Genomic DNA, 120,007 nt, shown 5'->3' on the forward strand with positions numbered 1-120,007 from the left:
CAGAAGATTAGCCTACATAAGTCTAAATCTCAGGATGTCATTAGTGCCCTTCAGCTACAAGTGTTAGATGCAGAGCAAGTGTTTATATGTACTCTCCTACTAATCAGGAAATTAATTGGAAAGAGGCACAGTCTCAACTTGCGAATCATCTGAGAAGTGTTGCAAAAAATAAGCATCTTTCATGAAGCAGAAGATCTTTGAGGAAGGGCCCCTGTCCACGGGCGATGCAAAGTCCCACGACAGATCTCCGCCGCGGGAGCCGTCCGCCCGGGAGCAGGAGCCGCCGCCGATTCTCCACCGGTCAGCGAATTGCCCGCCGCGAGCGGAGAATCACAATGATTCTCTGCCGGCGAAATCCGGTATACCGCCAGCAAAATCACGCCCGTGGACAGGCACCCGAAGGGAAAGCAGGGGGTCACTTTTTGGCTTCTATATCAAGGCACAGGAATCGTCATCTTATGTGGCAGCATTGAGAAGGCCTGATAAAAAAAGAGGATGAAACTTTGGAAACATTTTTCTCTATTTTAAAAATGTATATGCTTCCAAGTTAAGTGTCGATTGTGAAGATCTTCATGAATACTTGGCTCGGGTGCAATTGCCAACTTTGATAACAAGAGAGCAATATTAGAGGCTCCTTTGACACTGAATGAGTTAAGGGATGCAGTTGCAGCACTTTCTAATGATAAATCGCTTGGGTTGGATGGTCTTCCAAATGAATTTAAGCAATTTAAGATATGTTCTACTACATTTATTGGCGGTGTTTAGTGAATCATTGCATGAAGGCATACTTCCACCATCAATGAGATGTTTTAATTCCTTAGCCGGGAAAGGATTTGTCTCTCCCTCATTCATATTATCCGATATCTCTGTTGACCACTGATGTTAAATATTTGGGAAGGTACTTATGAATAGATTGCTTTCAGTGATGACTCATTTAATACACGAGGATCAGTCCATCTTCATGACAAAACAAATCAACTGCTATTAATTTAAGGAGGTTATACCTGAATCTTCAGAAGAGTCATTGAGGGCTCATTCACATGAGGAAATTTGTGCAGCTTACTTACATGCATAAAAGAAGTGGAACTATTAGAACCAGTGGTATTCTTTAGAAACAGTCCTGACCTATCTTTGGTGTGCAAAGCGTAGAAGCCTCCATAGTCTCCTATGGGAGTCTATGAGAGGCGGCCGGCAAAGGGAGATAAAGGGATTCCCCAGAAGTATAGCTGGAGGGGTTCCTCTGCAGGGGAGCCCCTTCAGCTGCACTGCTGGGGAATCCCTCCATCTCCCCTGCAGGGGAACCCCTCTTGCTGTGTTGCTTAGGAATCTCTCCACCTCCCCTGCAGGGGAACCTCTCCAGCCATGCTGCTAGGAAATCCATCTATCTCCCCTGCAGGGGAACCCCTCCAGTTGTGCTGCTGGGGAATCCCTCAATCTCCCCTGCAGGGAAACCCCTTCAGCTGTGCTGCTGGGGAATCCCTTCACCTCTCCTGCAGGTGAACCCCTCCAGCCACGCTGAGATAAAGGGGAGCCCCCGGGAGTCCTCCCATTTGTCTCTCCAGCAGCATATATTTTCAGTCTCTCCCATTTGGCATGAAAAAATTGTGACTGAAGCTCACGACTGAAGTGCGGAAACAATGTCCATTCAGATGATTTTTCCGCAGCTACAGTTGTGATTTTCTTTCTGTGCAGCTAATAGCTGTGTGAATTCCAAGCCCATGTGAATAAGCCATGAATTTGTGGTAACAGGACAGTTCTTTTCACTAGACACTGCCAAAGCTTTTGAGAGTGTCGAATGGAACTATTTGTGAGCTGTTCTTCATAGGATAGGTTTTGGTGAGAAATTTGTGGCAAGGGTTAAACTTCTCTATTCAATGCCAGGAACAAGAGTGAGGGTAAATAGTAGTTCCCTCTTCTCTATGCTTTGGCAATCGAAGCCCTGGCTGGTTTGATAAGGCAATCACCCGATATAGCTGAATTGCATTATGGAGAAATTAAGAAACGTATCTCACTATATGCAGATGATCTGCTGTATATGTGGGATTTGAGTAGATCAACGAGTCTTATTATGCCCATTTCTGATATATTTGTTAACATGTTGGGTCTCACTATTAACTGGGTGAAATCTGTAATTCTTCCTTTAGGTCCCTTGTGGGAGGTCTATTCATTAGAACATACACAACTACAGATAGTGATGGAATTCAAAGCCTCAAGACTATATTCCTGCCAATTTGCTTCCATTGGTATGAAAGTTTGAGGATAAGGCTGCATTCAGACAACCGTATATCGGCTCGGTTTTCACGCCGAGCCAATATACGTTGTCCTCGTGTGCAGGGGGGGGGGGGAGGATGGAAGAGCCAGGAGCAGGAAGTGAACTCCCGCCCCCTCTCTGCCTCCTCTCCGCCCCTCTGCACTATTTGCAATGGGGAGAGGCAGGCCGGGGGCGGGGCTAAGTTCCGCAAATTAGCGCCGCCCCCGCCCTGCCTCTCCCCATTGCAAATAGTGCAGAGGGGCGGAGAGGAGGCAGAGAGGGGGCAGGAGCTCAGAGCACTGCTCCTGGTTCTTCCATCCTCCCCCACCTGCACACGAGGACAACGTATATCGGCTCGGCGTGAAAATCGAGCTGATATACGTTAGTCTGAATGCAGCCTAAGGCCAAGGTCTGGAATCGTCTGCTATTGTCAATAATTGGCAGGGGAAATTCTCTTCTGTGGATTCCATTTAGACTCCATACAATATTTAAGAGTTTATTATAGAATAGGAAATCGGCAAGAATGAAATTGGAAACCCTTCAAAGGAATAAACGGTCTGGAGGATTGTCAACTCCAAATGCTTGGATGTACTTTCTGGTGTCTCAAATGTACCAGTTAAAGGGGTGATGAGAAAGAAATGGGGTTGAATGGCAGACTGGTTTCTAAAATGACAGGTTGTAGCCCTGCTATAACAGTATGTGAGAGAGGGATGAAAGGAGGGGAAAAGGGACTAGATCCAATTATTACATTAATAATTACATTATGGAATACATTTTAGCAGATTTTGCAACTAGATAGATTTATTATATACACCCTCCCCCCCTTCCAGGAGGAACCCTAAATTGCCAGAGGTTTTTTTTTTACGTTGGAAGGCTTTTGACCGTGGGAGAAGAGAAGGGGAAATCATTTTGAAATATGTAGATACATTCTGGGGGTCTTTTTTTTATAGTTTTGAACAATTTAGAGAGATTTAGGATTTCCTCGTAGTTATTTTTTCCAGTTACTTTAGTTACGACATGCGTTTGCTGCTCAGGCTCGGTCAGCATCTGTGCTTACGGTTCAATACCCTTTGGAGAATTTTATTGGGTGTTCTGGAACCGTGAAAGGTGTAATATCCTATTTATATAGACAGATGCTTTTTTTATCCCCTTCCTCACAGCCTGTGCAATTTATGAGACACGGGACAAATAAATAAATTGGGTCATACATTGCTCTTACAAATACTGCCATGCCATGACCTCATCCAATATCCCAATAGTCTTTTGAACTACCTTCTTAGATGCATGGGCTAAATGCCTCTTCTGGCACTGTACCGCTGCAGACCCGTGCCATTGCATTATCTTTCGGACCTGCAGTTTTTCTGCTTTCTAATGATATAGTTCTTTTATAGACCATTAGTATTGAGGGGTAATTAAGGGTTTAAAGAGATGACGGTGATTGCCTAACGTTTTGGGGGCGTGAAAAATCACGCTCGCAAAATGTGATGAAATGAGGCCATTGATTTCAATGGATTCGTTTTCACTTGTGCGATGATTGCACGATATTACTAAGCATGAGAATAAACAGGCCTTGCCTTATCTTTGTCGCATTTAGTTTTTTATGCAGGTGAGAAAAGATAGGGCGGGACCTGTCATATTGCATTTTCTTTTTTGTACGCATGCAATAGTGCGAGGTTTGCATGGTAAAAAATAAAAAGACTTTGGACTTCTTCATTCAAAATACGCTTCGTAGCGGCACATATGTCCATCTGAAGAGACCCTAAGAGCGATTTAGAGCTACTAGCAAGGCTGCTCCAGGAAATTTTGCACAGTATGATTTGCAGCAGACCATTTGGCTGCTAAGGGGCCAGAGAGGTTGGGCAGCCCAGGGTTGAATGGTCCTGCCGCACCATGGCTCCACTTGTCAGGCCCTCGCTCCCACATCCTAGCTGGCTGTAGAACGATAATCACTTACTGCTGTTTGCTATCGTGGCACTGGGTAGGAGCCACGGATGTAGTAGCCATGCAAGTCTGGAGAGGTAATCAGGGATGAGCCAAGAGTCAGCAATGGGTTGTCTTGATATGCAGTACAGAAGGATGAGCTGGGTGCGTAGTCAGATGGGAAGACAGAAGTCGGTAACTGGTGGTCTCGGTATGCAATACAGAAGGGAGGTTCAAGGCCAGGTTTCTATTGTGTCCCTAATTAGAGCAGGGGGGAGCCAGTGCTGGAACTAGGTGCTAGGAGTCAGATCCAGGATCACGGATAGTTTCAGGAGAGGAACTGTCCAGATGCAGGACAGCTCAATAGGAAGGTCTACCGCTAGGATTACAGGAGGTCGTGGGTTCGAACACTGACATGTGCTTACACTGTGTGCAAGCTTACTTCTTTCCTTGACTCCAGCAGCACTGTACTCTGGGAGACAAGAGTCAGCTTGTACACAGAGTGCAGTGTAAAAGCACAGCATTAGACAATAGCAGTGAGTGACTGTTCTTCTACAGTTGATCAGGAAGCAGGGGCTACAAGCCATACTATTTCTGAATAGGGCCACATAATAAGACTAGGGCACAGAAAGTCCTCTATTATCAATTGGGGCCACCAAGGGTGCACTATTACCAATTAGGACCACCGATGACTATAATGTCACCTGTCCTCACTTAAGGCAACTGCACTGTAATTACTATGACTGTATAGAGCTGGTATCTATTATTTGGATTATACATTATTTAGAGGTATACTAAAGCTGAGTCACTGCATCTAAGCTAGCTGTGTTATAAAGGTTGTTATATGCACTTTTCTGTGAGGTTTATTATGGGCCCCATGAGTTCTTTGTACGCCCTTGCTCAGTGCTGTTATTTTGAGGATAAAAATATTTGTTTAAGGGCTCTTTCATACGAGCATAGGCGATTTTCAGTCAGCCGTGTCACGGCCACAACACGACCGGAAACCACATGAACAAGAGGCAGCCGTGACCAAGTCACAGTTGCACCTCCCATTTGTGCGCCTGTTCAGACGTCCAAGTGCAGCATTTATACGCCGCACCCAGAATACCGTTGGGTGGGGGGAGACAGTTTAGCTCCGCTAAACTGCCTCCCCCTTTCCACCCTATTACCTAAGAGGAGGGGCAGAATGGGGCAGGAGCTAGTGTGCTATGCTCCCGCCCCCTCTCCACCCCTTGTTAGCTGCCAGCAATGGGAGGAGGTGAAGAGGAGGAGGGAAGGGGGTGGGAGTTTAGCAGACACGCTGCAAAACTCCCTCCCACCTCCCCTCTCCGACAGCTCCCATAGGCTCCCATAGGAGCATATTTCATAGGCTCTCTATAGAGCATGAGAAAACACATGTTAAAAATACGTAGACAATAAAAATATCACTACATAAAAAACACTTATAAAAAATAACTGCAGCAGTTTAACCCATGATGCTCCATGATGTCCAGTTTGGAGTTTGTATGTAGGGGGATCAGGAGCTGATACTGCTCTATACAATGCAGGTGTCAGCTGACACCTGCACACAACAGCTGGGATCAGCACTCCCACTGATTGTGGCTGTTAACGCTTTAAGTGCCGCCAGCAATTCTGATAGCAGCATTTAAATGCCCTCATCTGAATTCGGGAGTCCCAAACAGGCTCCTTGTGATGAGATCCAGGAGTGCCGTTTGGTTGCCATGGCAGCTGGAAGCCTTCTGAAAGCCCCTAGGGCAGGCATTGTAGATTGCCTATCAAGCCATGCCTGTAGTGTGGCTTGGTAGATTGCTAGTCAGATCGCATGTTGATTTAATACTATGGTATTACATCATACTGCATGAGCAATCAAACCAATGCAAGTTTATGCAAAAAATGCAAAAATCAGTTTAAAAAGCTTTAATAATTTTTTTTTTTTTAAAGTAAAAAAAAAATTGCCATATTTATAATTAAAAAGTCTAAAAGAAAAACATATTTAGTCTCGCTGCTGTTACCATGCAGCGGTTACTCATCCTGCCAGGGCGGCGTTGTGCGAGGTCCCGCGGTCAGGGGGCGTTCCCCCGGCTTGTTGTCCAGTTGCCGGGGGCACGGGTGCCTGCCCAGCGTGGTGCTGGGGGCGTGTGGTGCCGTGCGTGCGCGTGCACCAGTGAGTGCAGCTGCCGTGCATGAGCTCCCTTTCATTATGATCTGCTGGGAATGGGCTGTCTCCCTCTCTCCGCCCCTGGGGAGAGGCTTTTGTTTAAAGGTCTGGCAGTGACTTGCAGTCACTGCCAGTTATTGGTTTCCATCAGTGTGTTAGCTAGTCTACCTCTATCAGCTTGTCTATTGTTGCTACCATCTGCCAGGTTTTTCCATCTGCCTCGGTTCTGATTAGTTTGTTCGTGTTGGTTGCTTTTCATCTGCCTTTTCTGTCAGTATTCTACCCTTCCATCAGGTACGCCAGCGTCCCTTCTCGGTCCCTAGTGAGAGTAGGGACCGCCACCCAGTTGCCCACCTGGGGTTAGCCAGGAGTGGAGGCAAGCAGGCAGGGACAGGGGTTGTGGGTGAGATCCAGGCCAACCCGGACTGGCGTATCAAGGGTAGTATACTGTAACAGCTGCATCCATAGCAGTCTGATCCATCAAAGTAATGCATTATTTACCCTGCATGGTGCACCTCAACGTCAGAATTGCACGATTTCGGTCATCCCGTCTCCAAACAAAAATGTAATAAAAAGCGATCAAGTCATACGTACCAACAGAAACTGCAGGACGTCGCACAAAAGATAAGCCCTCACACAACTATGTCAGCAGAAAAAGTAAAAAACTATGGCTGTCAGAAGATGGCGGCAGGAATGTTTTTTTCCATTTCACTCCACTTAGGATCTTTTAAAGATTTTTCAGTACATTAAATTGTACATTATATAGTACCATTGAAAAATACAACTTTTTCCGTAAAAAAGCTCTGACAGTTATGATTTTATAATTTTTTTTTAAAGTTGGGAGGAAAAACTGAAAATGGGAAAAAAGGGTCTTTGCTTGGGTAAAAAAAGCCAAAAAATGTATGTACAAGGAAGCCTAATAGGTCTTTCTGGTTTCCCTTTTTCAATGCAAGAATATCAAATTCTGGGCACCAAAAAGCTCTGGAAGCCTGATTGGGCATTCCTGATATCACTGTGACCATAGCCTTATGTTGTTGTGATAGAAGAAGTAACCCTCAGTATAAACCTCAGTATATAATATGTTGTATTCTTTACAGTGGGTTACTCGTTTGGCTGGGATTGTTCCCCGTGTAGCACTGAAGCTTCTGTGCATGCTATATAATATTAATAAAGAGAGCTGTCAAGAAGAGTACACATGACATCTTCCAGGCACTGATTTGGCGTCACATGGCTTTGTTCAAGTGTAGATTTCAGTGCTGTCAACATTGCTTATTCCTGTGTCCCTTTGCACTAAGGCAATTAGTGACAGTTCTGAGGAATTCATATTGAGGTTCTGAATCTAGTCACAACAGAATGGAATAATTTCTCTTTACCCCGTGGGATTTTTTTTCCCTTCATTAGAGATTTTATAGATCTCCGGTGATTGGCTTAGAAGCTCCAGTTTGACTGGGTAGTAACAAAAAAAGCACCATTCATAACACTTCCATTTGTTTCCTCCTCGAACCTATTTAAAGGATGAAAAGGATGATCAGCATATATGATGTTTGTGGGGCTGATCAAATGTAATATAGCTTTGAAGACGTAGAACAAGGGGATAGATGTGAGTCCAAAGCATAATAATAGCCGGGATGGACTGGAAGCAACAAAGGAACGAGAGGTTTATTATGAGGACAGAAGACAAGGAGAGGATTGTCCAGAGGACGGTGAAAAATGATTCTGGACTTGATGATGAGGTTGGGTTGATAACGGTTAACTGCTGAGAACAAAAGGGCTGCAGAGAAAACTGTGGATGAATTCCCCCCTGTATAGACACAAAAGGATGTTACCCGTACTCCTATACAAGGTGATCTGTATTGGCAACAGTCACTGTGTATAAGCGGTCACATTGTAGGTCACCATTAACTACCAGATGCCTGTTGTTAGCAGTGGTACAGGCGAGTTTAGAGGATTCTTTGAGTCATTTTTTTGCACATTGCAGAATATTTCAGTGAGTAAATCAGTGATTCCCGGAAAAATGGTTATAGTGCTGCAGGGGAACCCCTGAAATATGTGTATGTACCCCTAAATATGTGTATGACTGCCCTATGAAGCTTTGAAGAAACCAGTAAAGTATTGTATCACTTTTATCCAGTGCTAATTAGATGTATTTACTGCTTGACGGCTCATTCACATGAGGGAATTTGCGCAGCTAACTTACACGCACAAACAAAATGCGACTATTAGAAGCAATGGTTTCCTATGGGAATGTTCAGACGCAGGAATTTTTAGGTGCGCCAAAAAAAATTGCACCTAAATAGATAGGACATCAGCGACTGAAATTCAGCATTTGATATTCCCTGCTGTGTAAGAATAAAGGTCTTGACTAGAGATGAGCGAGCGTACTCGGATAAGCACTACTCGCTCGAGTAATTGGCTTTATCCGAGTATCGCTGTACTCGGGGCTAAAGATTCGGGTGCCGGCACGGAGCGGGGAGCTGCAGGGGAGAGCGGGGAGGAACGGAGGTAAGATCTTTCTCTCCTTCTCTCCCGTCCGCTCTCCCCTGCTCCCCGCTGCGACTCACCTGTCAGCCGCAGCGGCACCCGAATCTTTAGCCCCGAGCACAGCGATACTCGGATAAAGCCAATTACTCGAGCGAGTAGTGCTTATCCGAGTACGCTCGCTCATCTCTAGTCTTGACCTATCTTTGGTGCGCAAAATGCAAAGGTGTCCATAGACTCCTGGGAAAAAAAGGGAGGGTGAGCGAGTTCTGCCGCGCTGCTAAACCCAGAAGCACTGTGTCCCCGCGGGGATGAAGGAAAGCTCAGAGACGAGAGAGAGAGATCGCGGCAGCAGACCCGAAATCCCCCAAAACAGCACGTTTTCACTTTTTAAATGTCCAGCTGTAAGTTCCTGTTAGTCCCTTGCAGGGATGAAGGGAACCCCTACTAGAGACTCCCTTCATCCCTACCAGAGACTCCCTTCATCCCTACCAGGGCTTCCCTTCATCTCCCCGGGAGTTCTCTTCACGCAGGATGAGAGGCCTCCGGAGACTTCCCTTCATCACAGAGATGAGGGGACTCCCTGGGGAGATGAAGGGAACCCCCGAGAGTCCCCTCATCCCCGCGATGAAAGGAACCGTCAGGGAAAAAAAGGGAAGCCCTGGAAGGGATGAAGGGAGTCTCCAGTATGGGTTCCCTTCATCACTGCCGGGAACTCCTTTCATCCCCGTAGGGGACTAGCAGAAACTTACAGCAGGATATTTAAAAAGTGAAAACTTGCTTTTTTCGAGGAACTTCGGGTCTGCTGCCGTGATTTCTCTCTCTTATCCCCGATCTCCGGAGCAGCAGCACATCTTTTCTGGTGCTCATCAGCGTTGTTTCAATGCGGATACAGTTCAGGACTTCAGTGCAGAAAAATCGTCCATTCACACGTTTTTGCGCGGCTATCTTCTGCGCAGTTTTGTCGCCCGTGTGAATGAGCCCTAAGGCTGGATTCACAAGGACGCATTTGCGCAGGGTATTACACACATAACATTTGTAATACGTAGTTAATAGCACCCATTGTTTTCATTGGGTTTGCTCACGAAAAAAAACATGCAGCATGTTCTGTTTTCGTGCGTATTGCAGGGCAGCTGGGACCTAATGTGCCCTCATCTCAGAGAGGGCAGTCTCCTGCAGCAGTGAGAAGAACTCAAGAGCTATGAATGTGGCAGGTGTCAAAGCTTTTTTGTCCTTCCTGCCACACCCACACAGGTGTTCTCTCTCATCCTTTTAGCAAAATAACTGCTTTTGGAGCCCTCTGCTGGTCATTCTGTTAACTGCACAGTGTGCAATGTAATTGCGTATGTACTACGCTCTGAACACACCCATAGAAAAAAAAATAGGGCTGTATGTCCGTAATACGCAGTAAGGACGGATTCATGCGAACGTACTTGCGGATGCATTTCTGCACGTGAAAAAGTATAATGCAACCAAGCGATGCCTTCGATTTGAATAGATTATTTCAGACGAATTTATTTTTCCAGAGCAAAATCTTTGTCCGTGTTACGCAGAAATTTGCAATAGACTTGTATGGCAGCTGAAAAAACGGAGGGGGGGGGGGGAAAGGAAGACAGCTGGTCCTAATTAGGCATTTCATTGCCATTCTAATCCGCAGGAAGGGTGTTACACGCAAGCGTGTAAATGAGGGCTTATTCACATGTCCGTATATTGGATGGGTTTTCACACCCAGGCGATATATGATATCCCTTTCTGCAGGAGGAGGAGGCGAGGCGGGCCAGACCGGGAGCAGTGCAGTGAGCTCCTGCCCCTCGCCACTATTTGCAATGGGAGGGGGCGGAACTTAGCTCCGCCCCTGTCCCTCCCATTGCAAACAGTGGCAAGGGGCAGAGAGGGGGCAGGAGCTCAGTGCACTGCTCCCGGCCTGGCCCGCCTCGCCTCCTCCTCCTGCAGAAAGGGATATCGCCTAGGCTGGAAAACCCAGCAGGTATACGGACGTGTGAATAAGCCCTAGGGGGGATGGAACAATATCTCTGCAGCACCATCTATTAGGAGGCAGCATTCCTGCAAGTCAATGCTAGGCTCTTTATACAAGCCTTGTTACAATGACTGGGAACTGAGAGCTAAGCCAGAATCCATACACAGACAGCTGTTTCAGGGGGTTTGGTCCTCCCTAGTATGCAGTAGGTTTCTGGCTTGGCTAGCGAGAGGCTTGGGGTGGGGGTCAGGAACACTATCTTTTCTCCTCAGGGAGAGCACTTAGAAGGTGAGTGAGGAGACTTATAAGGCCATTCATGCTCCTCTGGTTAATATGCAAATAAAGGAGATAGAACAATACCTCTGCAGCGCCACCTATTAGAAGGCAGCATTCCTGCAAGTCAATGTTAGGGTGCATTCACACTTGTGATGGCGATATCACTGCATTTTTTTGGAACAGCTGCCTGTTTACTGTGAATGGAGGGGGCGGGCAGGATCGATCTCCGGCCCACTCTACCTCCATTTATTAGTGATGATCACAGGAACGATTATCGCGGGGACGGCCGGTCGGACATCCGTATCAGTCGTCCTGTGCAGGAGGACCCTTAGCAGGTGCTTTTAGTCTTGTGCGCTAGTCTGTGTATGGGCGCTTTGAAACGGACGATTATCGTTCAAAAAAATCAAGAAATTGAATGATAATTGTTCAGTATAACCGCGAGCCAACGACTGAACGGCGAGCGAGAATCCAGCGCTGCTCATTGGGCGTTCAGTTTCTGCAGGACTAAAATAATCGTTGACTCGTTCCGTTTAATCAGCGCTCGGTCAGTGTTTCAGGGCGGCTTCCCACCGACATATTTGCACGCCCATAACGCAGAGAACAGGGCCCATTCATTTTAATGGGTTCATTCTGACCCGCGTTTTTGCGTGAGCGGAAAAAATTTCAGCATGCTCTATTTTAGTGTGCATTTGCGCAGCAGAGGCCCATAGGAGTCTTTGGGGAAGGGGTTCGCAAAAGTCTATGAGGGGGGTACACAAAAGTCTATAGGAGGGTGCGCAAATACTACCTGATACTACCTGATACCCACGTAATTACACATTACGCTGCGCAATTTCACAGCAAAAAGAACACATCTGGAACTAATTAGACTATATGGCCTTTTAAGTGCGGTTTCTCGCGGCCAATATATGCAACTATGCACACCGCTACAGAGCGTAGTTCGCATGAACGAGGTTTTTTCCTTCCATAGCGCAGGAGTTTGAGCGAAACAGCAGGAAGATCGGTGCTGCGCCAACTTTCCCGCGTTAAAACTAGGGCAAGTCCTATCTTTTCCCGGCCGTAGTATTCACGCCCGAGGAGAGAGCTCGTGAAAACAGAACCATTGAAATGAATGGTTTTGTTTCGTCCCGTTATGATTATCACGGCCGCATAGCGGGACTAAAAGACGCCCGTGTGATTAGGCCCTGAATCACGGGAGGGTCACGTGCCCAGATGAAATGTCCTTGACAGCACAAAAAAATACAGTAAAAAGCTCTATATCGTGCCCAAAACGTGACGTTCATGGCATAAATACATTGCGCTAACACGTGCGTTTTAACGCCTATGTCCGCCTTCACCTAGGGAGCGTGAACACTGAACGAGAAGCGGACGCTTCTCTCCGTGAACGGGTCAACAATGAATCTGCCGGTGTAAACGGACTGCATGAGCGCGGACGAGCTGGCGGGACGAGCGGGAATTGTGCAATGTAAGGCGTCACACAGGCGTCGTTTTTACGCATGAATAGGCGTGTGAAAAATACCATGAACGGGCGACTTCCAGCTGTCAAGTCTAAGGGAAATTGCCGTTCACACGATCGGGAGCTGCGTGGTATTCAGCGTCCATGGGAGTCTACGGAAACTGCCACGAATCGCGCACCAACAATAGGCCAGGCTCCATCACTTCACGCACCTTAGATGCGGCCATTGTAGCCACGCATCTCCTTTGTAAGGTGCGAGCTTTTGGCACATCCTTCATCTTAACGTTCCTATAGGAGACCATACTGGTTCTAATAGACACGTTTTTTTGACGCGCCCATTCTTCGTGAAAACCACGCCCGTGTGAAAGAGCCCTAAGGGCGGTTTCAGACGAACGTGATCTTCTCCCCTTATGTGGCGGTGATGATCACGGCCGCTCCACGGGCCAAAACCAAACCAAACTCCTGATATATGGTTTCGCTTTCACTATGGGGATTCTCGTTGTTAATTGTATGGGCGAGAAAAAAATGGGATCCGCCCTATACTAACTATGTGTGGGAAAGATAATGCAGGGCCGAGTCCTAACACCCCGCTGGGGCAAAAAGGAACGCGTTCAGGTTCAGCCACGCTCCGTACCGGCGAGCATAACTGCGTCTGACACCGCCCTTAGCGTAGCTTATGTCCCACACAGGGCCCATCTGTGAGGTAAAACATGGCTGCTTTTACCTCAGAGCTGCCCCCCCCCCCCTCCCCCCTGGGTCTATTGAAGGGGAAGGTCTCTGTCAGCAGTTATATGTGGTGTTTTATGTCTCTAGCTCCACCATTTTATAAAGTCTCAGTTTGTGTGTGACTTTGTACATGTCCAGGCCGTGTGAGGGAGGAAACACGGCGGCTGGCAGGGAGGGAGCGAGAGGCATGAATGAGACAACATGGAGAGTGTGAAGGAGACACAGAGGAGAGCGCGCGCTGTAAACACGGAAAGGTGAAGGCGCGAAAACGAGGCGGCGCCTGCGGTGGGCGGAGCCGGCGATGACAGGAGGGAGGAGCCACCGAGGAGCAGCGGCGGTGTGAGCGGACACATTCTCCCCCGTGCACCTCGTAGTACACCTCGGGCTGCAGTGGGCGTGCCGCCGCCATGTCCACCACCTTCCTGTCACACTGGGCTGCCGGAAAGTTTACTTGTCCGCCCCGGCGTCCTGTATGTGTGGCGTGAGTGCGGCCGGAGTGACGGGCACCATGAAGCGGGGCTGCTCCCGTCCGGCCAGGTAACCCAGGAGGACCGCCGGGACTAGCATGTAGCGGAGACTTGTGGAGCGCCGCACTCTGTCCGCTACCCTCAGACTCTTCTAGCTCTCTACACGGTGCAGGCGAGCTGACCCGGCCGGGGCTGTGCTGGCGATGGGCGGAAGGCAGAGCAGCAGCCCGGCCTCGGACGGTCGGACACGGGCGTACTCAGGTTCGGACATCCCTTCCAGCACGGGCCGGGGGCCGGTGAGGGGCCCGGCAGGGGTGGCGGCGTCCTCGGCTTCCCCCCTGTCTAGGTACCCGTACATGCACGGAGGGCACTCGGCGGCGGCGGCCGGCAGTGGAGCCGGGAGCTCGGAGCACACGCCGCCCACTCTGGGCTCTCGGAGCCGATCGGTAGGAGGGATTCGTAGCCAGGCCCCGCTCGGTCAGGCCGGGCTGAGTATACCGGGAGCAGCGAGGGACTCCGGCAGCAGCACACCCGAGGAGGGCAGCAGAGAGCGGGCGCCCGGGGGAGGCTCCAGGCTGCTGATCGGGTCGCTGCCTGCTCACCTCTCCCCGCACCTCTTTGGAGGTAAGTAGTGACATCACGTGCGGGCTATGACGACATGTTGGTCTGTTTCAGGCTACTTTCACACCTGCTTAGTTCTGGGTTTCCGTCTCTCTGTGCCATTTTTGGAGTAAAGGGGAATCCCCAGCCGAATGGGTCCGCCATGACAGAACCGAACAGCGCTGAACGCCTTGTCTGGTATTCTGTGCCAGATCTGCCATGGAACGTCCACCCAAACTGATATACAATGGGGGAAGAAAAAAACAAACTGACCCCCCCCCCCACCACCACCATAAATTAAATTTCAAAAAAATGGGCAAGACTTACTTTCTGTTTACGGCTCAGTCGCATATCTGGCTGAAAATACGGGTGCTACATACATCACTGCTTTTGCTGCCCAAAAGCTGGGCGGAAAGTGGCAGACTCCATTAGTCGGTTCTTTTTCTTCCAGGGATAGAACCATTTGGCTGCGGGGATTCCCCTTTCCTGTTTCCTGAAAGGGATCCCCAACGAAGATATGAAACCACTCCTATTTTTCCAGTGTTTACAAACATTACCCCATATGCCAACTTCAGCTGCTTCCTGGGTACATCTGTACCCCCATGTATAGCAGTTGCAAGGGCAGTAATTATACACAACTTGTCGCCCACTTTACAATGGGGCCTGACTGGGATTATAAAGTATATCTGCCGTATAATCTCCACCAGCCCACATACAGTACTGCCCCCCCCCCCCCATATAGTGGAAGAATAGCGGTGCGCCATACAAGTTGCACCAAGTTTTGCTTTACTTGGTCACACCCCTCGTTACCCATTAGATGATTCTGCAGTATTTTTTCGTTGTGCATTCCTCTGTTGTTCCTCCTAGAAATGTATCCATCAATTGAAGACTGGATGTTGCCACAATGGTTGTGAAAAGTGATGTTTTAGTCCCCATTTACACTGACAGATGATCGCTCAAACCACAGTTTGAGTGACAGTTTTGAGCGCTCATCTTTGCATAGTCTATAGTTGCTAACTAGCTACTAAAGAGCTATGCAGGTGGAGCAGGACACTGCCGCTATCGCTCGGCGAATAATACAGCTGTTTTGCATAAGCAAACAGCTGCATTGTTCTCTGTGCTTGTAGCTCGCGTCCAGCTGTGAACTACCAGCGGGACATGAGCTGAAAGAATCTTATCAGTGCTGCCGACTGTGCACGAAAACTGCACGATGTCCGTGCATTTAGACGCAACGGTTATCTCTCAAAAGACGGCTTTGAGCGAGAATCATTGTCCAAAAGGGCCTTAAGTGACCCTCCACACAAACATCCCCTCATCAGTGATGGTATCAGACTGTTGTGGCATACTCTACCGACAAGGAAAAAATGTCATAGTGAGTTGTCAATTAGGCCTGCTTACACGGGGACTTCTGTAGCTCTGACTTTTTTTAAAGGGGTTGTCTGCTCTCCCTTCCACTGATAACCTTTTTTTTGGATAAGTCATCAGTAGTTGAAGGGCGTGGGCTCCACTTGCAACCGCCGTGTATCAGCTGATCGTTCGGCTAGCTGTCATCAGCGGACAGTTGAGTGCGAGCTGCGGTGGCTTCTTCCCATTGAAATTAATGGGAGAGCTCTGCTCTTCCTTCCTAAATCTCTCCTGGTCGGCACGGCCCATCCAGTCCTGCCCAGCAGACACGCTGGAAGTGAAGTAGCACAGCTTTCCCATTGACAATCAGCTGATGGATGGGGGTCCTGACCGTTGGTCCTGCATGCTTCAACTAATTGAACAGCAGTGGCAGTGCTGGAGGCAGGGGGCTTCCCTGGATATGGGGAGTCCTGGGGCAATCGCCAGGTTGCCTTCCCCCTAACCCCACCTGAATCGCTCCCCACAATTGGATGTAGTGGTTTCCATGGTTCAGTGTGTGACCAGCAGGACTCGTTCCCCTTCATATACAATGTATCTTTCTGTGGAGCTTGCTGCATTAGATTGAAGGAGTTTGCCGTGAGATCAATAAGATTACATTAGGATGGAACTGTTGCTATTTCGCTCTTGTATCTATTCGGGATGACACCACCAACAGGTATCTCCAGGGATCCTCCCGGGTTGTTGCAGACAGTCTGTAGCATAAGCTGTATTAAGGCTCACAATACCCTGCAGCCTGTCTGAAAGAAATGAGCCGACACTAAGTGGCTTACCACCCCCAGTAAACAAGGCCCGGCTCCTTCCTTTCCCGTTACCTAATTGATGATCTTGTTGATCTAAATGTTCTAAATTCATCTTCTGTGTTTGAGACCGTTCGGTGGGTGGCAAAGTGTACTGCTAGGGCACACTCATCCGAGCGTATAGTACCGCATATCACCTGATGCCAATCCCACATGCACTATGAATCGTGCCTCTCAAATGGTGCGAAATGCACACACAAAAAGATCACAGGATGCACTATCTGGGCACGTACAAGGACGCATGCGAACGGGCAGGTCGGCCCTGGCAGCAGTGGCATCCGCGCGTACCTGCTTTCTTCTTCTCTTCTCTGTAATGCGGATGGTCCGCGTGTCTCGCTGTTGGACATGCGCAGTATGGATTTGTTATATTTTTAACTCCTGCTCTTCCCGCTTCATCGCCTAGTGATGGCGTGGAATACGCAGCCTTTCCGCAATGTCAATTGGCGAGGGGCCGAGGATCGGATGGCCTCCATGGACTTTAATGAAAGCCGTGCGCGTGGAAACCGCAATTGGTTTTTGCTCGTGTGCATGAAGAATCACTTTCCCGTAGCGTGCTATGGGTGAACCACAGGTGGACGCCCGCTCTGGATTCCACAATGCAAATCCGCCTGTGTGCAGACACCCTTAGGCGTGTATACGTGCCACGATAGTGTATGGGGATTGTGGGCATGTCACTACGTACCTACTGCCTGCTCCCACGTGGGAGATATGCTGCAAGAACGCTTGTGTAAGAGAGCCCCAAGGCATCGAACTGATGATCCAGTTTAAAGTTTTTCCTGGCTATCTATTCCTAAAGTAGTTTTATGCAAAGCATGAAATGAGGAAATGGTCATATTTTTAACCCTTTAACTACCAGCTTTTTTCCAGTTCCTTTCTTTTTCTTCTTCTTCTGACAACATAGCCGTATTGAAGCCTTATTTTCCATTGACACGGTTTTGGTTTTCTCTGGTACCATATAATGGAACTTATTCATTGTGCAGTAAAAGTTGTTTGTTCTATAGGTCTGAACAAATAATATCCTGTTTATAGACATGTTTGTTTTACTGCTTTTAAAAATAAACTATTTAACACCCCCTGCACACGGGCAGAAATTCCGCGGCGGGACTTCTCGCAGAATTTCCGCCTGCGTAGGATTGCATTACAAAATGTAATCCTATGCACACAGCCGCGATTTGTCAGCATGAAAACACACGCGGAAAACAATGCGCGGCATGTTCTACTAATGTGCGGGCCTCGCTGGGCGGCAGCCGGAACATCAGAGCTTCAGAGATGCCGGAGCGGGTGAGCCGCAGGTCTAGGCAGGGGCACGGGTCCGCATCCCGCTGCGAGAATACTCGCAGTGGGATCTGACCCGGCCGTCTGCAGGCGGCCTTAGAGATGACAAACCATTCAGAGCCTTGTAAATGGTTTCTTTTTTCGTTGATGGAGCTGTGTGAGGGCTCGGTTTTTGTGGGGTGAGCGGCAGTTTTTAGTACTACCAATTTCGGGTACATATGACTTCTTGGTCACTTCTATTAAAATCAAAAACGCAATTCTGCCATTGGGAGTGTATTCACCATGTGAGATAAATGTGCTAGTTGGATATTTCGGGCTTATTCTGACGGGGCATTATCTATATTTTCTTAGTTTGTTTCTTTTTTTTTATGAGAAAAGAAGAGGGGTTGAATTTTTTTTTTAAAATATTTTTTCATTTCACTTTTTCACTTGAATTTACAATCATCTGATAACTTCTGCAATACTTCATCATTGCAGTATACTGTATTTTTGATCACGCACTCCTTTAGCGCTCCTGCTCCTTCAGCTCTTGATGGTCCCAGACTATCTTTGTTTCATTTACTGGAGTAGTGATATGTACCCATGTGACGGCTGCAGCCAATCACTGGTTTTGACTCTTGGCCACTGTATGTGCTAGACTGACCACTAAGGCTTCTTATTGGCTACAGAGGGTCACATGCTATCACTTCAGTAAAGTAAACATCGGCAAAGACCCCCTGAGCTCTGGCGTTGGAGTGACACGCCATTTAACAAGTGAGGGGGGGTGTTATCTCCTCGTTCTGCTGCTTAGATACTTTTTGCAGTTAATTTAATTTCCCAATTTCTTGGAAAACCGCTTTAAGAAATTGATGGACTTCAAACTTTAACTTCAACCTTTCAAAACCCTTTTAGGCCAGGTTCCCACAGGATGGAAATTCTGCGAAATGTCCACAGCGGGACCACAGGGATATTCCACAAGATTTCTGCATTGAAAAGGCAGCTTCGAAACCCAAATTGCGCGAGTTTGCTACAGCTTATCTGCCAGTATTCCGTTGTGGAAATCTCAAATCCTAGAGCGGAGAGCCCTCAGCGGAAACAGTGATGCCCCTTCCACTGATCGCCTACAAGTAGAACCTTCTGTGGCCATTGTATAATAGGAAGAGTGGTGGTCCGTAGACTCGCTGTATCAGATCCTACGAGCTTCACCGACTCAAAGCTGAGGGGAATCCTTTCCAGTGTTTCTCGCCATTGCCCATCTTCCAATGGACCAAGGTTTTGTCTGAGTTTCATGGTCAAGTACCTTTTGGGTGTAAAAGCAAAAACAGTCAAAGTCTTGATCGAAGATCCTTCTGCTTCTCCCACTATCATGGGAAAAATCAATAGCAATTGATTTCCGCTCATGTGTAGGAAAAGACCTGCGGTATTTGCTGCGGATTCGCAGTGCAGACCACGGATTCCGTAGCTATTCCGTAGATAGTACATGCCGATGGTCAGCACGCAGCAAGTACATAGTGGCGCTGCATTCTTGTTGCGCACGTGCCTCCTGCCAGTAGCACGCAGCGAATAACGTCCGTCTGAGCCTGGTAAGGGTGTCTTTGCTCATGGCGGATGGGCCAGGTGACAGACCCTCCTGTCGTTTGCAGTGCATGTGTCTGATATTCTTGACGTCATACATTTGAACACCCCTGTATTGTGTTGTGTTATTACAAAAGTACTTGGATATTTTTTTTCAAACACTTTTTTTTTTTCCCCTTGATCGTTAGAGATTTTATAATTCTAATTAACGACATCACTACTGTAAATGAAAGGTGGCGTCACCTCAGTAATGGGTTTAGTCTGCGTTCAGGAAGCCATTTGCGAGAAACTCTGGTGCTGTGACCGCCTGTCAGCGCGCCGTCCTACACGTAGACCCCGCAGATCGCATGCGCTGTTCTCATCTGTAAGAACGGACATGGCTTCGCCGGAGGTCTGCGTGGGGGGGAAAAAGTGTGTCAAGAGCCGAATTGCCTGTAATTCGCCCGTCCCGAATAAACGGCTGTCTGCACGGGTCCTTAGTAGCTTTTATGACTCGGTTATAAAACCTCTGACGCTCTAGAACAGTTTTGTGCAAAGGTCGTGTTAGCGTCGGTATATTTGGGTGTGTTAGGACTCATACGGGCGTATAGGAGCTGCATAATACACAGTACACACAGCAAACATGCATGTAACATGTATTTGCTGCGTTTGTTAAATCCCTATGGCCTGTATTGCGTGCCAAAATAGGACATGCTGTGCTGCTGCCTTTTTTTTTTTTTTTTTTTAAATAACAGAGGTGTGAGCGGCCCAAAAGAAATAAATGGGCTTTAAGCGCTGCATATTACGTGCGTGTAATTGTAATTCGTAGCCCCCATGTCACAGGACTCATATCAAAATACTGACACCTTTGAGTGACTAGCATGCCCCGCCCCTGTTCACATGATGGTGATGTCATCACAGGTCCTGCATCCTTGTGCAGATTACGGGCAGACTACAACCCTAGCTGGACAGCTGCCGTGTGCGTGCATGACCTATGATGTCATAGTTATGTGATCAGGGGTGGAGCATGTAACTCCCTGAATGGGGATGGAAGACCTTTGATGACGTCACAATCATGTGATCAGGGGCAGAGCATGATGGTGATATCATCACAGATCCTGCTGTGCTGCTTCTGATCCCTGTTGTAGGGGATGAACAATGTATGTAGCAGAGCTGTGTGTGTGTGACGTGCATGTAGCAGAGCTGTGTGGTGCATTGCGCCACCAGAAACACTAGTACTATATAACTTCCTAATAATTACTAGTAGTTGTGATATTCCATAGTAACATTGTCTTTATTCAGCCTAACATCCTATGTCCATCTAGTTCAGCCTGTTTCCACCCTCTAGTTGATCCAGAGAAAAGCAAAAACTGGTTTATTTTTCAGTCCCTTTCCTTTCTGGCTCTTCATGTATTCTCCATCTAGCATGCAGCGTCTGTTGGTCGTCTTTGTAGACTTCAGTCAGGCTGGTTTCCTTCATCTTGCAGGCTTGTTCCCGGCTCACAGACTGCTCTGTGATTCCGCGCCCCTCGGTCATCCGTGTTACATCCATTGTGATGGCCCTATGGAATCAACACATCATTGTCAGGAAAAGCCATTTGGAAAGACCCGTTCATGCAACTGTTCTTTCTAGATAAATTCTTCTTGGCTATTAAGCCTCCACATTACGGCCATCGGGGAACAGAAGACGGCTGGCAGGAAGTGATAACTCTGGAAGGGCAGATCCTATGTGCGGGGCTTCTGCCCTACATGGTTTATTACTATCACACTTGGGCCGGGCTCGCACGAGCGTATTTGCATTGGGTAATACTGTGCAACGTACACGCGCATGATACGCAATAAATACTGTCTGTGAAAGTACATTCATCTCACTCGCGTATATTTATTGCATATGCTGCAAAAAAACCCAGCATGTTCAATTTTTTTTTCCCCGTTTTACATGCATTAGGGCCTTATTGTTTTCAGGGCATACGCCATTACAATACGTCTGTGCAGTTTTTTTTTTAATGCATGTTGCTAAGAGACATGAGAAGGAAATTTAAAGAAAAAGAAGCCAGTGCAGGACAGCGCACGTAAAATGCGCTGGGCCTATGCGAGCAAAAACGTGACAATACGCAGTTCCTTACACCTGTCAATTTTTTTCTAGCTCAGCGTATTACCATCCGGTCGTATGAGCCCGGCCTAAGGGTGGTTTTGCCCTTGGACTGGGAATTGCGCTTTTCTGTTCCATTTGGGAAGTAGGAAAGGGGAATCCCCGCGGCCGAATGGCTCCTTCTCTGTACAGAACTGATTGCCTATAATGGTGTCCACCAAACTGCCCCGGTATCTGCAGCCAAATCGGCGACGGAACCTCCGGACGTTCCAATGCAGAAGTGAAACCACCCTTAGTTGGAGGCTCATATGTTATCACTAGTATGTGATATATTCCGATAACCTTGGGTGCTTTCCTTATGTTCTAGTTGTAGTCATTGCTTGGGTGTCATTAAATGCCCACCCAGCTTACAGGACAGGCTGCCTGATGTGCCACTGGTTATACTTGCTATCCTCCCCCTCCCCCACGTTCCTTGGGCCGGGGGAGCATGCTTCACACCCTTACAGCCCATGCTTGACACTTCAGCGGTGATCTTGGGCTTTATGCAGCTGTTCGGCTGTCAGACCTGTTCAGCCTCCGGATGCAGTTCTTGCGCCGATGTCATTTCCGGAAGCGGTTTGGGTAGTGACAATTGCATCGGATGGGATGGACCTCTTTTCTGTCCTACGTGCTTCAGCCCTCGGTGGTTTCCTGTTTGTACGCTTCTGCTTTGTGCTAGACTTCTCCCCTTCACAGTGATGGCACTTCCATCTACAATAGCAAGCTGCCTTGTTACTTTGTTGCAAAACCACATCTGTTTGACCTACATTGCTGCCGCTTTATGTTGCGGTTTACAGGTGCTCCAAGTTTGTTCATCTCGTTTCACTTGTGGAAGCCATGCTGTCTAAAACGACCAGTACATTGCAAAACCATGCTATAAAATGCGTTGGGCATTGGTACGTGGCAAGAAGACTGCGCCATTGCACACGTGAGAGCCCCTATAAGCTCCATTTGTCCGACAGCTGATTCAGGGGACTGTTAGGCTCGTGTCACATGGGTCTGTTTGCACACATAATGGAGCATAAAAATGTACGCGGAAAATCGATCCCCTGACTTCAGTGGGCTCATTAACAAGGTCGTATTTTGTGTGTATGATTGCATTGCGCAAAAGAAAAGCAGCCCGCTCTATTTTCTATGCACTTGTGCAGGAAAACACACTTTGAACTCATTAAACTGACTGTTTCTATGGCTGAGAGCATCCGGGGGGGGGGGGGGTTTTGCATGCCCGAAATGTACAGTAAAAAAAAAACCGCTGTTGCACTCGTAAATACGCCATGCCCAATTGGGCATAAAGGCAGTAAAAAAAGCATGCGTGTGACGTGGGCCTAAGCCTTAAGTTCTTTCCAGATTGCCAACAATCGGCCTGTTGCAATGACCACCGACTTGGGAAAGCATGTTGATCAGTGATTGTTCAGGCAACATATCTGCAGTAATGGGGCTGCTTATGGGGGTCCCAGACAGCAGACCCCAGCTGATCAACTATTGCTAATCTATCGCAAGGCTGGATTCAGTCCTGGAAAGTCCCTAATAGAATAAAGAGCCAATTACCCTACAGAATTCCCTAACCAACTCTTCAGCAATCCCACAGTGTTGTAGTTGTCCCTATGTTCTATTGCGTGTTCCTGTATTCTTCTCTGTGGCTATACAGTACTGGTCCATAGAGCCTCTGTATGTTTCTGTACACGAAGACAAGTACTAATGTCGTATATTGAGCATTATAAGGCCGCCTTTGATCTACGTTTCAATACTTTACATCATATCAGCTAGCGGGGTGCAAATTCACTCTCATCTGGTCATTCTGAAGCCAAGTTTCTTCAACTTTTTGTGCTGGCGAGGCACTTTTTAAGTGGCAGATGCTGCTGAGCCACACTAGATAATAAAGGGGGAAGTCTGTTAAAGATATCAGTGTTGATGGCCAGTGATGTGGTTTGGGCCTTTGTTCCAAATTTTCACTAATGCTAGGGTATCTCTGGTGCCTGTAGGACTCCATGATATGTTGAGCTGTCAAACGCAGTAGCAGTACTAAGGCCTTACATCCACGGGCAAAATTGAATTGTGGTCGATGTGCAGTTCAACATGCCCATAGACAATGATCGGGCATCTGCAGGTAATTAAATACCCGCGGATGTCATTTTTCTCAGCGTGCGGAAAAAAAATGCATCATGATCCATTTTCAGTGGTTTTTCGCATGGACGGCTTCCATTGAAGTGAATGGAAGCCATCTGATGTGCGGCGCACCTGCAGCTGAGGTTCTGGACATGCCACGGATGTGTGGAAAAACAGTAAATAAAACAAAATGCACTGCGCGACACGCTGGAAAAGATCCAGCCGGGACTGAGAACAACCACAACGCATCTGGACAGATGAGAAAATGGGCATGGGTGGGATCCGCTGCAGGATTCTGCACTTGGAATCAGTGCGTGCCCGTGGACATGAGGCCTAAAAGCCAAGCAACTGTGTGAAGAGGAGATGCTCAATGTCTGATCGACTCCTGTTTAGGTCTCATGCCCACCGGCGGGTCGGATTTAGCACCAGAATCCAACCTTGCCCACAGCCGAGGACCGTGCGTACCTGTCCGCGTCATCATTTTCCTTTACAGCGGGAGCGTTGGCCGGCGCACATGTGCAGTAGAGTTTTCAAATTCCCGCTTTCCTGTGGAATCCGTGGGTCGTCCGCAATGCCGTGCCGCAGATCGGCCAGTTTCCATTGACTTAAATGGAAGACATTCGTGCGGGAACGGCACTGAAATGGAGCTTGCTGCGATTTTGATTTACGCATCCAAAAATCCGTAAATGAAATCCACATGCTTTAATTCAGCTGCGGACGCCCCCGTGTTTCCCGATGGCCAGCTTTAACTGCAGATCACTATTCACATCCGTCTGCGGACATTGGGCCTGACTGTGAATGGAGGTGGCTGACGAAATGATCTCTGGGCGCTCTGACACCATTTATGGAACGGCCATCCCTCCTGTGTAAAGCACAGTGATAGTTGGGCGGTAGCCCGTGGGACAGCTGCCGGGCGGGCGGCGCTCTGTACACCCCACAGCCACCCGTGTAAAGTTACCTTAACTTGCATTTCCTTCTTTGCAAATTAACAGCTGGTTAAAATGTAATGGGAGCCTTATCACACCGCAGGATTACTGCCCTTGTCCTTTAGACCAACTGACAACTCTTGGAGTCCAGACTAACAGCTGTGTCCTCAAGTCTAGGGGGAGTTCGCCTGGAAGAGGACTTTGAGCTTTGCCTCCTCTCAGCAAATCTTTGCATGTCAAGGTTAACCCCTTCTGTGGATGTACCACTTTAAGTAGCCAGTATAAGAGAAACTGCAGATAACTCTGGAAGATATGAAGAGGTGGTTACAAAGTATACAATATCAATAGATTTAGCTGATAATTTGTCAGCTTTCTTTAGAGAAAAATAAAACAAATTCCAGCATCGCTGATGGTGTTCCTTCTTTTCTAGGAGGCCCATTTAGACTCGACGATTATCACTCAAGTCACTCAAGACATCTTTTGAGCGATAATCGTTGTTTGCATTTGTATGGCAAGATGATCGCTAAAAATTCGCTCAAACGGCAGTATGAGTGACAGTTTTGAGCATTCACATTGCATAAGTGTGTAAATGAAGGCGCACGCTGTATGCAGAAGACAAGGGGACCGCTATCTTCTGCATACAGCTGTTGTCTTCTCGGAGCGCTTGTCTTCTCGGTATACAGCTGGAGCGCTGTCTTCTGCATACTCCGGCTGTGTTCTCGGGGGAATCAGCTGGTACCCAGCTGAGCGCTCCGAGCGGGGTATGCGGAAGACAACTGGGGCCGCTTGCCTTCTGTATACAGTTGTTTTCTTTTCAGAGCGCTCAGCTGGTATACAGCTGAGCGCTCAGAGCAGGGAATGCAAAACACAGCTGGAGCGCTGTCTTCTGTATAATCCTGCTGTGTTTACAGCAGGATACAGTTGAGCGCTTCGAGCGGGGTATACAGAAGACAGCTGGACTGCTGTCTTCTTCGTACTCCTGCTGTGTTCACGGAGTGCACAGCTGGTATACAGCTGAGTGCTCTGAGTGAGGTATGCAGAACACAGCTGGAGCGCTGTTTTCTTCATACTCCAGATGTGTTTTCCGAGCGGGATACCAGCTGAAACAATAGTATCATCAGTATCCCACTGAGAACACAGCATGGCACTGATGAGGCTCATTGTTCTCTTTCAGCTTGCTGAAAGACAACGATGAACGACTCGTTAACGAAAACTGCACGATGTCCACGCAGTTGGACCCAACGATTCTCGCTCAAAAGACTGTTTTGTGGGCGCACTCATTACTCTTTACAGTTACATGTATTGCCTGTAGTGGGCGCACTCATTACTCTTTACAGTTACATGTATTGCCTGTAGTGGGCGCACTCATTACTCTTACATTTACATGTATTGCCTGTAGTGGGCGCACTCATTACTCTTTACAGTTACATGTATTGCCTGTAGTGGGCGCACTCATTACTCTTAGTTACATGTATTGCCTGTAGTGGGCGCACTCATTACTCTTTACAGTTACATGTATTGCCTGTAGTGGGCGCACTCATTACTCTTTACAGTTACATGTATTGCCTGTAGTGGGCGCACTCATTACTCTTACATTTACATGTATTGCCTGTAGTGGGCGCACTCATTACTCTTTACAGTTACATGTATTGCCTGTAGTGGGCGCACTCATTACTCTTTACAGTTACATGTATTGCCTGTAGTGGGCGCACTCATTACTCTTAGTTACATGTATTGCCTGTAGTGGGCGCACTCATTACTCTTTACAGTTACATGTATTGCCTGTAGTGGGCGCACTCATTACTCTTTACAGTTACATGTATTGCCTGTAGTGGGCGCACTCATTACTCTTACAGTTACATGTATTGCCTGTAGTGGGCGCACTCATTACTCTTTACAGTTACATGCATTGCCTGTAGTGGGCGCACTCATTACTCTTTACAGTTACATGTATTGCCTGTAGTGGGCGCACTCATTACTCTTTACAGTTACATGTATTGCCTGTAGTGGGCGCACTCATTACTCTTTACAGTTACATGTATTGCCTGTAGTGGGCGCACTCATTACTCTTTACAGTTACATGCCGCATTTATCTTGCATTCTCCATTAGTTCAGACTGCTGCGAGTCATAATTGAACTGCCAGTCTGTTGCTTTACTATAGTGCTTCTGGAACTGGGAGGCGCCCCCTAATTGTTGGTGGGGCGCAGCTCAGGAGAGGATCATGAGCCTCTAGCTTCAGCAATCTCTGGCTTGGCAATATAATGGAGTACTTTTGCACCAAGAAATACCGTGCAATATACATTTTCTTTTTTACACCATGAGACCCTCCAGAGACCATGGGCCTGCACAGTGATGATGTTGGCACATGTAGCTCTGATGTGACGGTGTTATCCTTAGACTGTTATGTAATGGCGGCCGTGTAGCAGGCCAGCCGTCTTGTTGGAGCGCTCCTTGCAGTGTGGTCTGCCTGGGATTCTGATAGCTGTAATCCGTGACTAAGTAAATAATCCTGCCTACTACTCAAACAATGTTACAATTAGTTTATTAAGGCGGCAGGACTTTATTTTGAGGTTGTGACTGTGTGCTTGTCTGCTGGATAAACTGGTATTTCCATTTTATCTCCTTTTTTCAAATATTTTCCTTTGACTCTCCCATATATGTGCATATAGCATGCAACTTCATGTTTACACGCTGGCCTCTCCGTTCAGAAAGAGAGATGGGATGCGGTGAGAAGCGTGGCGGTGTGCAGTGCAAGAGGATCCTTGTGGCAAAAAGTCACTATATTTAGACCAGTTCCTGTTTCTATTTATAGATCGATGGCATCCACGGTCCCTCGTGCAAGAACTTTGGGTCCGTGTGGACCGCAGTTTGTCATCACTGCAGCTCTATGAAGAAAGGACTTGTCTGGCTTTCTTTATCACCATTAGGGTGCCTTCACACTTGCGATAAAATCGCGCTATGCCAGAGTGAGTAAAAACGCAGCTCCAAACACAATATCAATAAATTTTTTTTTAAATTTTTTTTTAATGGTTTCATTCCCATTTGCTACGTTTTCACTCGTGATGTGGAGTGGAAAAAAAAATCTCAGCGTTCCCTATCTTTCTGCTCTTTTGCTTTTTTTTTATCTCCCATGTTTCCCTTTGAGGCCTCCTTTTATTGCATCGCAAAGCACAAACTTGTGATTTTAATTTTTTTATTTTTTTACATTTTTTTTATATTTTTCTTCCCACAGTGCGTTTTTCACATTAGAAACTCCTATTGTCTATTGCGAGGAAAAAACTATTGAGAAAATCACAAGTGGTAATGATGTTTTTGCAAGAAAAAGCATCGCTGATGCTCAGACATCTCATGAGCAAAATTGTGATTATTTTTTTTTTTGGCCGTGATCGGCAATATTGCGATCGCCAGTGCAAAGGAGCTCTTAGGAAGGAGGCGGAGCCTCGTACCAAACACTCGTGTGAGCCCGGCCTTACAGAGACTATTTAGTATACCATCTTGGGCTGGTGGAGGTGATCCGAAACAAAACCAATTCTGGAGATATTTTGGACGTTCACCTATGAGACATCTATGGCACATCCTGCAGATATAGTATAATCTGAGTTGAGAATACGTCTTAAGGCCTCGGTCAGACGAGCGTTTTTTTTTGTTGTTTTTTTTGTGCACATAAAAGGCGCCTTTCATATCTGCTAAAATTGTGTGACTGGGCAATTGTCTTTCATGCGCAGAAGACCTGAGCTTCATATGCATAAAGTTTGTCCATTCACTGGAGCAACTGCTCCAGGAGGAGAGCGTGAAGAAGCCCCGCAGGGCTTCGGGATTTCCCCATTGCAGGGAGGGAGGGTGGAGCTATGGGGGAATTCCACATAGCAGGGAGAGACTGAGTTAATGGGTTAATCCCCCATTGCCCCGCTCTTTCTCCCTGCTATGAGGATCCCCAAGGGATATCCCCATAGTGCAGAGAGAGGGTGGGGCTGTATGGATTCTCACAGATTCCCCATAGCAAACCATAGAGAGGGTGGGGTTATGGGTGTATCCCTTTATCTCCACCCCTCCTCCCACACTCTTGGATTGGAAAGGGTTAAAAGGTGCTGCCCAGAAGCACATTTAAAATGTCTTGTTGTAAATTCCTGCTAGTCCCTGCGGGGATTAGCAGAACCCTCAAGGAGTCTCCTCATCCCCGCGGGGACTAACAGTAGTTTACAGCGGGACAATTAAAATGTGCTCCTGGACAGCAGGTTTTAAATGCCCTGCTGACTCCTGCTCCGATAGGAGTCAATGGAAACTCCTGCGCAGCGCACCAAAGATAGGTCAGGTCCTATCTTTGCTAGGTGTGCACCGTTTTGCGCTACTACATTCTCTCATGTGGGCGCTTCGATAGGAACCCATTGGTTCTTTTAGAAGCGCTCTTTTTGTGCACCCCAAAACAACGCTCGTCTGACCGAGCCCTGAAGGTTTCGCTGTTTAGAAGTGATTTCAGATATATAATTCTGTTGAGTTTTTCCCTTTATAATCATTCCAAGTGCAGACGTCTCCTAGGCCTTCATCAGCCTTCAGAGAGATCCCAGCTGGCGGTTTGTTTTGAGAGCCAAATGTGGGTTTTAATTGTTTTGCCAGTACAGAACTCAGATGAATATCTGCTACCAGAACCTTTCTTTAATAGATTTCCTATAGTGTATATAGTGCTTCATAATTGTACATTAGCATTGCATACAGAGTATAGTCAGAAGAATTAGGGACTTTCAGCAGGACGAGATTCTAGAATTCCTGTTACAATTGATCTGACAGATTAGATGTTTGCAGTTCTGTAATCTCCCATTAAAGGTGTTTTCTCGCTTACCACTCTGCCCTTTCACTGGTCCAGCGCTGCCTGATCACTGCCAGTTTTTATTGACGGATGGTAATGTGTTTGTATACACGGGACTGTTCCCCCAATCACTGACTTGAGTGGTCTTGAGCCATATACCACTCAGATCAGTGTTATTCTGTATACACACATGACCACTACAGCCTGTGTCAGTGTTGCAACCAAATAAACAAGGACGAGCAGTGAAGATGAAAGTAGTGTTGCTTGAGTATGAGGACAGAGCCGCAAGAGTTTAAAAAAAATCTGCTACCCTTCCCCAATTTTACTAATACTTGGAACACGCCATTAAGGATAGAAAGGCTATTTAGGCTACTTTCATATTAATACAAAGTGCTAAGGAAAAAGTTAGATGGGCCTGACCGCCTTTTTCAAGTGATACAATATTGTATGTTATAATCCCTGATTACTTCAGAAGGGTCGGTGATCTGGGGGTTATTCCAACTGCCAGATTAGAGTTAGGAAGGAATTCCCCCCCCTAAATGGGGAAAATTGGCTTCTACCTCATTGGGTCTTTTTCCTGCCTTCCTCTGGATCAACATTGGGGATAATGGGCTGAATTGGATGGACATGTGTCTTTTTTTTTTTCAGCCTTACATACTATGTTACTAAAATTGAAAAACCTATATTTGGTTGTGTAATCATGCACATATATAACAGAACCGCCTTGAGATCATGCCGGTCCTTTCCAGAGGCTTCAACACTTGTGTAAAATATTTTCTGTACTTGAAGCCAGGATTATTCCCCGCTGCAGACAAGTCAGGGCCGCGGCGTCCGTAAGACGAACTTCTGACTGCTTCATTTTTAAACCCGCTGACTCCAGCTTCTTTATAAAGATCTTGTGTATAATCATTAGTAACTTACTGTAGTAAAATGAGAACACCCGGTGTAAGGTAATTTTTTATTATAAGTGTGTTTTTTTTTGTTTTTTTTTTCATTTTGAAGCTTGTACAACACTACCAACTGCACCCAAAAGGTTTCTGATTCTGCATCCCCGAGGCAAGGGGTGAGCCTAAACAGTGTGTATAATTAGGCCTCCTTTTCTGTCCTTTTCATTGTTTACAATGCTTTAAAGATTGCAATTTTTAAAAGTTGGTCCTTTTTATAAACTGTTTTATGCTGTTTTTGATGGGATATATATATAATTTTTATTTTTTGTTTTAAAGCGAATGTTTTTCCCAACATTTTTAAAGCTCTACAGGAAATCCTAAGGGAGAAATGCAGGAAAACAGCACTATACCCAGAGTATTTTACCATAGATTAGAAAGGCTAACCTCTGAGTCTCCAAAAAATGGGGACTAAGCCATAATTGCATTGATTAAATGTGCTATAATGTGTTTTGTGTGTATATGTATGTAATGTAAAAAAAAAATATATATATATATAATTTTGAACTTTTTTTTTTTTTTTTTTTTTTTTTTTTTGGCGTAATTCACACATGATTTTTATTTTTGGATGCCAATTAGTTTTTTTTGTTTTTTTTTCCCTGAAGCTAGAAGTGGATCCAAAACGAAAAACATTTTTTAAAGCCAGATGAGTTCTGATTGTTTGGGAAAGGGGGGGGGGGAGCACTGTGCCAAGCATTGGAAAAATACAACTATGTAATACTTACGTGACCAATCATGTTTTCTTTCTTGATCACTGGAGAGACCACTGCTAAATCTGCTCATAACCCGCGTCCTGAATCCAGATTCCTTTAAAGCAGACCTGTCATGTCCCTACAGCACCATACATTAAGTTATAGTGCGCTTGGGGCATGTGTCAGGAAGTTGGGTACTTCTTATACTCGCTCGATGCAGAAGTGTTCACCCCCCCCTCCCCCTCTGAAGTCAGTGCGCAGCACAAAACTGACTTTTTCCGGAGTCTCCCATAGACTTGTATAGGAGAACGCGCGCGAGACTCTGAAATTGAAGAGAGGCACAGAAGTTTGACTCTTCAGAGGGGGACAATGCTGGATCGTGGGAGCGGGCGAGTATAAAGTACAGCCCCCAACTCCCTGATACGTCCTCTAACAGCACTAGAACTTCGTTTATGTTGCTGTGGGGACCTGACGGGTTCCCTTTAAATTTCATGTGCAACTTTTTCTTGTCTTTTTCAGTTATGAGGCGAAGCAGCACTTTCACTTCTTTTTATGTAGTCCCTTGTGGTTTTACCAGAAAACCGTACAAAAGGTGTTTCCTGCACAAATGTCTCTGCCCACTAACTTTAAAACAAGGAGACCACTAATGTTTTGAAGAATTGTTTGCGTATGTATCTTAAGATGAGGGACCCTGGTGCCTTTTTGGTTGTGTGCCCGTACATTTACGACCTCCGTGTTCCGCTTTGGTTATAAAGTGCAGCACGGCTGCAAGACCTGAGGGTGCAGGACACTTATTGTAACAGGCTCGCAGTTTTCAGAGACCAAGCGTTGCCCCAGAGCCGGAGCTTGTAGCAGCCTGCCAATGATACAGCAAGCACACAGAATTATTTGCCACAGAGTACACATAATGAGTTTGGTTTCCTTCAAAACCTGCTTTTCCTTAACTGCATTGCGTGAAGACCTTGTGATGCATCCATTTGTGCAGACAACAAAAGGTCCTGGGTAGAGATGAGCGAGTATACTCACTAAAGGCAATTGAGCGAGCATTGCCTTTAGCGAGTATCTCCCCGCTCAAGACTGCAGGTTCGGGTGCTGGCGCGGGGGAGCGGTGAGTAGCGGCTGTCAGCAGGAGGGAGCGGGGGGGGGGGGGGGGGAGAGAGGGAGAGAGAGATCTCCCCTCCGTTCCGCCCCGCTCTACCCTGCAGCTCCGTGCCCGCTGCCGGCACCCGAACCTGCAGTCTCGAGCGGGGAGATACTCGCTAAAGGCAATGCTCGCTCGAGCAATTGCCTTTAGCGAGTATACTCGCTCATCTATAGTCCTGGGCAATGACGTAGGAAAAGCAGAGGTTGAAAAACCAAAAATATGTACTGCGCTTGTCTCGCCGTGTGGCTCATCCGCAGTACAGATGAAGAAATGCCAAAGCAGGCACGGGCGGACACCACTACTGCCAGGACCAGATTTCGCAGCTACGAGAGACAAAAATCATACTTGTAAATGCACCCATTGAAGATGATGAGAAGCTATACCTTACCTCAACTATAGGTTACATTACCAAAAAGGAGTAGATCTGTACAATGTACTTACTAGCTCTGCAGATGTACTCTTCAAAAACTTAATGAATTAGTTGAGAAACCCTATAAAGGCAACACATTGAAGAAGCCGCATGCTGGGAAAATGTTCAAAGGGCACATGAGTTTGCATGCAATGTATGAAACCATAGCCCGCCTCTTATGTAGGCGACACATTTCATATAAAAAGATGCATATCTAACTCTGAACAGATGAAGTAACTCTATTTAGCGGGAAGTAGCGCCACAATGTCACTCCTCTAAGCATCTGTCTTGTCATCGGCTTTAAGCCCGCGCCTGTGTGCGGCTGTCATCGTGTGTTTAGCCAGACAGCGATGCTGAGGAAAATCCTTTATCTGTCATGCTAATCCGATTGCTCAAATAACTGAGTCTGAGGAATAGTTCAGTCCTATGTCACATCCCGGCCCGCTTCTGGAGAAAGGAAAGCTGTCTGTCCTCTGACTATTGTCCCTGCTGGAAAGTGTAGAGCTAGAAACTTGTGATTACAGAGCTCCTCGCCTACTTCGGCCCCTAGTAACTACGTGATTACAGTTTGTTTTCTGGATTCACGTGGTTCAGACTTTGCACTTGATATTCTTGATTAACAGGTTAAAAACCAACCCTACCGGTGTGGGCAGTCTGTCATCTGCATGTCGGTGCATTGTACAGGGTAAATGTCTTGGAAGTCATAAACTCCTACAGTGTGGTTCTGCAATGGTTCCCGCTTCCTCAACTACAGAGGTCATTGTATGATCTTTTATACCTCGAACAGCGCAGAATGAAACGTTGTATAGAAATATTTTGCAGAGTTCAAAACAATGCTAATTAAATAAAGCTGATGTTCTCATTGGGAATATTAATGTGTAGTTATAGTTAGACAGAAGATTATGCAATATTAAAGGGGTTGTCCCGCGGCAGCAAGTGGGTCTATACACTTCTGTATGGCCATATTAATGCACTTTGTAATGTACATCGTGCATTAATTATGAGCCATACAGAAGTTATTCACTTACCTGTTCCGTTGCTAGCGTCCCCGTCTCCATGGTGCCGTCTAATTTCAGCGTCTAATCGCCCGATTAGACGCGCTTGCGCAGTCCGGTCTTCTCCCTTCCGAATGGGGCCGCTCGTGCCGGAGAGCTGCTCCTTGTAGCTCCGCCCCGTCACGTGTGCCGATTCCAGCCAATCAGGAGGCTGGAATTGGCAATGGAGCGGACAGAGCCCACGGTGCATCATGGGAGAAGATCCGCGGTGCATCGTGGGTGAAGATCCCGGCGGCCATCTTACTAAGGTAAGTAAGAAGTCGCGGGGATTCGGGTAAGTACTGGACGTTTCTTTTTTTTTTTTTTACCCCTGCATCGGGTTTGTCTCGCGCCGAACTATTGGAAAAAAAAAAACCCATTTCGGCGCGGGACAACCCCTTTAAGTGTAGACCTGTTGGGAAGGTACTTTTAATGGGATTTATGGATCCATTTGGTAGGACAAGCACTGACCCTGCTATCTAGTTATCAATGAGCAGAACTGATTTCTCGGCATAGTAAAAATGTCAAGTATTATCCCTTTTAGACACAACGATCGTTCATAAAAAGCCTTTAAAGAGGCAAAAATGACCGATAAACGCGAGTCAATGACTAACGGGAATAGTTTGCTGTTCAGTCATTCATTTTACCCACCCATTGATATATTGACCAATCTATTCGTTTTATGCAGTCTTAAAGCCATTGTCGGCTCGTTCACTTAGCGTTCGGTTTAAACAGTCGTTCTCAGTCACTTATACAGCGAATTTGAAAGGCCGAACGATTCTCGGTTAAATGAGCCAACGATGTATCTGCCTGTCTAAACGGGCCGCATGAGAGCCAACGAGTTAGGCCACCTGCACACTAGCGATCTACATTGCGGAATCTGCGGTTGGCGTCCACACCGTGGATCTGCAGCAATTGCCATTCATAGCATGCTAGGGGAAATTGATTCTTGCTGCACACTCGCGGGAACCAATTACGGTGGGAGGGAAGAATGCAGAATGCTCTATTTTCGTGCGGTGTTCGCATGAAAAATTTCCATTGAAGTCGATGGAAGCCATGCGACCCGTGGCCTGTCTGCAACTGACATTGTGGACAGATTGCGGATTCTGCATCATCGCCTAGCAATGACACGGGAAAGAAATATATATATTTTTTAAATCTGTACTGTGCATGTCTGACAGCGGCTTGCCGCAGCTATGTGCAGTACAGCAAAAAGAAGACAGGTATGTGCGAAAGGCGGATGCTTCAGGGTCGGATTCCGCTGCAGGCTCCCGCATGCAAATACTGTCCATAACCTCCTATGGAGAACTTCTTCCTGCACATGAGACATCAACTGGGATTTCTGCTCGTGGCAGCAAAATCGCAGCATGCTCAATTTCTATGCGGTTTCTGCCTGGACTTTCATTGAAGTCAATGGAAGCTGTCCGTCTTGTGGGTTTTCCACAATCATCCTTGCAGAAAGGCCGTGGGATCCGGCCTGCGCTTCCACAGTACAGATAAAGAAGAATCCGGACAGGTAAGCGGGGTCACCGGCCGGGCTCAGGGTTGGATCCTGCATGCCGCATCCGACCCCCGTCGTGCACAGGCGGCCTTAGCGATGACGTCCCTTGCTCCTCTGCCAGGCCCCTTGTGGAGACCTTTCCTAGTGCTGGATGTATTGTATACACGGCCTCCTTTGATCGGGTCTGTTGTGTGTTTTGCCTTATGAAGCACAATGTAAACACTCTTGTTTATATAAAGAACACATTCCTTGTTTTATTAGCATTTTGCTCTGTTTATCATTTCGGTGTTCCTACTAATCACAAGCTGTATCAGTATCCCGGTGCCCTCCACTTGTCTCATCATATTCTCTAAACCTATCCATTATAGAGCAGAATCCAAAACGGTTTGGGCCACAAATGCGTTGTCTATGATATTCAACCATGAGAGGGAAGCCAGCTTCGAAACTTCCTATACCTCCCCGTCTGGGGTGCACAAAATCCACCAACAGCGGACGCAACTTCAAATTGGAAAAATTAATCCAATTTAAGGAGGAGATCAATATGGCTGGAATATTCCTCCTTAGGTTATACCTCAAAAAAGGTATAGTAAAAAATGTGTACTGCTCCCCCCCCGACCTTACTACTATGGAGCCTACTGGCAATATGTCCCAACAGTATATATGTAAGACTGGATACGTTGTGAGCTCTTCTTGGCATCTGGGCCATTAACCTGATGTTACCTGAGCCTAATTCACTAAATTGATCTTCTAGTGAATCCCTTACCATAAATTGACTCTTCTTGCGCTTTACCTGGGCCGACAGTCGGGTAAACGACTGCACGATCGCTGACGTCACCGCTAAGGTCATTAGCGCTCGTGCAGAGGGTTTACACTGAAAAACTTCACCGCTGGATCGCGGGCTTCCATGTGAAGTTGGGAGTGTTTACACAGAACTACAGCGATCAGACTCTGTGAGCGCTCCCCCCCCCCCCCTCTCTTTGTGCATTTATACTGCATGATTATTTAGTGCATGAAATTAGTTTAGTTTGAGCGCTAATCGTCTCATGTAACTAGCCCGTTATTCTTCTACTTGCCATGTGTTCGTTTACACTGAGCGGTACTGCTGTTAATCTGTAACCCCGGGGCTAAGAGAACTAGCGCATTGCGACACTTTCTGATCGAATGTGCGTATTACACCAGTGACAGACTAGTGTATTCTAGTCCCATTTGTACCCTTAATACAGAGGCGTGTCCCAGCCTGCCCGCGGGCATCCTGGCCCGAACTCCATATCATAGCACTCTACAATCTGTAAATGTGACCGGAATACATTATTCTGAATCCTACACATTCTAAGTGACTAAGGCCGGTGGCACACGAACGGATTTGCATTTCAGATTCTGCACCGAGGATCCCCCGCAAATACCGTTCAGGACATGCTATGCAGAATCGTTTTATTTCCTTACACACTTACAGAAACTAACTGCGATTTCCGTGAGCGGAGAAAAATCGCAGCAGGTTCTCATTTTGTGTGGGCTCGGCACGGACGGCTTCCATTGAAGTCAGTGGAAGCCGTCCAACCCTAATCCCATCTGCAAGTGACATTGTGGATAGGCCGCAGGTACCCTTGTCATTGCCTAGTGACAACATGGGGGAAAAAAAACAGATTTGGGGGGAAAAAAATCAGGAGGCTGGAATCGGCACATGTGACGGGGGCGGAGCTACGCAATGACGCGTACAAGGGGGCGGAGCCAAAACGCAGCTGCTGCCGAGCGGAGCCGAAGGGAGAAGACCCATCTGCGCAAGCGCGTCTAAAAAAAGCAAGAAGACACCGAAATTAGACGGAGCCATGGAGACCGGGACGCCAGCAACGGAGCAGGTAAGTGAATAACTTCTGTATGGCTCATATTTAATGCACGATGTATATTACAAAGTGCATTAATATGGCCATACAGAAGTGCTGAACCCCACTTGATTTCGCGAGACAACCCCTTTAACACTAAAAAGTCCCATTGACATTCGCGGGGAAAAAAAAAAAGCTGCGATATCGCAGCATAAAAAATACGCAGGTGGGTAGGAGCCCTAAGATCTGCAGGTTGCTGTGTTAGACCAATTTCTACCAAGCGTAATGCTGGCCTATTATGGGTTTCATGACCTGAATTGATGGCAGCATAGGCTCCTGTGATGCTGGATTAGGCTTGGGTGCAATTGGCCTTAATGTAATCACTTGATGGTCTTAAATCGCTCATCTACACATTGTAACAAGTGACTCAGATTGCAGCGTTCTGTGAAAACACTTGGATTTCAAGCTGAAGTACAGATCTACTATTTCTATAACTGTAAACTCCTCCTGCATAAGAGGTCACTCAAAATGTGCCCTAAATTACTGGATTTATAGGTGTTCAAAACAGAATAAATGGCTAAAAAATAATTGCTAAGCTCTGAAGGATTTTACATTAAAACGTGGTTTTTGTGATTGCATAAGTAAACAGAATTTCTAGGATTTGTATTCTGTAATGCTTGTTGGACAAAGTTACCGGGAAGTAGTTGACCTGTGTGAGCAGCAGAATAATCAATCTTGTGACTGCAGCTTTGCGCAATATGTTCCTATCATACTGGAGCTCGAGACGTCAAAACGGGTGCCAAAAAAATGGCTGTACATGGAGCTGTAGGACCAGTAAAGGGGAGATCGATCATGTGGTGTCAATGGGATAAATTTTAGAAGAGAAACTTGAGCCTGAGGTCTTAAAGCCACCAATCTATGTTGGCTGCACAATGTTCTTCCCAAGTTTTGGACTAAAGAAACTGGATGGTCATATTGATGAATTGCCGCCACCAGGGCCGTTCTGACCAGACTGTTAGGAGGTGTTGGGACCAGTGGATGTGGGAGGGCACACAAGGTGACCGGGCTCAGGACCCCCTGACACACCACCAGTAGAGAGGAGCATCTACCAGCCTGTTAGGGGGTGTTGGGACCAGTGGATGTGTGAGGGCACACAAAGTGACCGGGCTCGGGACCCCCGACAGACCGCCAGTAGAGAGGAGCGTCTGACCAGACTGTTAGGAGATGTTGGGACCAGTGGATGTGTGAGGGCACACAAGGTGACCGGGCTCGGGACCCCTGACAGACCACCAGTAGAGAGGAGCGTCTGACCAGACTGTTAGGGGGTGTTGGGACCAGTGGATGTGTGAGGGCACACAAGGTGACTGGGTTTAGGATGCCCCCGACAGACCACCAGTAGAGAGGAGCGTCTGACCAAACTGTTAGGCGGTGTTGGGACCAGTGGATGTGTGAGGGCACACAAGATGACCGGGCTAAGGCCCAGTGGTGTCCAGAAACTAGACTGGGTTGTCTGCAGTGACGAGTCCAGGTTTAGTTTGGACACAGACAACGGCAGTGTTTGTGCCTGGAGACCTAGGGGAGAGCCCTCAATCCTGCCTTTGCTGTGCAGCGGCACACTGCCCCCTGTTGGTAGGATAGTCTGGGGGGTTGGGGTGGCCATTGCATACAACACGGTCACCCCTAGTAGTGGTATGAGGGACAATGACAGCTCAGCGACATGTTCAGGACCTCCTGCTGGCCCAGCAGTGTATTAGCGCCTCCCTTCGCGGGCCGGTTTTCCACAATAAATCATGCCTCTACTCTGATACTCTAATCCCGCTGCCTCACATCTGCGTCGGGCGCTCTGGTTTCCTGCTCTATTTGGGGAGCAAGAACTGAGATTCTACTGGCCCAATGCATCCGTCTTGTGATGGAACCGAACGGATTCCACTGACTATAATGGGGTCTGTTCGCTCAGCTGCCTGGACTTTCTGTAGAAGAGCTGCCGGCTGCGCTATTTCTTCCGGTATTGTGATGAAACCTTTTATATCAATGTTACAATCGCACATATAAAGTTTCATTCCATTCTGACCCCTCCTGCATTCACTGAACGACACTCGCTCCAGGGTGGCAGCACAGAGTCGCTGGGCACCTGTTACATGTTCTTGCTCCGCTAACGGCTTGTACAGGATTTCTTGCGTCCGTTTGACAGACTTGTAATGTCAGCAGGTGAATCCTATGGATGGATTAGTGCTGTTTTCTCTCCCGTCATTATGTGGATTGCCGTAGAGCCCATTCTTTCTACTTATGACCCAAGCAGCAGCGCCTATTGTAGCGGTGCAGCCGCCGCCACTATCGCACACCTACCGCTCATCTGGTGACAAACCATTATAGGATTTTGGATGTGCTTAGTGAAACCTCCCCTCCCATGGCCACTGGCAAAGTCTTCACTTGTCCCCCGCATCACATAGAGGATTAGTCTGTTCCATGCCACTTTAGCTCTGATAATCTGGTTTAACAGGTGTCAGCAGAGATAAGGACTTTTCCTGCAGCCCATCACCGCCTCAACGGGAAGACACATAAGGGGCAAGCACGTGTTCTGGAAGCAGCCAGCACCCCGTGTCGTCTTTACAAACAGATATGATGGAGAAGTTACCATACGCCCCCCCCCCTATATATTCCACCACTTGCAGAAGGGCCCATGTGACAGAATGCGACCCCCATCCGTATACCTGGGTTTCAGAGTAAGGGCTTATTCACAGGAACGCACTTGTGTTGAGTGTTATGCGTGCGCAATATGCAGTGACTAGAACCCATTGACTTTAACGGGTTCGTTCACGTGTATTTTGCACGCTCATTAAGTTTCTGCAAAATACGCAGCATGTTCTATTTTTGCGTGTACTCTCCGAAATAGCAGATATTAAACTAAACGGAACTGCATATTGAACACACGTGACAAAAAATAAAGTAATATGCACAGAGGCATGCAAAAAAATGCAAATGCGCACGTAAATACGTTTACACCTGTGTGAAGCGGGCTGGAGGCTTGTATCACACAGACAGGTGCCTGTATTTGCGCCACATGTTTTGCGCTTCGGGTATTGCAGATTTGTGTCCGCAACTGTGTTTTTTACTGTACTTTTTGCACACGCAAATCGTGCGCTCAAAGAACATTTTGGATTCGTGAAACTAATTGCCCGTTTCAGGGGCTGAGGGCGGCGTTGTGTTTATTTTCAGTGCACAAAGGCACACTATTTGGGTGTGCAAAAATTTCAGTAAACACACATATATGCATCGCCCCACCCGCGCAAAAACACAGCGCAAATACACTTGTGCGACTGGAAATCCCCCCGGCTAGAGGGAGGCAGTACATCCGCCTTGTAAAAAGGTGCAGTAAAAATGAAGCGATGAATGTTTCCGAATGGACTGTATTAACCCCTTAAGGACATGGCCTATTTTGGGCTTAAGGACGCAACTGGTTTTCTTTTTTGTACATTATTTTTCATTTTTTTTCCCCACACATTTTATGTCCCTGTGGGGAACTTGCACCATACCAGCTCTGATCACTATGATAAGGCATTGCAGCACTTACTGTCCTGCAATGCCTTATCGCTTGTTGCAACGATCACTGGCAATGCAAGGTGGCGGTGTCTGGCGTCCTGTTGCCATGGTAACCCAACCTCAAGCACTCCATGATTATATCGCGAGAGTCCAATGACAGTTCTGGGCACCCCACTTTAAAAATAGACATGGACAAACTGGAGCAAGTTCAGAGAAGAATTAGGCTGCCTGTCCACGGGCGATGCAGTATCCGGTGGTGGATCTCAGCCGCAGGAGTCACCTCCTGGGAGCAGGAGCCGGCAGACGGATCTCTGCCGGTCAGCCTATCTGACAGGCTGACCGTGGAGAATCGCAATGAATCTCCGCTTGTGGACAGGGGGAAGCGCTCTCCATTGCAACGCTATGGAGATCTTTCACTGCATTCCCCGCGTCCGGATTATCGCCACGGGGAACGCAATTCAAACTTGCCTGTGAACAGGCAGCCTTACCAAGATGCAAGAAACGCGATGCACTGAAAGATGGCGGACTGTCGTTTTATTTTATTTTTTTCCATTTCTCGCCACTCTCCAAAGTTTTTCAGTACATCATATGGTAGATCAAACGGTAACATTGAAAAATACAACTTGTCCCACAAAAAACAAGAACAATGCAGTTAGATCAATGGATAAATGTAATAAAGTTACTATTTTTTTTTTTTTAAAGGGGGCAGGAAAAACAAAAATAGAAAAAAAAAAGTTTGGTCACTAAGGGGTTAAAAACCTAAAAAAAAAGAAAGAAAGAAAGCTTCACTGCTTTCACATGGGACAGAATAATCGGGAACAGTGTTGCAGAATGTCATGTTAGAATTCCGCGCTGCTGAATATTGGCACCCTGAGAGGTTTCTAGAGATACTACTTGGGATTCAACCCTGAAGGTCCGTTCCTTGAACGGTTGTAACACGCAGCAAGGACCGTGGAAGCGCTACGCCTGTAGACTCCACCGCAGTGCAGGCAGCGCTTTGACCATCCACCGCGGAGGTAGAGCCCCACTGATGCCGTGCAGCCAGCATAGCGTCATTACATGTATTTGTAGCGTACAGCCAGCGGTTGAGGTAACACAATATCTCGCTAGGACCTCTGCGCACTTCAGCTAACTTGTTGGCGGATGTGTGATTTAATATATGCGTAGCGCACCGCGGAGAAAATGCCCATCCGTGTAGTGAAGATAAACAGACATTTCATTGTAGTTGTAAAGCGCCCCAGAGGCTTCGCTGCATATCTTGGCAGCCGCTCCGAATGCTATCAGTGTGATGGTTAAAGAAACAATCTGCTCTATCTCATGCTAGGAAGAGCGTGCGCGCCGGATCCTGGCCTGAAGTGGCAAATGGAAAAAAAAGAATGTCACACACATGTTGTGACAATTTTTTTTTTTTTTTTTTTTCCCCCTTCACTTAAATACACGTAAGATCGGTTTTGCAGTATGGTTTGATGAAACCTTTTGCCCAGCTTGTCTTCTGCAGCTTCTACATATCGTTGTGTAATCGGTACTGCAGCCTCAATAGGATTTCGGTGATGCTGGACTGATGGCTTAAGGCCTCGTTCACATGGGCGTCATTCTGGCGCTCAGATATTGCAGCTATCTGAGCATTAAATCGCATAAATGAATAGCAGCCGCAAGCGCATCGCGGCTAGTATTTGTAGTATGCCCCTCCCTTTGCCGACTGGCTCCCATAGGAGTCTATGGGAGCCTCCACCGTTGTGCCGTCTAAAGATTGGACTTGACAGGGGTGTGTGGACTTGTCCTATGTTTTGATGGAAAAAAATCTCAGCATCAAAAAATATTACAATAGGTGCGATCTCTTGACGCACAATTTTTTTTTTTTTTTGCCTCGTCCAAAAATCATTTGTCTGAAAGAACCTATAGGAAACCATAGGTTCTTTTAAATGCAACTTTTTTTACGCACCTACTCTGCGCCAAAATGACGCACGTGTGAAAGATGCCTTGGGGTGCTTTAATAAAAATAAATGAATAATATCTTATTTGTATAGCGCCAACTTATTCCACAGCACTTTCAGGTAATTTATTTATTCCCCCCACCCCAGCAAGCTGGGTACTCATTTAACACTCTGCACTAGAGATGAGCGAACGTACTCGGTAAGGGCGATTTCGCAATCGAGCACCGCGATTTTCGAGTACTTCACTACTCGGGTGAAAAGTACTCGCGTGCGCTGTGGGTGAGCGGGGGGTTGCAGCGGGGAGTGGGGGGAAGAGGGAGAGAGAGAGAGGGCTCCCACCCCCCACCCCCCGTTCCCCGCTGCTACCGCCCCACAGCACCCCCGAGTACTTTTCACCCGAGTAGTGAAGTACTCGAAAATCGCGGTGCTCGATTGCGAAATCGGCCTTACCGAGTACGTTCACTCATCTCTGCTCTGCACCACACAAGGCTTTTACATGGGACAACCTTCTCTCTCCTTCCACACCAGCTGAGGTGAGATCTGGTTGATAGAGGGGACTTAAACTTTTCTCTCTCAGGTTGGGTTGATCCTAGAGCTGCAGTCCCAGTCTGGTTTTAAAGCAAAGGTTCTGTTCTACCTGCAGTATAACATGAGAGCCATTAATTGCAAGAATGCATGTCCAGGGTCTTGGGCTACAGAAATGCCTGTGTTCTTGGCAACAAAAGCATGGGCATCTGGGATCGGATCCTATGCCCAGCCGATGACCCCGCTTACCTGTCCTGACTCTTCTTTATCTGTAATGCGGGAGCACTGGCTGGCATGCATGCACAGTAGAGATCATGCCACCCTGTCGCTAGGCGATGATGCGGATCCCGTGGCCTTTTTGCAATGATAGTTGCGGAAGGGCTGCGGGATCGTTGGCTTCCATTGACTTGACTTCAATGGAAGTCATCCAGGCAGAAAACAGCACAGAGCATGCTGTGGTTTTTCTGCCCCGAGCAGAAATTACAGTTGATTTCCGGTATTTGCTGCGGAATCCGAGGCCGGCGGCTACTCCCGAATTCTGCAAATCAAATCCGCCCATGTGCAGGAGCCCTAATAGGTTTCAGTTTGTTCTTCAATGGAATTGTACAGATAGCAGGTCACACTAAAGGGCGATCTAAATCTGAAAGGATTCATCTTTGTTTGTTGTTTTTTTTTGTCTTTTTTTTTTAGCGTGACAAAAATCTGTCATTTTAAGTTCTCCTGTTCACGGGCAATATTTTACTCCGTTACCCGCGGCGATAATCTGCACGTGGGTAACGCAATGAATGCTTTTGATAGAACTTGGGAAAGCGCAGCTCGATGTACACGAGCGGAAAATCGCAGCGATTTTCCGCTTGCGCATAAAAATCGTGGCATGCTGCGATTTTCTGTGATGAACTTATAATGATGGGGTCATCGCAGATAATCGCCGTGACATAATGCTCCCCCTGCGGCGTTATATCGCACCTCCTGTGGACAGCCGGCAGAACACGGGTGTGTGGACTTTCTATATCCACCATATAAGCATATTTGCTGCGTATGCTAAATCTCTATAGCCTATATCAATTCGTATTACACACCAAAATAGGACATGCGTTTTTTTTTTTTTTTTTCCTCCCTTATACGAAATAAAACCAAGTGTGTGTGGCCCAATAGAAGTCAATGGGCTTTTAGCGCTGTGTATTACGAAGTGACGATACGCCCGCGTGAGTGAGCCCTAAACTGAGCAGAAAACGTTCCGTGAATGAAACCTGATCTGTAAAGGTCTGGGTACTCGGAAGATGACCTCGCCGGGAGTTTGTGTAACTATTTGTGTTCCTCTTTACAACCTGCAGATGGTAGACGGATGACAGAACGCTGTATCCTTCCTCTACCTGGCGTGCCGCCGGCAGACCCATCCTGGAGGAGTTGTTGAAAGTTGCTTGGTAACCTGCATGTAAATGAGGATATTACGGGATTAGATCCGAATCTCGGTGTTGTCGATATTAACTCTTCCTGATCTGCCAGCGCTGGGTACATGCAGTGTTGCTTGCAGCAGCTGTTTCCACCATGTGTTCAGCATGCTTGTAGGGATGGTGCCAAGATCACAAGTTTTGCATTGCAACATCGCAAGTAATTTGATCCTATTACATGTGATACAATGTAACCGTGACTGGACAGTCGCTAAAATATCCGTACCTGCTGGACCTTTATGGTGGCTGTCGTGTGTTACTTTTTACTTTTCCCGTGACGCCACACCCTTTCAGTATATAGTATACAGGTCAGATCTGTCTGTGGGCTCGCACCGCACGAGCCTGATGACTGCTTCTCTTTAAGTCAATCTATGTGTTCTGGCTGAACCGATTTCCCAATTGCTGCTATTAACAACTTCTACTGTCCTAAGTAATAGTTCCCTGCACTTTTTCGGCTTTCACAAATGTCTTGAAAGCTCTTTTTGTTTCCCTTTTTTTCATGCGGCTTAGTGCTTCTTGTGTAACAAAGCCCGGGATGATCTACGCAGAGCTGCTGATTCACATGTCAAGGAAATCATTAACTTGTGCTCGGAGAGGACTCATAAAAGGCAGCGTATAATTAAAGAGAACCGCTCACTAATGATCCTGACCTCCGGGTTAATTGTGGTACTGGCGTCACTGCATTTGCTGTTTGATAGGATTTTAGAAATTACCAAAATATTGTCACTTTTGTGAGCACGGCCACTTCTCAGTCTATTATTACAGGAATGTAATTTTTAATGAGGTTTTTGCTTTCTTCTGTCATTCAGTTCTGCAATATTCTCCACTGTATGATTATGGGCCGTGGAGTTCCAGGCGGGACGCTGGTCATATAACAGCACCTGCTCTTATATGACCAGCACAAGTCTAGAAGAACCAGCGGGAACTACTTGAACTACTTCCACTTCTCATCTGGGAGTGTCGGCCTGTCAATTGATGGGCTTGGGCTTAGAGAACGTGCCGGCCATAGTCATGAGAGCTGCTGACCAACTCCATTGTAAACTAGGATCTCAGCACCTTCTAACTACTTGCAGACCGCGTGATCTGACCTGTGGGTTCTTGTGATTACAGCAATACCGAATACGGGCAACTCCTGCAAAGTCAAAGCGCTTAACGTAGAAGAATGAGTGGTTTATTTTTCACTTAGGAACTTTTTTTTTTTTTTTTTTTTTTTTTTTAAATCAACTTTAATAAAATTTCTATTTTTTTTTTTTTTGTAGAATTTCAAATAATGATTCGAGGTGCTAACATGTATAATAATTTGTAATACTTAGCCTGCTTTTACATTTGTCTCAGCCGGAGGTTCCGTCAACGGATTATAGTCAATGGGGTTCGTCCGGCGCTGTTCAGAGAAAGAACAGTTCGCCCCAAGCAGGAAAGTGGAATCCCTAGCGCAGAGATGAAACCACCACATGGCCATATGCGTAAAACGCAGTGTGACCTTTTTTTTATTCCCGTTTCATAGCGGGGTTGCCTATGAAACCGCCACCCATACGCAATTTATTGCATATAGACAGCATTTGTCTAGCAAAACAAATGTATAGGGCTCAAGCTGCATGGTACGCAGAAAAACAGCGTGCTGCGTTTTATTTCTCGTGCGTATCGACACGCAGTGTTTTCACGTTAATGTGAACAGATCAATGAAATCCTTTTACTTTCACTGACTCCATTCACTGCGTGTCATGTGTCCGTGTTGCATTTCGAAACCACGGTCGTGTGTATGAGCCCTTAGGCCGGGCTCACAAAAAACGTATTTGAATTGTGGATTATGTGCGCATAATGCACAGTAAATGGCGTCTGTGAAAGTACATTGATTTTTCATTGTTCCATTCGCACTCGCATGTATTTATTGCGTATATTATGCGTGAAAAAACGCAGCATATTCTGTTTTTACCGCAAATTACGCAGTTCAGACCTATTTTTTTATGGGTGCATTTGGAATGCATACAGTGTCTGTGGTGGGTTTTTTTTACGGGTGTTCATGGGAAACATGATAAAGCTAATTAAAAAAAAAAAAAAGAAACCATTGCAGTACAGCGTGCGGAAAATACACTGTTCATGTGCAGCCATACGCGTGCAAAGACGCGATGATATGCGGGGATATGCAGTTGCGTACGACTGCTAAACGTTGCAATGTTTCTGCAGCACATTACCGCATGGTCGTGCGAGCCAGTGATACTTTTTTGGCGTTACGGAGTGGACGTTTGGGATCGTTTATACTTTGTTTTAAATTAGCAATAATTAAAATGTGACTTCCATGTAAAGAATTGTAGACGTCCGTGTCTAAAGCGATCCCTCCACTGCCGGTTTGTTTCTTACTGGTTCCACATGACCACCTCGTAGTCCCCCATGCAGATGAGTGCTTGGACTGCGCTACTGGATCTCCTATAGAAATGCTGCACGGACTCTACACACTGACCATCCTTCGGAGCCCCCCGTTCCCTGCCATTGGGGTCCTAGCAGTCGCATCCCACAGATCAGATACATCTTGGCTAACCTGTAGATAGCTGATTGTTCCTTTTGTGGGACGACCCCCTCTAAGTATTCTTGCGATACGCCACGTTTTTACCATTACGGCTTTTTTTCCCTTCCGAGCAATCGTCACGGCGATTGCCTTCGCTAGGACAGGCTGCAATACTCCGCAGATGGACCTGCCGGGAGGCTGCATACGTCTACTTGTGGCATGAAGGTCAGCGCTGTAAGGTTATGCAAGCATTAATGTAATCCTTTCTAGATCCATTGTAAAGCCAGCTACGTGACGGATGAACCGGAGCATATTGTTCATTATATGTCCTGGCCGGCTGCCAGCAGTGCCAACCAGGTCTACAACCGGACTTCATGACTCCAACTGGTATGGCGCTTCTGTAGAAATACACCGGACCTCTGCTACATTCTGTGCTTCCCCGTATTCACAGGAAACATTTGATATGTATGTAGAAAATTTGATATAGAATTTTTTTTGCTGCAGTATATAACTTTTTTTTTTTTGTTGTGCGTGTGTGTGTATGTATATATATATATATATATATATATAATGTGTGTATATATATATTGCACGCAACAAAAAAATGTTTAATATACTGCAGCAAAAAATTTATATATATATATATATATATATATATATAATAATCATTTATTTTTTTCTTAAAGGTTTTGTCCAACTTCATGATTAGCGGTCCTAAAATAATTTACTTCTTCAACTCACTTTAACCACTTGCAGTCGGTTTACGTTGCTGCAGTATACTGTTCTGCATCATCTTGATGGTACTGTGTCCCAGGATTGCTGCTGTTACTATGTTGCATTACAAATAAGGGAGATGGAGCAATACCTCTGCAGCGCCACCTATTGATAAGCAGCATTCTTGCAAGTCAATGTTAGATTCTTTATACAAGCCTTGTAACAATGACTGGGAATTGAAAACCAAGCCAGAATCCATACACTGACAGCTGTTTTGGGTGTTTGCCCCCTCATCAGTGTGCAGTAGGTTTCTGGCTTGGCTAGTCAGACGCCTGTGATGGGGGGCAGGAACGCTATCCTTTCTCTTTAGGGGAGAGCACCTAGAAGGTGAGTGAGGAGACTTATAAGGCCATTCATTCTACTCTGGGTAATATGCAAATAGTTGGCGCTGCAGAGGAATTGTTTCATCTCTCATTAGCATATTACCCAGAGGAGCATGAATGGCCTTTTGAGTCTCCTCACTCACCTTGTAGGTGCTCTCCCTAAGGAGAAAAGATAGTTTCCTGACCTATGTTACACTGGTTGCAAGAAAGATCCTGGAGGTCAGTCACAGTCTGGTATGTATGTGTTGTGTATTGTACATCTATAAGGCCAGGCTCACACACACCTATTTTCATTGTGTATTGCACAATGGCGTCAATGAAAGTACATTGCTCACAATTGCGTGTAATTAAGCGCATGGAAGAGATTGCAGAGATTGTGCTATTTTCTCAGCTGAAGAGCCCTATTGTTCTCTACAGGTGCGTTCCGAACACAATGCATACGGAATTATTTTGTGGATTTGCAATGTTTACGCATATTGCTAGGAGACCCTTTTTAAGAAAGAAACCAGGATATTGTAGGCAGACGCTGCAGGACAGCGTACCGGGGCCATCGACCCACCCAAGCTCTTCTGTGGATATTGCTAACTTTCAATAGGCTCTGATGCATCAGATATGGCTGCGCAAAAGTGGGAAGAAAACAGCTAAGTGTCGTCCTCTAGTGACAACTCTGACCAATGCAGGAAAGCACAAGAGAATGGCGCCTGAGCGATCATGTGAGCGCTGGAGTGGTGTTTCCATGGGGATGGCCAATTTCTGACGCCATTCTCTACTTGTGTTAATTTCTTGCGCGTCTACATTACGCTGTGCGTTACGAGGTTACACTGCATATTAGCAGTGAGCGCGGCCTGGTGGTTCAAACTCTGCAAATAAATGACCAAAAAAAATACAGGAACACACAGATGGATGTGTAACCGTCACTCACAGAATGTTTCACAACTGCATCCTGGAACGACGTTAATCAATGAAGGAATGTTTAGTAATCCTTCTCATTGATGAACGGTTCAGCACTATTGAGTGAAGGTCCAGCGGGTCCTGCCAAAAGTATATCCGTTGTATGTGGGTTGACTGAAGACTTTGGTTATTTGCAGGTAGATGGTCTCTCAGCATAAACTATATTACGGTGCTCAAGGCTAAGTGATCGGGAGTCCGGAGAGGGCTGTGTTTTAGGCCTTATTCACACGGGATGCAAAATCGCGCTACTTTGTAGCGCTACAAAAATTCATGTATGTGTAGTCCATTGTTTCCAATGGGTTCATTCACACGAGAGCGGTTTTGTAGCCTGACAGAACCTATTGGAAACTATAAGTTACACATGTGTTTTTGTAGCCTGTGTGAATAAGGCCTTATAGTCCAATGTAAACGCAGCCAACGATTGAATGACAATTCGTTCACTTCTCATTCACCCATTTTATTCGCTCGTCTGCTTGTTGTTGCATGTAAACAGCGATCATTCAGTCATTCACATTCGCTGTACAGCGATCAGCTGTCCAAAGTTCATGCAAGTTTTCCCTGAAGATGAAAAGTCCATGGCGCTGCCAAAGAGCTATTTTGATTTTGGCAAACCTTTCCCAGCTCTTGCTTACACTTTCTAATCACAACATTCATCATCCTGTCCTGACCAAGCCAATCCACCCCCCCCTCACCCTCCTCCTGCTACTATATAGGATAAGCCAAAATCCCTCATAACCCCATTAGTGGGCTGATCTCCAGTGGCAGTGACAACTAGTGTGCGCCCCTCTAGAGGTCCTCTCAGCATACGCACTTAGCAAAGTTTGCAACTTGACTTTTTAGGCATTATAACTCTGTTCCCTTATTTACATCTTCAATTGATTTAGGCCGGCTGTCCACGGGCAATGCGGTATCCTGCGGCGAAGCTCCGCCACGAGAGCCACCGCCTGGGAGCAGGAGACGCAGCCTATCTAATAGATAGGCTGACCGCGGAGAATCGGGGTGATTCGCAGCATGCTGCGACTTGCCCGCTGCGAGCGGAGAATCGCAATGATTCTCCGCTCATGGACAGGTGCCAGCGCTTTCCATGGCAATGCTATGGGAAGCGTTGGCGGGCTTGATTTGCCAGCGGTTTACTGCCAGCGAATATACTGCCGTGGACGGGGCCTTATACTGGATTTTGTTTGTGTTCAGATAATATATTTTGAATGCCTTTTTCAACACTGCGCGTACTGCGGTTTCAGCAGCGTTTGCATACGTCTTGGCTGCTGTTTCAGCACAACTGATAACACCGCCAAGGAAGCTGAAGAAAGGGGGGGAAAAAAAAATCAATACTCACCTAGCTGGCACTGTCCCGATTCTGGCACTTGTCATCGCCGACAGAGGATCTTTTGCTAGTAATGGGGTTTGAAGACCCCGTCTCCAGCAAGAGATTGCTCTGATTGGCTGAGCCTGCTGAGTGTCAGTGGGCTCAGCCAATTGCAGCCAGCATACATTGCCAGGCAGGAAGGAGACTGCCTGTGAATGGACGCCTTATCACAGAAAGCAGAAGAATCGGCCAGCTGGAGGTGAGACAAAAGCCTCACCCCAACCTTCTCCCACCAGGACTGCAGAAGATCAGCAAAGAGAAGATGCTGTAAGGAGACTGGGGAGGAATAGGGGGAGTATAGAATTTTATTTTTTTTTTTTTTTATGACAAACCCCCTTTTAAGAATATCCTCTAGAGGCACTAACTATTACATCACCTCTGCAATACTGTGGAAATCCTGAAAACCTGACCTGTTGGGAATTCATGAGGACTGAAGTTTGGGAAACAGGGGTATACATAGTACTTGAATCTTCCTCACTGAAAGAACACGGATGCAGCGACGTGGGCCTAGACTGTAGAAGCCCTCTCGCTCTCTAATACATCTATTTTCTACCACGTTTCCCATCATATAGACATTATTCCAAACTTGCAATTGAGTTTCAAACTAAAAGTAGTTTAATTTAAATCAGTATTAGGATTTACTCTAAAGCTTTTCAGCCCTATTATGCTGTCTGAAAAGTTGCTTAAAAGTTGGCAGGCAGAGACTTGGTACATTAGTCTTAGAACTCGGCGTCCCTGTCTAGCTTTTTTGGGCAGCCTTTCACTACGGAGCTGCTGCCAGGAAGATCAGAGAACAATCCTGAGGCAAGCAGAGGAATTCCCCTTTCATTCAGTAGAGCAGAAGACTAATGTAGGTTAGCAGACTCTGGAGGTTGCCCTACCGGATTCTTAACTGCAGGAATATATGCAAAGGGCTGCTTATTAGCCTGGTTCCCAAGGGGTTAAGTCTTACGTAAGTTGTGCTTCCTTCTACTGCCGGCCATATTTAATAGGAGGTTTTGTTCACTGCTTTTGAGTATAACTTTAAGGCTTCCCTCACTTTTTTCTACATTTGCTCTTTGCAGCTCTTTGAAGTTGTGGTGTGAGTTGGTGGCATGAGTTTACCATGACGGACAAGCGGCATGGTCACCCTGGATCACTGGCCTAGGGAAATTCCTGTGAAAATTGAGTGAATTTGAGGGTTGGGGATTCCACTTTCCTGCTCCATTTGGAGAGCAGAAAAGGGGAATCCCTATTGCCGAACCGTTCAGTCTCTGGACGGAACTGAACTGCGTTGGGTGAACACTATTTACTATATTGAATTCCACCCAATTGCCCGGTTTTGGGACTGTAGTAGGAGGTTCTGATGTAGATGTGAAACCACCCTAAGTCTAGGATCACACGGGCGTTTGCCACGTATTTCACGTGCGCTGCATACCCATGTGATACGCAGGAATTCGGTTACATTGTCTTGCGCAGTTCAGCTCACATTAGTGTGTCAGAATTGCAAAAAAACATTTATGCTGCTCTGGGTAATATGCAAATAAGGGAGATGGAACAACACTCTGCAGCGCTACCTATTGGAAGGCAGTATTCCTGTAAGTCAATGTTAGACTCTTTATACAAGCCTTGTAACAATAACCAGGAATTAAAAGCCAAAAAGAATGAAGCAGGTTCCAAATCGCCCCCCCCCCCCCCCCCCAAAAAAAAAAAAACCTTTGCAAAAACTACCTATAACAGAGGATTCCTATCTAGTGATATGAAGTATTGGTAGCAGCCAGACACAGAAGTAGTCCTGCGGATTCATGAGCTGCAGCCCCATGCACAGTGTGGGTTACAGACTTTACACCACATCTTAGACATGTTTTTGTAAAGTTATTACTGTAATCTCTGGCCGTTCTGAATTATTGATGAAGTGATCATCCATTATCTTTATGATCCGTGATTTCCTGGCAGATGTCCTATCTTTCCTCTTCTGTTGAATATCCCATGACTATCTTTGGTTTTCGGTGTGCTCTAGGGAGTTTGCTTGCTGTAATTAATAGAATTTTAGACTTTTTTTTATTTTTTTATTTTTTATACTTTGAAGGGAATCTATCCCCATATTTTTGCAACCCTCACTGAGAGCAGCATGGGGTTGTGCCTGTCTCACTGATTAGTGATATGTCTGCAGTGTGTATCTGTGCAGGAGTTTGGGAGAAACTTGCATTTTATTAGTAGCAGCCAGACACAGAAGTAGGCCTACATATTCATGAGCTTCAGGATGACCACACCCACTTCACACTCCAGCCAATGATTGGCAGCTCTCTCTCTATGCACAGTAATGGGCAGACAGTAATCAATCAGTGACTGGAGGGCAGGGGGGCTGTAACTAGCCTGCAGCTCTTCAATATCCAGGAGTACTTTTAAATAGTCCTCTAGGAAAGTGCTGCTACTGATGAAATAGACGGTTCTCCAAAACTACTGCACAGATCCACACAGCAGACAGATCAATGTAATCCCCTGCAATACAGCATGCAGTGATTTTTCTTCCATTTGCAGAATCGCATTTCCTACTCGCACGTCTGAGCGAACCGGTGGCTTTCAATTCCCACGTATCATACGTGCGGATGCCAATCACAGAATCGGGAATTCAAATCTGCCTGTGTGACCGCGGCTTAATACAGGAACATATTTTGTATCCATGATACAGATCTGTGTCCCAGCCTGACCATATGAGCGCAAAAATGAACATAAGCTGCTCCCACACAGCCCGCTTTTTACAGCTTCTGGTCTCAATGGATCTTCTGAGACTGGCGTTCAAACGCCGCATTTTGCGAGCGCTGGCCGTTCTGGTCAGTTTAGGTGTTTTTAAACTTTATGTGTTAACCATTGAAATCAAGGAGGAACATTTTCTACGCAGGCAAAAACGCTGAGAGCCGCTATATGCCGGTATAGAACCGGCATATCGCAAATGGTTTCAATGGGGCTAGCGACAGCAATGAAGACTTTCACCCCAAAATCTATCCCCCTGTTTGGCCCGCATTCAGAAACAGATCAGTTATAACCCCCATCTACTTACAGGACACATGGCTAGGCCTGTGATGGAGGGAACACCTGTTGGATTTCAGGGCACAACTGAATGAATTCCAGGCCCCATTGCTCACTTGTGCAGAAAAAAAATTGACTCCCTAAAAATAATCCTCCCCCAATTAAATACCGCTGCTGGCATGACCGGGAGCTGCTCACCACAGCAGCCGATGGCAGGCAGCTGTCAGTCACACAGACCACGGGGCTGTCACAGTGATGGCCTTGTGGAATAGAGCCCAGTCAGTGAGGTCGTCATAAGGCGTATCAGCGGTCACTAAGGGGTTAACCCTTCGATTTCATCCATTAAAGGGGTTGTCCAAGATAACATGTTTCTATTAGAAAGAGGTTTCTCATGATAGAAAATCACAAGCCGCCTTCTATTTCCCCTCGCTGGGTCTGTGATTACACACTGCATCCTGTAATATTACGTCACAGGGCACTATCGGTGCAGGAGGTGCAGGGCGCTGCCAGGGGCGGGTATAATGAGGTCTATTTTATATCATGGAGAACATCTTTTTAAGAGAAATGTTTTTCTTGGATGTCCCTTTAACCACTTAGTGACTGAGCTTTTATTTGCTTTTTTGTCCCACCTTTTTTTCTGACTTAGGCTGCCTGCATACGGGCGGAAATTCCGTGGTGGGATTTCCTGCGGAATTTCCGCCTGTGGAAGCTGCCATAGGATTGTGTTAGCAAACGCAATCCTAGGCAGACAGCCGCGATTTGGCCGCGCAAAATCTCACTCCCCAGCCATTGTCTCCGGTCTGCGCATGCACCAGCGGCCCAGCAGCCGGCACATCAAACAGCCGGGGCCTCGGGAGCTGGTGAGTGATGCGCTGGTCTCTGCAGACGCTCAGGTCGGGTCCCGCTGAGAGATTTCTCGCAGCCAGATCCGACCCGGCCGTCTGCAGGCGGCCTAAGTTCATCATACTTGGTAAATAATGCACTACTTTGATAGATCGGACCTTTACGGATGCAGCGATACCAAATGTATTTTTGTTTTATTTAGATTTTAATTATAGAAATGGCAAAAGTTAGCTTTTTTAAAAAAAAACTTTTATTACTTCATTTTAAAAAAAAAACAGGGACAGGGACCCCACAGGGTGCTTTAAGAAGGCCCCGGCTGCCATGACACCCGCATGGCTTCCTGCGATCTCATCGATGTTCAGGGGATTTAACCCCTTAGTGACGAAGCCTGTTTGCGCCTTAGTGACGGAGCCAAATTTTGGAAATCTGACATGCGTCGTTCAACGTAGCATAACTCCATAAAGGCTTTACATATCCCAGTGATTCTGACATTGTTTTTTCGCCACATGTTGTACTTCATTTAGATTGTAAAAAGAGACCGATATAATTTGTGTATATTTATTAAAAGTACCAATATTGGAAAAATTTTGAAAAAATTGTCATTTTTTCACATTTTGAACCGTAATATCTCAAATATGTCCAAACATACTGTACAAATTTTTGATAAGATATGTATTTCCATCTGTTTACTTTATTCTGAATGCACACTTGAAAAACTTTTGTGTTTTTTTTTTTTTTTTTTTTTTAACCATTTAGAGGACGTACAAATTTAACATTACTTTTCAGCATTTTGAGGAGCACTTTGTTTTCCTGCACCAAGCCAAGTTTGCAAAGGCTCATAAGTGTCAGAATAATAGATACACCCACAAATGACCCCATTTTAAAAACTACACCCCTTAGTGTATTCACTGAGGGGGGTCATGAGTATTTTGACCCCACCAGTTTTTTTTCAGGAATTAGTTCAATTTAGGGGACAAAAAATAAAATTTCATATTTTTGCAAATATGTCATTTTAAAGACATATTTTTTTCCTATAGAGCCCATGAAAATGAGGATTTACACACCAAAATGGATACCCCCGTTTCTCCCGTGTTCAGAAACATACCCATTGTGGCCCTAATCTTATGTCTGGATGCACAACGGGGCCCAAAATGAAAGGAGTAGTCGGTGTCTTTCAGAACATAAATTTTGCTTGAAGGCGTTTTAGGCCCCATAGCACTTTTGTAGAGCTTTTGAGTGGCCAAAACCAAAGAGAACCCCCACAAGTGACCCCATTTTGAAAACTAGACCCCTTAATGAATTTATCTAGGGGTGTACTGACTATTTTGACCCCACAGTTTTTGAATGAATTCAAGCCAAGCAAAAGGAAAAAATTGTGATTTTCGTTTTTTTGGCAATTCTGTCGTTTTAAAAACTGCTTTTTTGGTACAGCACACACATAAATGAAGACTTGCACCCCAAAGTGGATACCCCTGTTTGTCCCGTGTTCAGAGACATACCCATTGTGGCCCTAATCTTTTGTCTGGATGCACAACGGGGCCCAAAATGAAAGGAGTAGTCGGTGGCTTTCAGAACAGAAATTTAGCATGAAGGTGATTTAGACCCCATAGCACACTTGTAGAGCCCTTGAGCGGCCAAAACGACAGAGAACCCCCACAAATGATCCCATTTTGAAAACTAGACCCCTTAACGAATTGATCTAGGAGTGTACTGTGTATTTTTACCCTACAATTTTTGTATAAATCTAAGCAAAGCGGTAGGAAACAAATTACAATTTTCATTTTTTTGGCAGTTGTATCAATTTAAAAACTGTTTTTTTGTACAGCACACATAGGGATGAAGACTTTCACCCCAAAATGGATAACCCTGTTTGTCCCGTGTTCAGAACCATACCCCTTGTGGCCCTAATCTACTTAAAGGACGCATGGCTAGGCCTATAATGGAAGGAGCACCCGTTGGATTTTAGGGTACAACGGAATAAATTCCAGGCCCCATTGCCCACTTATAGAGCCATTGAGCGTCTAAAACGATAAAGAACCCCCACAAATATCCCCATTTTAAAAACTAGACCCCTTAACGAATTCATCTGGGGGTGTACTGCGTATTTTGACCCCACAGTATTTGAATAAATTTCAGCAAAGCAGAAGAAAAAAATTACAATTTTCATTTTTTTGGCAATTTTGTCAATTTAAAAACTCTTTTTTTGTACAGTTTACATAGGAATGAAGACTTTTACCCCAAATGGATCCCCCCGTTTGTCTCGTGTTCAGAAACATACCCATTGTGGCCCTAATCTACTTACAGGAAACATGGCAAGGCCTGTAATGGAGGGAACACCTGTTGGATTTCAGGGCATAACTGAATAAATTCCAGGCCCCATTGCTCATTTGTACGGAATAAAAATTGACTCCCTAAAATCCCCCCCCCCCCTCCACGCCCTTTTCGGCGTTCCCCAAATCTTAGATAAAAGTAATAATGTGAACTGTGTAGTATTTCCAAAGACGGGTAATTATGGAGGCTGGTTGGGATGGGCACATGGGGCAATAAAACCGGGTATCCCCCCTCCTCTCATGCTTTTTGGGAGTCATTTTTTGACCTCAGTGGCGGGGATGGGGTGTAAAAAGTGGCGCTCTGTGAGTCTCCGTAAGCTTGATGAGGTGCGGCGGTCTCACACAGAAGGCGCTCAACAAGCTGCTCCTGGAACTGCAGGAAGGCGAGCGTTCCTGGGGCTTCTTGTAAATGGCGTATTACAGGTAGCGGTCTGAATAACGCCGGGCTTACGCAGCCGTAGGTGGATCCCGGCTGTGAGCCCGGCTGTGACCCTGCGTACGGCCGCGTAATGTACTGCGCATAACTGCGTACTTACACGGGCGGTCATGCGCAGTACCCTTTTTTTTTTTTTTGTTTGTATTTCCCGCACCGACGCGGGTACCCACAGCCCGTATACAACGTAGTTGCGTATGGGCAGCGGGTATATCCATGACCACGGAGCACAATGGGCTCTATGTTGCGGATATCTGCGGTAAAATAGAACCTGCTGCGTTCTCTTTTCTGCGAGTGGATTACACAATTCCAACCCGCTAATGTGAGCGGAATTGTGTAATCCAATGCGATTGATCTGCGTATTACCGCAGATCAGACGCATGCGGAATCCGTAATTCCTATCCGGTCATGTGAGACCGGCCAAAGGTAGATCGCTACCATTTTTTCACGTGACCGGGGACCGCTCAACGAGGCCACCCGTCACTGCTCCAGGCTCTCGGTGACCGTTGGTCGCCGAGAGCAAGGAGATATTAAGTTTCCTGTGCTCCCCGACTCCTGCGCATGTGTCCGGTGTTTTGCCAGCGGTCGCATGCGCAGAATACGGGAAAGTTCACGGAAGAAGATTGCGTCGGGGTGCAAATATGGAGGCCTCCGGTAAAAAGTTTATCTCCTCTCACCGATCGCATCAGTGAGGGGAGATGAACCTTCCCCTTTTTTTTAACTTTTACGTGATCGCCATTATTCTTTGGATAACGGCGAACACATGATCAGGAACCGCTCACCGCGGCCCTCCGTGAAATCTCCAGGCTCTCGGCTAAGTTTTGTAGCCAGGAGCAGGGAGATTTTAAAAAACCACGGCTTTTGCGCATGCGCCTGCCACATTGGCGACGGGCGCGTGCGCAGAAGCTGGGTTGAGGTCCGCGGATAAATCCGCAGGCCTTAGGTACGTCATTTCATCCTCCCTCACGGATATGTTTTAACTTTTTAAAACTTTTTTTTTACTTTTTGCACTTTTTTTTTTTTTAACCTTTTACCCCTTTTTTTATTTATTTATTTTTTTACTTTTTGCACTTTTTTTTTACTTTACATGATCACTGTCATCCATTGGATGACAGTGATCATGTCTCTGGTGACATCCCTCTGCTCTTGGCTACACATGGCAGCTAGGAGCATAGCAATTTTGAATTTCTCGGGGCTCGAGCCCCTCTGTGCACGCGCCCGATGTCAATCATCGGGCGCGCATGCGCAGACGGGGATTTCGGGTCCGGTCCCGGGACATCGCAGAGGACCGGGGGTGAGTATCTTCACCTCCCCTCATGGATCCGATCCATGAGGGGAGGTGAAACTTTACTTGTGTTTTACTTTTTCAACTTTTTCGCGATCACCGCTATCGCAATGGATAGCGGTGATCGCGGGCCCGGGGACCGCTGACAGTGGTCCCCGGTAACACCTCCTGGCTCCCGGCTACCTTCAGGAGCCGGGAGCCAGGAGATTTTAAATTTGCCGGGGACACCCGGGCTTCTGCGCGTGACGTCATCGTCGGGCGCGCATGCGCAGAAGGCCGCCGTCGGGTCCGGGAGGACCAGATCTCCGGGGGACACCGCCGACAAGCCGTGTGAGTATTTTCAGCTGCCGTGATGGATCCGATCCATCATAGCAGCTGAATTACTACTTTTTTACACTGTTATTTATTTTTTTGCGATCGGCGCTATTCATTTTATAGCGCCGATCGCAATGCCGGGGGGACTGCCCGCATCCTGGGATGACAGCTCCATGCTGTCGGCTACCTGCGGGCACTGACAGCATGGAGCTGTCACGTCCTCAGGCCAGTGGGCATCAATCCAAAGAGGATGCATAAAACTACGTCCTCTAGGTTTAAAGCCCACTTTCTGAGGACGTAGTTTCCCGATGGGGCGGATCGTTAAGGGGTTAAATGCCGCTGTCAGAACTGACAGTGTCATTTAAAGGGCTCACATCTCTGATCAGCTACGCAGATGATCGGAGCTGTTGCCGCCAAGTGTCAGCTGTAATAAACAGCCATCAGCTGTGATTTATAGAGACAGATCACTTTGCGATCTCCCTTCATACATAGTCCAGCGATACAGGCTGTCAAAAGGCGTATCGGCGATCACTAAAGGGTTAAAACAGTCCGACCAGAAGAAATGTATTCTAGCCCTTTCAGTTCACAAAATTCTGCAACAATGCGCAGTTTTAACCCTTATTCACTAACAGTGTAAACTATCCACTGTGGATTCTCCAGTCCCCAGCATGCTCTACTTGTGGGGAAATCACTGCGGATTCTCCAGTCCCCAGCATGCTCTACTTGTGGGGAAATCACTGCGGATTCCATGCATTTCAATGCCAAGATTTTCACTCCGGAGCGCTAGCTGTTCAGTGAATGGAGGCGATGCTCACCTGAGGTTTCTTCAGCTGTCTGCCTCCATTTGCCATGAACAGGCAGTTGTTGATGAATGACTGCCTGTTTGCAGAACTCACTGTTCACTTTGTTTAAGGGCTTATTAACATCAGCATATATCGGCTGGTGTTTTCATGGCTGGCCGATATACGCTTCCATCTAAGCAGTCCCCCCCCCCCCCGCCTTCCCTCCCACTCACCGGCTCTCTGCCTCCCTCCTCCAATCTGGCGTCTGCAATAAGAGGGGGGCAGGGGTGGGAGCTTAGCTCCGCCCCATTCCGCCTTCTCCCATTGCAAACCGCTCAGAGGGGAGGAGAGAGGAAGAGAGTCGGTGACTGGGAGAGAACGGGGGGAACTGCTTAGATGGAAGCATATATCAGCCGGCCGTGAAAACACCAGCCGATATACGCTCGTGTAAGGGTGACCACCCACTAGCGTTTTTGTGAATTTGCTGTGTTTTTTTCCCCCCCCAGGTGTCTATGGGGCTTTCTAATGTTAAAAAAGCATTGGGGAAAACCACAATTTACTGCAAAATCGCGATTTTGAGCGATGCGATTTTAACATTAACAAGTCCCATAGACCCGGGGAGGAAAAAAAACCACTGCGAATTTCGCAGTGAAAAAGAACTGTAGTGGGTCGTCACCCTAAATAAGCCCTAAGTGAGCTGAAAAGTAGCGACCAGCAACTACTGAGCGCTTCCTCACATGGCGGCCTGCGGGGTCCCGGATTTACACTATCGCTCATCTGAGATGTTTTTCGGCTGCTAGTTGTCCCATGTAAAGCCCCCTAACCCCGTGTTCTCTTGTGGCAGATGTGATGGGATAAATACAGCAGAGAGGAGAAAAGGGTTTAATCAAAATTATTTATTTTATAAAATATGTTAATTATATCACAAAATATATATTTAATGAATATATTAATTGCAGAAAACGTTATAAATGTATTCTAGTAGAATATACAGGTGGTGCCAGATGGTAATTTTATAGGCTGGTGGTGATGGATGTTAATTTTGCAGGCTGGTGCTGACGGATGGTAAGATTTAGGCTGGTGCTGACGGATGGTAAGATTTAGGCTGGTGCTGACGGATGGTAAGATTTAGGCTGGTGCTGACGGATGGTAAGATTTAGGCTGGTGCTGACGGATGGTAAGATTTAGGCTGGTGCTGACGGATGGTAAGATTTAGGCTGGTGCTGACGGATGGTAAGATTTAGGCTGGTGCTGACGGATGGTAAGATTTAGGCTGGTGCTGACGGATGGTAAGATTTAGGCTGGTGCTGACGGATGGTAAGATTTAGGCTGGTGCTGACGGATGGTAAGATTTAGGCTGGTGCTGACGGATGGTAAGATTTAGGCTGGTGCTGACGGATGGTAAGATTTAGGCTGGTGCTGACGGATGGTAAGATTTAGGCTGGTGCTGACGGATGGTAAGATTTAGGCTGGTGCTGACGGATGGTAAGATTTAGGCTGGTGCTGACGGATGGTAAGATTTAGGCTGGTGCTGACGGATGGTAAGATTTAGGCTGGTGCTGACGGATGGTAAGATTTAGGCTGGTGCTGACGGATGGTAAGATTTAGGCTGGTGCTGACGGATGGTAAGATTTAGGCTGGTGCTGACGGATGGTAAGATTTAGGCTGGTGCTGACGGATGGTAAGATTTAGGCTGGTGCTGACGGATGGTAAGATTTAGGCTGGTGCTGACGGATGGTAAGATTTAGGCTGGTGCTGACGGATGGTAAGATTTAGGCTGGTGCTGACGGATGGTAAGATTTAGGCTGGTGCTGACGGATGGTAAGATTTAGGCTGGTGCTGACGGATGGTAAGATTTAGGCTGGTGCTGACGGATGGTAAGATTTAGGCTGGTGCTGACGGATGGTAAGATTTAGGCTGGTGCTGACGGATGGTAAGATTTAGGCTGGTGCTGACGGATGGTAAGATTTAGGCTGGTGCTGACGGATGGTAAGATTTAGGCTGGTGCTGACGGATGGTAAGATTTAGGCTGGTGCTGACGGATGGTAAGATTTAGGCTGGTGCTGACGGATGGTAAGATTTAGGCTGGTGCTGACGGATGGTAAGATTTAGGCTGGTGCTGACGGATGGTAAGATTTAGGCTGGTGCTGACGGATGGTAAGATTTAGGCTGGTGCTGACGGATGGTAAGATTTAGGCTGGTGCTGACGGATGGTAAGATTTAGGCTGGTGCTGACGGATGGTAAGATTTAGGCTGGTGCTGACGGATGGTAAGATTTAGGCTGGTGCTGACGGATGGTAAGATTTAGGCTGGTGCTGACGGATGGTAAGATTTAGGCTGGTGCTGACGGATGGTAAGATTTAGGCTGGTGCTGACGGATGGTAAGATTTAGGCTGGTGCTGACGGATGGTAAGATTTAGGCTGGTGCTGACGGATGGTAAGATTTAGGCTGGTGCTGACGGATGGTAAGATTTAGGCTGGTGCTGACGGATGGTAAGATTTAGGCTGGTGCTGACGGATGGTAAGATTTAGGCTGGTGCTGACGGATGGTAAGATTTAGGCTGGTGCTGACGGATGGTAAGATTTAGGCTGGTGCTGACGGATGGTAAGATTTAGGCTGGTGCTGACGGATGGTAAGATTTAGGCTGGTGCTGACGGATGGTAAGATTTAATATGTACCGTAGGCCTTCAGCTCATAAAGCAGGGACTTGTAAATCTTGCGGCTGTTGTGGATGAGCAGCATATTAAAACTCATTTTTTGAATGTAAGACAGGCAGCGGTCCCAAAAGTCCTGACTGGAGTTCTTTACTAAGAAGGGCCTTACTGGGTAGGAGATTTCGTGGCCAACATAGCAGTATGTTATATAAAAGCATACATATAGCGCTGCCCGTAGCTCTGTTACGCTGTCTATCTCTGGAGAGATCAGTTCGCGGCACAGCATATAGAGGAATGTGATGGTCCTGGGGGTGAATATGCTCACGTGTTGTGCACCTGCCATAGTGAGATGATGGTCAATATCTGCCAGCCATAGGATGGGCTCTATGGCAGTGGGGATATCCACTTTTTGGCATCGCCTCTTAATAAAAAGGCCCAAACATTCCAGGAGATTAATGCATATGCGGTGGTCAGCAGGCATAGGAGCAGGGTGATGCAGAACCTCTTCAGCGGGAGATGCTGTAAATAAATTTATACATTATAACTAGAGATGAGCGAGCGTACTTGCTAAGGCAAACTACTCGAGCGAGTACCTGCCCGCTTGTTTCTAAATATTTCAAAAATAATGGAAGAGCGGGCAAACCGCCCAAAGACGGCTGGCAGACGCCACGAGGAGGAGCCCGCTACATATGGATTCATCACTGCTATCACTGACACCCATACATTTATACAATAAGACGACGACTTCCTACTTGCTGTTCACCCCATTACAGCAGTTAGGGGGGACTCTGCTGATACTGTGTATGGGGGGCTTCCTGATTGCACTGCTAATGGGGGCACTTTGCCTATTATATCATGAGGCCTCTCATTCAGGATGGAGCTACAGGCTCGTGGGCCCACGGGCAAACATTCAGCTTCCCCCACAGCTCCATATTACCGCCATACTGTGACTGGATAACATCGCCATACCAGACAGCATCGTCAGACCGTGACTGTTAATCACTATAATGAAGTGAGAAAATATGACCACCATACAGTAACTGGAGGACATCGCCATATCATGATTGTGTAATACCGCCATACTGTGACTAGATACAAGACCAAATAATGGCATCATACGGGTGCTGTACAATGCCGCCATAATGGGAGGGAATAATACCACTATGAATAAAACACTATGAGAATATAACCCCCACCCTGAGGGTGACTGCAGCAATCATGTAGTGGTCCAATACCACCCAGGCAGCTGCAGAGCATCACCCCCCTGCAGACTAGAGGCGTAATAAAATACTGACTAGATGCAGAAGAAACAATGAATGTGACTTACAGGTGATGTCCTCGCTGATGATCAATGCCTCGGTGTCTTCTGTCTTATCTTGTTGACCACAGCAGCATTTGGCGAATGGGTTTCCCATCTGCAGAGTTTGACAAATAGACATCGTTAGCTTTCGGGAGTTTTGGTTAGCGGCCTACGGTTGGGCCAAAACACCCATCCACATTCTACTTGTCTACAACTGGTCCAATAGTGATTACATAGATTCCGCCAGGGTTCACAGGTGACGTCTCCGTCTTTCTTCATTATCTGGTAGCAGACCGCCATGTACATTTCTTCCAGCCGTAGTTCGGCTCTGCACATTGTCCCCATCCAGCCGCTGCATCTAATAACCCTCTCAGTGCCCCCCATAGTAATCTGCCCAACTAAACATAATGTTGAAAGGTGGGTTGCGGCCCCCAAGCACAGGGACCCGGTAGCAGTTGCATCCTCTGCGACCCCTAGAACTACTTTAATGCCTGTGATTTTGTACTTGTAGCATTCTCTCAAGTCTATCTTGAAAAATGCCATAAAATAATTAAGTGCAGCATGCTGCAGATTCTCTGTATTGAAGCCAAGGGAGGTGGAGAAATCTGGACATCAGCATTCCTGACTAATATATATATATATATATATATATATATATATATATATACATACATAACACCAATAATTCTAGAACCTTCCCGTCATTAAAGCGGCGCAGTCACACGGTAGGGATACGCGGAGGATACGCTCACTGCACAGTAATGTATGAAGTGGAAAGAAAAGCTTTGTCAGTCACCTCATGGTTAATATTCAAATACAGGACAATGACAGCCGTTGCTATGGCAACAGCACCTGTCAGTTAGCTGTTTTGTAATGGGGCACCAATCATCAGTAAGTGGAATCCTTTTTAAATCTTGTTTTTTGTGGAAGAGAAATTATTAATCCGCACAATATTTATTTCTCACACCTTGATACAAAATGACAGAACATTCACTATAAATGTCCTACTAAGAAAATCTGCGTAAGCCCCGCCTCCTGGCGCTCCCGTTCGCCTAAGAACATCCATATGGGACAGAAATGATACAGAATTTGTGGACAGAAAATGCCCAGAATTCAGTAGCAGTAAAGTCGATGAGATCCCAACAAATATCCACCGGCTGCGGAAATTGGCGCGTAGTGCGGATTATTATATCCACAATATGTCCGTTTCCGCGGGGATGAGGGCGGATTTGTTGCAGATTTTCCCCTTTAAAATCAATAAGAATGAAGAAATCTGCATTCAAATAAACCCACAAGTGATGTAATGCAGTTATTACACCTCTACTGTACCTTATCAGATGTGGAGATCTTTTCTGGCTCGCAGATATATAAATCAAGGAACTTCAGGAATGAAGCGGTCGCAGGTGGGTACACACGGGGTGTATTCACTTCACCGGTAAAGGATAAAGTGTGAGGAATATCCGTGTGTCGGTCACATATGTTCTGGCGGTCAGTGTTCTAGAACCGCATACAGAACAATCGTCACTGACATCACAGCGCAGAGAGTTACTGGAAGGGCTTTTCTTAAAGGCGCAGTATCATCAAGTGGAATCCTTTCCCAGACCGCTGTCACACAAAGTCTCTTAACAAATATCATGTTTTTTGTGGTTTTGACACCGGCGTTCTTCTGCGGCGAAAAATGCCGAATCCAAATGTTCGCTATAGGTCAATATGGAAGATGAAATGCGCTACAAAGTGTTCTCTTCCAGTTTGTTTTCTGATAGGAGCCACATGGTTACATTATAAGGGTATATATATATCTACTACAAGGTGTTGCAAGTCTCTCAACAATGTATCAGTTCCAACACTGCACACATGTGAGCGGCGCACATTACAATGTTAGCTGCACTGCCGGCAGCCTGAAAATATGGATCCATTGACTTTTATCTAACATTCCCAGAATCCGTGCCAAACATGTATTGTAGCTTCCCCCCACTTTGCTGGGGTCCAGAATGGGTCTTTCTGTTATGTAACCGTTTAGGGCGTAGAAAGAGTTAATGCTGCTGCATGCGGTGGAGGCGACGGGCGCAGAGGGACAGTTTGGGTATTTTTCCTTGGAATAACCCAGATCTCACTGTTCATCATTAGGTGTAACAAGGACAGTCATTCTCTATTTGGGTAAATATGTCAGCTCCCGTCTTATATTTCTTGCTGTGTCCTCTTTTCAGCATGAAGAAAGCAGTCTCTCATCCATACCGCTCGATCCTAGGCGGTTTCTTGACGCGTGCATTTAAATGATAGGAGCTTGGATGCATAGAGATAAAAGCTTTCTTCTATTTATTCAGTACTAGCTTACCCGTCACGCGTTGCTGCGAAGACAGACAGACATTCGTTTTTATATATCTAGATAACAACCAATCACAGCGCAGCTTTCAAGTTACCTCAGGGGTGTAATATATAACAACCAATCACAGCGCAGCTTTCATGTAACCTCAGTAGTATAAGTAGCAACCAATCACAGCACAGCTTTCATGTTGCCTCAGCAGTATAATATATAGCAACCAATCACAGCACAGCTTTCATGTTACCTCAGCATTCTCAATATCCAGCAATTGTCAAGCGAAACGTTCGGCGGATGCATCATTTTCTGGTTGAACACGCATCCCGTTGCTCGTAATGCCTTTTGCTTTCGTGTTTGTGATGGAAATCAAACGATCTTTGTCTGGGGGACGTAACTGTCGACGATGTTCACACGCGCGCCACCTATCGTAGGATAGATGTACTATGCCAGTAATCTTCCCAGGAGTGTACTTAACAACTTACCAAAGTTTCATGGCGATTGGATGAATGGTGTAGTAATGCATAAAAGGACAGACAGACATACATTCATTTATATATATCAGGAAGTGAGAGAATTAGATTCCGTACGTAAAATTTGGACGCGAATTGTTTTGCGCTTAGAATTGAATAATCGAGTTGGGACCCATTAACTTTTCTTATTTATGACCTAATCAATGCTTGTGCCAAATTTCAAGTTTCTATGACATTGGGAAGTGATGGAATTAGATTCCGTACGTAAAATTTGGACGATAATTCTTTGGTGCTTAGAATTAAATAATCGAGTTGGGACCCATTAACTTTTCCTATTTATGACATACTCAATGCTCATGCCAAATTTTATGTTTCTACGACATCGGGAAGTGAGAGAATTGGTGGCAATGATGGAAATTGAACGATCTACGTGTGTGTGTGTGTTGGGCGTAACTGTCGACGCTCGCACGCGCACCACTTATTATAGGATAGTTGTACTATGCCAGTAATCTTCCCAGGAATGTACTCAACAACTTCCCAAAGTTTCATGGCGATCGGATGAATGGTGTAGTAGCGCATAAAGGACAGACAGACACACAGACACACAGACATACATTCAATTTTATATATATAGGTGTGCCCATCATAACAAAAAAAATACAAACGTCCTGAGGACGCGTTTCAACCTTCTCAGCTCTTCAACCTTCTCAGGAGGTGATCAAGACCTGAGAAGGTTGAAACGCGTCCTCAGGACGTTTGTATTTTTCTTGTTATGATGGGCACATACTGAATGAATAGAAGAAAGCTTTTATCTCTATGCATCCAAGCTCCTATCTATTTGGGTAAGCCCATTGGGGGACTTATGGCTTCTCTTCTTTTTTTAATTAATTTTTTTTTTTTAATTAATGAATTTTTTTAATACTGATTTTACACTTTTCTGCTGCAGTCCCCATGGGGAACATGAGGTTGTGATGACATGATGATCGCTGCTGCAGTCCCCATGGGGAACATGAGGTTGTGATGATCTGATGATCACTCCTACAGTCCCCATGGGGAACATGAGGTTGTGATGACATGATGATCGCTGCTACAGTCCCCATGGGGAACATGAGGTTGTGATGGCATGATGATCGCTGCTACAGTCCCCATGGGGAACATGAGGTTGTGATGGCATGATGATCGCTGCTACAGTCCCCATGGGGAACATGAGGTTGTGATGATCTGATGATCACGCCTGCAGTATGCTTTAATACCATAATATTACATTATGCCGCCCTCTGACAGGCAATCTATTAAGACACGACAGAGGCATGGCTTGATAGGCAATCTGCAATGGCCGCCCCAGGGGTTTTCAGAAGTCTCCCAGCTGCCTTGGCAACCCTGATCAGGATTTTTTGCGGGTGGGTGCCCGCTGTCAGAAACAGCCCTTTGGTGGAATCGGGAAGCTGCAGCCACATAGGGCTGAGTGTGGGACTAGGACTGGGAGGGTTCTAAATAGATATAGCAATCTTGGTAAAAGCACCATTTTGATTCTGTGAATCAGTCCTATCCAGGAGAGGTAGGGGTATTCCCTCTTCAGTAGGTCAAGCCTAAACTGCTGGAAGAGAGGTTCATAGTTCCACTAGAGTCCACAGTGTTTGTTAATCTGATACTAAAATAAGGTAGGAAGCGTGGATGGGTGTGGGAATGAAAATTAATTTCAATACGTTTTTGGGGTGTGGCAACATCCCTTTTTATTTATTTAATTAATTAATTAATTTATTTATTATTAGAGATGAGCGAACGCGTTCGTCCGAGCTTGCTATTCGTGCGAATATTAGGGTGTTCGGGATGTTCGTTATTCGTAACGAACACCATGCGGTGTTCTGGTAAATTAAACTTTCTTCCCTGAGACGTTAGCGCTTTTTTTTGGCCAATATAAAGACAGGGAAGGCATTACAACTTCCCCCTGCAACGTTTAAGCCCTATACCACCCCCCTGCTGTGAGTGGCTGGGGAGATAAGGTGTCCGCCTGATATGAAAGTCTGCCCCTCCCGCTGCTCGCTATGGATGCATTCTATATGCGCTCAATGGGGCCAGCGGCAGCAGCGCTGACCCCATTGAGAACATATAGAAGACAAATCCTTCTTCTCTGGCACAGCTGTAACAGCTGTAGCAGAGAAGAACGATGTTTGCCCATTGAATTCAATGGAACCGGCAATACAGCCGACTCCACTGAATGCAATGGGCTGCCGGCGATCGCAGGATGAATGGTCGGAAAGGGGTTAAATATATAACCCCTTTCCTGCAATTCATCCAGAAATGTGTTACACTAAAAATATATACCGGCGTATAAGGCGACCGGGCGTATAAGACGACCCCCCAACTGTCACCTTATACGCCGGTAATACAGTGGAGCAAAGAATAAAAAGCATTACTTACGTTTTTAGATGATCTGCGGCGCTCCTGCAGGCTGTCACTCCCTCCTGGTCCACGGCAGACAAGCTTTCTCCACGAAAGACTTTAAATCCCTGCCTCCAGAAGCACATGTGCCTTCAGCCAATCACAGCCAATGACAATGATGTCATTGAATGGCTGTGATTGGCTGTGTTTCTGGAGGCGGGGATTTCAAGCCTTGAAATCCCCGCCTCCAGAAACACAGCCAATCACAGCCATTCAATGACATCATTGTCATTGGCTGTGATTGGCTGAAGGCACATGTGCTTCTGGAGGCAGGGATTTAAAGTCTTTCGTGGAGAAAGCTTGTCTGCCGTGGACCAGGAGGGAGTGACAGCCTGCAGGAGCGCCGCAGATCATCTAAAAACGTAAGTAATGCTTTTTATTCTTTGCTCCACTGTATTACCGGCGTATAAGGTGACAGTTGGGGGGTCGTCTTATACGCCCGGTCGCCTTATACGCCGGTATATATTTTTAGTGTAACACATTTCTGGATGAATTGCAGGAAAGGGGTTATATATTTAACCCCTTTCCGACCATTCATCCTGCGATCGCCGGCAGCCCATTGCATTCAGTGGAGTCGGCTGTATTGCCGGTTCCATTGAATTCAATGGGCAAACATCGTTCTTCTCTGCTACAGCTGTTACAGCTGTGCCAGAGGAGGACGATCTTTATGCTGACAGTGGGGGGGGGGGGGGGGGGCACTCTTGCTGCTATTGTGGCTTAATAGTGGGACCTGTGAACTTGAGATGCAGCCCACCATGTAGCCCCTCGCCTGCCCTATCCGTCACTGTGTCATTCCCATCACTTTCCTGAATTGCCCAGATTTTCACACATGAAAACCTTAGCGAGCATCGGCGAAATACAAAAATGTTCCGGTCGCCCATTGACTTCAATGGGGTTCGTTGTTCGAAACGAACCCTCGAGCATCACGGGAAGTTCGTTACGAATAACGAACACCCGAACATTTTGGTGTTCGCTCATCTCTATTTATTATATATATAAAATGTTGGGAGATTTTTTTTTCTTTTCCTCTAACTTTGACATTATTTTAAATTCCACTTATTGAACCTCTGCCCCTTTAATAGTGCAGTCAGGACTAGAGTTTTTTTGTCCTGCGCCTCTTATAATGAGGTTCTTTGTCTTTCCCCGTCCCGCCAGGTGTGGCAGGACAGATCTGGATTCACCCTGTGGAAGAACCAGTTACCGCTAAGACATGAATCACTTTCCTCAAGGTAGCCGAACAACAAACTGTTACAGAGTTTCCTTAGACAGTACCAAGATGGCGGTGGCTTCACTTGGGTACACAACATGTTTCATCACGGGATTAGGGAATGACTTGTAATACTTGATCATTCCACAACTGAGGGTGCGTAACGTGGCCACAAACACATGGGGGGGGGGGCGGTATGTAGAATGGCGCATTATATGAATACAGTGGAGTGCGCCGTCTTAAGAAGGTTCTTGACCAACTTGGCACAAGTGTGGGCAGTCTGCGCACTAGAATGCAAAATCTATGGAAGAGTTGAGTGGCTGTAGATTTCCACTAAAAATTACACCAAATTATAGTAAATTTGTGAAGACGTTGGAAGCCATGCCCTCTTTGCCAAGCCCTGGACTTTTTTTTTTTCTTCTGCCAAATCAATGAACGTGGCGCAAAAGTGAGCGCAATTTTCTGTGCAAATGTGCGTTAAAGTTTGACTTTGCTTCAAAGACTGATGTAAGTTGCTTAATGCCCCAGGTGGTTTCCTAAAGCCCCGTACCCGCGTACCCATTTGGTAACTTCACTGGTCAGACGGTTCCTTGATGGTTACTAGTGTTACCCGCTGTTTATGGGAAGTGCCTTCAGTTTTGGGCTGCGGTCATCTTATATTTGCGCCATAGCAGTCGCAGTATATACTTTTGTAGCGTGTACGCCCTTTTATGGTACTATGGGTCGGTTAAGACGAGCTGATCTGTCATTTGAGCGAGTGACGTCATTATTCGCTCAGGCTGCCTGTTTATACAGCAGATGCCTCGGTGGCACATTCATATGTGACATCTTTTAGCCGTCCCCATTCACTCATCGGTATTTAAACCGAATGATAAGTGAACGAGCCGACGATGGCTTGTATGCCTGCGCAAAATGAACGGCGAATGAAAAGTGAACAATTTATGTTCCTCGTTGGCTGCCTTCAGGATGAACAATTATCCTTTAAAAAATTATTCAAACGAGCGAAGGGGAACAATAATCTTTCAGTGTAAAAGGGCCTTAAAGGGGGTCAGTGCCGGGATATATCGGGGTCGGAGTGGAAGCCGCTACTCCGTCCCCTGTGTAGTGGCCAGAACTCATAATTGCAGTTCTCATTGAAATCAGTGGGACCCCAGCCTGTAATTAAAAGTGCAACTCCCATTGATTTCAAAAAAAGCTGCACCAGCAAATGGCAACATTGTCTTCATTCAGCCTAACAAACTATGTTACTATGTCCATCTAGTCCAGCCTGTCTATCCTCCTGTGTTGTTGATCCAGAGGAAGGCAAAAAAAAAAAAACAAGAGCAGAAGCCAAATAGCCCTAAAATAGGAATTTAAAAGAATTAACTCACCCGCAGCGGGCCGGGAAGGTCTTCTCTCCTCACGGCCGGATCTTTCTTGCTTCGGCTCGGTGGATGTGCCCAGCGCATGCGCGCAGCACGTCGGCGACGTGCCGCCGGCGTGACAAGTTCATTCGCCGGTCGAAAAAGAAGATCCGGCCGTGAGGAAGAGAAGACTTTCCCGGCCCGCTGCGGGTGAGTTAATTCTTTTAAATTCCTATTTTAAGCGCTCATGTCCACGGGGCAGGAGGGACCCGCTGCAGATTCTCCATGGAGAATCCGGAGCGGGCCTGATTTTCCCTGTGGACATGAGACCTAAAACTCCTCTAAGGATTTTGCCATCACCACTTCCTCCAGCAGAGAGTTCCACAGTCTCACTGCTCTTACAGTAAAGAACCCCTTTCTGTGTTGGCGATGAAACCTGCTTTCCTCTAGACGTAGCAGATGCCCTCTTGTTACCGTCGCAGTCCAGGGTATAAACAGATCATGGGAGAGATCCTTGTATTGTCCCCTCATGTATTTACACATAATCATTTGATCACCCCTTAGCTGTCTTTTTTCTAGGGTAAATAATCCCAATTTTGTTAGCCTCTCTGGGTATTCCAGTCCCGTCATTCCATGTATTAGTTTAGTTGCCCTTCTTTGAACCCCCTCCAGTACTGTAACATCCTTCCTGAGCACCGGTGACCAGAACTGTGCGCAGTATTCCATATGGGGCCTGACAAGTGCCTTATATAGTGGGAGGATAATGTTCTCGTCCTTCGCCCCTATACCAGCGGCTTTCCCACCGACCCCAGTGTAGCCCGCACTGACAGCCAACGTTGCCTGGAAAACCCCTTTAATTCCTCGTGTAACAGGCTGTGCTTTGGAATATTTATAAAAAAATTTAAAAAAAATACTCTAATTTGGAAACTTCCTGCATATTTCGGCTATATGGAAACTATGACAGTGTATGGTATGCTCCCCTCTTCCTCCTACTGGTGGAGATGGGACCTATGACATGCTATAAGTACCATAAACTAAGTTCTAGCGGTTATATGGTCGGAGAGGGAACAAGCAGCCCAAGGATCTGCTCTATATACTTCCCCAGCTCCCTCTTCCTGTGCCGTCCCTGGTAGACGCTGGCACGCAGTCTGTGTGTGCGCTGCTGTCCATGGGAGGGGGAGCCTACCGACTGAGGAAAAGTGTCAAACGGACTGACCAACCTAGCGCCAACATCCAGCGGTGACGGCGGGGAGCTGGGGAGTATATAAAGCACATCCTGGACTCTCCTATAGGCACCATAACTCCTTTTATGGTACATCTAGCACATGGCAGGTTCCCTTTAAACCCTCTGCTGCCCTGGATGGGACACCTTGTCTTGTATCCCAGCCACTATTAGGAAACTAGAGCACATTTCCCACAAAGTGGTGCCCGGTCGGTCATGTTGGATTACCTCCAGATCTCTCACACATGGCTCCTTCAGTAAGTTGAATCGCTGCAGCGAGAGCGGCGTCTCTTCTAGGCCATCGTGTAGTGCAGTAGGTATCTGTGATTGTACCCTCCTATGCCCACCACCCGGGTATACATGTGGGTGATGGAACCCGCTCCTTCATGCTTAGTGATTTCTGTCTGGGATCTCAGTAATCGCAGATCAATACAGGAGCTCTAGGACTACTTCTGGCGATGGGCCAGGCCGGGGACTGATGCTTGTGGGAGATGGAAATGAGCAGTCTGTGTTTTAAACCCCTTAAAGATGCGGCTTTTTTTTTCTCCCCCATTTTTAGTTTTTCCTTCCCATAACCATAAATCCTTCCTCTTCTCCACCCCTGTCGCGGTCTGGGGGCTCGTTCTTTGCACCATGAGTATTTTTCAATGATACTTTTTAAAGCCTAGTTGTATGAGGCTCATTTTTGTTGGACCTCCTGTCGTTTCTATGGATACCATTCTGGGGTACGTATGACTTTTTGATTGCTTTTTTTTAATATTTTTTTTTCTTGGACACTGGGTGACTAAAAAGCACAATTCTGTTTTTTGGGGGTTTTTTCCAATTTTTTTCCCTGACAACGTTCACCATGCAGGGTTAATAATGCGTTACTTTTGATAGATCAGACTGTTTATGGACGGAGCACTACCAAATATGTTTGAAGCTTTTCTATTTAATTTTTTCTTTATTGTGTTTTTTTTTTGTTTTTTTTTAATTGCGCTGTATTTTAATTACGGCAACTGCTGGTTTGATTGGCTAACAGGTATCATGTGATTGTGGCCACAACTATCTTTTTGGGCACAATGGGTCAGGGCTCAAGAAAAAGGCAGCATCATTATAATACAGCACGTGCTTTTTATCTGTGCCCACTTAATCTGGGCACCATACAGCAGGTACAATAGTGCCACCCACTTCAGCCATAATGACAGTCCCTTTAATCAGACTTTTATGTCTTCTGGTATTTTTTAAAGTTTTTCTTTTTCTTGCGTTCCACAAATTATTTTTATTGGGGATGGACGACTTATAATATGCAGGTTTATTTGCACACTAGTGACCCCGGCGTAGGACGGGATCGAATAGTTCTATGGTTATGATAATTTTAACCTTGTGCTGGAATACTTAACGCCGTAACGACCAGCCCTTTTTGGGGAGGACCCCGCAAAACTGACTGGGGGATTTAAACAGGGTTAATCTAAACGTCGGCGCTGATCTCAGCTATTGACGGGTGCCAAATGGGTCGTTAAAGGGCTAAAGGGGTTGTCCGAGAAATGGTTTGTTTATTTTATTTTTTGTGAAAACAGGTCCCTGTGTTTAGAACATAATAAAGAGCTGATGTTCTCCACTTCCTGCAAGTCCGCCCTTTTGGCCTCTACTGGGATGTAATGCTTACAAGCAGCAGCAGCAGCCTGCATACGGGAGGTTATAGGCTGCTGCAGCAATGACTGAGCTCAGCAATCAATTTGTAAATGCCGCTCACAGCAGAGACCTGGAGCCGCTGCGGGTGTAAGATCTCTTTACTATGGTTTAGCCATAGGAATCAGTTTTCACTAAGTTTTTTTTTATATCAGATAACCCCTTCAAGCAGTTGTTCCCAAACTACAGTCAATACGACCCTCCCCCCCCCCCCCCCCCTATAGGATATGATGAGAATATCCTATAGAGAGAACCCCTGAGGCACTGGCAATAACTACATCACCTGTGCAACACTGAGGAAATCCTGAAAACCTGACATTGGGGGGGCGGGGGCATTAGGAATGGAATTTGGGAAAATTACTTGTTTTTCCTGAAACCTCTAAAAGTAAAGCAAGAATAGCGAGTTTAAATTGGTGGCTGAGCTTTGTGACCTTGGTAAATAAGGGTATGCACTATCTTGGGCTCCATACACATCGTATTAGCATATATGCCTGGAAAAGCTCCAAGTCTGTATGTTAAGCCTATCTTTAGGCCTCATGTCCACGGGCAAAAGAAGAATTAAAATCCGCAGCGGATTTTAACTCTTCTCCCGCACGCGGATCCGCACCCCATAGGGATGCATTGACCCCCTGCGGGTAGATAAATACCCGCGGATGGTCAATAAAAGGGATTTTTTTAAAAATGGAGCATGAAAAAATCTGGACCATGCTCCATTTTCGTGCGGGTCTCCCGCTGGGACGGCTCCCGCGGGCTTCTGTTGAAGCCTATGGAAGCTGTCCGGATCCGCGGGAGACCTAAAATAGGAATTTAAAAGAATTAACTCACCCGCAGCGGGCCGGGAAGGTCTTCTCTTCCTCACGGCCGGATCTTTCTTGCTTCGGCTCAGCGGATGTGCCCGGCGCATGCGTGCGGCACGCCGGCGATGTGCCGCCAGCGTGACGAGTTTATCCGCCGGCCGAAAAAGAAGATCCAGCCGTGAGGAAGAGAAGACCCTCCCGGTCCGCTGCGGGTGAGTTAATTCTTTTAAATTCCTATTTTCAGCCCTCATGTCCGCGGGGCAGGAGGGACCCGCTGCAGATTCTCCATGGAAAATCCGTAGCGGGCCTGATTCTCCATGGAGAATCCGTAGCGGGCCTGATTTTCCCCGTGGACATGAGGCCTTAGGGGAATATTACCTTGACAGAGGCCAGAAGTTGTCCTTCCAGTTGTATAGGGAGGTGCAGCTAACCGTGCTCTCCGATGTAGAGGTATTTACTGTATGGTATAGCTGATGTATGGGTGTACGCTGGAGCCTTCCATCAGATATGCTTCAGGAAGATCTTCCCCGTATGCCTCTAATGAGAACCTAAGACTCGGTGAGGTAGATGGACTGATGTATGAAGACTGGTGATCTTATGCCAGTCTTTACAGCAGTGAGACAGAAGATGCGCCAAATGTATTACGAGTCATAAGAGTCATAGTCACGATTTATTGAGTAACTGTGGGGTGCAACATAACTTGCTATTTTTTTAAACTTGTTTTTTAGCGCTAGAATTGGGCCGCCTTCACATACACATCTCACACGAATATGAATCCCATTGTTTGAATGGAGACGTGTATATGAGCCACCTTTTTTCCCAGCGGTGCAGTAAAAAAATGGTGGCCTGGTCGAACTTTTTGCGTTCATTGGAATGCATCGCCAATTGTTCTCAATGGGACTGTAAAGCGTATAGTACGGCATGCGATGCGAGGCTTACCACTGAAGACAATAGGCAACGCTTGCCCATCCTCCGGCACGGTTCTCAGGATCGCTACTTTGCCTGAAGTGATAGGAGGCACATCCACCGGGAAATCGCACATTGGGGAGCAACCTATCGCGCTTGGCCATGTGTAGGTAGCCTTATGGCACACATTCTACAATAAATCCCCTCCCTCCTGTATAGATGTGAGCGGGGCTGGTGTAAGTGCTGAAACCCCTACTGGATAGAACAGAGTATTGTGCTCCATTAAAGGGAACTTGGCATAAGTTTTGGGCCCCGTAAACTGTTATGGTGCTTAAACATGAGGGACCGGTGACTTCGGGGAGCTATTCTGCGTACTCACAAGGCACCCCATTCCAGCGCTGTGACCTCACAAAGTGGCCGCGCACATAGTATTACTTTTTTAAGCTGGCTCTGTGTTTGCGCTCTGCCATAGAGGTGAATGGCTGAAAAAAGTTGCGCTGTTTGTACATGGCAGCTTCACAGGAATGGGGCACCCGATGAGTAGCCAACACCACTCCCCGTTCCCTCACGTTGGGGACACATATTACAGTTTATGGGACTGAAACTTGATGACTGGTTCCCATTAAAATTAAACAGCTTTCCAGTCTCCTTTTTGAGATAGAATTGATTCCCATTTTATGGGGAAACCAATCCCTGGTGGGCTAGTGGATCTCCCAGGTGCAGGTTTTATGTCATTAGTAAGTGGTTGGGTCTAAATAAGCCTTCCAATAGACTCTTTATACTAAGAGCATGGCATCTGTTTCATCAGCCAGCCCATTAGTCCAAAGAACGAAATGTACAAGAACGTCCTGAACAGCCTATACAGCTGGTAACTATCAATTAGCTGAAGACGATCCCATAAACTTCCTTCACTGTTTTATGACCAATCGGTAATGTCTCTTCTAGTAGATATCCAACAGGTGTAACTTGTAGCTGCTGGCCCCTCGGTTATAATGCTTCACCCTACTGGTCTCCTTATATGGGGAGGAGAGACCTTGTGGGCCCCTAAAGGTTCCAGGGCCCGGGTCACCACACCCTCTGCACCCCCTGTAGTTATGTCCCTGCTAATGCATTCCTGAAAATAAGGTCAGATATACTCATTGTCAAAGAAAATATCAAACACCTAGAGGGAGTTGCAGAAACCAAATGAAACGTTCTCTGTGTGAGTCTAACTTTTTGTTATAAGTTATCAATATTAAAGCAAAAGGAGGATTTATTGTGGAAAACTGACCCCTTGTAGGGAGGCTCTAGTACCCTGTTGTACCGCCCCTAGCTTGGATACAAGATGTGATACTGGCAGGCATGGAGGCTCTAGTACCCTGTTGTACCGCCTCTAGCTTGGATACAAGATGTGATACGGGGGGCATGGAGGCTCTAGTACCCTGTTGTACCGCCCCTAGTTTGGATACAAGATGTGATACGGGGGGCATGGAGGCTCTAGTACCCTGTTGTATCGCCTCTAGCTTGGATACAAGATGTGATACGGGGGGCATGGAGGCTCTAGTACCCTGTTGTACTGACTCTAGCTTAGATACAAGATGTGATACGGGGGGCATGGAGGCTCTGGTACCCTGTTGTACTGCCTCTAGCTTGGATACAGGATGTGATACAAGCAGGCATGGTGGCTCTAGTACCCTGTTGTACCACCTCTAGCTTGGATACAAGATAAGAATATGGGCGGGCATGTAACTGAGCCGCCAGAGCGTATAACCTCGTAGGCTGTCAAGGTTGGTGTCTCAGATTGTCCCATTGGTGATACATCTGGCAACCGGGCAGCCACAGAAATGTGACAATGTTGTGGGGACATTCCTGTGACCCCCCCCCCCCCCCCCCCTTGCTGTGTTCAGCCGAGCATTATCCTACCGGAAAATGTCTCTTGGAAGCCACCATGAGAGGAACACATGTGGATGCAGGATGTCCTGAACATATCGCTGAGCTGTCATTGTCCCTCCTACTACTACCACTAGGGGTGACCGACTATTGCTTGCGATAGCCCCCAGACCATCACACCAGCAGGGGGCAGTGTGACGCTCCACAGCAAAGGCAGGATTGTGGCGCTCACCCTGAGGTCACCAGACAGGAACATGGCCATTGCAGCCCCCAAACTAAACCTAGCAGTCCAGTATTCACGACACCACTGCAAACGGAGGTGATGGAGTTGTAAAGGCTAGTTCATGTAATGGGTGCATTTAGACCAAATGTCCTTCAGCCAAACACCAGGAAATTGTTCTGACAGAAACAGGGGTGTAACAATGAGGCCACCTGTCTCTGGATGGCAGACATTGAAACAGATGAAGCTGCTCATGCTTGTTGGACAATCAGACGATCCTCTCTACTGGTGGTCTGTCAGGGGGTCCTGAGCCCGGTCACCTTGTGTGCCTTCACGCATCCACTGGTCCCAACACCTCCTGACAGTTTGGTCAGACGCTCCTCTCTACTGGTGGTCTGTCGCGAGTCCTGAGCCCGGTCACCTTGTGTGCCCTCATGCAACCACTGGTCCCAACACCCCCTAACAGTCTGGTCAGACACTCCTCTCTACTGGTGGTCTGTCGCGAGTCCTGAGCCCGGTCACCTTGTGTGCCCTCATGCATCCACTGGTCCCAACACCCCCTAACAGTCTGGTCAGACGCTCCTCTCTACTGGTGGTCTGTCGCGAGTCCTGAGCCCAGTCGCCTTGTGTGCCCTCATGCATCCACTGGTCCCAACACCTCCTAACAGTCTGGTCATAACTGCCGGTGGGGAACAATTCATGGATACGGCCAGCCAGCTTCTCCCGTCCCAATAATGCGCCCCTCTCAGACTCTGGTAATGGGGTGGATTTCTTCTCTGCGTCGTAGAGATGTCTAGTGGTCAACAAGCTCTACACCAGTGGAAGAAGAGGTCACTACACACAAGGAGCCTCAGAGCCTCTTATAGGTAAACAACGGAACCACTTTTAGGGCCTCAGGTGACAAGATTGTTCATCTAATTACCCCACAACTCATCATTTACATATCTGCCTGAGATGGAACTGCATGCCACGTTCTACAGCAAAACGACAACTTCTTCTACGGGCGTGATTTTTTTTTGTGTGTGTGTACAAAGCGTGTAGATCAACACTTGCTAGTGTAATAACTGTCTGTTTTTGATAGTTCCCACAATCCTCTAAATTGTCATAAACTGTGGTGTATTTCATCCATACAACGTGGACGTTCACCCTTTTTTACCAAGCTGATACTTAGTTATTTTTTTATAACCTGTAACTAATAGCCATCCTGCATAACAAAGAACCATAGCTAGTTGCCTACAATGAGTAATGGCAATCAAGTAGAGGATGGCTACCCCGGATATTAGCCAGAAGAGTGACCACCAATATTACAGTTGTGGCTGACAAGCCGTCCTTTCAGTATTTGCAGCCTAGAAATCTCCTCTGGTCTAATGTGTAGTCAGAAGTGCCCGCTGTAAAGTGACCCTATTGCCCTTTCAGGAGGCACTAAGCTGACTTAGAACAGTTCTATATCTGTACCATCTGAAGTCTTGGTCTTTATTACTCAGTCACAGCAGACAGACTGCAGAGCCGTTCAGGAGGATATTAAATCTCGCCCCATCAAGGAGCCTCGCGACAGGCGTGTTTTATCTTCCTTTTCATTAATTTCTTGTGCTATCATATTTGTGCATCTGTCCTGTATTCATATCTTGTTGTTTTCGCCAGCTTCCTTTACTCTTGTACGTACCCAGGGCGTAGACACGCTTCTCTTACAGCGGGGGGTGAAGGTATCAGGGGCGTAGACACGCTTCTCTTACAGTGGGGGGGTGAAGGTATCGGGGGCGTAGACACACTTCTGTTACAGTGGGGGGTGAAGAATAAATCGTCATAAAGCTGTCATCAGATCTGGAGTGTTGTGTATAGGTCCAGGTACAGCCGGCTGAGCGGAGGATGTGGCGGCTGCTTAGCGTGGCTTCTCAGCGGTCCTTCCTTTCCGAACAGCAGCCACATCCTTTGCTTCAGTTTCTGCTGTTCTGTAAAGTCTGTCCTAGCAATGCTGAAGTAGTGGTAGGTAGCAAGTGTTCCCTCCCATCTCTTGGACATGCATGGCCAGCTATACGGTACAGTTCCAGGAGAAAGGCAGTTGCATTCTCTAAAGTCCTAGTTATCATGTAATAGTTTGACACGTTATGTCACACAGCCCTACGCGGTGTCTGAAGAATCCCACCATACTGTTGGGGAATAAAAGACACTATACAAACCCCAATATTACTGATAGTACCATAATACTGCCACACCAGCACCACTATCGTTAGCAGCACACAGTAAGTGACTATTACCATACTGTTACTGAATTAAATTCAGTAACAATATTGACACCATATAGTTGTAGATGGAAGTGCTTCACGAAAACTTTGCAGACCTGATGACCATGGAGGTCCCGTCCAACTCTACCATTCTATGTGTTTGAATAATTACAAATGACTACAATTTAAAAAAAACAAAACAATTTTTCCATGTTTTCCTTCTGGCCCAGACCACCAAGGCAACTGCTCCCAACCATGACAACCTACATAACCTTCCCATCTAGCAGGTACTGTCCTGCTGCTTCCCCAGTACTGTGCCAGCTTATTGCCCCAGGTTCCGACTTATTTATATTTAGCTCAATTTTTGTTTTTTGAGTAACTACGTTTTTCCCAGATGGTAATACTGCCTCACACAGTAATAGTGCCTCCTTTTTGTGTTCTACAAGTAAGTAGTGCCTCTTTTTTTGACCAGTACAACATTAGTTCTCCATTAGTGATATCCAGTAATAATGCCCCAATGCAGCCAGTGCCTCCTTAGTCTTCATAAAGTAATTGGGGCTTCCTTTTATGTCTACACACTATATTAGTGCCCCCTTACTGCCCTGCTCAGACTAACAATGCCCTGTTCTTGCCCCTACCTAATTAGTGTTGCCCTTACATGAATACTGCCTCTTTGTTGCCACTGCAGTTATAGTGCCCTGAGGTTCCCCTCACAGTACTGTTGCCTCTTTAGTGCTGCCTTCACATTAGTAGCGTCCCCACACAGTGCTTGGTGTTCAGTTAGTTGCCAGTCCTTATCGATAAGTGTTTATTTTTGGATAATATTGCTACAATTCAGTAAACTGTTGCTGTGAAGCCCCTCGTGCGGCGCTCTACTACTGCGCTGCATGTAACGGTAGAGCGTTTCCTACTATATTGTATAATGGAAGAAAGATATTAGGAACGGGGAACCAAAATGTCCTGGGTGCAATCTGCAGACCTAATGAGCTGTTATGATTACATGGCGGTATTACTGTACTCCCTGTGACACGCCGTTGGTCACGCTAGATTGTAGTTCCAGATCACCATTTCTGAATACACCTATGCATTATGTTTCCCTCATATACTTGTTTGTTTTTCTACAGGATTTAAGTGCCCAGTCTGCTCGAAATTCATTCCCACAGATGAAATGGATTTGCACCTTGTGATGTGCTTAACAAAACCAAGAATAACGTATAATGGTGAGTACTACCTGTTCCTCCATCAAGCAGAAGACAGTATTAATTATAGATACATTTAAAGGGATATGTCAACAAACTGCGGATTCTCCCCATGAGGGCCGCCATCTGCTAATTCCTATTTTGCGCCTTGCTATAATTCACACCCTGAATGTTGGTTGAGAAGGTCTAGACTTCACATCATCACACTTGAACTTGTAGGATGGTGCAGTCCACCGGCTTGCTTTATCTGTGTATTCCCAGCACAGACATGTTTGGGAGATCAACAGTATGGCTCTTGCAGTGCAACGCTCAAAATCACTTGGTACTAAGGGAACAAAATAGGCTAGTCATTTAGGGGTTAAGGAGCCACTGTAGTGAATTTTTTTTTCACTAGTTATGCAACTATTACTCCAGTATGTGTACATTGGCTAGTATTGGCTTAGTTGTTTTTCTATCTGAGGTGGTGTAATTGGCCAGCTCAGGTTTACTTGGGTTTATATGCTGTGAAATTAGTCATTTTTTCAGTCAGCATAACTTCTGTGATGGACCCTACCATGCAAGCTCTTCAGAGGGAGAGGCAGGCATTCCTATCAGTTACTAATGATGATTGATCACACAGCTCCTCTCATACAGCTATAATAGAGGAGATCACAGCACATACTTCAGACTGTATACTTGTGTTCTGTAGCTTATTTATATGAACAGAATTGTCAATGGCAGTGTCCTCCCTGCAGGCAGACATGGTACAGGCTGTAGTAGCTGGTCATCTGATGCTGTGCTGATGCATCATGACTGTAAGCAGGAAGAAATCTGAAAAATAAGATGTGCCTGATAAGTATCAGACAGGAGGCTGCATTGTATGGAAGTGACTGCAATATACACAAGATACCTCCAGAGGGTGACAATCAATTGGGTAAAGGGTGCAGTGATGGAGAAATGTGTTTTCATTAGTGGCCCCTTGAATCTACCATCCTGACAGCCTCGCCTAGCGGTATCATTCTGCTTTAGGTAGAAGGTGGGTTTATGGTGCTGTCACTGAATGCCTGGCGGCCTGTCAGGAATTTTAAGATGTCTTCTAAAATCTGCATAATTCAGATGGGGTTAACACAATCAACAATTCCACCAGGTTGTTGTTGTACACACTTGGGTGGTACTGAGAGATGGAGGCATTTACCTGGGCACAGATTAGTTGCCGAAGAAGTGTTCTGATGGAGAATGTGCCCCTCTGCAGAGCGGATCAGCAATGACTTCATGAAAACTTGAGTCTTCATTAGAATTCCGTGTAAGTTCTGAGACTGTGTGCAATCCATGTGACATGTCTAATGGAGCGGGAGAGCCCGATAACGCTACAGATGTGTAATCCTCATGAGAAACGAGCCAGATCTTTATTACTGTATCAGATCCTAGAAATAGATGCAACAACGTATCAGAGTGGCGGCTCTCATTGGTCGGAATAATTAGACCATGACTTCCAATTTCTCAGTCCATAGATCAGCAAACAGGCGGGGTGGAGATCAGAAGGCATTCCATGCTACGCCGAGGTGCAGAGGCTCAGTTCGCATTGGAATAACTGTACCAGTCTCCAAACTTCTGTTTCCTTTTCATTACTCTGATTGGCCAGTCTTAACCCCTTAGTGACCAAGCCTTTTTTCTGTTTTTCCATTCCCCCCCCCGCCCCCCATTTAAAAAAATCGTTACTCCTTTATTTATCCATCAGCGTCGCTGTATGAGGGCTTGTTTTTTGTGGGACGAGTTGTATTTTTCAATGGTTCTATTTAATGTACCATATAATGTACTGAAAAACTTAAAAAAAAATTCTAAGTGGAGGGAAATGGGAAAAAATGAAATTCCGCCATTTTGCGGTGTCTCTTTTTTCTACGCCGCACAAGCTACAACAAAAATGACATAACTTTATTCTATGAGTCAGTACGATTACTAGGATAGCAAATTTATATGGTACCATAGCTATTTTTGTTTTTCTGTCGACCTAGTTGTGCGAGGGCTCATTTTTGCGGAACGTCCAGCAGTTTGCATTTGGCACCATTTTGGAATACATATGACTACTTTTTGATCGCTTTTTATTTTTGCATTTTTTATTGCATTTTTTTCTTGGAGACCGGGTGACCAAAAAAGTGCATTTCTGGTGTGTTTTTTTTTTTTTTCCTGACTATTTTCATTGTGCGGGGTAAATAATGCATTACTTTTGATAGATCAGACTTTTACAGACGCAACAATACCAAATATGTATTTTTTTTTATTTAGATTCTTTTATTATAAATATGGCAAAAGGTTTTTTTTACTTTTTTATTATTTTTTATTTTTTTTTAATGATTATTAAAACTTTTGATCTTATTTTTACTTTTACTTTTTTTTTTTTTTTTTTTTTTTTTTTAGTCCCCAGAGGCGGCAACAATTTGTGATGCTTTGATTGCTCCATTACATCATACTGCGATCGTGCAGGCAGTCTATCAAGCCTCCCCACGGTGATGGCTTGATAGGCATTCTGCCATGACAGCCCTGGGGCCTTTCAGAAGGCCCCCGGCTGCAATGACACCCGCACGGCTCCCTGCAATCATCGCGGGTGGGCCGTGCAGGACCAACCACCGAACACAGTTTGGGAGATTTTAAATACCGCTGTGAGAATTGGCAGTGACATTTAAAGGGTTAACAGCTCTGATAAGCCATGCAACTTATCGGAGCTGTTGTCACCTGGTGTCGGTTGCAAAACAGTTGGCACCCACAATATATGGAGGGAGATCACCGCGCGATCTTCCTTCATATATACCCTGACCTCCGCAGGCTGTCGTTAAGGGGTTAATCATCTGTAGGATCTTTTGCACAAACATTATTTTCTAGAAGGGCAGACTAGATGAACCATGCGGTCTTTGTTTCCGATATCAGTCTGTTATCTGTATGGAGCTGTTGAAGCCAGTGATTGGCAACAGCAGTCATGTGCTTGGACGGCACATGACCAAGCTTCCGGGGAGCAGATGGAGGGTAGCAAGGACCATAGCGGCAGGAGACCACAGTGCTTAGGACTTAACTAAGTAAAAGTCCAGTCTTCTAGGGGTTACCGCTCAAACCCGACTAGGCAGCCACTTAAACTCATGAAGCCAGGACTGAAATATCCATGAATGTCCCGATGGTTTGCATGGCTGCCATAATGTGAATTAATGCACACCGGCAGCAAAATCAGGAATAGGCCCCCTACTTCATGACAAATTGTAGTAACGCAAACGGCAGCATAACCTTTACTTGAGCAGCAGCTAAAGGATAGAGAATGGTGTCCCATATCAGATGTACCGCACAATGGAGAACTCCTAGTGGAGCTCGACAACAAAACGGCTCTGCAGAGTTTTATTCCGATTGCGGAAAGGAAGGATAGTTAAGGACAGATGAAGGGTTCTGAAATGGATTTCCAAATGTGATTAGAAATAGTATTCCTGCTAGTAAGTCTAGTGCTCTGTGGGTTCATGTATGTTGCTATAGGGCAGGGGTGCACAACACGTGAGCCACGTGCAGCCCGCACTACTAGGGATTATGGCCCACTCTTTGCTAGAGAGAAACCAATCTGATTGGCTGTGAAGATCTACTGGGGCGGTTGTGGCAGGGCTCCAATGAGTGCTTTCATCAGCTGAGAAGATAAGCAGTCATTGGTTAATACAGGCTCTTGTCATGCCTATAGGCTACATCCATGTGACAGGAGCCTCTACTAACCAATGACTACTTTCCGTCACAACTGAGGAAAGCGCTCCTTACTGGGCATAGCCTGCCATAGTATGATGGAGGATAGTGCTGAATGGAGACGTACTGCATGGGAGGAATCGGGAAAGAAGTACTACAGGGTGAGACTGATGAGGGGGCGGGACAAGGTTCTGTTAGGGGTGAGGAAGAGACTGTCATATGGGGGAAGAGGGAGATGGGGGAAGGGGGAGATGGAGTTGATGTTCAAGAGGCTGCAGTGGATGGAGATGATGAAGGGAGGGAAATGTCAGATTTGATTGACCATATGAGGTCTACACTACTCACTGTGTAACTTATTGACTGAGTGGGAGCCGCTCACTTGACACATTCATAGTGCTAAGAGCCGAATATAGAGCCCTTATTACATAAATATATGTAACCCAAATGGGGGTGGTATTAAATATTATACTGTGACTGCACTATTAGCACTTTGCACAGATTAATTTTTATTGCTGCCTCTTTAAGGCAATCTGTTAGCTTGAACATGCTGGTCACACTGCCGGCATGATGATATAGGGCCAGAGAAGCTGAGCAAAATGGTACATAGTTTTATGGGGAGACATTCAACATAGCTTGTGTATCAGTCATTTAAACCTTTGTTCATTCCGAGTTACACAGTCCAATGGGCGGTCCTATCAGTGATTGACAGCTACCTCTGTATGTACAGTCTTACACAGCTGTCAATCACTGATAGCTCCGCCCATTGGACTCTTCAGCTCAGAGTGAGCAGAGGTATAAATGAATAAAATACAAGTAATACTGAATGTTTCCCCATAAAACTATAGATCAGTCTGCTCGGCTCCTCCGGCCCTATAACATCATGCCTGCAGTTTGGATAATGTGTTCGAGCTGACCGATTCCTTTTAGGGTAAAACATGACAATGCGATCTGTTATGGCTTTCCATAGAGGATGATGGCACATGGGAGACCTGCCCTGCGGGGGTTATGTCATACGCTGAATCGGTCAACTGATCTTTTGGGTTGCAAAAGTTCCACATGGATCATTAAACAGGTAATACTCAGGTTAGTTAGGGTTTATTGACACATGTATTTGAATACATTGATTTTCGCATGTCCCACTCATAATAGCGGTATTTCATTGCGTATAATACGCACATAGAAAATAACGTAGTTATGCTTTGAAGGACCCTATGAGGTCTGAAAGCTCGCTGTAACATCATGTATTTTTGTTGGCCACTAAAAGGTATCATATCTACAAGATTACGTGGTTTCTCATGCTGGGAACAATCGCACTATGTTCTGTTTTATTGCATATGGCCTTTTTGTTCTGTATGGGTGCGTATAAAACGCTGTACATGCGCAGTACATTGTGTCTGTCTGGCGTTTCTACGCACCTTCGTAAAGTGACAGACTGGGAGATTTGAAAAAGAAAAGCTCAAACCAGGAAGACCGCACATGACCGCGTGCGCAAGGTTCGCTGACACTCGCAGCCATACACCGGCTCACAAAACAGGGAAATACTGGGTAATGCACATACGGACGAGCCAATGAGCCCTTGGGGGCTTTTACATCTGCGTTGGGGGCTCTGTTTTCCAGATCTATTCAAGGAGCAGGAAAGGGGAATCCCCTGGCCGAATGGATTAGTTTTACGACTGAACCAAACTGCGCCACTACAATGTGGTCCGTTCGGTTTTCGCTCAGCCAACCGACATTTTACCGGAAGACACAGCGCTGCATGTAGCTTTCACTTCCGGGATTTTGTGACGGATCCTCCGACCGTTCCGCGGTTGCCGCGCAGATGTGAAGCCGCCCATACTTGGCTTATTTAGTCATCTTCCAACACTGAACAGAAAACATTGATTTCCTGGCAGAAACAAATAAGAGTAGATTACTGATGAATAGTAACAACCGGCTGTGCGTTCAGGGTTATCGATCGGGATACATAATCTGCCGGAGATACAATGTATCAATGTCTGCTCTGCTGCTGAGGAATGTGCGGACCCAAATCTCTAATGTTTGGTAATATTGGGAATGTCACTTTTTTTTTCTCTATATTGTCACTTCCATCACAGGTCAAAATACTGTGTTTTTGGGAGGCTGGTGGTGCCTCTAGATCCAATTAGATGTCCTTGACAAATTAACCCCTTATTTACAGAACTATTTTTTGCTTTAAAGACGAAGCAATTGTCATTGTTGCACTACAAGAGCCATAACTCGTTGACATAGCTGTATGAGGGTTTGTGTTTTGGGGGTTTTCCTTTTTTTGGGGGGGGGAAGGGGGCATAAATTGCATTTTTATTCTTTTAATGGCAGCATTCTGTGGTACATAGAATGTGCTGTTTAACTCTTTTTTTTTTTTTGTGGTAAATGGGAATCCCTCCTCTGAAATTCTGCCATTGTTTTTGGGGTTTGCTTTTACTGCGTTCACCATTCGATAAAAATAATTCTCTTATCTGGATTAGCATGATTACTGCAATACCAAGTTCATATTCAGTTTTACAACTTTTGCACAAAAAAAACACATTTTTAAAGAAACTATTGTATTTGCATCCCCACATTTTAAGAACGATAGCATTTTTATTTTTCTGTCAACGGAGCTCTGCGAGGCCTTTTTTTTTTTTTTTGCAGGGAGAGTTGTAGCTTTTTGGGGGGGTTTTAGGTACATGTGACTTTTTTGATTGCTTTCTATTGTGTTTTTTGGGAGGTGAACGAACAAAAAAAGAGCAATTCTGGCATTCTTCTTTAAAAATCTCTACGGCATTCACCATGTGCAATAAATAAAATATTTTCATTGTCCGGGTCATTACAAATGTAGTAGTAACTATCGTGTGTTGCCTTCTTAAAATTTTCCTTGCTATTTTATCCATTTAACTTAGTTTTTTTCCTTTTAGCTTAAACTTGTTTTATTGAATTTTTTCTTTAGTCTCTCAAGGAGACTTGAAGATGCGATCATTCGATTGCTGGGATAGTTCACTGCATTACTTATGTAGTGCATTCTACTAAAATGATGATGGCAGACTGTTAGACTCAGCCAGAGGCAGGGTCTAATAGGCTGAGTTACCTGGCACACATGGAGGATTTTGTCAGGCTTCCGGCTGCCATGGAAACCCATTGGTATCTTGCAGTCACACTACGGGGTGCTGTTTGGTAACAAAAGGATCCGCCTTCCTGTGTCCTCTCCTTAAATGCTATAGTTGCTATTGATTCTGGTGTATAAGGGGTTAAACTGCCAGAGTCTTAGGTTTCTCTGCATCATAGAGCAGGAGCCTTGCTGTCCGCTAAGCCACTGCCTTAAAATGATGTACGTGCAGGTTTAAAGCCCCTTGGTGATGTCAGTAAGAAGTTGTTTTGGCCGTCACTAATGCCCCGGCAGATCATCGTTGAGAATCGCTCACTTCTCGCTCAGTGCTTCACATTCTATGTGGAACACCTAGCGGGGAGCGTTGAAACGTAATGACAAGTGAGCGAACCGGCGATTTATTTTTTTTTTAATGCCGGTTGAAACTAAGCGACAAAGTGCACAATGGCTTCACGTTTAGGCGTAAGGATTATTGCGCACTTGCATTAGTTTCAACGAATTTTGAGCGACAATCGTTGCATGTAAATAGACCTTAAGGGGTTAATTTTTGTAAACTTTCTAGTGCAGCACTTAAACAATGCCTCCGGGCCTAAGTGCTGCCACAATTTCAAGACAACATGGGGGACTTAGAAGCCAAAATGTTAGGATGGTACCCGGTCCTCTATCACTGGGACAGCCCTCACTTGTTTTCCCCCAATACTGTTTGGTAAACCTTCACTTTGCTTTGGGGGATTTTTCCTGCATTTGTTGTCACCGTTGTGAGCAGCAGTAATTTTGGCGCAGTGAATGGGAATGTTTTCATAAAAATATATTTTCTAAAAATCACAACCGCAAAAAGGGTGCTAAATCATAAAGAAAAAAAATGGCGCATGTAAAATTGTTTTTCCTGTGGCTATTTCCGTGCATGTACCCCGTGACCTCTCTACCCGACCTCCTGCCATTCCAGGGTTTCCCTTTAAGAGGAACTATTTCTGAATTATTCAGCAGCTCATGATCGTTCATGCTTAGAACTAACAACTTGAATCGCATTGTACCGAAAGCCTGTTGTTTTTTTTTGTTTTTGTTTTTTTGCAACTATAGCAAGGGGGTATCCTCTACATCCAGAGGAAAGGGATGTTTCTACACCAACAGTCTTGCTGCTCTTACAGTGAAGAACCCAGTTCTATGTAATTCTCTTCCTGAGGATGTGGTGATGGAAAAACTTGATAAGAGTACAAGAGGGGCCTGGATGCCTTACTTGAGCATTAGGCCTCGTTCACATGGGCTACAGAATATTACTACAAAACACATGTATGTGAAGCCCAGGGTTTCCAATGGGTTCTTTTACATGTTTTGTATCCTGAAAGAACCCATTGGAAACCATCGGCTTCACATACATGCCTTTTGTACCGATGATTTTGTAGACCTTGTGAATGAGGCCTTATAATATTACATGTTAGATCACTGATTACTTCAGAAGGGTTGTTGATCCGGGATTATTCCAATTGCCAAATTGGAGTCAGGAAGGATCTTTGCTTTAACCCTTTCCAATCCAATTTGTATCCTGGTTTTCCTAGGGGGCTTACTCTATTTCTGCCATTATACAACAGCGCTATCTGCTGGCTAAAGCCAGTACTGCATGAGGTGACACATTGGATAGACTCCGACAGCAGAGAGGCTGGCAATATACAGTAAGAGAACCCCGACGGACGTCTTCCAACATCAGAGCTGTACAGCCTTAAATCATAATGTCTTTAGACGTCAGACAGTGGATTGGAGAGGGTTAGATGGGGAAAATTGGCTTCTACCTCATTGGGGTTTTTGCTTTCCTCTGGATCAACATTGGGGATAATAGGCTGAAATGGACGGACATGTCTCTCTCTTTCAGCCTAACGTACTATGTTGAGCTGTGATTTTTGACCATATAAGAATGTTACGACCCATTTTAGTGATAGCTACATAAGCGATCGGACACTTACGGGATATCAGCCAAGAATGATGTTTGGCTTTTCAAGGCCAAGAACAAAATTTTGTAAAGCTACAGCAAACGCATCAGGGTCCATTTACGAGCATTGATTATCACTCGTTTACATCTCGTGACATGCTGATTCGGCGTATATTGGGAGGAACGATTTGTATGTTGTTGACATTTAATCCTCCATTTCACATAGGGATTTGACAATGGTAACTTTTCCGAAAGCACAAAAGATCCAATCGGCCACCAAAAGAGCATTTTCTCATCTATTGGCTAATCGCTGACCTGTTTAAATAGGGAAATGATCGGGTGAATGAATGTTCATTCATAATCACCGGCCATTGTCAAAGCGCTTGAACTTGGCTCCCGGATTTCTATACTTTTCATATCTAAATCTCCTTGCCGTTAGTTCTTGATCACGGTCGGTAGTTTGGATGACCTTTTCCAAAAAGCATTTAAAGGGGTTGTCCCGCGCCGAAACGGGTTTTTTTTTTTTTCAACCCCCCCCCCGTTCGGCGCGAGACAACCCCGATGCAGGGAAGTAAAGGAAGCTTACCGGAGCGCTTACCTTAATCCCCGCGCTCCGGTGACTTCAATACTTACCGCTGAAGATGGCCGCCGGGATCCTCTGTCTTCGTGGACCGCAGCTCTTCTGTGCGGTCCACTGCCGATTCCAGCCTCCTGATTGGCTGGAATCGGCACGTGACGGGGCGGAGCTACACGGAGCCGCTCTCTGGCACGAGCGGCTCCATAGAAGATTACAGAAGACCCGGACTGCGCAAGCGCGGCTAATTTGGCCATCGGAGGCCGAAAATTAGTCGGGCTCCATGGGAACGAGGACGCCAGCAACGGAGCAGGTAAGTATAAAACTTTTTATAACTTCTGTATGGCTCATAATTAATGCACAATGTATATTACAAAGTGCATTATTATGGCCATACAGAAGTGTATAGACCCACTTGCTGCCTCGGGACAACCCCTTTAACTCTCCCACTTGATATGCCGGCCGTAGACCTCCCTCACTGATCACTGAAGTCAGCTAACATTTTTCAGAATTTGCTGGTCCTGAATAATCAAAATGCCTAAATGTCAGAGGAAATTACTGTGAAGGCGAAATTAATGGGAAATTGATGCTACGATTTGCTACTGAATTAAAGGTTTATACTCTTTGTACAAAATGTTTGGCTTCTGGCTGATTTATTGGCTGTTTTGAGGTTTCACTAGTCATGGTGAAACCTCAAAATCCCAAATCACTGTCAATTATATATTTTAACATGGGTTGGTTGCATGGGACTAATGCAACCCTTCGCTCCCGGATAAACGGAGACAGACGCACCGCTTCTGACTACCGGATGCACGCTGTACTGGTAGTGTAATGGGGGGGTCACAAGACGCAGCAGTGCCAACTTGGTTTCTCTGGGATTGGAGGGTCACTTTACGCCAGTTAACCATACTGTGTAGGAACAAATTGGAGTAGCCGCACAAACTCTGTGAAATGTACCAGTACCATGTAGATGCTGCCCTGGTCTGATTTTTGAATTCATACATGCCTGGTTCGTCATCAAAATGTATTTATACTTGTGGCTGAAATACTCAAAGCTTGGTTATCCTGATATAACATAGTAACACAGTATGTAAGGCCGAAAAAAGACATAGTTTAGCCCATTACCCCCTAATGTTGATCCAGAAGAAGGCTAAAACCCAATGAGTTGGAAGCAAATTTGGCCCAACAAAATTCCTTCCCAACTCTAATCTGGCAGTCAGAATAATCTCCAGATCACCGATCCTTCTGAAATAATCAGAGATATAACAGGTAATATTGTAACACTCAAGAAAGGCATGGAGGTCCCTCTTGTACTATTATTGGGTTCACCATCACCATGTCCTCAGGCAGAGAGTTCCATAATCTCACTGCTCTTACCGTAAAGAACCCCCTTCTATGCCAGTGTAGAAACCTTTTTTCCTCTAGATTTAGAGGGCGCCCCCTTATTGCAGTCACAATCCTGAATATAAATAGACTAGTAATTAGGAAATTATCAGTGTTTCTAGTGGCACAATATGCTGCACATCTCTGCTACATAGTACACCCATTATGATCCACTCACAGTGTTCTACTACATGCATCCTGATTCACACACATGACATACACAGTGCTGTGGTACCTCCTTTCTGACTTCCAGACATCACCAGCTTAGCAGACTCCTGGATACAGTGAGCCCTGGTCATGTGATCCCTGACTCCACCCACACAGGTGATAACATGACTGTGACATCGCATGTCCTGGTGGCTGCTGTTGTCTTATCCAGTGTACAGTACTTTATACCAAACTGCAGTGACATCACCATGGGTCCTGTAGCTCACCGGATCTCTGTGGTGGTGGTAGGTTGGTGTCTTCTGTCAGGACTGCTGAGTTGTGTCTGAGATAATAACAGCCTAGTTGTATTCTCATTTTGTTATTTTTGTCCTCCCCTTCCAAGAGCCCTAACTGTGTTTTTCTTCTCTCAGTCAGACTCTGTGTGTGTGTATGTATAATATATATATATATATATATATATATATATATATATATATATATATATATATATAGTTGTAGGAAATACATATGTTGGGAGAGATCTCTATATTGTCCCCTGATATATTTATACATAGTTATTAGGTCGCCCCTCAGCCGTCTTTTTTTTTTTTTTTTTTTCTTTATAAACTAAATAACCCCAATTTTGATAACCTCTCTGGGTATTGTAGTCCGCTGATTCCATTTATTGCCTTAATTACCCATCTTTTCTGATAAGTCCATCTTGAGTACCAGTGCCCAAAACTGTCCACAATATCCCATGGGTGGCTGACCCAGTCATAATGTAATGTGCAGTGGTGCCTCCTGACTGTCCAGTGTGTCTGTGGATCTTCCAAACTGAGCTCAATGGGGAAATCAAAATTCCCAATCAAATGTATTGTTGCAGATTTCTAAGCCATTGACTCTTAGGCTAACTACACAGGCCAAAAATGTGCAGAATTTCAGCTGCAGGACTTGCTGGGAGCATTCTGCAGCATTTACAGTACAAGGAGCGTGGAGGGGACTAGAAAAATCAACTTCAGGCAGTGCGCAAAATGTACTGAACGCATCCACAGCGTTATTGAGTAACGCTGCAGATTCTAAATCCACATCATGTCTATTTGTGCTGTGGAAGTCAAGCCTTGAAATACAAAGGTTAGATCCTGCAGCGGACCCGCCATTAAAAATGTCGCCAAATCTGTGCTACTTTGGTAAGGATGTGGCCACTGCGGATTTAAAGTGTATTTGCTGTGGGTTTTCCCATATGGAGGGCCCTGCAGCGAATACGCCACGTGTGGAGGTGGCTTCATTTTCCTTTTTAGATCCTGCAGGCAAATCCACTCCAAAATTTGCAGGATTTTTTGGGGCGCTTTTACCTACCTATGAATTGGGAACTACGCAGTACGTCCGTCATATTGGTGACTAGGAATCTATGCTGGTGGTTATCCCTCTACACATCTGCATGAGTTCCCGACAAAATAGTGCAGCCGTATTTTATACTAAAAAGTCTGTATGCCAGAAGCCAGACGGACCCCACTTTAGTTAGTGGGGTCCGTTCAGCTCCGGCATGTACCAATTACAGTGCGGCATTTGACAATGAGGACTGAGCCAAACAGAAATCACTTGGAGCCGCAGTGTGGCAAAAGGGAAAGATACCAAGAAGTCCTCAAAGTCCAAGTGGTGACCAACTGATCCGTACAAGGGTTGTGTTCAGGAAAAACTGCAGGGACTAGTAAAACCGCTCCGGTAATGCTAGTGTCTAATTACTCAGGACTGCAGTTCCTCATGCCATAGTATTACAGGGGACATATATACATAGCACTAAAAACTAATATCAATGTAGTAATGTCCGCAGTAAAGCTTTTTATTGCCCTGTAATAATGGCTTGAGCTCACCTGACTCTTCACCTTGACCTTATGACATTGACATGAGGCTAATGTGTCATCCTATGTTAGCAACTGTAGATGGTGGCCGAAACCTGTATGATGCCTTGTAATACATACCCCTTTTTGCAATCTTCTCACATGGCGGTATTGTAATGTGAGTGCGCAAAGTAAAAAAAAAAGTAGATTTTTATACAAATTTTCCCCCTGGTTTTTGGTCTGCTTGCACAGTTTGTAAGAACAATGTACTTCATGGGATATTCCCTTTAACCCCTTGAGTGGCACGCCCGGAAATTTTCCGGGACGAGCTCCACTGCTCATAGCGACATAGCCCGGAAGATTTCCGAGCTATGTATCACTATGGGAGCTGCAGAGCACAATGCCACAAGCTGTGACAGTGTGCTCTGCCTGCACAGACCCACAGAGAACAAAGCAAGGGCTTTGAACAACCAGCAGAAGATATTGCCGATATGCCGGCAATCTCCTGCTTTGTTTACAGGTTGCCATAGAGACCATCGGCTTGTCAGAAGCAAGCCGATGGTCTCTGTGGCAGGGAGAGCTTGGTGCTTGGCTGTGAGAGGACATCTAGGTACTAGCTCTTACAGCAGAGATCAGAGAAAACCTCCGATCTCTGCTGTGTTAACCCTTTAGATGCGGCAGTCTATGTGACTGCCGCATGTAAAGGGCTGTCACTGCAGCATGTAAAGGGCTGTCACTGCAGCATGTAAAGGGCTGTCACCATTGGACCCCTGGAATGTGATCAGGGGGTCCTGATGGGTCCCTGTGGAAGTCCCCTAAAGGGACAAAAAAAAATAAAAAAAAAAACAAGTAAAAAAATTATAAAAACACTTGCCTCCCTTTTACTTTGTAAAAAATCAAAAATACAATCACACATGTGGTATCCATGCGTCGTAATGACCCAGAGAAGGAAGTTAATACATTATTTAACCCCTTAATGACATGGCCCCTTTTTTTCTTTTTTCCCCATTTCTTTTTTTCCAACCCCCTGTTTAAAAAATCACAACTTGTCCCGCAAAAAACAAGCCCTCATATGGCCTGGTCAATGGAAAAATGAAAAAGTTATGGCTCGAGACGCAACTGCAAAATTAGTTGACATTCAATGATTAGACCATTTTAAAAAACCCGCCCTGGTGGGCACGACAGGGGGGTAGGAAACCCGCCACTCAAGGGGTTAAGGGTTAGCCTGCAGCACAGGTCTACAGATGTAGCAGACATACTAGCCATATGTGTAGCCTTTCCATTGCAATGACGGCCGCGCTATACAAATGGCATCCGCACGCTACAATCATTCGTAGCACGTTGCACCAGTCACCTTGGCGCTTGCTAAGTCTCTACACATTAAGTCATGGTGTGTTTTTTTTTGTTTTTTTTTATTTATTTTTTTTTAAATCTTGGGTCATTTTAATGCTAGCAATCAATTTAAAGAAAACTTTATCATACCTTATAAGTCAGGCTATTTGTCAGCTTTACTGCTGCTGAAGCGTGGGTTCGCTGCGCCACTTTATGACTTCTCTCGCCAGTCCCATACTTGTGATCCCACCCTCAGAAGTGACATGTACACGTCCTGTACTCGTGTCCCCCATAGTTACCCCATTCACTTCCTAATCTGACACTCTGACCGCACAGAAGGCGCTGCAACTTCAGAGGCGACCTGCTCACCGCAATAGGGTCCCTCTGCATCGCTATTGAGACCCGGCTGAGCAGACAGAACATCACAATGGCGCATGCATGGCTGTCTAAGCACTTTTGCAATAAAGTAATTCTCTCGCAACAGCAGGTGGCGCAATACCAAGTTTATTAGTTGACTATTCAGTGAAATACAAACTATTTTCAGATTTTGGAGCTGGAGTTAAATAAAGGCAGTTGGTTCAATTTATGAAATAGTCTAAAACTAAAACAAAAACCCTCTTTCTTATAACAACGAATCAGAGCTCTGCTTTCATTCCTCAGTTCTTTTTGAAAATGAAAGCTGATCTGTGATTAGTTGCGATGGACAACTGACAATTTTTTTCTTTACGTTTTTATTAATCTGCTGCAGTATATTTTTCTGGGACAACCCCTTCCAACTCTACCATTCTATGATTTTAAACAGAATGGTGGAGTTGGAAGGGACCTCCAGGGTCATCGGGTCCAACCCCCTGCTCAGTGCAGGATTCACTAAATCATCCCAGACATGTCTGTCCAGCCTTTGTTTGAACACTTACATTGAAGGAGAACTCGCCACCTCCAGTGGTAACCTGTTCCACTCATTGATCACCCTCACCGGCAGAAAGTTTTTTTTTCTAATATCTAATTTGTGTCTCCTCCTTTTCAGTTTCATCTGATTGCTTCCAGTGTTTTGACATACCTCCCAAATCCTTTTTATTGCTTTTGGCCTCTTACAAGCCTCAATTCATTATTAGCTTTAGCTTTTCTGACACTTGCCCTACAGTTTCTGCAGACCGCATTATATTCTTCTTTAGATATTCCCCCTCTTTCCATTTGATAAACATATTTTTCTTCCTTTTTAACGTGTGTGCAAGTTCTGTGTTCATCCATCCTGGTCTCTTTAAATGCTTCCCATTCTTCCTTCTTTTAGGGATTGTTAACAACTGTGCTTTGAGAATCTCATTTCACAATATTTCCCAACCTTCTTGGACATTTCTGTCTTTAAGAACATTCAACCATTGGATTCTTCCTATCATCTTTGAGTTCATTGAAATCTGCTTTTCTGAAATCCAATCTTGAGGTCTGAGTTTCCTCAGGTCTTCCTCCCCTTTTTATCCAAAACTCAAGAATAGCATGATTACTGCCTCCTAAAGTCCCAGCCACCCGTACTTCCTCAACCATTTCTTCCCTGTTGGTAAGAATTAGGTCCTAGATAGCAGATCCCCTTGTTTTCTCTTCTACCTTTTGGAAGATAACGTCAGCAAGAGCGGATAAGAATTTGTTGGATCCATTACTTTTACCTGAGAGAGATTCCCAACAAATGCCGGGATAGTTAAAATCTCCCATAATCATTATGTCGTTCTTTAATAAAATTGCAAGAGGATGTAATCACAGGCTACATATCAGAGCCGGGCAAAACATGGTTGCTGTGAAACTAGAAAATCATTCCTGGCAATTGGATCTCTTCCTCCCATCTGGGTCTTTACATCTGCCACCAAATGAATGGAACTGGGCAAGACCTAGTCCAATCTGTGCTGCTGGAGGCAGTCGTGGACCTCTTGTAGAGCGGCTGGTAATGGCAGCACTATTCCTGATAGTCTCAGTAGTGATGCAGGAACGGGAAACCACATGATGCACTTCTTGCTACAGAATCTGATACAGCTCTGTTAACCAAAGCCAGAACTGAATACGAAAAGGAAGGAACTACATAAAGAAAACCGCTGATACAACTCAAGTCAGCTGCTGCTTACTAAACTACATCGGAATGGATGGGACTGTAGCCTTGGGGCGGCTTCAATGCAAGAAGCATGGGCGGATTCTGATTGCGGAATCCCCACAGAGGATCTGTGGCAAAACACAGCAATTAAATAGCATGCATTATCGATTTTCCTTCACACTCGCAGATACGAACTGCATATTCCTTGCGCAGAGGAAAAATCGCAGCATGCTCTATTTTCTCGCGGATTCTGTGCAGACGGCCCCAACTGAAGTCAATGGACGTCCATCCAACCTGCAGCCCATATGCAGCTAACATTGCGTATGCGCTGCGGGTACCTGAGTCATCGCCTAGTGGCTGCACGAGAGGTAAAAGTATTATAAAGTCGTTCGTCGTTCAGTTTCTGCTTGCATAAAAATGGAACGACTGATCGGCCCGTGTAAACAGGCAGTCATTGTGAACGACTACCTGTTTACTGTGAATAGAGGCAGGCGAGCCAAAAGCTATGATCATTCCTGTGTAAAAACACGAATGATTATTGTTGGGACAACCTGTGGGGCATCTGCATCCATCAGGTCATCCCTTGTTAACCCTTTCCAATTCAATTTTGGATTCAGGGTTTCCTAAATGGCTTTCTCTTTTTGCTGTTATACAACAGTGCCATCTGCTGGCTAAAGCCAGTGTGTGCACGCCAGAGAGGCTCCGACAGCGGAGTGGCTGGCAATAGATGGTAAGAATACCCTATCGGACGTCTTCTGACATTGGAGCTGTACAAGCTTCAGTCAGAATGTAGGGAGACGTCAGACAGTGGATTGGAAAGGGTTAAAGCACCTTTTAGGAAAGGCCATCTTTGTGTGATCAGTGGGCATTCTGTACCCCAGACCTGTTTCCGGCCCTTTTCTGTGGTCCGTCTAGTGAATTGTTTGTAAGATACTTGTAAACGTGTTTATACAACATTGTGAAGAGGCATTACCATCCTGATCCAATGTCCAGTATTTGTCTATGGCTGCATTCGCACAGTCCTAGTATGGCGTTGTGCAGGAACCGTATATTTAGACCCAAAACTGGATTGGGTTCCCTTGTGTAATCGGGAAAGCATTTCCAAAACCATTTACCAGGACGTCTTACAATTGTACCAAATGGGCTTTTGGTGATCATGTTAAAGAAAAATCTTGTGTCTGGCGACATCTAGTGGAGACTAAGAGCATGTACAGCATGCCACCATTCAGACATTTTTAGTGAGGACCTTTTAAAATACATTGTATTTTCTTATATCAATCCAAAGCGTACGCTTTCACGTCCAACCACCGTGCGGCCAAGAAGTGAAGAAAAGCAAGGTGGGCGTGGAAGTCGCACAGTTTTCCGATTGACTGTTTATTAACAATTAGCAATGATTTTTTTTAATGACCGTGCTTTTTTTCCCAGGTACCCCGTGCCGATTATTAGTAACAATTAAACAATCGCTTTTTAGTCCATTTGAATACAAGACGGACTGGCACGTCTGCTTGGTCTTTAGCTGCATTGTAGGCTGCTGCGTGGGACCCTGCCCCGGGCTATAAACTGTATTAGTGTAGAGCTGCAGGTCTGATACCTTCCATTCTGTGTAGTATTTTACACTAGAGTTTTTTAAAGTTATTGTCCCGCTGCGATGTAAGTGTTCAGCCAACCTACTGGGGCGGGGTCTGAGGTTTTTGGTTTTTTTTTGTTTCACAGTTTTCATTGAAAGCCAGCATAATTCGGACTGCAGTACTGGGAGCAGTGAAAGATTAAGTTAAGCAATGTACTTGGAAAGTTCTGCTATGTTCACATCTGCGCTGGAGCCACTTTGAGGCCACAGTTGCAGATATCGCATATAATGCTGGACAAAATAGCGCAGCGTGCTGCAGTATTCTGTCTACTATATTGCCGGAGGGCATTCCTGAAGCCTCACGGACCCCTATTGGGTGGACCCCTATATAAATGGGGTCATTATGGCCCAGTTTAGATCCAGCACTTCGTTTTTGCTGCTGTTCAGCTCCCTGGTTGAAGCTGAAGAACAGAAAGCAAAATCAGCAATGGTGTGAAATCAGCCTTTTTATGTAGACCATGAGCACCATATTAGTTATATGTCGACCCCCTGAGCAGCCCTATTGTGAGGGTCTTGTCTAGTCCGCATCTATAGTTGGAAGAATGAGTAAGGGAACCCTTTTGGAATTCTCTGGATTTTTGCCTTGGTTACTAATAAACCAATCAGACCAAAATTGAAGTCCTAATTTATCGACCAATACACCCGCCACAGAATCTGTCGGGTTAAAGTCAAGAATCTGACTCGTCCATTCCAAAATACACTGTTTTAATCAACGATTGCTGATATACTTGTGTACTTTGGGCCATTGTCTCATGCATTACCGGTCTTCTCTTCCTATTGGGGTACTGGACTGCTCCCCTGACATTCTCCTGTAAAATGTTTTGATACACCTCGGAAATCCTAGTTCCCTCAATGACCACAAGGTATCCGGCGCCAACTTATGATGCTACTTGCACCATTCTTAACTGTTGGAATTTAGCTTTTGCTGTGTATTGTGTTTTGGGGTAGAATATAGTTATGCATTTCTGCTGAAAAGATCAACTTTTGTCTGATCTGTCCATAGAGTATTTTCCCAGAAGCGTTGTGGAACATCCAGCAGATATTGGGCAAACTTGAGATGGACCTCAGTGGTTTTTGTTTTTTGTTCTCTTTTTATAGTAGTGGCTTCCTCTGTGGTGGACTTCCATTTACTATCATTTTTGTGCAATGTTTTTCTAAAAATGGACACAAACAGAGATTTTTGAAGTTTATACAGATTGCCGTAACTCTTCTGGTGTTACTTTTGGATATTCTCACCCCTTTCAGAATTGCCTGTTCTCTTGAAGTGATCTCAACAGAGTGGCCAATCCTAGGGAGAGTGGCAACAGTCCAGAGTTTTCTGAGCTTGTACATAATTTGTATCAAGGCTTGGTTCACACAAACCAATCTTTTTTCAGAAGAACCAATATGTCAGTAACCTGGCTTTGTATTGCTTTATGTAATGGGCAAAGCACCTGTGAAACTCTCACTTCCAATCTCTTCTCCATAATTGAAATGCCTTTTGCCAACTAGCTCTTGGAGAAATGATTAACTGCAGATGTTTACTGTGTTGTCAGTAGGATATGAACTGAACATCTGCTTTTATGTATGTTTTAGTTATATTGTGTTTGTCTGTTGTGACTCGGGATACTTTTACACGGGCCTATAGTCGATCAAGTAATCACTCAAAAGAACTAGCATCTGTCGTCCTGCGTAAACACTGGACCTAAAAGGCCAAGATTCGCTCACTTATCGGAGTCACTTGGCTGTTGGCTCACCTAAAAACAAAGCTACTGTTGGCCATTTAAACAGGCAGTCCTTCATCTATGTATGACTGTTTACTATGAATAGAGGTGGGTGACCGGAAGAGATCTTCGGCGCGCTCTGCCTCCATGCACTGAGCAATCATTGCTACTGTGTAAAAGCACAGGAGTGACCATCTGTGGGACAGCTGTCAGATGATTAAGCCCCTAAAGCCCCATTTACACAGGACGATTGTCACTCAGAATTCGCTCAAACGATGTCTTTTGAGTAATGATTGTTGCGTGTAAAAGCTACCATAATTAGCTTTTCAGCCATACGATGATTTTATGTTGAGTTTAAAATCCATTGTTCCGCCGGGCAGCTGATAGCAGGGACCACACACTGTGATTCTCCACAGGAATGTTGATAACATTGTTTTCAGCTGCAGTCCTGTGGCAGAACAAAGGGGCAGTATGCAGCTAACAGACCACCCGCTGTTATCTGCATATTGCTCAGGGAGGCTTATTTACATGCAAATGAATGTAATAAGCTACTAATGGGCATTAGTACCCATTAGAAACTTATGCAAAATTATCACTCAAACTGTCATTCTACCTATCTTTTGAACAAATTTTGAGCGATCATCTTTGCGTGTAAATGGGGCTGAACAGTTGTGCCATGTAAAAGTAACCTTAGATAGCAATCAGAACACTTTTTTTTATTAGTCATCAATGCAGAAATTCAAGCAATATTAGAGGATTCTTAAACCGATTTACACGCAAAGATAATCGCTCAAAATTTGTTCAAAAGATAGGCAGATTGACAGTTTGACCAATCATTTTGCCCATTAGTAGCTTATTAGCTTCATTTGCATGTAAATGAAGCTCCCTTCACTTTATGCAGACTTATCTGCATACAGCTCCATTGTTCTCCCACGGCACAGCAGCTGAAAACCATGTTATCAGCACTCTCGTGGAGAATCACAGCGTGCGGTCCCTGCTATCAGCTGGCCAGCTGAATGATGGTTTTTATGGTGAACTTTTAAATCATTGTTCGGCTGAAAAGTAAACGATGGTAGCATGTACAGGCAACGATTAGCGCTCAAAAGACATTGTTTGAACAAATTGTGAGCGATAATCGTTGCATGTAAATGGGCCTTAACTCTTTGCTTGTAACTGTGTGAAGACTTTCAGGGTACGATCACACGGGGGCGGAAATGCTGCACAATGTTTACAGCGATAAATTCAACTGCAAATTTTAGAGCCTTTCTGCATCCAAAAACTGAGCCCAGATCTGCGCCATCGCGATGCATCGGTGTGAATTCTAACTTAAAATCGACTGTGTCCCCACAGCTAATTTCAGCAGATAGACCACTCATCTCTGAAGTCTTTGCGCTGTCAGCACGCCCCACCACCCGGCAGCCTCTGGGGAGCATACCACCGCTAGTCAGCTGATGCAGCTTCCACATCACCTGACCAGCGGCCCGGCGCTCACCAATGGGGCGGATTTTGACTCTTTGTTGGATGTGAAAATGCTGCGGACTTTGCTTTGGACATTCCGCAGTGTTTCCGCCCCTCCTGGGAACATAGCTTTATGGTAATACTGCACTTGGTGATAAATGCAGGTTACTACCCATATCAGTTTTTTCCTCTCTGCATGCTAAATATGCAAATGTCAGTTTTACCTGAGCTAGTGTATGGAGACTGCGGGATGAAGTTAAGCAATGAGCAGTGATATTAATACTGTATTTCCCCCAAAAATGAGCCCTAGCCAGGTTTTTGGCCATTTTCAAGGAGGCTTGTAATAAAATATTAAATACATTACCTAGCAGGCACGGTCCGAATGCTTCCCGCTGGTCCGTCAATCAATGAAGCACTCGCTGAACCAACATGACGGCTGTGATTGGACAGCGAGCGCTGCTCTAGCCAATCAGTCATCACTTCCTGGAGGCGGGATTTATAAAGCCGCAACCAGGAAATGTTCTGTCAGCGGCCGAGGTGTGCAGAAACCCGGCGGAGCTACAGAACTTCGTAGGCGAGCGGGAAGGATCTCAAAGGCGCCAGCTAGAGAAGTATTAATAAAGACATCCCCTGAAAATAAGACCTTGTGCCTCTTTTGAGGCAAAAATTGATATGACTGGGTCTTATTTTCGGGGGAAACACCGTATCAACCATGGCACACATCACCGCAGCACCAGAGCATGCAGTGGGGAGGTAGTTATCAATATGGATGCATGACCGTTGGGGAAATACTATGGGTGCGAGTAAACTGGATAGGCATTCAATGGAAATAACCGTATCCTGTAGCGCTGCGGTACCCTGTGCATCACATGTCTGCTATTTACCATGAGGCCTGTATTCAGTGTTTGGGGTTTTTTTTCTTGTTTTTCAGAGGATGTTCTTGGTAAAGATGCCGGGGAATGTACAATATGTCTGGAAGACTTACAGCAAGGGGACACAATAGCAAGATTACCCTGTTTATGTATATACCACAAGGGGCAAGTATCCTATGTCTTTGTTATGTTGTCATTTGTATCCTATACAACGGTGTGAGGAAATCGTTCCTGGCGTCATCCGTACACGGATGGATGATGGTACGGACACTGGGATGGCACCACCAGCAAGGGGTGTCGGCTGTAATATACAAGGGGCACCATGCTGCATAGGCTGGGGCTAGCTGCCAAAAACTATTCCGGTAAAATCTGCGCTCCTAAAGCAAAATGGCGCTCCTTGTACCTTCTGAGCCCATCTGTGCGCCAGCAGTTTCCGACTACATATGGCATACTGCCGAAGTGGGGGGGGGGGGGGAGCACCTCCTAATCAGCCATGGAATTTCTCCCATTACCCCTTGTGAAAAAAAATTCTGCTAAATGCTTAAAGGGACTAATTTGCCATTTTCTAAAATTATAACCAGATAAACCTTTTCCAGTTCTTTGATTGTAGAATTGTTTTATTCTGGCCTCATGGGCCATTCACACACTAGATGGGAGGGGACCCACTGACTTGTATGGAGACTGTTCTAGATATATGACCAGTGCCATTCTATAGGGTGGCGGAGTAGTTGGTCACAGCTTATGGGATATTTTTAAAAACCGCAGAATCTGTTTCCATCAAAACGTACTACTTTGGTTAAATTAAAGGGATCCTCCAGGCAGACCCCACCGGGATACCCGGGATCAGAGCAGAAACCATTGCTCTGATTCCTGTGTAGTGGCCGGCACTTGTAATTGCAGGTGCAGCTCCTATTGCAATCAGTGGAACCCCACCCTGCAGTTATAAGCATCGCCCACTACACAGGAGTTGGAGCAGCGGCTTCCGCACCGGCCTGGGCTATCCTGGCAGGAGCTGCCTGGGAAACCCCTTTACACATACAAGTGATTTTCAAAATAGTTATTAAAGTTTTAAAAAGTCATCAACCTATATAAAGTGACAGGTCAGATTTGGAAAATGGGTCTGTGTCCATAGGGTGGAAGGGTTAAACAATAAATGAGAGCACATGGTAAACCCGAAGGGCTCCAGTCAGTCCTGATTAGACAGTTGTACATTGTCTTGGCTCTGACTGCATTCCTCTCCCTTCTCGTTCCTTTGACAGGTGTATAGATGAATGGTTTGAAGTAAACAGATCTTGTCCTGAGCACCCGTCAGACTAGACAGCGGTTATCGAGTATCATAGGTAAGTAACTTGGCCTTGACTCGTTGGCTCTGCTGCCATGACGGAAGGAATGGTAATTGGTGTATAAAGTAATTAGAAGGATCTGATCATTATTATAAAGACTACTATAGGCTGAGGGGTTTCCAAGAATAAGCATATCTTTAGCAGACCTGAACAAATCTTATTCCAGTCTAGAAGGGAATTCAGAATGTTAAGAGATGTCCAGAGAGGACCAGACCTGCCCCTAAACGTTTAGCATTCAGGGAACCAGGCCTTAGATGTTACATTCCCCTTGTAGTAACAGCAGTTCCTGAGGCCGGTCGGAGGTTCCGTTGCCGATGCATCTCAAAATACTGGAAGAAGCAGCGCTGCATGCACTACTTTTTCTTCCGTCCAAAAGCCGGGCAGTTTAGCAGAAACCGGACGGACCCCATTAGTCAATGTGGTCCATACGGCGCTGTGGAGTTACATGCTGAAAATGAGCCGCTTGGTTGCTGTGATTCCCATTTTTTGCTCCCCAAACGGAGCAGGAAAGTGGAACCCCTGAGCGTAGTTGTGTAGCCACCCAAGTAGGTAAATCCCAGTTCTCACTTATTCCACAAAGAACTTTTCACTGTAGTTGTACACAGAATATGTGCGAGGTAGATAATTTTCTCCATGTTACACCTTATATGGTGTCCTTTACATGCATTAAATGGCAGAGGTACAACAATATGTTAAAAGAAAACAAAAAAGTAACACAAACTTTTTCTTTTGAAACATTATATTGAGTCATGTTTAATTTTTTGTGTATTAGATTAGAAAACGATATCCTCACAATATGAAATTATTACATGCAGCAAAATGCATAATGTAGGTGCAAGGGACTGGGGGGGGCAAGGACTAAAGGGTTAAGTGGGAGTGAGCATAGTGGGGAATGGGTGGAGTTAGGAGAGGAAGTGGGAGGAGAGTCAGAAGAGAGGAAGAAGGAAGAGAGAGGACTACAGCAAAGGAGTACCACATGGAAGAAGAAGGAAAAAGGATTTAGAAGACACCCGTCCACCCACCCATGAGGGTTACTGGCAAGGTTTCTGTTATGGACAATGGAAGTATTGGGTTGTTTCGAAATTCGTCGCAGCTGGATTAGAGGCGAAGAGCTTTCCATGTTAGCTGCAGTATAGGTTGAGGAAGGTTACCAAGCCCGAAGGAGATCAGTGCTTACGAACGTCCGCGGTGTTTTTGCGGGTTCAATAAATCGGGATGGGTCATAGCATGGGAAGGGGTTATAGTTTTTTGAAGAGTTTTCAACTCGTTAATATGTTTTAAATGTTTTTAAAAAAAGCTGTGGTCTATCCCACGTTTTACCAGCAAGAAGTATTACGAGTTTGTAAGGGAGCGGGAAGGTTGGGGTATTTGCCCACAGTCTGCAGAATTGGTATGAGTTGCATTATAACATATTGATGACGTACACATTTTTTAATGCATAGTTTTGGGGTTTTTTTGCCTTTTGTTACCGTATATACCGGCGTATAAGACTACTTTTGAACCCCGAAAAATCTGCTCTGAAGTCGGGGGTCGTCTTATACGCCGGTAATACAAAAAAAAGAAAGTGTCAAAAAAAAAAAAAAAAAATGACTCACCTCCCCCGGCCTTCTGCGGCGCTGCTGCAGGATGTCGCTCCCTCCTGGTCCCCGGCAGAGCATTGCTTTCTGGACGCAGGGCTTGAAATCCCCGCCTCCAGAAAGCTAATACTGTGATTGGCTAACACACGCCATCAGCCAATCACAGCCATTCAATGACATCATTGAATCGCTGTGATTGGCTGAAGGCGCACGCCGGGGGAGGTGAGTAATGTTTTTTTTTTTTTTTTTTGCTCCACTGTATTCCCGGCGTATAAGGTGACAGTTGGGGGGTCGTCTTATACACCCCGTCGCCTTATACGCCCGAATATACGGTACCTTTTTTTTGTTCTGTGTAAAAAGAATAAATTTTTACTTTCTCAAGACACTCTTACAGATAAAATATGAGCGAGAGTCTTGTGAAAGGAATTCTTATAACACGGAAAAACAAAGGTAACAGGGAAACAGGAAAAAATGATGTACAAAATGGTATGAGTGGCATTACATCCTATTGATATACGCAATTTTTGATCATTTCATATTACGAAGATATCCTCTAATACACTAAAATTAAACACGACAACAATATAATGTTCTGAAAAAAAATTCTTCGATAGTCTCACGCGATGCGCATAGAACTCGTGCAAATATGAAGTCTATGCTTTTGAATGGATTCTTTCACATGAGCGATTCTCTTAGAACGCCTCGCCCATTGTTTTCAAGGAGACCTTTAAAGCCAACGCACGGCACTCACAATGTGATGTTCCCTATTGGAAACCCTTGCAAGCCTGGCTCAACCACATCCTTACTCACCTGGCAATGTATCATGCGTGCGAGGGTCCCAGCTTCACAGTGATGCCATGCGGTTTTAAAGAGGGCCTTATGTCTTATGAAAAAGGCACATTGGCAAGTGCAAAATCGCGCTTGCCTGTGTGAATGTCGCCTAAGGCTAGTTCCGCACGGGCGATCGCGATTTTGCCGCGAGAAAATCGTGTCTGTGTTCCCGCGATATTTGAGAGTTGGTGATTGTTTTCTTTTTAGAATAATCTCTCATTGCTGCGGTTTCCAATAAAAAATGTTATCACGTTTTATGCACTTTTTTTATCGTGAAAGTTAATAGGACTTGCTAATGTTAAAATCGCAGTTCACGTTGTTGCGGTGCGATTAAAAAAGGAGGCGCCGTAGAAAAACATGAGAGATTAAAAAAAAAAAAAAAAAAAAATCACAGAAAGATAGGACATGCTGTGATATATTTAATTTTTTTTAGTTTTTTGTTCACATCAGTTAAAACATTACAGATGTGGAGGAAACCATTAAAAATCATTGGCTTCATAAATCTGCATTTGTACTCGCATCGCGTGAAAATCGTCCAATAATGCCCATTAGTACTTAGCAGCTTCATTTGCGTACAAAAGAGCATTCAGATCTGCTTGCAGAACTTGGTCTAAGCTCTGCAATTAGCTCCATTGTTCCTGCATGGGCTGCTAAGAGAATACAATGTAATCAGCCGCTCCTGTGGAGAGAACCTCCTGCAGTCTAAACAATGGATTTTAAACTCTCCTAAAAATTATCGTTCAGACAAAAAGTAGCTGATGGTAGCATTTACACGCAACGAGTATCGCTCACAAGCCATCGTGGTAATGAATGTGGAGCGAAAACACTGTGCAACCAATTTTTAAACCATTTTCATAACCGAAAGTAATTGATATGCCTCCGTAAAATTAAAATCTGCTGATTACGCTGGTAAAACTGAATAATAGCGGCACGTCTCATTTTCAAGTGATTTAACCCCTTAGTTACCAAGCATTTTTATTTTTCATTTTAAAAAACCATAACTCCTTTATTTATCCATCGATGTCGCTGTATGAGGGCTTGCTGTTTTTTGCGGGACGAGTTGTATTTTTTATTGGTCCTATTTAATGTACCATATAATGTATAATGGCCGGAGCTCAGTGCACTGCTCCCAGATCTTACAGCCTCCTCCCCTGCAGAGAGAAGCGCCGTATATTGGCCAGCGTGAATACCCGGCTGATATACAGTCATCTGAATGCACCCTTATTCTACGGGTCAGTATGATTACTACGACACCAACCTTTTTTTTTTTTGTCTTTTTTTTGCTGTAGTACTTTGTATTCTTCTTTTTCAAGGACTTTTAATTAAAAATATATATATATTTTCTGCCGCCATCTTCTGCAAGCAATAGCATTCTTTATTTCTCAGTCACATAGTTGTGCTAGGGCTCATCTCTTGTGGGACGTCCTGTAGTTTGTGTTAGTACCATTGTGGAACACATATGACTTTTTTATGATTTTATTGTTGCATATTTTTCTTTGAGACAGAATGACAAAAAAAGCCTATTTCTGGCATTAATTTTTTTTTCGGACGACATTTATCGTGTGGGGTAAATAATGCGTTACTTTGATAGATCAGACTTTTACAAAGGCAACGATACCAAACATGTATTTTTGTTTTATGATTGATTCTTTTATTTAGTCTAACCAACTACCTGTAAAAACACAGCTCATTAGTTACAGCTTACTGGTGGATGATCTGCAGTGTTTCCGCCACGTGGAAGCATAACCCTATATGTTACATAAACCTACCCTTATAGTGTTCAGTCAGCACACAGTGTGTAACAGGGATTGTGAAATAGTTGCACGAATAATATATATATATATAATTTTTTTTAAGCAAGGTTACTGGCGAGCCAACTGGGTTATTGTATAGGTATATTTCTAGAACATACAACGCAATTGGATTACATCATTGCCCATAACTGGAAAACCTTATGTGGCAGAAAAAAAACGGATATCCTATTTGAATTCAGCGCACTAAAGTTTCTATAAGCCGCCAATCCGCTTATCTGTTACAAAAATTGTGTTGCACAATGTAATCGTTGCGTGTAAATGGGCCTTAAGGAATAGATAAGGCACAAATCTCCAGCTACTTTTCAGATCCTAATAAAAATCAACCCAATTAAGTAACGCTAAAGAAAACTCCTAGTTAGGACTCCTTCTTGGTCATATGTGGAGTGGCAGCCATTTTTTTTTCCTGTCCCCTACTTTTTAATCCCTTTTTTGCTTAGTAGACCTACTTCCTGTGTTTCTTAGAACTAACTTCTTATTGTCTTTCTTTGCAGTAGCTTTATTTCCCTGCTTGTAAGAAGAGATACCTAAGGAACAGGCTTCCATCTGCTGGGACTGTCCTGAGACGGGGCATTATAGGCCTCCCTGCCTTAGATCTTCATATTACTGGGAATCTAGATGCAGTGACGATGAAAGACGATGGATTTCCTCTGAAATCAGTGTGCCAAACGTCCCCGCTGTAAGGATGCACACAGGGATCTACAAAATGCTGCACATACTGTTAAAGAATACTCACTCGTGCCCCACCATTCCTAATAATGTAGGCCAAAGTTAACTCTCGTCCCTGCGTTCACTTCTTTTACATGTCTCAATGACCTACAGCCGGGAGACGAAGAAATAAATCAATCTGAAGAGCTTCACCTCCAGGATCTTGGGCTGAGACGAGAAAATTCTTTACAAGATTTTATTTTATCGTTAGTAATTTTCTTTTTAGATGCCAAAATCAAACAGTTTCTGGTTTTACGGTACAGATCCCTTTTTGTACTTCGACGAAACAAAAATGTGAAATTGTAAAAGTGTTTTTTTTTTTGCTCTAGTAGTATAGGACGTCCCATATCCATCATTTTCGTGTGTCTGTTCAGTGTCTACGTATGCAGACTGTCGCCAGAAGTCGATTTACCATACTAAAGCATATCTCTATCGATTAACCCTTTCATCTCCGAGCCACAACCTGCATCTGAGCGGTGATATTTTTGATTTTTTTTTTGTAAAACATTTTGAAATACAAGTCAGGGAACATAAGCCATCAAAGTGCCATTAAACATAAAGCAAGTTGGTATGTTTACATCAGTTAGTAAGATGTACAAAAGACAATGCCGTCGATGAAATATCTCAGTAGAGCTCGAATTGGATTCGGACAAGGCTACCCATAGAGACCTATGGAGAGATCGATGTAAGAGACGGGGCCAGCATACATGTGATACTAAATTGGTCATGACCAGAGATGAGTGTGGTGTAAACTGTTGGCCATCTTTAGAAACTCGCTAGGTCAAACATGTATGAGTAAATGCTTAGAAACTAATGGTTTAAAGACTTGATCCAATAGGACAACTCGTATCCCTATAGGGGTGCATGGATGAGGGGAGTCCACTGCTCGAGGCTCCTTTCTATTGACTATGACAGGGAGATTAAGAATGCATATGATTCTCCTCTTGTAAGTTTTACACTATTGTTCTACTTTAAAGGTGCGTTTAAAAGGAACGATAATCGTTCAAACGAGCGAAAGTGAATGAATCCTTCAGTCTAAACGTGAGTGAACGACGAATGAGAATCGTCCAGTTTCTGCAGGACTAAAAATCATTATTGGCTCATTCACTTATTCTATTTAAACACCGTTCATTCAGTGTTACATATAGGAACTCACCTCTTAGATGCTCTCCTTAAGGAGTGATGATACCCCTCTCGAATCACATAGGAATGGGAAACAGTGAACGACTCTCAACTATGATTTACCTGTCTAAACAAGCTGCACAAGTGTGAATGAGCTGGTCATGAAGTCACCAACTTGTGCAAAAGACAATCGTGCCAGCTAAAAGGAGCTTGAGAGTCCTTTCAACCTGCCGATTTCTCGTTTTAATGAGTCAACAACATCAGAGTTCGCTCAGGCTGCCTGCTTACACAAGCAGATACATCATTTGGCTCCAACGAGAAGTCGTTCATTCACTGTATGTGACTGATAACAACCGAACAATCTGTATTTAAACCAAACAATTAGTGAACGAGCCAATGATGATTTTTACGCCTGCATAAAATGTACGACAAACAAACAGCAAATGATTATTGCTTGATTGTTGGCTGCATTTACACTGAACGTTTACCTTCAAAATAATCGTTGAAACGAGTGAAAATGAACGGTAATTGTTGCGTGTAAAAAGATATGGTAGCTTCCAGATAGGATGATAGAAACTTAAAGGGGTTGTCCACCTCCTCACTACGGATGACCTATTCTTGGGATCGGTCACCAATAGTTGATCAGACAATGTATACTGGCTATCTGGTAATCATCTTCCCTCCTGCACACAGGGTTATTGAACTGTTGGGCAGCTAATTGGCAGACGAAGGGTTAATGAAGGGTTGAACAACCCCCCTTTAGGGAGCAGTGCTCTGCTGGAATGTTTTAAGTATGCTAGGTAACTAAAATCCAGGTGTTTTAGGTATACAGAAACGAAGTGGTTCAGTCTTTCAGTTGGTAGAAGAATACGTTGTATGGAAGATGTAGCGCTTCTATAGATACATATAACACAACATTCTAAGCCATAGCATTCAGATACGATATATACCAATATTTCCGGGTTTACACACGCTCCGTTGAAGAGGAACCATATTTAGCCGAAGACTTGCAGCTGATACCTGTCCGTGAGTCTTATGGGACCGGTCTAGTAGTAATGTTAATGTGCTACAGCTGCCACCTCATCTCCTTGGCTCAGGTTTAAGGTCACATACTGCCACAACGATTTTCTTTCTTTAGTCGCTAATATTTTAGAGCCTATGTTTGGTTTATAAAGCCATATTTCTTAAGGAAACCACCTACGGAAATGTGAGCGTATACGGTAGGTACCATTGTAGAGTCAGACATGGAAGCTCATCTGCTCAAAGTTTGGAGGACTTAAAAGTAGGATTATTATAATAAACATTAAAAAAGAACTTTATTTGCTGGCGAGTCATTCTAGTCTTGAACCAGCGGCCTGCATTGCAAACATGGAGTCTATTCTTATGTTGTTTTTGCTGATGTTAAGATCTGGGTTTTTGTGACAAATGGTTGCCATCACTGGTGCAGTAGTTTTGCACCACTAATATCGTCCATCGGACTACCTATGTGAACCCATTTCGGATATTGCCTCATACAGAAAAGTTCTATCTTACTTTTTGGTTGAGTGAGGGCGCATTCAGACGACCGTATATTGGCCGGGTATTCACGCCGGCCGATATACGGCATCTCTGTCTGCAGGGGGGGGGGAGCTGGAAGAGCCGGGAGCAGTGCTCTGAGCTCCCGCCCCCTCTCCGCCCCTCTGCACTATTTGCAATGAGGAGGTGGGATGGGGGTGGGGCTGTTTCCAGAATTAGCTCCGCCTTGCCCCGCCTCTCCTCATAGGAAATAGTGCAGGGGGGTGGAGAGGAGGCAGACAGGGGGCGGGAAACCCAGCCGATATACAGTCGTCTGAATGCGCCCTAAGATTGAACGTGGCTGCGTTAAGGTTTTTTTTTTTACCGTTAAGGGGTGTGGTCTAATAGCTGGAGGTGCAAAAACGATGTAAAGTAAAAAGAATCGCTTCTCGTTTAATCTCTAACATACCAGAGTTTGCGTGCTAATCTATGGAATAAGCTGTCCGTAGCCAATGAGCACGCTTTCTTTTCATATTACTTATGAAGTGCAGGTTAGCTATTCAATTCAGGGATGAAAGGGTTAATGTTGTTTTTATGTCCTATGTGTTACAGGTTCTAAATAACAAAAAATTGAACACACCATAATATTGCAGCTATGCAATTTTTTTTTTTTTTAGAAATAAAAGTTCGTTTTTTTAAAAAGTGGTAAATTTTAATTTTACGGGTAATTATTATTGGCCATTATGGTACATAAAATATGCTGTAATTAACGTGTTGTAACCTTGTCATTTATTGTACCAGATTTTATTTTTCATGCTACCTTGAAAGTAAAAAAAAAACAAAAAACAATCCTGTGCCGGATCTCGTAAGTGTCTCAATCAAAGAAAAAACATCACAGATTTTTTTTTTATTAGGTTTCAGCTGCTTAGTTTTTGTCCTGCTTTCTAATTCAGAGATTGCAGCACCCTGTACAATCACTTGGTCAGACTGGGATTAAAGTGTTGCAGTCACTTTTATTGTGTACATTTACCAATTCAATCGGAGATGTTGGATCGTTCACACACAGTAAAAAAAAAAAAATTAATTCATTAAAAAAAATTGTTAATTGTTCCCGTATGCTTACTACTCAGAACGGAGGTGGTTACGGACAGTATATACACTTGTAGGGGGATTTGCTACCCTACTCGATGACCAGTATTCGCTGGTATTGGGATAGGGCTTCATCGTTTTCTGCAGCCCATCCCAATGATTCTTTAGGCAGTTGTATTGGGCCTCATGCACATGGTACAGAGCCCATACAGGACATAGAAAACCCACGGAGCAACGTACAGTAACACACGTGGCTTCATACAGCACAACCACATTGAGCGTTCCCCAATGGGAAAAAACTTTGAAAAATGTGTTGGCAGATAGGGCCACTTTATCAATCTCTGCCCTCTCCCCCCCCCCCCCCCCCCCTCTCACCTGATGACCTCCGATTTGTGTTGCGGTCACTCCCATGCAGTGCAGCTGCCAGTCTGATACTGATCAGGTGCCAGCTTGATGCTAATATTTCTACTTCCACATCAGTCCCATGATGCATCAGCACAGCATTACCTAAGCAGCTAAAGACTGTACAATCTATGCTGCTGGGAAAACACTGCTGTTTGTATCTACATTCACACAAATAAGCGATAGCCCCTACATTTGCAGTCAGGAGGATGAGCTGTGATCTCCTCTATTAGAACTGTGCGATAGGAGCTGTGAAATCATCATCAGTAACTGCTAGGAGTATCTGCGTCCTCCCTTTACGCAGGTTCAGGGGTAGGGTTTGTGTAATGGTGTCACATAGTAGTTATACAGACTGAGACCCTAACTAGAAAAACTGAACATATAAAGCCAAGTAAGGCCGGCAAGATTGGCGCATTGCGAGACGCACAGATATGAACACCATGAAGGTGGTCATACACATGGAGGATTAATAGTTTTTTTCCCCCACAGGGCACTGCGATATTGCAGCATGTTCTATCTTGTGCGTGCTCGCACATCGCACTGCCCATTGTTTTTAATGGGGCGGCGGCTGCATCGCACCATGTGCATGTGATGCCATGCAAAGTCTTCCATTGAAAACAATGGGAGAAACTCAATGAACCCTGCATCCACGAAGTGATACGTGGCTGTTTTCACATGAAAACACCTCTCATCCTTGGGAATTTCACATAGATGGCGAGGGCGATATTGGGCCATGATTCACAGCCCAATGTCGCCCTCCTCACCCATGTGAAATTATTTATAGCATGTTTAGCCACTCTGAATGGCAGGGATGTATCAGGCCACTGCTAGGGGTTCCACTACTAAAATGTTTAAAAGGAGTGATGGGTGCAAACCTACCAGGCGCACTTACGGATGAGGGACAGCGGGCTATCGGGCAACCATTGCCTCAGACTTGCTCAAAGGCATTTCTCTAGATGACCATGATATGGTTCAACATTTGTGGACTCTTCTTATTCAAAACCACCTAGCCTGGACCACGTTAACAGTCTTCTTGGGATTTCTGCAGACCCATTGGAGTCACGGCTTTTTCTTCCATGGGCAAAAAGAGTTACAGTTGTGTTGTCTCTGGACTCCATATTGATTACCAACCCTTCCCGGTCATTAGACTGTTTGGCAGGTTCTCTTACGCCTGGAGGCAGCATTATGGAATATCGTATAAAGAGGTATCCATGATTAAATATTACAGCCCTTCGATGATGGAAACCGATCCGCTGGCATTGAAGGTTAAGAAACCACCTGGTTAGAGATCACTGTTCATTGCGGCATTTCCACCTTCTCTGCTGATTTCTCTTGGACCATCCTCCTAATGAGGTTAGCGTTGGTCAGGCACGCTCAGTGCTACAGCCCAGAACATCTTGTATAGCGCGGGTGGTGGGATTCTCATTGACTGTCCTGCACAATAGCAACTGCTCACCAGCACTGGACAAATTCAAAGGACATTACGAGAGAGAATCGAAATAATCCCCTGGGTGTAATGGGCACCAGCACCATCTAGCTATTGGAGCACTGTTTAAAATGATTCCAATAGAAGAAAAATGTATTCCCTGATCAGACGGAGTCATGTAATATTAAAGCATGGGATACCTCCCTTTAAGGTCTATTTTAGCAACACAGATCAAAACTTGCTACATGAATTTGGTTTTTCTCAGACCTTCAATAACCTCCTTTGAAAAATGAGCAGCACTCCAATCCACCCGTCTTGCAGGGAACTGCAACTAGGCTTTAGGCTACAGTGACACACGCTGTTTTTGGTGTGGTTTTTTTTTTTTTTACACCAAATTCAGGCCTGGATACAAAACGGATGAAAAGTATAAAGAACAGATTGATACTTTTTTTTAAAATCCAGTCCTCCTATTTGGCTCTATGAACTGTATCGAAACCTGCCCCAAGAAGTGCATGTGTGGTTCCAGACTAACATACAGCGGGTAGACAGGATCCCACCGGTGCAAGGACTGAAGGATGTGCTGCATGTAACCAGTACTGCACCTCATTCATGCTGAAGATGGCAGAGGTCTGGGCAGGCTAAACCCCACAGATGGTGAAATGATGGCATATGCTAGGAATGGGCCATCACCTCGAAGTCTATTCTGTATCTTGGCTATCTCTTACTGAACTTCATTTATAAATGTCCGCTTCTTGGAACCTTCAGTAGGAAGTTAATAAGCAGAAATAAAAGTGGAAGTGAAAGACAAGTGGATATTGAAAAGAAGAAAAAAAAAGTTGACTAAATAGCGGCGAGCACCGAGCGGTGCACACTTGCTAAAATCTTTGTTCCATTAACCACTTGAAGTCTGCAACATGTAAATACACTAAGGCCGGCTGCACACAGGCTGGTCGGATCCCGCAGCGGGGCGTCCATGTGTACCTGCTTTGTTTTCTCTTTATCTGTACTGCGGATGGTCCGCACGGCTCGCTTTTGGACGTGTAGTACAGATTTTGTTTTTTAAACTCATGCTTTTCCCATGTCACAGCCTAGGCGCCCTTCTGGGACCTTTCCGCAATGTAAAGGGCAGAAGAGCCATGGATCGCACAGCTTCCATTGACTTCAAAGCATGGGGCAAACGTGAAACGACAGTTACATGTTGTATACAATTATTTGGAGACAGACTGAGTGGGGGTGGTATAGGAGGTGCAGAGCAGGAGATGAGGCACGGGGGAACACAAACAGTACGAAGATTACAAGTGCTATTTAGTTATTAGGAAACAAAATGGGGAGGGGGTACAGGGGCAGAAAATGTTATGATAGAAAAGGTGGAAAGTGTGGGGAATCATAGGGAGGGGTATGTTGTGGGTGTGGGGATTAGAGCAGGAGATTTGGCATGCCACCCTGAAGAGGTGAGTTTTTAAGGCGCGTCTGAAGTTCCATGTGTCGAGGATTGTATATTTTGGGGCAGAGCATTCCAGAGGATCGGTGCTGCTCTAGAGAGGTCCAGTAGGCGAGCATCTGAGGTTTGCATTCGAGGGGCGTTTAATCTCAATGTGTTGGCTGCTCAGAGTATGCGGGCAGGGTGATGTATGGACAGGAGAGAGGTGATGTACTGCGGCGCCATAGATGGGTAAGGATTTATGGGTAAATGTGATGAGTTTGAATTTGGTTCTATAATGGATGGGCAGCCAGGGCAGTGACTGGCAGAGTGGAAGATAAGTTTAGCTGCCGCATTTAGTATGGGTTGGAAAGGGAAGAGTCTGGTGCGGGAAAGGCCGATGAGCAGTGAGTTGCAGTAGACAAGTCGGGAATGGATGAGTGCGACAACAAGTGTCTTCAGCGTGTCCATGGTGAGAAACGGAGGGATTTTAGCAATATTTGTGAGGTGCAGGTAGCATGTTCGGACCAGGGTTTGGATGTGGGGGGTGGAGAAGAGTTCAGTGTGACCCTGAGACAGCGGGCATGCTATCTGGGGGTTATGATGGTGCCAGATACTGATGTGGAGATGTTGGGGGAAGGTCGGCTGGAAGGCAGAAAAACGAGGAGTGAAGTTTTTGAGAGGTTAAGTTTGAGAAAGAGGAAGGACATTAGAGACAGCAGACAAACAGTCGGTGACGTTTTGAGGAAGGGTGCTGAGATGTCGCCGGAAGAGGTGTATAGCTGGGTGTCATAGACCTGGTAGAGAAGGCCGAATCTGTGAATGGTTTGTCCGATTAGGGCTGTGTAGATAGAGAAGAGGAGGAGAACAAGGACCGAGCCTTGGGGGACCCCGACAGTGAGAGGAAGTGGAGACGCTGAATGAGCGGTCAGAGAGATAGGAGAAGAACCAGGACAGAGCAGTGTCTTTAAGGCCGATGAGAGTGAAGCATACTGAGGAGATCATGGTCAACAAAAGCAACCGCATCGGAGAGGTCAGGGAGGATTAATAGGGAGTAGTCGCCTCTCAACTTTGCCATCATCAGGTCATTTGATACTTTTGTGAGGGTTGTTTCGGACTGGAGGAGATCAGAAATAAGTATTTTACCTCTGTTTTCTTTTTTTTTTTAAGGGTTTTTACCATGCATGATAACTAGGGTGTGGGTTTTTACATTTTTTTTTTTTTTTTTACACAGACCTGAAAATGTAAAAAAATATTCTTTGTTGCGTACTTTTCAATTTTAACTTTTTTTTTTTACATTTTTTATGTCCCTCTAGGCAACTTGAACTTAAAAGCTATGATTGCTACAATAATACATTACAATACTTCTGTACTGCAATGCATTATCATTCACAATAGCAGTCCAAGGCAGGCTGGAACGTAGTGAATGGCAACCCATCGGCCCTCCGCGATTACACCGTAGAGTGCTGATGACATCACAGAAGTAGAAGCGTGCTCCTTTTGTGAACCCTTTACATGCCACAATGTGCATTGATCAATCCCCGCTGTTGCAGTGGGAGGCCGGTCACAGCCATCTACCTCCGCAGAATGGCTCAGGCTCACTTCTGAGTCCATGCCATCCACAGGATGTAAGTTTACGTTCTGTTGCGTTAAGTACTCCCCAGCCAGGACTTCCTGTGACTTTAAGGGGTTAAGGAACATATATTACAATCAAAATGCAAAATGCCAACCGGCCCCAAACTATTGGAAACTGTCCATCCTCTAGTGTGTACTTGTCTACTTCCACTTCCTCTAATGCTGCATGGCCCAATACCACAGGTTCCTTGAGATATGGTTCCACAAAATGCGGATTGCACAGTTTTCTAGTTAAAAGCAAAACATTTCATCTATGCATACAGACAGTTCTCAATACAATCATGTATTAATTGCAGCTCCTCTCATCATTTGCATTATGTAATGGGAACTATTTTATTGACGGACATAGACTGCACTGATAGAACGGTGAGAAAACAAATCCGCGCACATCTGTTTGACATGAGCAGTTCATCCACACGGAAACTATCTGCTTCATATCAGCACTTTTTCATGTCCGCCATGACAGCACTGATAGCTTGCAGGTCAATGCCACCAAGAAGGTGAAAAAGCTGCCTTGTGGGGGTGAATGGACTAGGACGCTCGTCTTCAGAGAGGTATATTGAATATTCCAATTAGACACGCTACCTGAAAAGCTATGAACTTCAGGGCAGATTTAACCTATTTCTATTAATATGCAGTACTGTGCAAAAGTTGTAGGCACGTATGGAAAATATAATGTAAAAGTAAGAATGCTTTAAAATATACAAGTGTTTATTTTTATTTTGTCAAAATCGAAAGTGAATGAACAAAAGAGAAATACCAATTTTTGGTGTGATCACCTTCTGTCTTGAAAACAGCATAAATCCTTCTAGGTCCGCTGTCACAAAGTCAGGGATTTTGTAGGATTATAGACAGCTGTATGATTCACCAATTATTCCAATCAGGTGATAAAAATCATCATTTTCTTAAGTAGATTGAAATAGTTGTTAACTGAACAAAAACAGCTGTGTAGGAGGCTTAAAACTTGTGGGTGGAGGGGGTGGAGCCAAACTGCTATAAAGGCGAGGTTCTAGAAGAGAGTTTCATGTCACAAGTCATAAACCGTGGCAAGACTAAACACAGCAACAAGACACAAAGTAGTTCCGCAACTATGAGGCAAAGATTTCGAAATAGATTGAGGTTTCAAGATGTGCTGTTTAAGTTCCTTTGAAGAAGCACAAAGAAACGCACAATACCGAGGACTGTAGACACTAGGGATCGGCCAAGGAGATTAGTGTCGCAGATGAAAAGCCACATAATGCTTACTTTCCTTTGAAATCAAAATATGTTCAGCAGTGCCATCAGCTCAGAATGGGCAGAATCAGTGGGACCCTGGTACACTCATTTAGGCTGCCTGTCCACGGCCGGGGCGGAATATCGCTAGTGATTATCCGCTGCGGGGGAGGGGGGGAGCACTGAAAGGTCTCCATGATGAGCCTATCTAATAGATCTAATAGGCTCACCGTGGAGAATTGCAGCAAATCACAGTACGCTGCGATTTTAATAACACGAGCAAAGAATGGTACAATAATGAGTGTCTGCAGGCAGCAGTAAAGCATGGTGGAGAGCGGAACAATAATAAGTGTCTGCAGGCAGCAGCGAAGCATGACGGAGAGAGGTACAATAATAAGTGTCTGCAGGCAGCAGTGAAGCATGATGGAGAGAGGTACAATAATGAGTGTCTGCAGGCAGCAGTGAAGCATGATGGAGAGCAGTACAATAATGAGTGTCTGCAAGCTGGGAGTGGAGGTGCCGGGGGAAGGGGGAAGTGCTACTGCGCGTTCAATGACAGGGGCTCTGCAGGGAGCCGAGATGTGAGTCCCAGCACTGGGATGAGGGAGGAGGACCTGTGTGTGATGGGCTCTCATGAAGACCGCTGCTGTCACTCTCACCATCACTGCTGTCGTCTGCTGCGAGTGTTCCCTGCTGTCACCACAACACCTCTGCTCTCACTGTTCTCCCTGTCGCAGTTCGAGTCAATCGGCAGCCAGAGGACGGACAGGGGCGTTCCCTCCTGCTAAGGCCTGTCAAACCCCTAACTTCCAGTGCAACAAGATACACCAGCCCTGATGTCAGCATCATCCTGTCTTTCCGGGATTGCATGAAGAGACAGAAGGATTTGTGTAAACCAACATCCACAGAAGATCTTTGTTTAGTTTTCCAACATGTTTGGAAGAACCTCCCTCCTGAGTTCATTCAAAAACTGTGTGCAAGTGTACCTAGAAGAACTGATGCTGTTTTGAAGGTAAAGGGAGTTCACACCAAATATTGATGTGATTTAGATTTCTCTTTTGTTCAGTCACTTTGCATTTTGCTAATTGACAAAAATAAACAATTTGCACTTCTACTTTTGAAAGCTTTCTTACTTTGTGGCATTTTTTCCACACCTACCTCAAACATTTACCCAGTACTGAAT

General features: G+C 45.5%; 1 protein-coding gene across 2 annotated transcripts; it reads left to right on the top strand.

Moving 5' to 3' along the window:
• The first annotated feature begins 13,544 nt into the window (after nt 1–13,544).
• Nucleotides 13,545–111,460, top strand: ZNRF2 (zinc and ring finger 2). 2 transcript variants are annotated; one of them, XM_066585592.1, is made up of 5 exons: nt 13,545–14,334; nt 80,964–81,059; nt 102,814–102,919; nt 104,014–104,094; nt 108,811–111,460. In XM_066585592.1, the coding sequence occupies exons 1-4, from the start codon at nt 13,914–13,916 to the stop codon at nt 104,069–104,071; spliced, it is 681 nt and encodes a 226-aa protein (XP_066441689.1). In that variant the 5' UTR covers nt 13,545–13,913; the 3' UTR covers nt 104,072–104,094; nt 108,811–111,460. The 2 variants fall into 2 exon arrangements, with proteins under 2 accessions (XP_066441689.1, XP_066441691.1); XM_066585594.1 differs by having other exon boundaries at nt 108,814–111,460.
• Nucleotides 111,461–120,007: the final 8,547 nt, after the last annotated feature.

The sequence above is a fragment of the Eleutherodactylus coqui genome, chromosome 12 (genome assembly GCF_035609145.1).
Source record: "Eleutherodactylus coqui strain aEleCoq1 chromosome 12, aEleCoq1.hap1, whole genome shotgun sequence".
NCBI lineage: Eukaryota > Metazoa > Chordata > Amphibia > Anura > Eleutherodactylidae > Eleutherodactylus > Eleutherodactylus coqui.

Excerpts from the sequence above, each read along its gene's own strand:
- ZNRF2 (XM_066585592.1), top strand. The coding sequence starts at position 13,914 with ATGGGCGGAAGGCAGAGCAGCAGCCCGGCCTCGGACGGTCGGACACGG. Across the intron at positions 14,335-80,963 it reads CTCCCCGCACCTCTTTGGAG|GATTTAAGTGCCCAGTCTGC; the intron begins GTAAGTAGTGAC and ends GTTTTTCTACAG. Across the intron at positions 102,920-104,013 it reads TTATGTATATACCACAAGGG|GTGTATAGATGAATGGTTTG; the intron begins GCAAGTATCCTA and ends TTCCTTTGACAG.